Source organism: Humulus lupulus, chromosome X (assembly GCF_963169125.1).
Source record: "Humulus lupulus chromosome X, drHumLupu1.1, whole genome shotgun sequence".
NCBI lineage: Eukaryota > Viridiplantae > Streptophyta > Magnoliopsida > Rosales > Cannabaceae > Humulus > Humulus lupulus.
The window spans coordinates 21,397,410-21,541,588 of NC_084802.1; the positions used below are offsets into that span (position 1 = coordinate 21,397,410).

General features: G+C 37.1%; 3 protein-coding genes, 1 long non-coding RNA gene and 1 pseudogene across 4 annotated transcripts; 3 read left to right on the forward strand and 2 right to left on the reverse strand.

The window, feature by feature from the left end:
* The first annotated feature begins 10,383 nt into the window (after nucleotides 1-10,383).
* Nucleotides 10,384-11,507, forward strand: LOC133807441 (casparian strip membrane protein 1-like). Its single transcript, XM_062245778.1, has 3 exons — nucleotides 10,384-10,721; nucleotides 10,802-10,925; nucleotides 11,017-11,507. Exons 1-3 carry the CDS (start codon nucleotides 10,456-10,458, stop codon nucleotides 11,230-11,232), a joined length of 606 nt encoding a protein of 201 aa, XP_062101762.1. The 5' UTR covers nucleotides 10,384-10,455; the 3' UTR covers nucleotides 11,233-11,507.
* A 189-nt stretch (nucleotides 11,508-11,696) lies between these two features.
* Nucleotides 11,697-16,136, reverse strand: LOC133807440 (serine/threonine-protein kinase D6PKL1). Its single transcript, XM_062245777.1, has 3 exons — nucleotides 15,673-16,136; nucleotides 13,365-14,876; nucleotides 11,697-12,871 (listed from the first exon to the last, which is right to left on the reverse strand). Exons 2-3 carry the CDS (start codon nucleotides 14,816-14,818, stop codon nucleotides 11,965-11,967), a joined length of 2,361 nt encoding a protein of 786 aa, XP_062101761.1. The 5' UTR covers nucleotides 14,819-14,876; nucleotides 15,673-16,136; the 3' UTR covers nucleotides 11,697-11,964.
* Nucleotides 16,137-36,761: 20,625 nt separating this feature from the next.
* Nucleotides 36,762-37,633, forward strand: LOC133805606 (uncharacterized). Its single transcript, XM_062243786.1, has one exon. The coding sequence runs from the start codon at nucleotides 36,762-36,764 to the stop codon at nucleotides 37,626-37,628; it is 867 nt and encodes a 288-aa protein (XP_062099770.1). The 3' UTR covers nucleotides 37,629-37,633.
* Nucleotides 37,634-39,228: 1,595 nt separating this feature from the next.
* Nucleotides 39,229-120,425, forward strand: LOC133805607 (protein disulfide-isomerase 5-2-like; annotated as a pseudogene).
* On the reverse strand, nucleotides 93,276-93,802 carry LOC133804014 (uncharacterized). The gene is made up of 3 exons (XR_009878269.1): nucleotides 93,756-93,802; nucleotides 93,532-93,613; nucleotides 93,276-93,346 (listed from the first exon to the last, which is right to left on the reverse strand). It is a non-coding gene; the product is annotated as an uncharacterized LOC133804014 (long non-coding RNA).
* Nucleotides 120,426-144,179: the final 23,754 nt, after the last annotated feature.

Below are 144,179 nucleotides of genomic sequence, written 5' to 3' on the forward strand. Positions count from 1 at the left end.
GAGCCTTGGCTCACGGGTGTTATGTGGTGTAGGTAAGGGAAAGGGGAAGTTGGACCAGCCATGATTCTGAGATCTTTAGGGGTGTCGTGTACATTTGCAGCTGCTCGACCGCCACGGTGAGGCTTCATGAGGAACTAGAGTCAAACCTTAATTTTGTCGCTTAGCCTAGCTTATGTTGTAATTACTTTTGGGAGTTGTAAGTGCCTTGTAAATATTTATTTTGGGATCCCATGTACAGACTTAAACTTTTAAATAAAAATAAATATTGCTATGATCAAAATTTTAAAACCCTAATATGTTAATTACCCTTAGTTACACGTTTCTATCCAAATGAATTGATTAGCAAGTACGACACTATTTTAAATACACAGTGTAATGGTCTTGGCTATCTAGGATGTTTTATAACCAAACATTCCCACTTAATCGGGGCATAAATCTAATAAATACACATTAAGGAGGTGGTGGGCCCCGTGCGTATCACACGGGGCCCATTTCCGAGGTTACAACCCACAACTTTTTAGGGTAACAATGTCAGGGGATAGTTGCATGTTTTTCCATGTCAGGCGGCGTAGTGAGACATACTTCTTGTCTCTTATACAGACTCGACATCACGACTTGAGGGAATAGTAACATGTCATACAGCTACTTGTGGTCCAGGGTCGATGTGCATGACACCTGACACTATATTCCAGGCCCCGAGGACAACTCTCCAGACCTGAAGGGCTGGATTATAAAAGGATATAGGAAGACCCTGATGATAGCCCTCGAGGTGCAACTCATATGAGGACATTCTTCTCCGGAGGCGGTTCACAATAGGTGGGAATGGCTTACCTTCCGATGAGCTCTGAGTGCTCTCACCGAGACTTGCTCAGCTTTCGTGGAGCTCAATTATTCTCTAATGATTCTCATGTGTTAATTTGTGAAAGCATGGACAACATTTGTCCCCCAAGTCTTCACTAGTCCTCGGTTAGTGGAGACTTAGCCTGAGAAGAGTAATTTCAAGGACATACTTGAGGGGCGACGTTTGGGCCCTTCGAGGCATCAAACCTACCAAAAGATGACGACATGTGTCATCTTCCCATTGCTGGGCCCATCAATCGGTGCTATAGATGAGAAGCCTTTTCCATGCCCAAGACGTCCAATCCGTACTCGAGGTGTCCTTTTGCGAGGTACCCAAGGCGTCCTTTTCCCATGTTATGATCATGATCCATGCCTCTATATTCGTGACGTTGGATCACACTCGAGTGCCTACTCCATAGTTGATCCTGGATGGCTGGAGAGTAGCTTTCACCCCAAGCTCTCGAATATAAAACTCAAAATTTTCCTCCCATTTCTTCTTATACCAGCATTTGAAATTTCCCAACACCAGAGCTCACCTAACTCTTTTCATCAAACTAGAACTAACTTTCACACTGAGTTCATTCGTTCGTGATCCTAGATGGTTGGAGAGAAGCAATTTATTTCTAGGTCAAATATACGAAGTACTTTTGTGTTCAAACACGACACAACAATATCGAAAGTTCATCTCAAGTAAGCCTCTTTTCTTATTTTCCTATTTGGGTGCTCTTGATGCTTTGTAGTTGCATGCTTAGGCTTTTAGGATTTCTGGAATGGACCATTTTAGGTCCTTTTTTGTGCATTTTTGTGCTAAAATTAGTCAAAATGGACCGTTTAGGCTCCCTAACATTTTTTCGCAATTTGGGCATTCAACCTGATTTTGGAAAATTCCCATATTCTAGTGAATTTATTGAGTTCCGGTGGTGTTCCCTGGTACCCGACTTAGAGTTCTGAGGACACTCCAATCCCTTAGACTTCTCTCTCTCCTCCACTCCCCGAGCAGTTGTCTTAGGGGTTCTTGTGTTTTGGCCTATTTTCTTCTAGTCAAGATGTTAACTTCTTGGTTTTGTTCCAGATGTCCGAGGATCTTTATCAACTCCTCCAGCATGGATTTTATGCGTTCGACCACGAGATATCGCCATGGCCAGAGAAGGTGGTTAGATAATGGAGAAGAGAAGACTGCTAGTGTAAAGCCAAGGATAACCAAGACCGTTACAATGTGTGTTTATAAAGGCGCAAGACTTGCTAATCAAGTCGTTTAGTTAAAAATTGTGACACTAGAACAATAATCGAGTTAGGGTTAAAAGATTTTGGTCATAAATAGATAAATTTCATTTAAATAAATGTTTAGTACATGGGATCCCAAAAACAGGGTTTAAAGGACAGTTACAGAACTTCAAAAGTCATATACATTCACAAGCCACTCTAATGGCAAAATAAACATTTTAGGTTTTCCTGTCCCTGTACTATCCTTCTGTCGTGGCGATCGAGCAGCTGATTATGTACATCCTACCTCCAGAGCTCTCCAACTCAAGAATGGTCTACCTTACCCTTGCCTTTACCTGCACCACGTAGCACTCGTGAGCCAAGGCTCAGCAAGAAAACCATAATACAGAGCATAGACAATACAGATAATCAAATGATCCATAAAGCAGTTAACCATGTATTCAACACCTTAAGGCAGACACATAATCAACACTAGAAACCAACAAATCACAAACCATTTAAACCAGTATTCAACAAGCTATAGGCAACAACTCAACAACAGTAAACACATCATAATCATCATACAATATACAGGGTCGACGCCCTTAAGGCGCACCCTCTATTTAACCCACTAACTCCGGCTCGCTTAGGCATTTAATGAAACAATATGGTATTACACATAAAGTCACTACACCTTATCACCCACAAACTAGTGGTCAAGTTGAAATATCAAATAGGGAAATTAAGCACATCTTAGAGAAAACTGTCAATCCAACTAGGAAAGATTGATCCTTAAGACTCATTGATGCATTATGGGCATATCGAACTGCATACAAAACACCCATTGGAATGTCTCCCTATAGACTTGTGTAGGGAAAGGCATGTCGCTTACCCGTTGAGCTAGAACATAGAGCCTATTGGGCAATTAAGCAATTGAATTTTTCCCTAGACAAAGCGGGTGAGAGAAGAAAGCTTCAATTAAATGAGTTAGAAGAGCTTAGGCATGATGCATATGACTATTCCAAAAAATATAAGAATTGAATGAAGATTTATCATGACAAAAACATTTTGCGAAAAGATTTCTCCCTCGGTCAAAAAGTCCTTTTATACAATTCTCGTTTGCATCTCTTCTCGGGGAAGTTACGCTCTAGGTGGGTAGGTCCATACATTGTTCGCACTTTTTTTCCACATGGAGCCATTGAAATTGAAAATCCTAATAATGGTAATGTATTCAAAGTGAATGGACAAAAATTGAAACCTTTTTTAGAATTGAAAACTGCTAAAGTAGATGAAATCCTTCTTGAGAATCCTATTTACCATGGTCCTTGATCGCTCTCATCAATTATTGGTAAATGTGTGTTTTATTTATGTTTTAGGTTAACTTCTTGTTTTGATTTTTGTTTCCTTTTTGTTACACTCTTGACAATGCTCCATAATGAGGTACGACCATTCTAAACTCTAAACTCTTTCACGCTTCAATTTATATTTGTATTTTGATACATTGAGGACAGTGCATAAATTAAGTTTAGGGGTAGTGGGTTTATATGGTTACTTCTTTCATGTGTTTGAAAATGGTAGAATTTCTTTTTAAAAAAAAAAATCAAAAACAACAACAACAAAATTGGATGGTAGAGTATCTATTTTATATATTAATTATAAAAAAAAACACAAAAAAATATATATTTATATATGTTTAATATTATCTTTCTAGTAATATATATATATATATATAGTTTTGTGCTTTTATACTTTATTTTCTATCAAAAAAAAAAATTTAAAACCATTTTGGTGATATCCGTTTTCCTATGATAATACCCTTGATTGAGTTTGATTTTAGTTTAAAAATATATATGAATCTTTCTTAAGCTTTGTGTTTAATTTTTGGGTCAATTTTGCTTAAAAAAATGAAATTTTGAAAAAAAAAATTATTCATCATAATATGTGAAATAAATAGTTTATTACAACAATTTTTCCAAAATTCACATAATAACTTGATAAATAGTTTTGGATTTCTAATTTAAAATATATTTTCAAAGCAAGCTTGACTATGGAATTAATTACATAAGGTTGATTTTGATTCATATTTTTTATAAATTATTTTCAATGTGCAATCTTTGAGGACATTTTTGATATCACCAAATAAAAAAATGTGTGTTTTTAATTTTTCTTTTGCTCGAGGACTAGCAAAATATTAAGTTTGGGGTTGTGATAACTCTACAAAATAAAATTATTTTACCACTTTTTATGTGCTAATTGTTGCTTAGTTCTTGAGTTCTTAATTGATTTATTAAGTTTTTAAGTAATTTTGCATTTATTAGTCTTATTGTAATTTTCTAGATTTTTATATGTTTTTATAGATATTTTATTGTGTTATGTTGTAATTGAATTAGTTAAAATTAGTATTGTTAGTTTGAATGCTAAAAATATGATTTTATTGAAATTAAATGTTATGTAAATTAAATTTTAATTAATGTTTTCATGGGAGTTATATGGTATATTTTATTAATGAAAATATTTAATTTTAATTTAGTTTATAATTTATTTTGTAGGAAAATTATTTCATTTGTGGCTCTTGAAAAGCAAGGAAATCAAAAAAAAGGTGGTAGTTTTGAAAGAAAATAACAAGAAATTTGGCATTTTTCAAATGGGCCAATGCCTCAGCCCAGGCCCATTTTCAGTCTCCCCTTGCTGCCTTCAGCAAGGCCCAAGGAAGCCCATCAGCTCTCCAACCATTGCCTTTTGCCATCAGCCATGTTCACTCTCCACCATTTTGCTTCCAGCCGCCAGCTGTCAGCTCCCCAACTCAACCCACGTTTCCCTCCAGCTGCCAACACAATGCAGCCCCAAGACCACCAACAACCCCCAGCGCCTGGTCCCATTTCCCAGTCGCCTGGCCCAGTCCGTACACCTTGCCCACGCCTGGCCCAATTCACACCCGGCCCAATCAGGCCCACCACGCCAAGCTACCAACACAGCTACCAAAAGGCCAAAAATCATATTTTTCTTCCCAATGTTTTTTTTCTTTTCACTCAAATATCAATTTACTCTTCCCTATTTTTTTCTTACCTAAATAAACATTCCTAATTCATTCTTTTTACCCTAGTTTTTCACTTATCTTCCATCCAACCAAACATTTCATATTTCCAATACCCTTACACTTACTCTATTTATCCTACCACTTCCCAACACAATTAAATTAATCAATTTATTTATTTTAATTTGATTAATTTAATCTCCATATTTTCCCTATAAATAGAGTCTTGTAAGACCATTTGGGGGGCTCTTCTTCATCTTTTCAACCTCTCCTACACTTCATATTTTTCTCTCTTCTTTTCACTATTTTCTCTCTATCATTTTCATCTTTTGAAGAGCATGTCAAATATGTTATTTTGTAATTTTTATTTCAATCTAGTTATGAGCTTCTAATCTTTTTCAAGATTATTAAGATAATGAATAAGCAAAATGTAACTAGATAGTATTCTTTGTTGTATGTTGATTTCCCATTTGTGCAACATTGTTTATGGATTTTTCTATCAAAGATATGCATTTTTCATCTATTATTGATTGTTAAAGCATATTGAACTTAGTTCTTCATTATGCAAAACTATAATATTCTTTGATTAATTGTTTTTCATTAAATTGTTCACATCTAATTCTTAGAGCATAAGTATCATATTTTGTCTAAACATAATCTCTTTGATTTTTTGTAGTTTCATTAGGTTGTAACACAACTAATGCTTAGAAATTATATCTTATATAAGTGAAGAAAAATCCTACCTTTTTGAAAGTAACTTGTGCTTGAATAGAAAATGTATTTTGAAAAAAAATATAGTGTGATTTATTTCAACTATATTGAAACTTGGAAATCAATATACTTATAAATATTATTGAACTTGCATTTTGTGGATTCTAGTATCTTAATAATCTTATTTTACATATCTCATTTGAAAACCATTTTTCTATTTAATCTTAAATCTTTTTATTACTTGTCTTTTATTTTTCTAAAACAAAATCTCATCAAATATTTTGAACTAGGTTAGAATCTTCTTGCTTTGTTTGAAATAGTTTCTTTTGATGTTATTCAACTCCCTTGGGTTCGACCTCATACTTATATGAACATTATATTCCGAAACGATTCGTGCACTTGCGAGTATAAATACTAAAACACCCTCTTTTGGGTTCAACAGACATCAATCGGTTGAACTTTGAGAGATGGTCGGTGGGATATGTTCCTCCGTTGTACAGAGTGATATTTGGCATCTTGAAGCCTTGAGGCAATGGGAGGGCTTCTACAATGTGGGGAACACAAGGCTCCCCATCCTTCATCCTCCAAGTCGGAGTCATGGACTTGTCTCTGAGCTATTTTAAGCATTATCCTCTTCAAACTCTTCAACTTTGTGTGGAGAGGGTCGTAATCTTGGTTGACACTTTGTGCCAGGTTTTCTCTCCTCCAGGCATTAACATTGTTTCAAAGTTCTAGTTGTTATCGTCTTCTGGGGTACCCACTTCTGTTTCCCCCTCAGAGTCAACGCATTCATTATTATTCAAGACACTTATTCCTTATCCTCGTTTAGCGGAGACATTTCTCCTATTGGCCCCTTGTTCGGGGACCCTATGAGGCTAGCGAGGTGCTGACAGGACACCACCGACACGCTAGCTGGATGCCTAGGTGGTACTTCACCATGAGGGTCCACTTGAAGCCCTTGAGCCACCAAAGTGGCCTTCATGGCATTAACCATCTCTTGTAAGGCAGTGATATTCCCCTCCTAGGCCTCGATTTTTTATTGGTGGGAGGCGATTTGACCCTTGAGGGCCACCACTTCTAGTGGTTCCTCTGTGTAAAAGGACTGAGAGTAGTCACTCTCATAATAATCACCTCTGTCCTCGCCGTCGTACTCATCATTTTCGTCGTAACCATCCTTGTGGGCCATCTCTAGGTTAGTTGGTGGAGGTGGTCGGCTGGGTTCTTCTCCCTCAACGACAGTGGGAGAAAAGACATTGTCAATTGTGTTTCTTCTGGTAGTCACCATTGCTGAATCTTCAAAACTTTCTTCAAGCTCTCAATAAAAGCATCAAAATGTTGACTGCATTTTTCGTTATCAACTAATTAAAATAACCTTAAAGACAATGCAAGAAGAAGACACGGATTTTACGTGGTTCAGGTTATTAATGAACCCTAGTCCACGAGTCTATTGTATTAGGATTTGAGGAAGCTTGAGGGTTTCAAGTTTCAATGGAGTTTAGGCAGCTCTTGGCAATGCTCAAATAAAAAAGTGTCGATCTTTTACAATGTATGTCCTAGCCCTATTTATAGAGGTTGAGGACAATTAACTCCCTTAATGGGGATTTATTACAAAACATTCCCACTTAATCGAGGCTTAAAAGCTAATAAATACACATTCCTGTAATTAAGGAGGTGGTGGGCCCGTGCGTATCACACGGGGCCTATTTACGAGGTTACAGCCCGGTAACACATCCCTGACAATGTGAGGGGGTAGCTGCACGTTTTCCCATGTCAGGCGACGTAGTGGGACATACTGCTTGTCATCTGTACAGACTCAACATCATGACTTGAGGGAACAGTAACATGTCATACGGCTGCTTGTGGTCCAGGGCCGTTGTGCATGACACCTGGCACTTTATTCCAGGCCTCGAGGACAAATCTCCAGACCTAGAGGGTTGGATCAGAAAAGGAGATGGGAAGACCACGATGATACTCCTCGAGGCGTAACTCACATGAGGACATTCTTCTCCGGAGGTGGATCACAACAGGTGGGAAATGGCTTACCTTCTGAGGAGCTCTGGGCGAGCTTAACAAGACTTCCTTAGCTTTCGTGGAGCTCAATTACTCTCTAATGATTGTCACGTGTCAGTTGGTGAAACACGGAAAACAAGAAATTTTTTATGTTTAAAACAAATTTCAAATAATTTTTCAAAGTTAGAAATATATTAGTTTTAGAATTTTATTATCTAATTAAAATTAAGACAAAATTGGTGTAAAATATGAGTTTTGCAACGAAAAAAACTACTTAGTGACTTAAGAGCAACATTTCAGACTACTTACTGACTTTTATCGCAAAAAAAGAGGTTTTTTTTCATAAATATTTTTTTTTTCCGGTCCCTGATTTTTTTTTTCAAAAATACTACCTTAAATTTTCAAAAATACGATTTTCAAAGTTTTTTATTTACAAAATTACAGTGTCAAAAAGGCAACTAAAAAATAACAATTGGACAACAACCAGACATCAACCCACTACATACTAACACATTCAAAAATAACAATTGGACAACATCTAGAAGTCAACTCATTGCATACTAACAAGTTTTAAAAAAATTAAAAACATATCTGAAAACAACTAAACACTAATTAGACATCAACACAACAACTATACATAAACTTAAATAACATGACAACAACTATACATAAACCTAAACTACACAAAAACAACTAAAAAACAACACAAAAGACGAAAAAAACAGGCAAACCCATAAAAATGTAAATATTTCCTTAAAATCGTAAAATTGAAAAGAAAAAAAAAACTTGTCAGTCTGTAAAAATGTAAATTTTTAGCGAAATTAAGTGTATTGTGTAAATTTAAAAAAAAAAAAAAACTACTTAGTGACTTGAGTGCAACATTTTAGATTACTTACTAATTTTTACTGCAAAAAAAACTACTTAGTGATTTATGTGCAACTTTTTAGACTACTTACTGATTTTTGCCGCAGATTTCCTTCAAAAAAAAATATTTCATAAAACTAGTGGAAAGATACAATTTTAAATTGATTTACTATATACAAAATCCATATGTAGTGATGTTTGTAACACTTAAATCCCTAAGTAATTTTTTGGTGGTGAAATCCTTATCATTAGTGTTTTAGTGCGCACAGTTGGTCCCTGATCGCTAAATATGTTAACAGTGTCTCGTGTCTGTACTAGATTGGATAAACATAATAATATAAAATAGATAAATTTGTAGCGAAAATTCTTATATAGTCATATTTGTAGCATAGGGATACGTATTATTTTTATATCCAATTTTGTATGGACATGTGGTTATTAACTCATTTAATGGACAGGGACCAACTGTACACCAAAACACTAACGGTAGAGATTTTTTGCCACCAAAAAAATTACTTAGAGATTAAGTGCTACAATCATCAACATAGGTTTTCCACCACAATTCTCCTTTAATTAAACTATAAGGTACTAAATCGGTTTCAAAACAAATAATAAGGAACTAAAATGGTAATGAGACCAAAAATTGTATTTAATAATAATTGATTAAAAAGAATGAGAAGAGACGAAAAAATAGAGGTGCTAATAAAATTAACCCAACTTTTTTTAGTTGTGATGAAAATAATAATAATAATAATAATTGAAACATTTTGTTACGAAATTGTAACAGCAACCGTAACACAAATGTTTAAAAGGAAAACTAATAATGTAATAAAAGAATGAGTTCATGGTTAATTTTTTTTGTACAAACAAAATAATATAAAAATTAAAAAAAAATTCAAGGTGGCAACAGTAATTTTTTTTTAAAAAAGTAACAAGTAGAAAGAAAATGTGAATGATATATGGTATTGGTATTACTATTAGTTACCCTATTAGGATAGGATATTAAACAAGTAAATCATGGAGAGTGTTTTTGTATTACTAAATCGTTGAAGATTTAAGCTACTTCATTAATTATTCCTTTTTCAACTATAAACTACCACAAACATATAGTTGGTATGTGACCTATGCATTCTTATAAATTACTCATAATCTGGGTGGCAAATGGCCCCAGCACTACTGAATTAGGGAAATAAGTGGTCTAGTTGACTAGTTTTCAAATAATTAGGGAAATTATTAAAAGTAGCTAAATAAATTGTTCAAAATACATCATAGTCTAGCTTTACATATATCATATAATTATAAGGGGCTTTTTTTCCCTAAAAAGAAAGGCAAAACACAGGTCTTTTTTTTATATTAGTGATTTGCCAATATGTTTCTTATTCAATATCAAAATGAAAATAGCATATATATATATATATATTTGGTTTTGACAATGTGTTAAAGTATTTGACTTGATTATTAAAATTGAACCAAACCACTTCTAGCAAATGTACCTGTTACAACTTCAATTTCTGTTCAAAAGTGTCTCATATTAAATTTGTACTAAAGGAAAAGTCTGCAACAACTGCCCTTTATTTCCCATATTCTAAAAAATAGGTGTATGAATTTGGACTCACTAAACCAAATCAACTTTTTGTGATCTCCATATAAGGCTCATCCATTCACTTAGTTTCAACACAACACAAACATTCCTCTCAAGTCTTTTTCTTCTTCACTAGCTATTTCAATCTATACAAGCTTTTGCTTCTTCTTTTCCAAGTCTCATAACTTGTAATTTCTATTTGTGATCTAAAATGGCAAATGGAGATTCAATCTCAATTGAAGTTCAAGAGGCTAAAGCAGCTGCTAAGCTAGAGAAAGTACCAATGTTAGCTTATCAAAAGAATGAGAAGAAAGGATGGAAGAGAGGCATTGCCATAACCGATTTTGTTCTGAGGCTCGGCGCCTTAGCAGCTGCTCTAGGCGCAGCCACCACCATGGGGATGAGCGATGAAACTCTTCCTTTCTTCACTCAATTCTTCCAGTTTGAAGCAAGTTATGATGACATGCCTGCCTTTATGTAAGTGATAATAACATGTTTGTTTTCTTTTTACTAGAAAATCTAAGTACCAAAACTTATAAAGAGTGAATTGGATGCAGGTTTTTTGTGATTGCAATGGCATTAGTAGGAGGCTACCTAGTCTTGTCTCTTCCTTTCTCAATTGTAACCATTGTTAGACCCCATGCTGTTGGACCAAGGCTTTTGTTAATTATTACAGACACAGTAAGTTCAAATTTTTACTTCTCTCAAACTAAGTTTGTTTTTTCCATTTATGTGCATAAACATGGAAATTTTGTGCCTTTGTTTTGTTAAGTTGGCACTTACTTTGAGCGCTTCCGCTGGCGCTGCAGCCACCGCCATAGTTTACTTGGCTCACAACGGCAATGCTAGCGCGAACTGGCTGGCGGTCTGCAATCAGTTCACCGATTTCTGCCAGGGAGTCAGTGGCGCTGTTGTGTCCTCCTTTGTTGCGGTTGCTTTCATAATGATCTTGGTTGTGCTTTCTGCTTGTGCCCTCCGGAGAACTTGATAAGCTGCAAGAACTATTACTGTTCTCTTAAAGTTTTAAAGAATTTGATCTTTGTTTGTGGTTTTTTTTTTCTTTTCTTTTGTGATTGGATTAAGCACCTTATTGTGCTGGCTAGGTTGATAGAAAAAAGCAAGTATCAATCTGCAATTGTTTGGACATTGTATTGAAAATTATTGTTAAATTTATGTATAAAAGAAATCTTAGTTTGTGTACTTGAAAAGATTCCACTTTGATCTCATTTTGGATTTGCATGAAGATGGTAAAGCAATATTAGCGTTTTGGGCCATAAATTATACACTAATCCAAGACATAAGAAATGTTATCAAAACCTCAATATATATGCAACTTTAGAACTTGGTGATCATAATTTGAAGTTTAATGGATAAGCTCTGTACTGAATTCACTTCTTTTTATTATTGTGGTCATCACACTTCAATCGCAGCAAATGACAACGAGATAAAAACAAAAACAAAAAAAAACTGTTCATTAAATTGCAATCTTGGATTAGTTACTTAAAGAGAGAATGAATTTTTCTACTTAGTGCACTATAATTGGTGTTATCCAAAATGATTTGAAAAGTCCTGCTAGTTTCCCAATTGAAATGGAATTTTCTTTTAGGAGGTAAGATGAGCTTAAGTTCATTAGCAGAACACAGTAGTAATGAGACATACTCTTGCAGATAAACTTGACAGTACTAATAGAACATGGCACAAAAATCCTCCAATCCAAAAACTAGAAGAATTCGAAGTCGAGAAATTTACCACCAGATTTCATGTCTCCTCCCGGACCACCCCCTACCCCGCCACCCCCAACCATCCTCTTACTGGTGCTTCCTACCCCAATCGGTTCAACAGAACCATACTTCCCAGGAAGCTCAGCCTCCATGGGTCTTGGCACTTCTGGTGGAGTACTACATCGTATTAGAGCCCAATTCACTCCTTCAAAGAAAGGGTGCTGCTTGATCTCAGTAGCACCTCTTTTCACCCCAAGCCGGTGTTGGGGTTCCTTTACCAGCAAACCTCGGATCAGATCCCGGCTTGCATAACTAGTTGCTGGTGAATCAGGAAATCTGAGTTGCTGTCCGACCACGTTGAACAATGTGGCACGGTTTCCTGAACCTTTGAAAGGTGTTTTACCATAAAGCAATTCATGCAAGAATATGCCAAATGTCCACCAATCGACCGCACTGCCGTGGCCTTCCCCCTTGATAATTTCTGGGGCAAGGTATTCATGGGTGCCAACAAAGGACATGGAACGAGCCGTTGTAGGTTCTGCAACAAGCTCCGGAAGTGCACTTGCAGGAAAGCCAAAATCAGCCCGAGTTTTTCGGGTTTTCTTTTTATTCTTTTGAGGGAAGATCTTGGGGATAAAACAAGCAGGCTGGATGCATGCTGATGAGGGTTCGATACAGGCAGGCTGAACGCAGAATGCTCCACCAGCTGCTCTCTTCGAAGGGTCAGAATCAAATGAGGTTTTTATTAATGTTGGTGAAACAGCACATCGAAGGGAAAGATCAAAGTCAGAAAGCATTATGTGGCCATCATCACGTACAAGCACATTTTCAGGTTTCAAGTCTCTGTAGACAACTCCGAGCATGTGAAGATACTCAAGTGCCAAGAGAACCTCTGCAGCATAGAATCTGCACAAAGAAAATACAATGCGGCCATATTAGTCTTGTACCAAACACTTAATTGAGACCATTACGTAATTGAGAGCTGACCGTGGCATAATGTATTTACATTTCTTAACATTTGAGTAACAAAGGCATATTATGTTTCTGAACGAGTTGCCATGACTCAAAACACTACAAGCAACTGCTTTCAGACTATTTAGGTGGATGAAGATTCCACCTTTTTCAAAGCATGTAACTAAGACTCCACATGTTTAAAGCATGTAAACAAGTTATGAGATATTAAAAACAGACATCCATCCAGCTTCATCATTCAAATTTCTGCTTTTCGAAAAATCACATTATACTAGAAACTTTTTGAGACAAGGAGACCCAGAAAGAAAAAATATTATTACGAACTAAATTAAGCCATGCTAAAGGGGAAACACAAACAATAGCAATAACGCATGAATGATCTAGACATCCACAAGAACATTTCAGAAATAGAAAAAAAAAATCATACCGTGCAGCATACTCAGAGAAATGTTTCCCAGGTTGTCGTTGCCTCAAAGTGTGCAGATCACCACCAGGACAATATTCCATTACCAGACAGGAGAATCGATCTGTCTCAAAATGGGTATACAAAGTAGGCAGGAATGGATGGTCGAGCAGTTGTAATATTTCTCTTTCTGTCTGAGCTCTAGTCAACTTCTTCCTAGCAGCAAGGGATGCCTTGTCCATTACTTTCATTGCAAAATAACAACGTGTGCCACTAAGTTCTGAAAGATACACACTACCAATGTCACCACAACCAAGTCGTTTCAGTAATCTAAAATGACTCATGCCCAAAATTCCATCACGAGCTCGTATGGCAAGAATAGCCTTCCACCTTGGATCATTTCCTTTGTGTGGCTTATTTGCACTTCCAGTAATGTTACTCCAATTACTATCATCACTAAGGCCACTGCTATCACTTGCTCGACTAACACTAGTTTTAGCGCTTTCAAGCGAATCCCCTCTAACGCTGCACTTGGTGCTCTCACAATTCCTCTCTATACTAAGCATACCATCACTAGTGATGGCATCACTTCGATAAGTACTAGCACAGCTATTGACAATACTCATTGCAGTGACAACACCAGTACTGTCAATGCTACTAAGTGGACTCACATTGCCACTGGGAGGCAAAGAAGCATCCCAAACACACTCTTTCTCCTCAGAATCTGGAGGGAGTGAAATATCAGTGTTCTGTGACGCCCGAGCTACTGAAAATGGTGGAGACAATCCACCCAGGTCAGCAGGTTCTTCAACCAAACTTTCAGCAGGGGAAAGAGCAGCTGAACTAGGCTTCTTAGGAGGAACCCGGATTGAAAGATCTTCTAGATAAGGGCCCTTCATAGACATGCTCTTCATTAAACATCCAGCCTCGGATTTATTTCGACCAATTGGAACATAAACTGTCCGCATTAGATCAGTATCAACAGGTTCAGGGGGGTGACTAACCCCAGAGAAAGAACTAGGACCAACGTCATCAATCTGATCGCCAGTTCCCTTAAATGTAACAGCCTCAAACATAAGATCCTCCAGTTCCGGTAGAGAGGCCTTTCCTTTCCATGTTCTTATAGGCACAGGTAAGTCTAAATCTTGAAAATCTCGCATATCAGGCCTGCCAACTTCTTTCAAAGAAACCGAGCGTGCTCTTGATAACTGAACCATTTCTCTTGTTGAGGCTAGCTCCTCTGTCAGAAAAGCCAAGCGTCCATTTGACAATACACCCATTTCTCTTACTGGTGCAGCTTCTCTGACCATAGCCGGGTGTTTATGTGATAAATGGCACACTTCTCTTTCACAGGCTTTATGTGGATGTGAATGTGAATGTGAATGTGAATGTGAATGTGAATGCGGATGTGAATTTGATACCTCATTAAGAACAGGAGGTTTCCCAGGAATCATATTTGGATCTGGTATAAACTCCATAGTCCCTTAACCATAAATAGTCTCAGTCTCACATGAAAAGTCTTTGACTCAAACAAATCTGCATATGAAAAATGGGATGTTGGTTAATGGGAACACTCCATTTAAGATCATATTTTAATAACCACTCCACATAACAACATAGATATAAATATATATATATATATGCATATCTAAGCAGTCAACACAGAACACTACCCGTTGACTTTCTTAGAACATTAAGCATCTTAATGGTCAAAACGACTAAAATCAACAATGCTTATAGTAGACTTCATTTCCTAACATCAGTCAATTGTTTAGGTAGCAAATTTTACCCAATGAACACATGAAACATTATATATAAAATAATAATTATACTAATCATAATAATCCAAAGAGAGAGAAATTTACAAAAAAAAAAGACCTATCAAAATAGTCAGTCACTCTTTTACTATAAGCGCTTGAAGCTTACCAAAATCTCGTTTGGGGATGTTCCAAGAAAACCCACAAGATCAAACCAACTAAAAATCAATTAAATATTTATTAAAAAAAAATAAAAAATTCTTAACCATTGATCAACCACATTACAGAGACGACTAATACATTGCTAGACGTGAAAACCCTAGATTAAATACATATATAATAATCCCAAAAAAAAGCAAAACCCACTTGCTCAAAAACGGTATAAAAAATCCCAAATCCTCCATTCTCATTGCAAAGCCTTCATCCCCACGCAACATCAAAAAAAAACAGGAAAGAAGAATTGAACGAGAGACAGATATATAGAACCGTTAGAAAAATAAGATGAACATGAAGAAAAAAAAAGGAAAATCCGAAGCACGAAAGAAGAAGAAGACAACGAGCAAGGACAAACGCACCTGACGCTACGAAACGAAGAAGACGAATCTTGTACGGCAAAATCCCGTACGACCCAAGCACTAGCTCAACGACAACAGCAGCACCACCACCACCAAAGAAGAGCCAAAAACTCACTGGGTCGGTTTTGGTTCGGCAATTATGTGGAGGGGTCTTCTTCTTCTTCTTCTACAGAGCTCAATATCTCATCAAACAGAGCTCAAGTAATGAGAGAGAGAACAAAATGGGTTTTCGACCTTTTTCACTTTTTTGGGGGGCAGTTTTTTCTTCTTGTGTTTTTAAGTAGTAGAGAGCCGAGCTATGGAGGTCTCCCTAGCTTCTCTCTCTACTCTAATCTAATGAGAGAGAGAGAGAGAGCTCTTTAGAGAGTGATGGCTTATAATTAGCTTTAGCTTTTTGCTTTATTTTCTTTTGTTGTCATCTGCGACTGACTGACTGTATGTGAAACAGTTCATATGGGCTGCCTCTGCCTCAGCCTCTGCCAATGCCAATGCTACTGCACCACTTTAGATTACACTCCATTTTGTGAGAGACTAAATTCAATAGTTTATTTTTTTAAAAATTATTAAAATAAAAAATAATAAAAGTGTAGTAAAATGTGGGACCTAAAATGGCAAGGGACCACATCTAAGGTTAATAAGATGGGACCCTTGTGTGTTCCTTCTTTAAGGTACATTTTCTTTCATGATAGTCTCCATTTTTTTTCTTTATTTTATTTTTTGGAGTTTTTTTGGTTTGGTGGTGTGGTGTGGTGTTTTTTTGATTTGACTCCATGTTTTTCTTAACGCGTGATTATCACATTCCCACCATCCATGCACCAAAAAATATATTTTTTCATAATTTGATGTAGAAAACAAAAGATTTATTGTCTTGGGATCCCAAGCCAATTCCAACCCATTCTTAAAAAAAAAATTGTGTTGGTTCAACACAAAAATTGAATAATTTTAGCACTATATCATTTAAATTATCTAACTTCCATTTATGAAATGGTAATAATATTAAAAAAATCTTTCAATTTATAAATACAAATAATATATATTATATATAAAAGATAATATTATTATAATATTAAAAGAAGAGTGGTGTGGTCTACAATACCCACCAATATTAACAGTCCTAATATTGGTGTAATTTTTAAAAGTGGGTTGGATTTGATTTTTGTGCTAAATAAGCACAAAAATAGGAGAATGTAATCTTGTTGGAGCTGACCTTAGGGGATGTATTATGTTCATCTCGATTAATAGTTGAATCAATTATACCATTATTAATTATTGGATGTCTGAGTATATCAATACAAGTTTATAGTATATTAAATTTTAATCTGAGTAAATAAAACATTCGATTTTTTTGAATAAATAATAACAAAACTCACTACCTATTGACTTTGGTAAAATTGTTTTCCAAACAATTGGATTACAATTTAGAACAATCTAGTTTAGAACTAGTAATTTTGGACAATAATAAAATGAGCTTTTTTCAATCAATATATACTTAACTCTAAAGTATGTGACACATTTAATTTTGTTAAAGAGTCAATTATGTGTGAGTGGATACATGACACTACATAAATATAATATTATTATTATTGACATTATTATATTATATTATATATTTTTTTACTTCATTTTAAAATGTGTTTATTTAACTAAAAGTATGTATGTATAATGCCAATGGTATGAAATGTGAGTACGTGTGTTGATTGAGTGGTAATCAAGTACACAGCACATTACATTATCAAATTTGTTGTATTGCGCATTGATTATTCATTCAAGTTTTTTTAACACATTTAATAATCATAATTGATTCGAACAAAAATAATAATACAAATTACCATTCTTAATTTTAATCTTGCTAGAAGTAGGTTGCAAATTTTGATGAAAATAAAACATATAGTTCAAAACCATCATGACCAATCAAAATTGTCACTCCTACATTTACATTCGAAAAATGTGAGACAAAATGTTAAAAATAACATGGAATTATTAATTAAAATGGGACTGGAGAAATATATATATATATATATGTATACAGTCAACCATGAACATCTCACATAATATTAAATCAAAACAAAATATCTCAAAAAAAAACTATTAATGCTACACCTATACATACCACACCAATAATATAATAGTGAACACTTAAAGCAAAACATTAAGGTGTTATTTCTCCAAATGTGAGCGTATTACAACCTATTATATATACCCTAAAGTTAATATGATAACAATAATAGTAATAACAATTATGAACAATAAAAAAGGAAATAAAGCATGGCTTTGTTTGTGGATATATAATAATGATGATTTAAGTGCACCATGAGCCCCCATTTTGTGGTTTAAACACCAAAAATAAATAAACTATTTAATAAGGGTACACCAAATTTGCTAAAATGGGCCCACATTTTGATGGTATTAATGAGTACTACTTGTTTTTATCATAATGTTGCTTGACCACCACCACCACTTTCCACTAATACCATTCTAGCTTAGCTACCTACCTCTTTATTGGAGGTTCAAAATGATAGATAGGAATATCCCTATTCATAACCATTTACAATTCTACAAATCATGTTGTTATTAATGCCCTTTTTTTCCTAAAGAGACAAAATTAAATTTTTAAAAATAAAAAATAAATAAAGTACTTATAGGTAGACATTAGACAATATGGTTTTCTCCACCAATTAGTGAGAAAAGTTTAGTTTGTGATAATTTTACACACACAATTTTGGTGCATTGATGGATATTTTGATGAGATCATAAATCATCATGTAGTAAGAAGATGAATATTCCATCTATTTTCCTGTGAAAAAGGGAATTGTTATTTGAACTTTATATGAGAATTGATGGAGAAAAGAAGTCGTATTATTACTCTAAAAAAAATGTCTTATTATTAGAATGTAATTATATACTCACTATTATTTTTTATTTAATTAATATAATATTTGTTGTGAAAGAACCTAGGTTATTAGGTTTGTGAGTATCCAAATTATTTATTTTGGCAGAAAAATTACTTTTTGTTCATGGGGTGGTGTAGTTTGGTGAATTATTTATTTTTTCATTAAGTATGCGTCAAATTTGTTTATAACTTAGGTACTTTTACCATATATATCTCTTAAATTAAGTATTTTCACTGCAAATATTATTTTAATTTTGTATTTTTGTTTGTGTGTTGCAGACGGACTTAATGGTGATAACAAACTGTTATACCAAACTATACTAAAATATGGAAGGAAAGTATTTTCACCACCAAAAAATTAATTTAGGTACTAAATGTTACAAACATAATAACTTGGGTACTTTCGTTACAAACATCTCTTAATTAATTGACAATATCCTATTATAAATTGAACTTGTTTTCCATAAAAACTAGTGTGATGACATGGCATAGATTATCGACACGTGGCAATAAAAGAATGACCAAACAACATCAACTTTGTAGAATCTAATTGACTCTCGACTAGAGGGCAAAGATTCATAGAAAGCTTCATCATATACGACAGCCAGTTGGAATTTAGTCAAAGCTTCATTCAAGGAGGCAATATTGGTCAACTTATAGGAATGCCCGACCAGACTAGTCGGATGTTTTTATACAAATGTGTGGAACAACCAGCTTAGGCCGATATTTACTAAATATTTACAATTTTAAATGTGATATTTATTATTTACGTATTATTTTATTATTATTTGGCACGCAAGTTATGTAAGGCCCATGGCCTATTTGTGTAAGATCACTAAGCTTATAAATAGAGGGTTTAGTGCATCATTATTTTATTGTGCACACTTTTATACACAAGTGTTGTATTCTCTTGGGCTTACGGAACTTTGTTGACTTTGGTTCATCTAATCGTTGAGTTTAAAACTTTCTACATTAATAAAAGTGTATAAGTGGACATAGGTTATTACCAATACTTGGGAGTTGGGACCGAATCACTATAAATTTTTGTGTCATTTACTACTATAGTCAAATTCTCTATTTTGTATATCATTTATTTAACTCAATGTCATTGACTAAATCGGTGGTCAACATAACTAAATTATCTAAATAAAATGTTGAACAATAAAACTATTTTTTTTAATTATACTCTTTCCTTTTGTTTACATAGACAGTGCATCTCTAGCACAAATTTAAGTGATCATCTAAGACATTAAAAACATATTCTATATTTTACAAATATCGAAATAAAATATTATGATTGTATTATTGGTTTTGATTTTAATGAGATAATTTAAATTTATATAATCTATATTTGTTCGTCCATTATTTTATGTATAAGATCATGAAAATTCAACTTTACCAATAATATTTTTTAGACGTAATAGGATTTCTTAAAATTTTATTTATTTAATGGGAAGTTTTGTATTTAATGACAATATAAAATATGTGTAATAAACAAATTTAAAATAATGTATTTAGGAGGGAAAAAAAGTCACCCACATATTATTATTCGAATAGAGTAATGATATGTGCACCTAAAATATACACCTAAATTTTTTACACACAGTGATGTGGCAGATTGACCTACCCAATCACATTTATTAAAACTGGGACCCACTGTTTTAAAAAGCAGTGACTCATATTTGGGTGCATACTTGGGTGCACATATCATTACTCTATTAGAATAATAATTTTAATTAGTGGTTATGATGTTGTCTTCAAGATTGCAAGATTAATTATTAAGGTTCAAGTCTATGTGGATTGAAATTGAAGTATATAATGTGTAGTTATAACCCACACATACAAAATTAGAATTATATAATACATATTATGTAAATTGCAAATCACTTGATGATATGAAATTTATTTCAAACATGCAAAAATAGTTTTGAAATAGAAGTAAATTTATTAGTCATAATGCACTAATAAATCCCACCATAATTTGGTAGCAAGTAATTATATGGAATTAAATAGAGAGTTTTATAAATTAGAGTACATTATAATCATAGGCATTGGCCAAATGTCTAGCTGGTGGAGGAGCGTGAGTCTCACTCCAAAAGAGCGCGTGAGAAAGAGATAGCATTTCTACATTGTTGGAGACACAGTGCAGCAATGAGGGTGGAAAGTACAAATTTACCCTTAAAAAGTTGAAGAAGAAAGGGCCGTGGCAGTAGGGTTAAAATGGTAAAAGAGAGAAAAGGAGGAGTGCGCGTGCAGAGTGAATGAAGCATTGGGCAGTCAAATTCAATAATTGACAGAAAGGGAGCGTTTAAGAAGGGTTTTAGGGCTTAGGTCAGTGGTACCCTTTCACCCTCTTTTGTCTAATTCTTTTTTTTTTTTTCTCTCTCTATATCTTTCTCTCTCCTGTTTTGGGTTTTGTTTGATTGAAGTCACATAATAACAGGACTTGGATTTGTTCAACATCAAAATTGTGTCATTATCATATCAAATCAAATAGTTACTCTTCCCATTTGTTTTGTTTTGTTATGTTGCTGTGATGTTTAGTCCAATAGGATATGGTAATAGTAATACCACTTGGGCTCCTTAAATTTTAACAAGTGTACCACTTAATTCTTCAATCTTTTTTATTGTATCATTATTTTTTTCTTACACAAGTCCAATGTTATTAAATAAATCGTAAGCTAGCTCTATTGGGACTATTCGGACTGCAAAACAATAAATATAATACTGAAAAGATACGAAATCAAATTTAACTCAACTTTATTTATCCCATCATTATGTTGTCAAGTTATAGTATCCCACCAAATATGGTAGGGTAATGTAACAACGGCAAAAACAAAAAATAATACTATTTTACTTTTAATATTAGTATATAATAATAAATATATATATGTATATTATTTTATATATATAAAATAATAAATAATATATTTTTTGATGTAATTTTTGGTGTTGTAGTTGGAATAGAAAAAAATATGGTACTAAGATTCTTTAATTTTGGTGTTAGTGCAACACCATATATGATGTTATGAGTTAGAGATGGCCTAAAGGAATTTAACATAAATAAATAAAATAACACCCATTTTTTCTTAATACACCAGTTTTAATTGATTATTTATTATCAAATGTATTATTTTGGTAAATTTACATAAATATTTTCATTAAATATCTCTTATATATTAATTATTTTATCATTTAAATTTTAGGATCTAGAAATTTAATAAGGATGCTTTTATCTATACTTAACTTTTTCTCACTACATATTTTTCTATTTAAACTTCTCATAAATTGTTTTAAAAAAAATCACACATTCTAAAAATTTTAAGTACGACATTAGGTAGTAAATAAATTTTTTTCGCACCTTTAAAATGTATTATTTAAAAATTGAAATAAATTTGATGCTCTAAAGGAAATAATAATAATATTTTAAAAAATAAAAAACATGAATAAATTTAAATTAAAAGGTTGGGAATCTAAGTGATGTACTCAGGTTTTGTTTGGACATTGGATTTTAAGAGGAAAAACATGAAATCCAAAGGATTCCATTTTTTCCATGTTTGGATTGCATCAATAAATTAAGAATTATTTTTCTAGAAAAATTAAAAATTAAATGTAGTATAATTTTTTAAAATTTACAACAATTATAAATATCTACAAAAAAAGAAAATATTAAAAAAGAGCCTCTAATCAAATTTGTGGAAAACATTTTTCTATGTTTTTTTTCTTCTATTTTCTCTCATATAATTTTTCCCTACTAAAATCCAAAGTCCAAACAAGGCCTTAGTAAAGTTTGAGGACCCTAAATGTTATTTAGCCAATAGGATATGAAATAAAATAAAAATAATAATGAGAGTAATATTTGTAGTGTGTTTAAATTTTAGAATTAAACTTATTTTATTTGGTTATATGTAATAGTATAATGAATTAGGTATAGTATTGATAAAGAAATATGATAAAAAAAAATATTACTTTATTGATTAAAATAATTTTGGGAATATGTGTTTTTGTGTGATATTGTATAAAAGTATGTATTTGTACACATATAGATAAGTTATAATCTTAAGTTTTTGAATGATTGTGTTCAATGTGGTTACATTGAACCTCTCACATATTTTTGAAAATTTTTAAATAGTTTAAGAAGTTGAAAATAGGATTCCAAACTTCCAATACTACCACGTGTATAATATTTTATTTGGACACAATTTTTAGCATCTAACTATTCATAATTTTTCAAAAATATTTAAGAAGTCTGCTCTAACTATTATAAATAAAATCATTTAAAAAATTGGAGTTATAACTTGTCTACTTGTGAGAATTGGAGTGTGTGGTACAACACTAGTTCAGCACGGGTCCTAATATTTTAACTTAAAAGAAGAAAAATAGGAAAGAGAGATGATAATTTTATTTTAATTTTAAATATAATTTGGAAATTGAAAGAGATTTCAATAGAGGAGTTGGAGGGTTGCAAATTTGTCTCTACAAATATTTTAAATCAATCGGAAAATATAAAAGTTCAATTTTTATTTTATTTTGTAGCGTAATTAATTGACATTTTAAATTATCACTTCAAAAAATAATTTATGTAATATATCCTTTGTAAAATAATATTTTTAACATATAAATTTTAACAAAGTATTAAGTGTGTTGAAAAAAAAATATTTTACAAAAATTATATTAATATATATCATATTTCAAAACATTTTTTTTCAAAAAAACTAGTTGTAAAATATTTTTAATTTTATTTAAAAATAATATAAATAAAATAATACTATAATATTACACACTAATATTTATAAATTTAATAATACATCAAATAAAATTGGATGAAGTGTTGTGATTGTGTCGAATGAGATTTAGAGGATACTAAAACCAATTTTGATATATTAAGGTATATAAAAAATATTACATTTTGCATTAAAAAAAATTACATTTGAGAGGAAAAAGAAAAAGGAGAAAGAGAACTATAATTTTTATTTTTAATACACTTTCTCACATTTGGATTTGAAAGTATGGATTTAATGAAGAGAATTTTACAAAAAATACTTAATTTTGCTAAAAAATTACATTTTGACAGTAAATCTTTTTTTCTTTTCAATTTTACGGTTTTAAGAAATTTTTTTACATTTTTACAGTTTTGTTTTTTGTCTTTCTTTTTTTGTGTTGTTTTCAAAAAAATTTTTAATATTTATTTGTTCTTATATATATATATATATTATTTTTTTTAAGTTTAGTTTAAGTTGATACAATGAGTTGTTTTCAAATTATTTTTTAGTTATTTTTTCTAAAATTGTATTTTTGTCATTACGAAACTTTCAAAATCATATTCTTGAAATAAAAAAATTAAGAATAGTAAAAAAAAATTTTAAAAGTTGTATTTAAGAAAAAAACTCTATAATGAATGATTTTAAATAATAATGCCGAACATGAGAATTGACATAATCCCATAAGATTAAATTATAAAATTTATATGAATATATGTATAAATTAAAAAAATAAAATGAAAATTTTGAAAGTATACATATCGTTTGAAATAGGTTAAATAATATCTAACACAACAAAATGTGACACATTGACCTAAAGGTCAAAAGTGGAAAATCGCATAAGCATAATTTTGAATCTTGATACCATAGTATATTTGAGGTAAAGAAGAGAATAGAACTAGACTATTTATTTATAATTAAAAACAAAACAATTTTGGACTATATAATAAAAAAGTATTTTAAAGTTTATGAATAAAATGACCAGTTAATCTATTTACTCTACACTATTGGTCATTTCGTTAAAAGAGCATGTTCCAAAACCAATTATTCTCACCTTAGAATGGTTAAAAAGAGCAAAAAAATAGTTCAATTTAGTTGTTCACTAAAAAATTACACAAATAAAAACGAAATACTCTTATTTTTAAAAAATAAATGGGTATAAATTATATCAATGCAAATGTCTAGGTTCTTTTTTCAATTTTGGCACACAAATAAATTGTAATTCTTATTTTTTTTATATGACAGTGTATATTATAGTTATATAATATCTTTTATAAATTTTAAGAAATTCAAAAGTATTTAGAATTCTGAAATTAAGATTTAAACAATTTATTGTACGAGTGTTTGTTTCGTATTTTATAAATACGTGTAATATACTATTTGAATCATGATTTTAATTCCTTAAATTATTAATAATTTTTTAAAAATTTATAAAAAATATCTTATAATTATAATGTACACTGTCATATAATAAAACCGGATATGGAATATAAATATTGCAAGAATATAGATAGAATGGTCAATTAGTATGATGTTTAGTAAAGAAAGTATAATGGAACATCCATGTCGACAAGTCACATTCGTGGAAGAGGTGCTTATCTTCTTCACCCCCAAAGTAGTCTGAAAATGACTCATCATACACGCCCAGATATCTAACTTCACTCTCCTCCATGTTATTGGCAATCCCTAGGTTATGCACATATATTAGGACATTTATCTTTCTATATACACATTTTTGTATTTGTTAAATTACATAATACTAAAATATATGGTTATGCGTGTGTTTTTAAGTACTCTGTTACATGTGTAAACAAAAAATTAACAGACCATAATGATAATCAGATTATTTTCGTTGGTATAATTGATAATAATATCATTCATACATATTCATATAGGTTTAAATTATAAAAGCATAATTTTAGTAATTTTTTTTCTTAAGCTTATTAAATATTTTTCCTATATATTTATTATTTAGTATTTTTCTTACCTTATTACATACGTTTTAGGAAAATTTACATAAAATACTATTTTTGTTTCAAAACTTTCATTTATACTGTTGCATGGTATTTTTTTTTAAATTTACGCTCTCAATTATTGTAACTCTCATTTCTTTTTTACAAATACATTACAATAATTATGAAAAATAAGAGAAGATATTTTTATTCATACTTTTGAGTGCATTACAATGCTAACCGAATGCTAGAGCTATTAAGTAAAGTGGAAGAATAACTAATGAATATGCAACTATAACATTCATGGGCATTTCATTAGTATAATACCCATAGAATTATGCTAAATACAAGCAAACAATCACTAAAGTTATGAAAAATAAAGAGAAATGCATGTTTTGATGATGAATTTTATCTAGAAGGTTAAGAGATGAAGAAGTTGTGCAAGTAAATGGTTGAAGAAACAAGTATTTATAGGACAAAAACTAGCCGTTTATGACCGTTGGTGAACAGTGATCCTGACCGTTGGGGATATAGTTGTTTTCTATTATGGGATTTTAACAATTCTAAGTTGTTGAAGTAACCAACAGGTGAGAATAATTAATTTATGGGTGTTAGAAAAACATTTTCAGAAAAATTTGTGAGTAAAAAATATTAAACTAAGTAATATAAGAAGATTGAGAAATTTTCATTTTTGTACTATTCACCGGGTACTATTCATAGTGGGTCCCACAGTGGGGTCTGCAAGGGTCCTACAGTAGGGTCCACATGGGTCCCACAACGGGGTCCACCCCATGGTTCCCACATGATGATGCAGTAGTGATATAATGATGACTTTAGCAAACCACCATGTTTATATTTTAAATATTTTATTATTCCACTATGCTTTATATTTTAAATATTTTATTAGCATAGTAACCCAAAATTTTCCTATAAATAGCCCTTCCAAAACTCATCTTGAAATCACAAAAAACCTCATTTTCCTTTCTCTTACTCTACCCAAAAATCTTCTTAACACCCTTCTAAAGTTCTAAACCTTGAAGATCTAGGCGAAGTTCTGTCCGAAATGCTAGCCTACGAAAACCTTTTAGGTAAGCTCTTTCCCGAGCCTTTCTTTTCAGTTATTTAGTTATTATATATGTATAGATTATTTTACTATGCCGTTATAATGCCAAAAGTTATATATAGATTGTTTTACTATGTCGTTATAATGCCAAAATTTATATATAGATTATTTTACTATGCCGTTATAATACCAAAAGTTATATATAGATTGTTTTACTATGCCGTTATAATGCCAAAATTTATATATAGATTGTTTTACTATGCCGTTATAATGCCAAAAGTTATATATAGATTGTTTTACTATGCCGTTATAATACTAAAAATTTATATATAGATTATTTTACTATAATGTCAAAATTTATATATGGATTATGCTACCATGCCATTATAATGCCAAAATTTATATAGATTACTTTACTATGCCATTAAAATGCTAAAATTTATATATGGATTATTTTACCATGTCTTCATATTTTACAAATGCCAAAATTGAAATATAAACTATTTTTTTATGTATCTTTATAATACTAAATTTATATAGGCTATGGTCACACTTTGGACTATTTGGACTTTTATTATATGACCTTATTCCCTATTATTATGGACTGATACTATGACCTGGACATTTCCGTATAACCATGACCATGACTTTTAGACCGGGATCTTGCCATGGACAATTATAGTATGACCATATGCCTGGACATAAAATAAACAATAAAATAAGAAGAAAAGAAAAATAGAATAACAACAACTATAAACTAAAATTACATCATGTAGATTTTATGTAAGTAAATAGTTTGTGTTTTTATCAGGAAGCTAACAATTTCGGTTGTTTATCAAGACGCAAGGTAAGTAGAATCCTCATCTACAATACAAGTCTTTTATGTGTCTTATGTGCATTTATATGTTTTATATGTTATTCTGACATATTGTTATGCATAAGTTATTTTTAAGAATGTTATATTTCTTATGCATAAGCACGCTTAATGTTCACAAACAAGTTATTGAAAGCGTTAAAGTAGAGGTGCTGCTTGGGAGACCTACGTCCCAAAAATGTAAGGAGGGAGATGTACGTCCCTATATAATGAATGTTTATGAAAGAGAAATTCCCTATTATCATGTTTATGTTCAGGTAGGAATGTGATTCCCTATGTAATGCCGGCAGCAGCATCCTCTAGGGCCCAAAAGAAAGGAAAGTGAAAGAAAGAAAGAAAATACATAGCATGTTGCATGTTTATTTTAATGCATATGAGGTAGTTATTCTACTTACTGAGCCTTAGCTCATCAGATAATGTTTTGTATTGTAGGTAAGAGGCCCCAAATATAAATTGTTGATAAGTATACGTGGAGCCAACATGACTGTACATATGGGGCTGACCTGAAGGGAGTGGAGTTCTGCTATGCTATTTTATAAATAAACGAGAAACTTGATTTTATAATTATATTTTATTAAAAGTATTTTTTGAACTTTATAATTTACTTAAAGCTTTAAAAGTATTTCATGAACGTTGTAATTTACATAAAGCTTTTCAATTTATCGGTTGGATACATCTTCATTTCTACGTTAAGATGTAGTAACGCCACGAAAAATTATTTATAAAAGTATTAAAATTTGTATGTAAGATAAAGTTTTTATTTAGTTGTGAGTATTGTATGGTTTGAGGTTATGAACATTAGTTATGTATTGTTTAAAAAAGTTTTTGTAAATTCAGAATTTCAGTATTGTTATATTCAGGTTAAACTTTGTTTTTACACTATATATATGTATGTTAAGAAAGGAGGTCGTTACAATTATATATTCACATTTATATGGTATTGGCTCTCCATTTTTTTTTTGCATTACGTCCATCTCGACCTCGCCTTCAAAGTCACCTTGGCCTCTGCCGATGGGCAACCCAGTCCGACGGGCAACCCGCCGTTCCTCTCCAACCCAGTGGTTGTTTCTCTCAATTGATCTGTAGTAAATGAACCCAGACTTCTGAAACAAAGAAAGACAACGCTTCGACTCGGTTGTGAGTCGAGCCACCTCAGTGAATCGGACCGTACTTTTCCTCTTCCTTCTTTGGTATGGATCAACGGTCCAATGCAATGGATGGGAGGAGAACGACCCTTGGGGACGCATAAGCCGTTTGTTATGGCTTTGATGGCTCTCGGCTCAAGTGAGTCAAACGTGTTCACAATCATTCCGGCAAATTCATAAGTCGGGCATGCAAGAAAATTATCATAGGCCTCATCACAACGGTCAAGAATCGGCTTTATCATGTCGGAAGACGGGATCGGTGGTACTCCAGGAATATCTTGAAGGGTATTTTGGTCTTTAAAGCTCTTCTGGGAATTTCGGTGAAGGGTCGACAAATAAAAAGAGGTGGCTAAGTCAGATGTCGATGAAGTGTAGAAGAAGAAACAAGGGATGTTGAGCTGGGTAGAGACAGTGAGTGTTTCGGCGCAGAAGAATTTGATGATGAATGCGGGAACGACATCGTTTTTGGAGATGGAGCTGAAATCTTGAAGAACGGTAGGCTTGTTGAAGTGGTTTGAAGGTTAGTATGAGCTTGTCGAGCTCCACCATGGAGATTAGATGGCCTATGGCTGGTGCTGGGTATAAGACTATGGTTGACTTCATCTTCTGCCCAATGACTCCAATTGTAATAACACCAATGAGAATGGTAGTATATTAGGTTCGTTTCAGTTTATTTAGACTAAATAGAATTTTATCTATCACGTTACCAGAGCTGCACAGTACTCAATGTGTTTAATTATTTTCCGATATATTTTGAATTTTTTTATAAAAAAAAAATGTGTTAGTATGTAATGGGTTGACTTCTAGTAGTTCTATTGTTGTTTTTTAGTTATTTTTTAATGCAATGAGTTGATGTTTAGTTGTTGTCCAATTGTTATTTTCTAGTTGCTTTTTCGATATTGTATTGCAATGTGTTGCTTTTTTTAAAATGTAAGGGTTGCACTGTATTTGTTGTGGGGTTGTTGTTTAGATTTTATGTATAGTTTTTTTCATTTTTATTTTTAGTTATTTAAGTTTATTTATAGTTGTTCTATTGTTTTGTTGTCGTGTTGATGTCTATTTGTTGTTTAGTTGTTTGCAAATATATTTTGATTTAAAAAAAACATATTAGTATGCAGTAGGTTAATGTTTAGTTGTTGTCTTATTGTTGTTTTTTAGTTGTTTCATTGACACTGTATTTTTGTAAATATAAAACTTAAAAAAAAAATATTTTTGAAAACTAAAGTTAGTATTTTTGAAGAAAAAAAATCAGGGACCGTAAAAAAGTAAAAAAATACAAATTTTTTTTTATTTTTAAAAAACCTCTACGTTTTAATTACTATAATATGTTGGGTGTCTTGCATTAACACATGAGATGAGACTTGTTACACCCAGATTTCGAGACTTGAGGTTGTGACCTCGAAAGCTGGATTCGTCAGGTGTAAGCTCGCGATAGCTAAAATACATGTTCATAATCTAGACGCCAAATCTTCAAAGCAGGTGGCAACCTCGAAGATAGGTAGCCTCGAAGTCCTTATAAGCTCGAAAGACAAAACATCGGAGTATGTCCATTGTCGGGTGGCCTCGGATCATGTGGTCCGAGCTTGGCATGGGTGTGAGCTCGAAATAAGGCGGCTTCGGTGATATTTACCCACTCCGAGCTGGTCTTGGGGAAAATAATGCAGCTCATAATTTACTCAGAGAGCTAGACTGGCATGATGCTGATTGCTGATCTCGAACGGATTAATTGATCACCTGAGGAGACGCAGTCCATGCCTTCAAGAGATAATTATTGTTGTAACTTCCCTACAATAAAGGGATATTAACTAGTCGGTTATACGCCCCCTGGTCTTCAGGAGACATTTCCTTGTATATAGGAGTTACAAACTTTAAAGTCATTAAATTTATTAATGAACAGAATAACTTCCCGAATTGTGTGGGATTGTATTATGAGATCTCCTCTATAAATAGAGAAGTCATGTACCTTTGTAAAGGACCGAAAATTTGGTGATCTTAAGAGAATCTCTGGAGAATTTATCCTTGAAGAATTTCCAGAAATTTCCTAAATTCTAATAAAAAATATTCGTGGACTAGGTAGAGTTAACTGCTGAACCACGTAAAAAACTCTCATTGTTTTATTGCGTTATTCTTGTCATAGTTTTTACTGTTTACATGCTCTATATTTTAAGTTGACGAAAAACGGCGTCAACAGTTTGGTGCTCTCATTGAGAGCCTTAAGCAGTATGATCCCTGAACAACTATGGTCGCGAATGATCAAAACATTCCTGAAGAAAACTATCCAAGACGCCCTGGGAAGCAGCCAATGGTAAATCCAGAGACTAAAGAGAGAAGCGAGTCCTTCGATTCTCGGGGACCTCCAGCCCTAAGGGATGAGGACATGTACTATAATCCTGAACGGTACGTCCCCATTGTGGAACTTGAAAACCGACAGCTAAAAAAACAGTTGGCCGAGGCCAATAAGTGGAACGAGGAATTGGCTAGGTTAGCTGCAAAGGCCCAAGCGGCTCAGCCCCCACCTCCGCGTGAGAACCAAGCCCCACCTCCGAGGGACGTGCATGTTCCTCCCCGCATGCCTCGTGGACGACCTCGAAAAAATGCTGCCATAAGGAGACCAGAGCAACCTCCGGCACCGGCAGAGCAATCCGCTCCCTCGAGACCCCGAAGAAGTACTCGAGCTAGGGCTCTGGTTAATTCAACTGCAGAGGTACCAGCGGGAACTGGGAATAACCGAGCCCCTACAGAGGCTCGGACTCAAATCCCTGGTAACACGCAGAATGTTACCGACCCAATACGGGCGAACTCAGGACCGTCTAGGCCTCGAAATGGGTGGCAGCCACCGTCACCCATACGATTCCCTCCATCGCCTATAAGATACCCTTCATCGCCTCGCAGGAACGCTCAGCCAGTGCGAGGTGATGAGGAAAGGCGTGCAGGGAGGAAACAAGGAAATAAAGAAGCCTTCAGGGAATGGAGAGGCGCCTAGCCTACAAGAAGTCAAATGTCTCGGTCTCGCACTGCGGAGACGAGGCAGCATGAAAGAGATCCATCTCAGAATAATCATGCAACGAGCCTTGCCAGTGATGATTCAGGAGACACTGGATCAGTCAGCGTGTATGATCAAGGTCGAGGAAATACTGGAAACCATAGGAACCGCTCCGACCTGCGGGAACATCTAAATCAGAATCGGGGTAGTGGTAATCCATCGAACCCGGGCCTGAGAGATCGCCTAAATGGGAGCAAAGATCCCATGCGAAGGCGCGAGCTTGGAATTGTGATCAATGATAGCCAATTTCAGGCAAGACCCCTTGCAGACCCAGTTCAAGAAAGAAATGATCAACTGGAAAAGGCCTTTAGGCTCCTGCAAAATGAGCGAGGTTGGAGTCGAGATGAGGATTCTGGCGAGGAGCTCGAACCATTCGCTCCTCATATTTCCAACACTCCGTTTCCTCAAGGGTTTCAGATCCCTCATGTCCCGCCTTTTTAGGGGAAGTCCAACCCGTACAGCCATCTGAGTACATTTAATACCATAATGAGAGCAAGTAATGTGGGTTACAAGCTCAGATGCATGTTATTTCCAGCATCGCTAACAGGACCAGCAAAAAGCTAGTTCGAGAAATATAAAAGACATTCGATCACTTCTTGGGATCAGCTATCAAAGGATTTCAAGAAACAGTTCAGAGCCATGATCGGGGTAAGACTCGAGGCATCAACTCTGACCAACGTTCGGCAACAGCCAGGCGAGACATTGAAAAGCTACCTTACGAGGTTTAATTTGGAAGTTTCCCGAGCTCGAAATGTTGATGACAACGGTCATCTAATGGTTGTCCAAGCTAGAGTAATGCCGGGAAGTCCTCTCTTGGACGATATGCAGAGAAAACCAGTGAGGTCCTTAACCGAGTTTAATAAGCGAGCTCAGAGGTTTGTCAATGTAGAGGAGGCGAGGTCAACACTGAATATGACTTCTCAGCCCGTAACTACAACGATAAACGTAAACTCTGCCTCAACCTCGATGGACCCACCAGTTTCAAAGCCTCCTGCGGAAAACCCTTCCAAAAGAAAAAAGAACGAAGGGAGTAACCCCGAGGCAGAAGGGGGAAAGGTATTTCTCCGTGTACAAAGTGTACACCGAGCTCAACGAGTCTTGGGAGAATATATACCTGACTAATGAAAACCAGGTCCCTTTCAGATGTCTAGACCCCATGAGAAATCAGAAATCCAAGAAGGACTCCAGCAAGTACTGTCGATTTCACAGAGACACTGGTCACACTACTGATGAATGCAGGCAGTTGAAGGACGAGATCGAAGGATTGATCTTGAGAGGCTATTTCAGACAGTATGTCAAAAACCAGAGTAAGAATCAGGCTTTTACTAGCCAGAGGGCAGCTGCATCGCAACCTGCTCAAAACAATAATTCCAGAGCAAGGGAAGAAGATAGGCCCCCTCCAATTGATGGAGAAGACGTGATAACCATCTCGGGCGGGCCTCATCTTGCAGGGATGGGCAGGAATGCCCAAAAGCGATATGTGAACGAGCTAAAAATTAAGGATGGGTCTCCTTATGAACCCGAACCTAGAGCTCCAAAATTCCAAAAGATTGAATCTCCGCCGATAACCTTTACTGAGGACGACGCGTCCCATGTTCAGTTTCCCCACAATAACCCACTGGTCATCACTCTCCAGCTCGCAAATAAGAGAGTTCACCAAGTGCTCATAGACAATGGGAGCTCAGTGAACATTCTCTATAAGGCCACCTCAGAAAAGATGGGACTCGCGCTTCGAGACCTAAAAGTCTGTGCAACGACCTTGTACGGTTTTTCAGGAGAGGGGATTGCCTGTATGGGCTCCATCAAACTTCCGATAACCTTGTGAGACTACCCAGTCTCAGTAACCAAGATGATGGAGTTTGTAGTAGTGGACCTGCCATCGACCTACAACGTGCTGCTCGGGAGACCTGCCCTAGTAAGGTTGGGGGCAGTCTCGTCTGTAAGGCATCTGGCCATCAAGTTCCCGACTTCTAGTGGCATCGGGACGCTGAAGGGAGACCAGCTAGCTGGAAGGGAATGCTATAGCATTTCCGTAAGAGGAAAGAAACAGGCGAGCGAACAAGCACTCGTCGTTATCCAAAATAAGGACGAGACGGTCTTGGAGAAAGATGAAGAGATCGATCCAAGAGTGGAAGAAAAAGCTGATCTCGAACCATTAGAAGAGCTTGAAGAGTCAGATCCCTCGAAAACGGTAAAGGTCGGGAAACATCTACGTGAAGAAACTAAATAGCAATTAATTTGCTTTTTGAAGAAAAATCAGGATGTCTTTGCGTGGTCACATTCGGACATGGTAGGAATAAGTCCGAATATAGTGAGCCACGCGCTAAATATCGATAAAAGCTTCCCACCGAAGCAACAAAAGCGAAGACAACTGGACGACGATAGAAAAAAGGCACTGAAAGAGGAAGTCGACAGGTTAAAAGCAAACAGATTCATCAGGGATGCTTTTTACCCCGATTGGGTAGCCAATTTGGTACTAGTCCCGAAGCCCAATGGCACATGGCGAAACTGCATTGACTACTCGGACCTCAACAAGGCCTGTCCAAATGACTGCTTTCCTTTACCACGGATTAACCAGCTCGTGGATGCCACGGCAGGGCATGGACTAATGTCATTCATGGATGCCTATTCTGGGTATAACCAGATTGCCATGCATGCCCCTGACTAGGAACATAAGAGCTTCATAACAGATAAAGGGTTATACTGTTATAACGTTGTTGACGCGGTTCTTCGCCAACAGGTAATTAAGAAAAATAAGAGGAAGGGATTAGTGCTTATGTTGAACCGAAATAGATGAATGATCTTTCTAGGAATGGACAATTACGTTTTTAGGTGGTTCAAAGGTTAAAATTCTTCTACTCCACCAGTCAATATTATTGCTATATGCTTGGTATTCTTTTACAGGGTATTTCTTACACAATAGAATCCAACCCCTTGCAACTCCCAGGGTCTCCATATTTATAGGAGAGGGCACCTGGGAGTTGGTAAGAAGGTCATCCCGTGACCTTTTTACCTATTATGTCAATTTTGTGACATTCATGATTAATTATATTCTACTAGCTTTTTCGGGCCCACAAAGATGAGCGGTCCAGAGATATTCTACTAGTTTTTATAAAAAAAGATTCGCATCATACAAGAATATATATTCAATGATTGCCATGTTAATTATATATGAAAAAAAGGTATAATGATGAATATAGTAACAATTAATAATTAAATTTACTAAGTAAAAGTTACTGTTTTAGTGTTCCCAAGTAAAATTATCTACTTTAAGCCCATTTCGATCTACAATGTGCGGCTTCACTCATTAAATTCCGAGATGTGTTTTGGATATAATCAACTTATTTTAATTAGACTAGTATATATATATTAACCATGTTACATTTTATTAAAAAAGAAAAAAAAACATGTGATCAGACATGCGTGAAGGAAAGAGCATCTTAGAGCACATGACAAATTAAACTTTTGAAAACAAAAATAAAAAAAAAGAAAAAAAGATTGAGGTGGATGATTGTGATTGGATTTTGTAAATTATAGATGGGTTAGGGTCAAATAGACAAAATGTCATGTGAAGTCTCTAATCCCATGAAAAAGCTCAAAGACATAGTGATTAGTATGATTAGTAGGTGTTTGGTATTAAAAATGCTCAAATTGCCAAGATTTCATACCATTTTATAAGCCGATTTCCCAAAAAAAATAAAAAGAAGTGGGATTTGTTTTTGTTTTTATTCTAATCTTCTTTAGTGGGCCAAGACCCAATAGTTGTCGCCTTTGCTTTTTGAAAAGTTGGGCAAAATTTGGATTTGGAGGTTTGAAAGTCTGAGTTTTTGGGTCTTGGAATTAGGGAAAGTGAAAGAAAGGGAGAATTCAAAGGTGGGTTTTTGGTCCACTTTGAATCCCTTTTCTCACTTAATTACAATTTTGTTTTTTGTCTTATATTTTTAATAATCATATTCTATAATTTGAATACTTTTCCAAGTATTGCTTCTCAATAATGAGTATGGAGGTATCTTTTTTGTTTCTTCTCCATAAGGATACACACACAAATATAAATTTATAAAATTACACAAACAACTTCCTTCTTACTCTAATATTTTTTAGTCTTGAGATATTTATAGGAAGCTTTTTATTATTATGATGATGATTGTGATGTAATTAGATAAAAGTTGGTTAGGGTTTATTAATTATTGGGTAGTTAAGGAAAATTATTCTAAACTTCAAAAGGGTTACCTAACCATTACAACATATTGTTTTCCACTATCAGCCTGAAAATGGAGTTTGGGCTATAGTGCTTATAACTAGTTAATGCAATTGCTTTAGACTTTTAAGCAACCAGCTTTGATTTAGAATGATATAGTATTTGACTTATTAGTTTCTATTTAGTGTGGTGTAAAGTATGTGTCATTAAATTAAATTTATCAATAATAATAAAAGAAAAATTGGTACATCCCCTCTTGACAAATATATTTTTTTATATATATATATTTTGGTTAATAAAGTTTCTTTTCTTATCTTTTAAAGGGCCTAAGGTTAAAGCAAAAAGCCCAATTGAGTAAGGAAAGCCCATCTCTTTTTTAACATCTTGTTACCATTGACATTTAAGCTAAACCTCATTACCACTGACTTACTAAGTTACTATAATGCTGGACCAGATGCCCATTTCATGGTGGAGATAATTGCTATTTTGAATATAGATTTAATTATTTATACCATCACTATATTTTTATTTAATTTATACTACTTTTTTCATAAAACTACTCTATTATATTTATGTTTTGATAGTAAACCAAAATTTATAATGGTGTTATTTATTAGTAAAACCAAAAAAGTAGTACAGATTTTTAATTACAAAATAGGTAGTGTGACTCATCATTTTTTTTTTCAAAAAAAAGTGGTAGTTATAAAGTTAACTCTCTAGAGTCTAGACAGCTCAGATTATTCGGCCCTCATCCCAAGCCCACTAATAAATTTTCAATCATTTTTTTGGGGCCCAAGTAGTTATGTACTGAAATTTCCAAATTGAAATCGATATACACACAATATTTATAAGATTATTAAATTGATATTGTTTAAATAATAACGCTCAAATTCCCACTTCTCTCTCCTCACGAGGATTAGGGGCAAACTATTTCTCAATAGGAAGCAAGCATAGAAAGCTCACTTACACATGAAAAAACATGCACAACATCACATTGGCATGTTATTTAATTAATTATTTTGGGAGTTACAACGAGAACAAACTCCACATAAGCAATCAACGCATGAACATAATAATCCAAACTAATTAGTCGCTTAAATAAGAAATTAATCTATGTACCCTTTATATATAACCTATTTAATTACAATATTAGTAACAAAAACAATGAAAAGAAAGTGCCTAACTTCATTTATTTTCTCCTCACTTGCTCTTTCCATCCTAATAGTCTTCCATCTTCAAGTTGTAATGAGATTTCAAAAATCTAATCATTCATCCAATCTAACCATCCAAACCAACCACCAATTTAGCCTCTTGATAGGAATCCTAACCCAACCACATAAATATGATCGTCGCCATTTTCTTCGTCTTATTTATGGCATTCAATCTTCTCATTTGGCAAAAATCGATGTGAAATTTATTATATGCAACCTCACAAAACATGAACAACATATATTTGTTGCCTTAGAAATTCTTCGATTCAATGACATCATTATCTTGAATTGTACGGAAAACATGAATTCTGGAAAAACATATACTTATTTTTCATCTCTACCAAACATCTTTTCTACCAGATTCGACTACGTCATGAAGACAGATGACGATACTTACATTCGGCTCAATCCATTGGCTATATCGCTCAAGCCATTGCCTAGGGTGGACTTGTATTATGGCTTTGTGATTCCATGCAATAGCCATAATCCTTATTTGGAGTACATGTCCGGGATGGGATACTTGCTTTCTTGGGACCTTGTGGAGTGGATTTCAACTTCAGATATCCCTAAAATGGACCTGTTTGGACCTGAGGATAAGCTAGTTGGGAAGTGGCTGAATAAGGGAAATAAGGCTAAGAATAGGGTTTCTAATAAACCGGCAATGTATGATTATCCAGGTTCTAATGGGAAGTGCTCTCATGAGCTTATACCAGAAACTATTGCTGTTCATAGGCTCAAGAAATGGGATCAATGGCTCCATGTGCTTGAATTTTTCAATGTTACCAAAGAACTAAAGAAATCTACTTTGTACTATGTCTGATTAAATGTTTTTGAGAATTTTTTTCAATTATTTATATATAGATATCTTTATTCATTAAAAAATCATTTTTTTTATAAATTATTAAAATCAATACTTAGTGATAATTGTTTAGTCAAATAAATTTTAGCAAAACATTATGACAAGAATACATTTTTTTAAATTGTGATTAAAAAATCAAAGACGAACAAATAATTTGCAAAATATATTGTGGGTCACAATTAATTATATTTATTAATAAAATTAAGATTATGACTAAAAATACCGTTATGCTAATTTTTTTTTAAACATATAACTAAATTAATGAAGTTTAATAATATCAAATGAAAGAGAACAAATTTAATGAAATACTGTTTTTGTCACATTGATATAATAATAATAATAATAAAAGAAAATCATTTTAAGAACACGACTTTACTTTTCAAATAGTAATTTTTGAGGGAGACTTTCACTCAATCCGAAGAATGATGGAGAAAAAGAAGAACGAAAAGAAACGGTTAGATCTTTTTCAATTTTAAACATCTACAATCTTTTATATAATATTGGTGATCTTAAAAAAAAAATGGTTGAGATAAAAGATATGTTATGAACCCATTTGGTTAAGCTTATTTTAAGATGCTTTTAACTTCTAGAATTAATTTCTTTTTGGAGAATGTTTAGGTAAAAATTATAAAGTGATTTTTTAATTTAAAATATTTTTTTGGAGAAGCTAAGATTCTTTAGTTTTATAAAAGACTTTTATGAGAAGTTGTTTTTTAAATTAAAATAATTTTATTATTTTTTAATTTACTTATAAAAAGTCTTTTTAATTAATTAATATCCAAATACTTTAACATTAGAATATTGATGTATAACATTAGGGCACTATTTTTTCCAGTGTTACCACGTGGTAAAAAGAGCTAATACTACAAGTATTTTAAAGAATTGATTGTGAAATTGAATAGGAGATCAATAGATGAATAATTGTTTATTAATGTTCATTGAAAATGACAACTCTACATCCTTAAGAATGGAGTGAACATGCAATAATTTCAATACATGAAAATTCGTCGAGATAAATTGTAGTTTTTTCTAATCATTATAATATTTTATTTTATTTTATTGAACATGAAAATATGTAAGGATAAATTTAGTATTTGAATTATTGATTTGATTTTAAGTTAATAGTTCAAGCTCACTAAGTACAATTTCTTCTGTCAATTCCTCTAGTATTTTCTTAGACCTTTTGGGAACCTATGCCCTCAACACACTAGTTTTTTTTTTTTAAGGTTTGAACCTTCCTCCAGGTGACCTTTTACAGTATTATGGTACAATAACATCTATTCTCCTTATATGCTACTTCATCTTCTTCTCTTGCATTTGATGAATGAGGTAAAGCAAGGGCATGATCAATGCCAGGACATGTTGCTTGAGCATTGATGAATCGTGAGTTTGAAAATGCCTAAAGTGCTTATGAATGTTTGTTAAGTGGTGCACGCGACAGGCTCCACAGCTAGAACTTTGTGGACATTAGGTCTTCTTCTGTGTTATGAGTCTTTTGTGCCTTTAGAAGAATACCTATCACAACGAGTTTTGTAGTGGTGCGACAAAGGCGTTGGCGCCAATGGTGCTTGGTCTCCTTCATTAGTTGCAATAGTAGTGTAGGTATTTCTTCTTATTTTCGAAGCCATTTTCTCATTTTACTTTCTGAGAAATGCTAAAGAACATTTTAGGGTATCCAACATTCTATATACTAATATTGGTTCAAATAAATATCTGATCCCACGTATTTGTATTTAAATTGAAATATGCAAAACGACTAATTTTGTAAAAAGCATCATGTAGATTGATTTTTTTTACTTATTTTCTTGAATAATATGATTTTTGTTGTGGATCATAACCAATAAGCAGTTTCATTAACTTGTGTTGTGGTTATTACTCGTCTTTTGAGTCCTAATCTATTTTTTTAAGCACATGCTTCAATATTTCTTTATTAAAAATTCCTGGATCTTTCTCATTTATTTTTTTAGTGGACAAAATCCGTGGATCTTCTCTAAATAAAAACGAAAAAACATTATAATGAATATAAAAATCCTAACCAAATATACAAAAATAACACATGAAGCTATGCTATTATGGAACTTTGAGGTACTAAGAAGACCAGGATGAAAATACAAATAGCGAAAGTGCAAATATAACAGTACAAAACTGAATACTGAAAAGAGAGAGAGAGATAAAGATGGAGAAGAGGGTGTCAATTCTACTGCTGCTACTATTGTTCTCATTGGAAATCACTATTGAAGCATCGTTATCTTTGGCAGAGAAGTGAGTCGTTGATGGAAAGGTATTGGAGTTGGACGATTCTAACTTTGATTCCGCCATTGCCGCCTTCGACTATATATTGGTCGACTTCTACGCTCCCTAGTGCGGCCATTGCAAATGTCTTTCTCCCCAATTTCCTCTCTCTCTCTCTCTCTCAAATTTATATATATATAAATATATATATACTAGGTAGAAGTAACGTGCAATGCACATTTGCTTAGTTTAAAAGTTGTAAACATTATCTATAATTTTAATAAGAATTTGTTCACTATTTAAAAAAAAAAATATAATAGAATGAATTATAGTTCTATAGTACATATAAATATTTATATCAATAGTCTCTACATATATGACATATAAACACAATGTTGACATAGATATATATTTACATGGTTACATGACATATTTATAAATTACAATAATATTTAAAAAAAATTAATAATAGAAATAAATTAAGAATATAAAAAGTCATAGTGTAGAGAGTAATATACATGCATAAACTATTTTTAGTTTCTAATGTATCTCACAATGTCCATTGGTGAATTTGATGAAGAAAAAGAACTACAATCACTTGATAAAAAACAAACTATCACATAAATTTATAAAATAAAAAAAGATATGTATGTCTTTATTATTTTTAAATAAATATGATTTAATTATTTAAATTATCATAAAATATCTTAAAAATATTCTATTTTAATTAATTAATTAATTTATTTTTGTTTAAGTTTATATTTATTCTATTTTTTGAATTTGACAATGACAACACACGATTATATATTATATATTTAATATAATATTAAGTTTAAATTTAATTAAATTTTATTCAAGTTATTAAATATATGGTTTTATTATTTTTAAATAATTATTATTGTAAAATATCTCAAAAATATCCTATTTAAATTTGTTTAATTAATTAATTATTTATTTAATTTTATTTAAATTTAAGTCATTTTTATAATCTACCATTAAATATAAGAATATTCTGTTAAATATAAGAATGTTCTGTTAAAGTTAACGAAAAAAAATAAAAAACCGTTAAAACCCAAAATTTTCCTTATCTACACACTTTTTATATAGAAGATATATATATATATATTTATAGGTACATAATTGTAGCAACCTAGGATGTATTTTTTAAAATTATATTATGTTATTTAATTGTTGCAATCCTTTTGAATTTAATTGCGGGACATCGAATGAATTTATTTATTTAATTTTTTAATTATTTGAATTAGTGAAATAGGTTGATATGTTGTTTTCTTTTTATTTCTTGGTGTGAACTTAGACAAGTTAGTGAGAAATAGAGAGAAGTGGTGAGAAAGGAAAATAGTTGCCATTTTTTTTTTTGAATTCTAGTAACTCTGAATCCAGCCTTAGTAAAACAACCATAACTTGAGCTGTAGGTGTCCAATTTGGACAAATTGGGTACCATTGGAAAGCTAATTCGATAACCTACAACTTTTTAGAAAGAACTAAATGCTAGCTCACAAGATATCATGGTCGAAATTGAGTCCCAAAGTGACAGGATCTTAGAGATCCGAGAACACATTTTCCTTATTAGTATGGTGCGCCAAGGAAGGAAAGATGGAGAAGTTAGTGAGCTGTCAATAGGATTTAATTGGTTGACTGCATTTATTATTTGATTTGATTTTATGATTTATTATTTATAGAAAATAAAAAATTAATGGAAATTAGGTTACCTTTTTTTTAAATTGAAACCCTAGTACACTATAAATAGAATCTTAGAACCCTAGAGACCATTGCTAATCTTTTCTTTGTGCCACAGCCGAAACCTTCTTCTCCTTATGTTCTAAAAACCACGGTGTATTATGGTTAGGTGTGGGTTTGAAAACTAAATCAAGGAAGGAGGAGTACCATAGGGTTCGGTCACCACTAGTGCAAGAAGTAAGAGAAGTGTGTTACTATTTCCTCTCATCCTTCTCTCATATGGAGGCATGTTAGGGGTTGTGGTTTTGATTTCATGTGTGAATGTATATGATTTTGTATATTCCTTTATTGATTTTGTGCTCCTGATTTTCGATTAATTTTCTTATCTATAGATTATGCATGATAGGTATTGTAACGCCCTAACTTCTCATAATATTATTGAGAACAAAACATTGAATCCTAAACATAATGTTGCTTCTTTATTTAAGAAAATCATAATAAGAAAATGGATCCCATGCATTTACAAAAATAAAATAAGGTTTTTAACAAAATGAACTGAGCAACATTTGAATAAAAAGAAAACTTAAAAGAAAATGCTTTGTAAATAAAGTCATAGGCCGTTGATCATTCCCCGACTATATGGTCCACACGAATACATCACTAAGCTCATAGGTCCCATTTGCCACCGGTCATTCTAACCTCAATTATCTTCGCAATAACATCATAAGGAGTGAGATTCTAAGCTCAGTAAGGAAAATACAAACAAGCAATCATATAACCACATAGTCATAGCAAACATACCATAAGTTCATACAAGTGTTCATAATAACGCTAATTTATACTAATCATACAAGATCATAATATATTCTAGGTCATAATCATAGGTCATAATAATAAGGCAGGTATAAGAAAAAGATAAGTGCTTAGAAAAAGGGTGGCAATTAAGCCCCGGACATCAACTTAGGTCCGTCATACAAGTTTGGCAACCGTGCCTACTGGATATCAACTTAGGTCCATCATACATTTCTGAACACCTTAGGTCCAACCACACTTTCTCTTTTTGTACCTAAAATGTTAGGGTCATACAAATCACTTAATATGTCATAAACTAAACTACCTAATTTTTCTTACCTTGCGTGTGGAAAAAAAGAGAAGGAAATAGATTGATTGTGCTAATAGATCTCGCCCAAAACCTTATATATGACATAAAATATTTAAATTAGAGACTTATAACAAAACTATACTTCTAAGAATTCTAAACCTCATAAAGTCATATCTTCACCCTAGAACCAAAGATGAAATCCTGAGCCTTCACTCTAATGCCTATCTCCAACAACGACACAAAGAGATTTAATACTTGAGAAGATTTTGGCTATATATTGTCTTGATATGGTTCATTGTTTTGGCTATAGGATTTATAAGGACAATAGTGTTTGAGGCTTAATAAAAAAATAGAAGAAGAAATGAATTCTCGAGCACTATAAAAGCTATAGTGGTTCAGCTATGGTGTGTTTATAGGGCAAAAATATGAGAGCTTTTGGGAGCTATGGATGTAGCACCCACATTATTTTGATATAATATAGCCAATAATCACATGATTGCATTGCATTACATATCATACAATATGTATAATTTGAGCATATGCATATTCTTATAAGTGTTTTCATGTACAATTATAAAAGTTGTGTATATGATGTTTATGTGTATGTTCAATATTATTAACCTTGTGGCATTTGAGTTGTCTTTTATGGGTGTTTGATGTGCTCAAGATATAAGAAATGATGAAAAATATGGACAAGTCATGAAATCAAGTGAGAAAAGTAAGATATAGAAGGCAAAAGATGTTAAGCGGTGAAAAATAGTACAATGTCGATTACTAATATTTCGGTGTAAAATTAAGGTATGATTAAGGTCTCATTTATGAAGTAAAAATGGTTTTCAAACCATTACATCAAGTCTTGATGGGAGGTATACATAATCAGTGGTGTTGATGAAAAGTCAAAATGAGCTTAGCATAAGTGCGCTATGCTCAATCGGGTAAGCATAACTATTGGGTATGAACTCATATGGACCTAAGGTTTGGTGTGAGTGTTTCACACATAAGTAGAATAGGCCAAGAAGATAATTAAGTCAAAATTATTGAAGTGATAATGTTTTCATAAGTCAAAAAGTGAAATAATAAGGTGAAAGGTGTCAAATTTTAATACAATAAGACCAAATCATTGAAAATAAAGGATTGTCATCAACCTTATCACTTTCCACGACCAAGAATTTGAAAACAGAGAGTAAAGAAAACCAAAAACCATTTCTTGGTTGGCTTTAAGAGATTCTAAGGAGATCCAAGTGAAATCAAAGCCAAAGAAGTGGATTAAGGTTAGTTTTGGCCTTTTATGGTAAGTTCTTGTACTTGGAAGTTAAACCACATTTTTGAATTTTTCTGAGAGCTTATCTATGGTGTTTTATTTTTTTAAGATATTTCTTGGTGGTTTCCAAGTGGTTTAAGGTTTAGAAAAGCTAAGAGAGATTATTTTCGCCGAAAAGTTGCTCGGTAAGTGAAATTTTGTGTTTTATGAGGTTTTTGTGGTTCTTGGAGTACAAACTGATTTTTTGTTATTTGATTGAGTTTATAAGAGGGTAGATATGTTTATAAATTTTTGAATAGATGTGGAGAATCATTTAATTTGAGTGATGATCTTGGAAATTAGAATTTTATCAAAATCGGTATATGATAACTTTGTGATGAATTATGTTGGTATTTGGGATATGTGGTTATGGAAGGTTATTTGATGTTGAACACTGATTGATTTTGATATTTTGGGATAGCTAAAATTAAGGGGAAGCTCTGTCAAAATTTCTCCAAGTGTCTAAGATAAATCTAACGCTCGATCTAAGTGGTTTAAGGCATTTTAGGCATGATTTGGATATGAAATTTGATATGATGTTTTATGGATATTTTTAAATGATAGTTCAATGCCTTACTGCCATCATTATGATGTGAAATTCATGCAATTGTCAGGATAAACACATCAACACCTAAGACATCACTTGTTATACGGTGAAATATATTTTGGACAGAAAGTAAGTAAAGTACTCAACTGCAACACAAGAACTGCATGTTATGTGAAAGTATGCATTATATGAATATTTTGTGAGTAAGTGGTATTAACATACATTGAAAATTCATCATAAATTTGTATGCATGGTGTTGACTGCGTTTTTAGCCAACGACGTGAGAACGTCAATAACGACAAGCCTTCAAGAGAAATAAAAACGACAACAGACGGTATAAACAAGAAAAGTAAATAACACAGGAGATTTTTATAGTGGTTCAGCCCCGATTATCGGTAATAGCCTAATCCACTTAGAGTTGTGATTTATAGATCCGTACTCAAGATCAGATGGACTGAGCCAACTGAGTTTCTTCAGTACCGATTGCAAAAATACAAGAATTTTCTCTTATTTAAGCACTTTCTCTCTCTAGAATAGACAGTCCCAATTTTCTCTCTCTAGAAAGAAGTAGCTCAAGGACCTCTCTCTCATCCCATAAGCTCTCTATTTATAGGCCTGGGATCCTCAACTGATATCCCTTTATGATAGGGATATTTTATTATATTTATTACATTTAAACATTCAAAATTCGAAATGTAACAAACCCCCAATTTGTGGGAAGAATGAGAGATTCCCGCGTATGTTGTTGAAGCTGTCTCTGGGAATCTTGACTTAGTCTCCTCTAGCTAGTTGATCCACCTCCTACTGACCACTCATGCAAGTGTTGGTCGGACGTGCATGGTGGTAGGACATGCATGGTGGTAGGACATGTTTTCGTGGGTTGAACGTGCATGGTGGTAGGACATGCACTTCTCTCCTCTAACATGGCACTCTCCTCTAGCATGCCATGTTCCTCCTTGAACCAATCTCCTTGGCTTCTCCTCGGACCAAGGTGGTCCGAGGCAACCTCCTTGGCACCTCACCTTGGACAACATTGAGGCAACCTCCTTAGCACCCCACCTTGGACAACATTGAGGCAACCTCCTCCATAACATCTCACCTTGGACAAGATCAAGGCATTCTCCTTTAGCATCTTCCAAACATGTCCGATCGAACATTGTATAGGCTCTCCTTATCAAAATCTAAGTCTCATTCCTCTTGCATAAGATTCCTCCTCCTTAGCTACTTACCTTGGACACGTTCGAGCCAACACTTAGGAAACCTTGGGAGGCTTGCCTCCTACACACCCTTGGGGTCTCTTAGGACCACATCCTCCTTGGGGTCTCCTAAGACCACTTTCTCCTTGGGGTCTCCTAAGACCACTCCCTTGGGGTCTCCTAGGACCACTCCCCTTAGCTCTCCTAGAATGTATTCTCCTCAGCCTCCTAGGATGCATTCTCCAATTTTTGGGTATAACACATGGCATAATAGTGATATGGTCATTATTGTATGATATAAGACCATGCATGATATTATGATGATTAATTATGTGATGCCTTAGCAAGTTTTAGCAATATAAAAGTAAGTTGTAATAAGAAGTTTAAGTTCAGTGCCATTATTTTGAAAAGGCAAATGAGAGTGTAAGTAAGTGTAAACGGAGGCCTATAGTTAGGCTCATAGTGGCAGCCCAATAATTTGGGCTAGGTTTTAGTGAACCAATTATATTGTTTGCCATGTTCCCGTTTTTATTTCTCTTCCATATGAGTTATTGTTATATGTATTTACACTAAAGTGTGTGGCCGCCTTAGCTCTTGAGCCCAATGGGGAAACGATGGAATAAGGTTTCTAATGCGCCCTACTGTGGTGATGGCTTGTCGGAGGAGAATCCATGAGATTTTATATTATATGTGTAACAAGCCCTGTAGGCATTGGCCTAATCAAACAGTGTGTACAATATTAAGAGGCCCAAAATTTAAAAAGAAGTTATGTATGCCATTGATATTTAGTAATCATTAGCATTGCATGCATTACTTTGCTTACTGAGCTTTAGGCTCACAGTTTTCTTGTGTTGTAGGTAGAGAAAGAAATGAGTGAATGACAAAGGAGTACTGAAGCATGGTCCTGACCCTGATTTGTACATATGAACATATCGACCTTTTGTGGGTTATTTCAATTTTATCAGTGTGTATGTTTGTAATAAAGTGTGAAGTTATGTTTTGAAAGAAAATTGAGTTATTTAATAATTATGTATAATATGTTTGAGACACACTTTATGTTTAATGTAAATAATGTGAAATAAGTTTTCTTAAAAAAAGAAAAATCCAGACTTCCGCTGAAAGTAATTATGATATAGTTTTAAAACGTAACACCTCAGATAGGATTTTAACTAAAATAAGTGAGGGTGTTACAAGTTGGTACCATAGCTATGGCTAAAATGTTCTTGTAGACCGTTCATATGTACACATTGAGGAAAGGATAATGCTTAGTTCACTTGTAAGTTTTATGTGTGCATTTATTATGTGCTGGTTGCAGGCCTCATGTCCATTATTGGCTAAATGACATAAGTTGTGGTCATTTTGTCTTAAGATATATATAATAACACAGATAGATCATGAACATGAAATGGGGGCTACTGAAGGCTCTTGCAGTAATAAATATGAACAAGAAATAGCTGAACTTCGAGCGGTAGTGAATAGACAAGCTGAACAAATTGAGAAATTGTTATCAAAACAACAACAAAGACAAGCACCATCACCACCTATTGAAACTCCAAAACCACCACCTCCACCTCCACAAGCTCCATGTAGAGTCCAAGAACTTTACTTAGCTAGTTAGATAGTAGTATTATAATATTTATAGCATTATCTTTGTAACTGTGGATTTTTGGTTCAGACCGGGAATTATATGGACACTCATAGTAGTACTTATAGATTTTCTAAGTTTAACCTATAGTTTAAGAATATTAATTTTAACCTAAGGTTTGATTAATATGACTGATATTAAGGATAATATTTATTATACTATAAGGTTTAGATAAGAACCAATAGGATTTTAAGCACATTTTATGTATGGGTGATTAAAAGTATTTTGAGGATTAAATTTAATAAGGGGTAAAGTTTGAATGCTATAAGGTCAGTCAGCAGCTTTGAATACGTTGAGGGCTTAGTCAAGGCTGTTTACCCCATTCAAATTTAGCTAAAAATGTGTAATTTCGTGTTTAAATAATCAGCGTGTGCCGATATATCGCAGCTATAGGGGGCGATATATCGCAGCACGTAGATACGGAAAACACGAGACGATGCATGACAGCCTCGGGCATACTGGCCCAAGCGATATATCGCCTACAGGGGACGATATATCGCCTCCTTCAGTATATTTTGAAAAGTTTTGAATTCTTTTTCCATTCAGCCATTCAACCTCTTGATAAGTCCAACACCTTTTTGAACGAGTCTTCAGCCTCTGCTGAACGATTATTCAAATTATTTTCACCTAAAAAGCCATTATTTTTATTCAAGTGAAATTAAGATCCTTTCATTCCTAAACTCTATAAATAGGACCTAGTACCCAGCCATTATTCATCTTTTGCTCTAAGTTCAGAGGCTGCAAGTGCTAAGTGAGTGTGAGAGTGTAAACACCTGGTTTGGGGAAATCATAAGCTTGATCATCATAAGCTTATCAAACACTTTGGGAAGTAAGGTTCTATAGTATTTCGGTTCGAGGTTTAGATTGGTCTACAAGTCTTCAAGGTATTTCCACACTCTAGTTCATTGGTTTTATGTTATTTTCTTTCTCATAGTCTTCTACTCAGTCTTCTAACCTTATTCTTTATTTTGGTTAGGAAATCTAAGTTCTTGAGCAAAAAGGTTTTGGTAAGTATTTTTCTCAAGGTTTAGTCCTTCCATTCCTTTCATTTCTTTTTCTTCAAATCTACTCACCCTGTTATATATGGTTTTAGGAGTGTTCCAAAAGTCCCAACGCTATCCTCTTATCCCGGTAACTTTGGTAAGGAAAATAGGATAGAAATGCATATGTTACATGTTATCTTATGTTTCTTATGTTATGACAAGTGTTATGAAATATGTATGTTTGTAGGCTTGGGCATATGACCCATTTGACTAAGAAGCCCCAAATAGATTATGGGCATATGACCTACTTAGCTAGTAGGACCCCACTAATCTAATGGGCATATGACTTGTTTAGTCTATGGGACCCCAAGTAATAATGGCCATTATAGTATGTGTATGATAAAGTGTTATGTTATGTCTTTATGTTTCTTATGAAATTTATGTATATAAAGTATGTGTTAGATTTTCCTTGCTGGGCATTAGGCTCATTCCTTTTTGTTTAAATGTGCAGGAAAATAGCTATTAGTGACGGTAAGGTTCGTGGATGCTTGGAGATTGTGTATCGATGGTGAATGGATTCAAGGAGTCGAGAGTTCGATTTTGAGGATGTAGTCTTTTATTTATGGGTTTATGTGTAATTTTTCCGCACTTTCTATGTAACTCCTTTATTTTAAATTATGTTTTGTTTTTAAGACAATGGGATCCCATATCCTTCTTGATATTTTTGTAAGTAACTCTTATTTTTACAAGTTTCCTAATAAAATTATGGTATTTTCGCAATGTAAGCTTTATTAAGGATTTGTATGTATAGTTTCATTAATGATCCAAAAGTCTAGAGTAGTTGGGTCATTACACTCCACCTCCACAAGCCCCGCCTACAGTGCACCCCATGGAACCACTATATGAATGTTTCCGAAAACAACACCCACCGGTATTTGAAGGTAGCATTGACCACTTGACTCACAAGACTGGAAGAGTTCTTTAGAAGACATCTTTGAGTTTATGCACCTAAGTGACATGGAAAATGTTTCTTATGCTGCACATACATTGAAAAAGGATGCTAAGATTTGGTGGGAAATGGTTAAGCAGACAAGAGAAGTGAATTAGATGACTTGGGCAGACTTTGAACTGGTCTTCAATGAAAAGTTTTATAATGAAGCTGTGTTGACTGCTAAAGTAAGTGAGTTCACTAGATTACAACAAGGGAATCTTTCAGTTGCTGAGTACGCCGTGACATTTGACCGGTTAGCCAAGTTTGCACCAGACATGGTTAACACTGAAACTAGTAGAGTGAATCGCTTCCTGGATGGTCTGCAACCAGAATTGGCTAAAGATGTGGATATGGGATGTACAAGGCCTCTTTCTTATGCTCAGGCTGTCGAGAAAGATTTAAGAGCTGAACACAGAGAAGAAAAGATAACAAAAGCTGAAGCTGCTACTAGCATGCCTCGTAGAGACACTTCATTCAATAAAGAACAAAGCCAAGTCCCAATGAAACAAAAGAGGGGCCCATAATTTACAATTTAGACAAGGACATAATAAGAAATTTAAAGGAGGTCAGTGAAATAGGCAATCTAGATTCCAACAGTAGCCACGATATCAAACTTGTGGAAAGAATCATTTCGGGGAGTGCATGCTTCTAAGTAATTTTTGCTTCAAATGTGGCAAAGGGGATCATTTTATCAAAGATTGTACATTGATGTAGAACCAACAAAAGAAGGATGAACCTCAAAAGACAAATACTAGGGTGCTTACGATTACTCAGGTTGATGCTGATACCAACAACTTTGTGGTGTCAGGTGATATTTTTGTATCTGGTATTCTCACTCATGCATTAATAGATTTAGGTGCCACACATTCATTTGCATCCTTGACATATGTAAAAATGTCGGGTAGATCATGTGAGAAATTGTCAGAAGTTTTTAGTACAATGTTACCATCTGGAGAGATTTTATATTCTACTCATTAGTTGAGGGGGGTTCCTATTTGCAATGATGGTAGGGAATTATATGATGATCTAATAGTGTTAGAGATGCACGATTATGAGGTGATTTTGAGTATGGATTGGCTTTCAAAGTATAGTGCCACTATTGATTGTAGAAAGAAAACAATGATATTTAAGCCTTCGAAGGAAAATGAGTTTATGTTTAATGGAACGACATCAAAAAGTTGCATTCCTTTAATTTCTGTTATGAAGGCCAGGCAATTGTTGGAAAGTGGATGTATCGGTTATCTCGTTAGTGTGGTTGACACTTATAAGGAGCAAAATTTAAAACCGAAAGATGTACCGGTAGTTAGAGATTTCTTAGAAGTGTTTCCAGAAGATTTACCGGGATTGCCTCTAGACAAAGAAATTGAATTTGTGATCGAGCTACTTCCTGGTACAACCCCTGTGTCCAAGGCACCTTATAGAATGGCACCAGCAAAACTAAAGGAATTAAATATATAATTGCAAGAACTCCTGGATAAAAAGTTTATTAGGCCTAGTTTTTCACCATGGGGAGCTTCGGTGCTATTTGTGAAGAAAAAGGATGGGACAATGCGAATGTGTATTGATTATAGAGAACTGAACAAGTTGACAGTCAAGAATAAGTGTCCACTTCCTAGAATTGATGATCTTTTTGATCAATTACAAGGAGGAAGAGTGTTTTCAAAGATTGATTTGAGATCTGGGTATCACCAATTAAAGATTAGAGAAGAGGATGTACCAAAAACTGCATTTTGAACTCGGTATGGCCATTATGAGTTCCTTGTGATGCCATTTGGATTAACTAATGCTCTAGCTGCATTCATGGGCTTAATGAACATGGTGTTTAAGGACTACCTTGATAAGTTCGTAATAGTGTTTATTGATGATATTTTCTTGTATTCTCGATCCAAAGAAGAACATGAGGAACATTTGATAATGACATTGGAGAAATTAAAAGAAAAACAACTCTATGCCAAATTTAAGAAATGTGAATTTTGGCTGGAAAAGGTGGCATTTTTGGGCCATATAGTCTCAAAAGATGGTATTTCGGTGGATCCATCAAAGATTGAAGTTGTTAGTAAATAGAATAGACCAACAAATGTTTAAGAAGTAAGGAGTTTTCTAGGATCAGCATGATATTACCGAAGATTTGATAAAGGATTTTCCAAGATAGCAATACCATTGACACAACTGACGAGGATGAATCATAAGTTTGAATGGATTGGAGCTTGTGAGAAAAGTTTTCAAGAGTTAAAGCAAAGATTGGTTTCCACTCCAATACTTACTATTCCATCTGGATCAAGAGGACTTGTGATTTATAGTGATGCTTCAAAGCAAGGATTAGGGTGTGTGTTGATGTAGAATGGTAAAGTCATAGCTTATGCTTCTAGACAATTGAAGGACTATGAACAGAAGTATCCAACACATGATTTGGAGTTGGAATCAGTTGTTTTTGCACTAAAGATTTGGAGACATTATCTGTATAGTGAGAAGTGCGAAATATATATCGATCATGAAAGTCTCAAGTATTCCTTTACTCAAAAAGAATTAAATATGAGACAAATGAGATGGTTGAAGCTAGTGAAAGATTATGATTGTCAAATACTTTATCATCCGGGAAAAGCAAATGTAGTTGCAGATGCACGGAGTAGAAAGTCTCATGGTAATGTGTCATTTTTGAGGAAATTGACAAGACCACTTTAGGAGGACATGTGTAGAGTAGAGATTGAGGTAATCACAGGAAGATTATCAGTAATGACTATTCAGTCTACCTTGTTAGAAAGAATCAAAGAAGGTCAATATGAGGATCCTTACTTGGTGGGACAAAAATGTGAATTGAAAAGTGGGAAGGTCAATGATTTTAGTGTGTCATGTAATGGGATGCTAAAGTTCAATGAAAGAATTTGTGTCCCTAATGATGATGAGTTGAAGAGAGAAATCCTTACAGAAGCTCACAATACTTTGTATTTAGTACATCCGGGGACAACAAAGATGTATAATGACTTGAAAAGATACTACTGGTGGCCCAACATGAGAAAGGATGTGGTCGAGTTTGTAGCCAAGTGTTTAACCTGTCAACAAGTGAAAGTTGAACATCAAAAACCTGCTGGTTTACTACAACCAATACAGATACCAGAGTGGAAATGGGAAGAGATTACTATGGATTTTGTAGTTGGATTGCCAAAGACTTCTAAACAACATGATGCTATTTGGGTTATAGTAGACCGATATACCAAATCAACACACTTTCTTCCGGTATGCATGACTTATACTATGGATCAGTGGCTGAATTATATGTTAAGGAGATTGTTAGATTACATGGAGTGCCAGTATCTATAATTTTAGATCGGGATGCTCGATTTACTTCATTGTTTTGGGAAAGTTTGCAAAGAGAATTGGACATAACATTGAAGCTTACTACGGCATATCACCCCCAATCTAATGGAAAATCTGAAAGGACCATTCAAACTCTTGAAGATATGCATCGAGCTTGTGTCTTAGATTTTCAATGATCATGGGAGAAGTATTTGTGTCTAATAGAGTTTTCTTATAACAATAGCTTTCATGTAACGATTGGTGTAGCATCATATGAAATGTTATATGGCAGAAAATGCAGGTCACCAATTCATTGGGATGAAATGGGAGAAAGAAAGTATCTTGATCCAGATCTTGTCAGAATGACAACTGAAGCAGTAGAGAAAATAAGAAAAAGAATGTTAACTGCTGAGAGTAGACAAAAGAGATATGTTGATTGAACGCGAAGAGATGTGGAGTTCAATATTGGGGACAAGGTATTTCTGAAAATTGCTCTTATGAAAGGAGCAATGAGGTTTGGAAAGAAAGGGAAGTTAAGCCCGAGATTTATTGGATCTTTTGAAGTATTAGAAAAGGTGGGAAAGGTAGCCTATAGACTGGCATTACTGCCATCATTGTCGAATGTCCATGAAGTTTTTCATGTATCATTATTGAGAAAATACGTTCCAGATCCTTCACATGTGCTAAACTACGAGCCCATAGAAGTTGAACAAAACCTAACATATGAAGAAAAACTAGTGAAAATTATTGACATAAAAGAGAAAGAGTTGAGAAATAAGAAGATTTCACTGGTTAAGGTCTTGTGGAGAAGTTCAAATATCGAGGAAATGACATGGGAATGGGAAGATGAAATGAGATCCAAATACCCAGAGTTATTTGGGTAAGAGAATTTCGAGGACGGAATTTTTATAAGGTGTGGAGGATAGTAGTACCCACATTATTTTAATATAATATAGCCAATAATCACATGATTGCATTGCATTGCATTACATATCATACAATATGTATAATTTGAGCACATGCATATTCTTATAAGTGTTTTCATGTATAAGTATAAAAGTTGTGTATATGATGTCTATGTGTATGTTCAATATTATTAACCTTGTGGCATTTGAGTAGTCTTTTATGAGTGTTTGATGTGCTCAAGATATAAGAAAGGATGAAAAATATGGACAAGGCATGAAATCAAGTGAGAAAAGTGAGCTATAGAAGACAAAAAATGTTAAGCGGTGAAAAATAGTACAATGTCGATTACTAGTATTTCGGTATAAAATTGAGCATTAGTGGATTTACCAAATATAATTGAGGTATGATTAAGGTCTCATTGATGAATTAAAAATGGTTTTAGAACCATTAGATCAATTCTTGATGGGAGGTATACATAATCAATGGTGTTGACGCAAAGTCAAAACGAGCTTAGCATAAGTGCGCTATGCTCAATCGGGTAAGCATAACTATTGGGTATGAACTCATACGGACCTAAGATTTGGTGTGAGTGTTTCACATATAAGGAGAATAGTCCTAGAATATGATTAAGTCAAAATTATTGAAGTGATAAGCTTTTCATAAGTCAAAAAGTGAAATGATAAGGTGAAAGGTGTCAAATTTTAATACAATAAGGCCAAATCATTAAAAATAAAGGATTGTCATCAACCTTATCACTTTCCATGACCAAGACTCTGAAAAACAGATAGAAAAGAAAACCAAAATCCATTTCTTGGCTGGCTTGAAGAGATTCTAAGGAGATCCAAGTGAAATCAAAGCCAAAGAAGTGGATTAAGCTTAGTTCTGGCCTTTTGTGGTAAGGTCTTGCACTTGGAAGTTAAACCACATTTTTTAATTTTTTTGAGAGATTATCTATGGTGTTTTATTTTTAATAAGATATTTCTTGGTGGTTTCCAAGTGGTTTAAGGTTTAGAAAAGCTAGAAGAGATTATTTTCATCGAAAAGTTGCTTGGTAAGTGAAATTTTGTGTTTTATGAGGTTTTTGTGGTTCTTGGAGTACAAACTAATTTTTGGTTATTTAATTGAGTTTATAAGAGGGCAGATATGTTTATAATGTTTGAATAGATGTGGAGACTCATTTAATTTGGGTGATGATCTTGGAAATTAGAATTTGATCAAAATTGGTACATGATAACTTTGTGATGAATTATGTTGGTATTTGGGATACGTGGTTATGGAAAGTGTATGCCCTAATTTTCCATCGGGCTATTAGCGAGCTGAGATACGACCTAATTATATCAGCCACGTGGATCCCCCATGACCGGAGCTGTTGTCGTCAGGTCCTACCTCGTTAGCTCGGGGTATCCAAAGGTTCGCCAAGATTACTTAAGGACCGAGTCAGGACTGTGAAGGCCACAGGTCGAGGAGGCATCCAGCTCATAGTACGAGCTGGAGTTGGAGGCTATGACCTTTTATAAAGTCAACCACGCAAGGTAAACGTGTATATATCAGACATCACGTGTCTGATATATCCCTGACTTCTCGGACACGCAGCATGAACGTTCGTATTCAGGCACCCACGACTGGGTTGGGCTGTGCGGCCCATTATCCCCCTTACCTATTGATTAGACCACACTTCATATGTCAGTTTTTAGGAATTAATCATGAATGTCACAGAAGTGACATGATAGGTAAGAAGGTCACAGGATGACCCCCCTTACCAACTCCCAGGTGCCCTCTCCTATAAATATGGAGACCCTGGGAGTTGCAAAGGGTTGGATTCTATGGTGTAAGGAAATACCTTGTAAAAGTATACCAGACAGATAGCAATAATATTGGCTGGTGGAGTAGAAGGATTTTAACCTTTGAACCACCTAAAAAACGTAATTGTGTCACCAGTCCATTTAAAGATCATTCATCTATTTCGGTTCATTCTTAAGCACTAATCCCTTCCTCTTATTTTCTTAATTACATGTTGGCGAAGAACCGCGTCAACAGAAAGTTATTTGATGTTGAACACTGATTGATTTTGATATTTTGGGATAGCTAAAATTAAGGGGAAACTCTGTAAAAATTTCTCCAAGTGTCTAAGATAAATCTAACGCTCGATCTAAGTGGTTTAAGGCATTTTAGGCATGATTTGGATATGAAATTTGATATGATGTTTTATGGATATTTTTAAATGATAGTTCAATGCCTTACTGCCATCATTATGATGTGAAATTTATGCCATTGTCAGGATAATCACATCAACACCTAAGACACCACTTGTTACAAGGTGAAATATGTTTTGGACAGAAGGTAAGTAAAGTACTCAACTGCAACACAAGAATTACATGTTATGTGAAAGTATGCATTATATGAATATTTTGTGATTAAGTGGTATTAACATACATTGACACTTCATCATATATTTGTATGCATGTCATAATAGTGATATGGTGAATTATTATATGATATAAGACCATGCATGATATTATGATGATTAATTATGTGATGCCTTAGCAAGTTTTATGCAACATAAAAGTAAGTTGTAATAAGAAGTTTAAGTTCAGTGCCACTATTTTGAAAAGGCAAATGAGAGTGTAATTAAGTGTAAACGGAGGTCTATAGTTAGGCTCATAGTGGCAGCCCAATAATTTGGGCTAGGTTTTAGTGAACCAATTATATTGTTTGCCATGTTCCCGTTTTTATTTCTCCTCCATATGAGTTATTGTTATATGTATTGACACCACAGTGTGTGGCTGCCTTAACTCTTGAGCCCGACAGGGCAACAATTGAATAAGGTTTTTAATGCACCCTACTGTGGTGATGGCTAGCTGGAGGAGAACCCATGGGATTTTATATTATATGTGTAACAGCCCTGTAGGCATTGGCCTAATCAAACAGTGTGCACAATATTAAGAGGCCCAAAATTTAAAAAGAAGTTGTGTATGTCCATTGACATTGAGTAAGCATTAGCATTGCACGCATTACTTTGCTTACTGAGCTTTAGGCTCACAATTGTCTTGTGTTGCAGGTAGAGAAAGAAATGAGTGAATGATAAAGGAGAACTGAATCATGGTCCTAACCCTAATTTGTACATATGAACATATTGACCTTTTGTAAGTTATTTCAATTTATCAGTGTGTATGTTTGTAATAAAGTGTGAAGTTATGTTTTGAAAACAAAATGAGTTATTTAATACTTATGTATAATATGTGTGAGACACATTGTAATGCCCCAAAATCCCTAATAAGGTTTAGGACCTTGATTAGGAGGCAAGGAGGGCCATAATTGATTTATTATGTTATTAAATTATTATATGCATGTTTATGTGAATTATATTATAATATGATGATAAATGCATGCATATGGGTCCATTTTAATTATAAGGGCATTTTGGTAATTTGGTCCGTTGAGGGCGTAATTGTGTATTTTCATGCATGTTGTTGAATTATGAATAATACCACATTATATGTGGATTTGTTCGAGCCATTTGACATGAGACGATCTTTGAATGCAAGTTATTGGTCTGGTCATAACGGGGTTAGTTTCGGGGCTTGGGGTGAGTCTCGGGGTAATTTGGTGATTAGAACATTGTCGGGAATTAAAAGGTAATGGGATATGATTTATTGGCATTTGAGAATAACGAGAACTGGAGGGTGTTAATTATAATTAACGAGATAGGCGGGAAAGGACGATTTTGCCCTTGGTGGCTGTTAAGGGTTTTAATTAGGCTTAGGGGTAATATGGTCTTTTCACCCTAAGGATAAATATAACCAAGGAAAGTTGTAGAAACCTTCCAAAGCAGAGCATCATCTTCTCCTCCAACCGATCACCATTTTCTTCCTTTTTTCTTCTTGAATTTTGAAGCTTCTTTTGAGGAACCAAGCTAAGGAACCAAGCCTTGAGGGTTTTGGGTTATGCTCTACCATTTAAGAGGGTTCTAAGCTGAGATTGAGGTGAGTTTATGGCCATTAAAACCTTAGTTCTTGCTATATTTTCTCATTGAGTTTCAGTTGGGTTTTTGGTTTGAAAGTTGAGTTTCAATGGGAGTTTTTGGCAAAGGTTACTTGGGTTATGATGCCTAGGTCATGTGTAGATGGTTTTGGGTTCAATTGGGAGTTTAAATAGAGTTTGGAAGCTTGATTTTTAGGTTGGAAATGGAGGATTTGAATGAAGCTAAAACCAGGGTGAATCTGCCTGGTCCTAGCGCTATAGCACTAGCCAGGGCAAATTTCCCCTGGTTGTAGCGCTGGGGCGCTAGGGGGGCAGCGCTGTAGTGCTACCCTATTTTTCCTGATGCATATTTTGGGCACTTTTGAGGTTTTTGGCTCGGGGTTTCAATTCCTAAGGCTCGGGATCGAATCTACTCCTCGTTTGGGTACAATTCGGGGTCCTGGGAGTGCGGTTTAGGTCAAGACCCTTTTATTGTTGATTTTCATTAATGGAGGTTATAATTGGTTATGACTAGGTGACCACTAAGGGATCAAAGGATCGATCGTTCTCAAGGGTCGTTTAATTGTTATTTCTCATTCGAACCAGAGGTAAGAAAACTGCACCCAGTATGTGATGCATGTGATGCACGAGAAACATGTGATTAGGGCATGCCATGAATGTTGAATATGAGATTGATCAGAGCTTGAGTCTTTGTGTTTGTGCATGATCCTAATTATGTTAGCAATTGTTAAGTAAGCATGCTGAATGCCCTACATTTGGATATTTGACATATGATATATGTCTGGTTGCATTTCTTACTTGTGCGTGGCACTGACTCATTAGTCAGAATTGGCAATGGTGTCAGTATTAACTGTGAAGCTGTGACTCACTAGTCAAGTTCAGCAGTAGTACTGAGCACTGGTCACATGGTATTGACTAATAAGTCAAGAACGGTCTTAGCGTGTTTAATGCAAGTTGAAAAGATTAGATCTAATCGACATCTGCATTGAATGACTCAACTTGAGCATTAATGCCTGACCGACCTCAAGTTCGATGAAAACTAAAAGCGCTTGTCTAGCCTATGACTTGTCACTTAGAGCCAGGGCCAGAAGGCCCAGCGGACTGCATTGTCATATGGCTATGGGTGCTAAGCCCCGTAGTGACTTGCTCGTCAGTCACTCATTATGGTTAACAGAACCTCAAGTGTTAAATCACTCATATGATTAGAGCTATACGCTCCATCATGGTTAACAAAACCTCAAGTGTTAAATCACTCATCTGATTAGGATTGACTTGATAGTCATCCATTCAGGAGGGCAGGATTCCTTATCCTAGATACCCCATCATTATCTAAACCTATTTGCATGCATGAATAGGGCTATCATTGCTGGGCATGCACATTATGAATTTGTAACATCTTATTACTGTTCATGAGCATATTGAGTTTTCTTGCTGGGCGTCGGCTCACAGGTCCTATGTGGTGCAGGTAAAGGCAAAATAAAGCTGGACCATCCTTGAGTTGGAGAGCTTAGGTGATGATGTGTACATATGCGGTTGCTCGACTGCCACGACCGAGGGTTGAAAGAGGAACTAGGGTTAAACCCTATTTTGCCGCTTAGATCGGATGGTTGTAAATATTTTCTTGTAATTAACCTTTAAATTATATTTTTAGGATCCCAATATATACAGTAAACATTTTAGTGAAACGTTATATCTTAACCAAAATTTTTAACCCTAAACCACTAATCATACTTAGTTACACGATTATGGCCAAATGACTCGATTAGCGAGTTTAGCACTGTTCAAAATGCACACCGTAACGGTCTCTGGAGTTTAGGGCGTTACACATACTTTATGTTTAATGTAAATAATGTGAAATTAGTTTTCTTAAAAATAAAATCCAGACTTCCGCTGAAAGTAATTATGATATAGTTTTAAAACGTAACACCTCAGATATGGTTTTAACTAAAATAAGTGAGGGTGTTACAATGGATTTCAAAAATGAGAGGCTTGAAAGCTTTTTTGATTGTGAAAAATGGTAATGGGAATAACTCTATTTATAAGCTCCAACCCCAACCCATTTCCTTAATTCTCTCCACCTCCATATAACAAATTTTCAAAATTCAAGCTGTCCCTCCCCTAGGTTGTTTCGACCAACCATTATTTTTACCTATTCAAAGTGTTAAAAATACTCTCTAAATGCCACACATACTCATCTTTAACAATATGTAGTCAAAGTTTCTCTAGTTACTCTACACTCATGCTCATGCCTACACCTAGCATATTCAAATTCAAACTAGTTCAAAATGGTTCAACCTGTAATGCCCCAAAATCCTTAATGCGGTTTAATGGTTGGATAAGTAGGCCGGGAGGGCCATAATTGATTTATTATGTCATTAAACTATTATGTGCATGTTTATGTGAATTATATTATAATATGATGTTAAATGCATGCATGTGGGTCCACATTTCATCATGGGGGCATTTTGGTAATTTGGCCCGTTGAGGGCGTAATTGTGTATTTTCATGCATGTTGGTGAATCATTGTTGAGGACACATAATAATGTGGATTTTTTCGAGCCATTCGGCATGAGACGATCTTTGAGTGCAAGTTAGCGGTTTGGTCATAACAGGTTTAAGTTCGGGGCTCGGGGTGAGTCTCGGGATAATTTGGTGATTAGAGCGTTGCTGGGAATTAAAGGGTAACAAGATATGATTTAATTAGTATTTGAGTATGGTGGGAATTGAAGAGTGTTAATTATGATTAATGAGATAGGCGGGAAAGGACGGCTTTGCCCTTGGGGCTGTTAAGAGATGAAATAAGCATGCAGAGTATTTTGGTCATTTGACCTAGGGTATATTAAATGGATGGCTGTAGAAAACAGAACCAAAACAGAGACTCCTTTCTACCTTCCTCACGATCATCTCTTTCTCTTCTCCTTCCTTTGAATTTTGAAGCAAGTTTGGGGATTCAAACTTGGAGATTGAAGCTTGAGGTCTTAGGCTAGTGTTCAACCATTAAAGAGGTTTCAATTCAAGCTTAAGGTAAGATTTTAGTTCAAGTTTATGGTTCCTTGCTATGTTTTTATGTTGGTTTTGAGATTGGAGTTTTGATCATTGAAATGGGAATTTGATGAAATTTTGAATGGTTTAAGGCATAGGTTTTGATGGTTATATGGTGAATAAGTTGTGGTAATAGTTGGTGGATTTGCTTTGTGATATTGGGAGTGTTTTAATGAGGTTTTGAAATGAGTTCGAAGAGGAAAAACATGGGTTTTTGGCTGAGTTTCAGGTGGGACCGCGGCTCTGTTCTAGAGCGCCGCGGCCGAAGCTCATTGAAGACGAATGGTGGTGCTAAAGGGCCTGAGGGATGTGGCGCTTGGGGAGGTGGGCCATGGTGCTTGGGGCAGGTGCTTGAGGCTGGTGCCTCTGTTATGGCTGAGGGCTGCGGCGCTTGGGGAGGCGGGCCGTGGCGCTTGAGGGCATTTATGGCCAAAGTAGTGTTTTGATCATGGGAACTCAAACCTTAGGCCTCGAGATCGTTCCTACTACATGGTTTAGTAGGATTCGATGTCTTGGAGGCTAGGTCTTAGTCCAGGAACCTTTTATTATTTATTTTATTGATGGAATCCCATAATTGGTTATGACCAGGTGACCGATAAGGAACTAAAAGGTTGATCGTTCTCAAGGGTCGTTCTTTTATTAATTCTCGCTCAAACCAGAGGTAAGAAAACTGCACCCCATATGTGACATGCATGGTTATTCATGAGGCATGTTGAGTGTTTAAATGTGGACATTGACTGCATATCAAATGCTTAGAAAATCTTACTCACTTGTGCATGGCACTGTCTAATTAGTCATAATTGGCAATGGTGTCAGTATTAACTATGAAACTGTGACTCATTAGTCAAGTTCGGCAGTAGTACTGAACACTGGTCACTTGGTATTGACTAATAAGTCAAGAGCGGTCTTAGCGTGTTTAACGCAAGCTGATAAAGATTAGATCTAATCGACATTTGCATTGAATGACTTATAATGAGCATTAATGCTGGGCCGACCTCAAGTTCGATGAAAACTAAAAGCGCTTGTCTAGCCTATGGCTAGTCACTTAGAGCCAGGGCCAGAGGGCCCAGGTGACTGCTTCATCACATGGCTATGCGTGCTGAGCCCGTAGTGACTCACTCATCAGTCACTTATTTGTTTAAGCTAGTGACTACCCATTAGTCACTCATCTGATTTACTTTAGTGACTTGCTCGTCAGTCACTCAGCTGATTAGGGCTATAAGCCCCATCATGGTTAAACAGAACCTCTAAGTGATGTTCACTCATTTGTTCAAGACTATAAGCTTTGTATGATTATCATAATCATCATTTGATATTATATACATGAAGTAATGAGTTTTCTTGCTGGGCTTTGGCTCATGGGTGCTATGTGGTGCAGGTAAAGGGAAATAAAAGCTCACCCAGCCTTGAGTGGAGAGCTTAGGTGGTGATGTGTACATATGCAGCCGCTTGACCACGACGGCCAATGATTTTCTCGGAGGAACTAGGGGGTTTACCCTATTTTGGCCGCTCAGGTCGGCGGGTTGTAATTTTCACACTGTAATGACCATTTTGTATTGTAAATAACTTGTAAATGTTTTTATGGGCCCGTGAACAGTTTTATGTTTTAAATAAAATATATCATTTCCTTTTTTATTGGTTTTTCACCTTAACCCGTTAATAACACCTAGATGCACGTTTATAACGAAAGAATTCAATTAGCGAGTTAAGCACGGTTCAAAGTTCACAGTAACGGTCTTGGAGTAACTAGGGCATTACACAACCTATCTTCAACATATTCACTTAGTTCAAGACTAGTGTGACACCTATCCATGCAAGTTCAAAATGAGTTAAAAGCTATCCTATTTTTATGCTACATACCAAAGACGAGGTGAGTCTCCACTTGGTTCTTCAATTTAACTCTATTACTTAGTTAATTAATTCATGAAAAATCCACCATTTAATTCTATAGGGAATTTCAGCCATACTAGTTAAATTCAAATAATTTATGACTTATTTTTATGCCACATGTATACTTCTTAAGATACCATTATACATGTGTACGTTATTCTTTAATAAAAGCTTAAAACTATATTCTAATTTAATCTTATACTAAAAATCTCATAAATTACTAGCTATAATAATTATAATTATCTAAATTATAATTATTTCCAAGATCATACCTTAACATAATTTAAACTTAAAGCAATCTTTTTAAATTCCACCAAACTAATAAAACTTAACCTAATGTCATAATTAATGAGCTTATAAGAAAATAATAACCTTGGGTATTACAATCTTCCCCCCTTAAAGAAATTTCGTCTCCGAAATTTTACTTACTGAAAACCTTGGGATACCGTTCCCTCATATATTCCTCCAATTCCCGCATTGCCTCTCTTTCAGTGCTACAAGATTTTAACTATTGGGATACTTTTGGACCTTAACTCCTTAGTTCCCCGTTCTAGAATGCGTACTGATCGTTCTTCATAACTGAAATCTTGCTTCAACTCTAGAGCCTCATAATTGAGCACATGGGATGGATCTGATACATACTTTCTCAACATACACACATGGAAAACATTTTGCATTTCAACTAATGATGGCGGTAAGGCTAACCGATATGCTACTTGCCCTACTTTGTCCAATATCTCAAAAAGACCTATAAACCTTGGGCTTAACTTTCATTTCTTTCTGAAACGTATAATTCCCTTCATAGAAGATATTTTGAGAAAGACTTGATCGCCTACTTAAAACTCAATGTCTCGCCTCTTAGCATCAACATAGCTCTTCTGGCGACTATGAGCAGAAATCATTCTTTGTCTTATCTTTTTTACTGCTTATGTTGCCTCTCTTACGACCTTGGGTCCTAAGTATCGTCTTTCACCAACCTCGTCCCAATGAATAGGTGATCGACACTTCCTTCCGTAAAGCATCTCATAAGGCAGCATGCCATGAGGTTTCAACCATAATGTAAAATAGGAGATCTTGAATTTGTTTTTTTTTTTTAAAGGAATGATGTATTTATGAATAAATTCTTATAGCTATATGCTAATAGAATTGAATAGAAGAGCATGATAGTGTTTTATTACATGTTGATGTTGAAATATGTGAATCTTGGTCTCCCACTAGGGTTCGGTCAAGACATGAAATTAGGGTTTAGATTCTTTTAATTTGAATTTGAGTATGGGATATGGTTTTGTGCCATTATAGAAACATGCTAGGTGTGTTTTCTCATTATGTTATAAATCCATGATTTTATGAGTTTATGTATTCAAGAAAAAGAATTGAGAACTTGTTGAATATTTTCATGGTGATTTACAATCATGTATCAAGGGTTTTATATATTATTTATGAAGTTATGTGCATGGTGTTAATTTTTGTGATGTTTGATGCATGTTTAAATGGTAAAGTTATTAACGCTTAAAATAGGCGACTCTAAGAGTCTAGGGTTTCAGTCTAATGTGTTTGAATGCTAATAGTATTATTTCATGATTCTATGCATTTGGTGGTTTCGGCATATAAGAAGTTGTTTGGACTATTGAAGTGGTGATGTGAATATTGTTGCATATTAGAATCATGCTAGTGTTGTGTGATGTGCTTATGGTGATTCCACGTTTGCATGTTCCATGAAAACATGGATTATGTGTTTACATACCCATGTGTGCTTCTTGTAATATTAAGACAAGTGTTTTGATTATTATTCTAGGCTCTTTGTAGAGTATTTCATAGCTCTTTGATTTGCTTGGACTTGAGGTAAGGAAGTTATCTAGAATTTTGTTTTGTTTCTGAATGGACTCTAGTTATGAGATATGTATGAATTTATTTTTGTTTGCTTAACCTAGTGCTGCAACATTATTAAAGACAGACGTGCCTAAAGTCTGGACAATAGGGGTGCCAGGTAAAAACATGGACAATAGGGGCGCCATGTAAGTGATCAAAGGAGAGTCACATGTGACATGGACAATAGAGGTGCCATGATCTTATGTTGTATGCTTATGTTTATGATTATGTCTTATGTTATTATTGTTATATTTTCATATGACTTATGTTGATAAATGATTGCTATAAGAAAAGTATGTTAAGAATCTATGAAATATGTCACTTATGCTTTTATGTTGTGTTTCTGTTCATTGTTTATACTTCCTTATTGGATTTTTAGCTCACCCCTTACTTTCTCCTTGTAGGTAGACTTATTTGGCTTGCATGGTGAGTTGAGTCAGTTTCCAGAAAGTATGTATGTATGTTGCGGGAGCCAATGAATGAGGAAACGATCCAGAACGCCATAATGCCTTTGAGCCTTTTTTTATGTTAATTTATCAGTTGGATGTATTTACTTTTAAGGCTGCATTAAATTCTCTTTTGGTTTTGAACATTAGATTCAAACTCTGCATTTATTTTCAATAAAGACCCACTGTATTTTTCAAAAAATTTATTTAATCTTGTAAGTTATTATTAAATTAGTATTTTAATAGAGATTGGCAAATAGGAGCATTACCATAACGATATAGATTCACTTTTTATCCGGTGTGATATTTATATTAGCGATTGATATTAATTAACTAGCAGAGGACTTGAATAATTGCACTCATACCATCCAAGATCTATTTATATTTTTTATTTATTTAATTATTTATTTAAAATTTATGATCAAGAAAGAAACAATTTGACCAAATCCAATTTGTAAATTTTCAGATTGCAACCATGCCAGACGCGAGCTTTTGTTGAATTGCTAAACTAATTTCAATCTTTTAAAAAGAAATTCCCATATTCTATTCCTGGAAAACATGTGTTTTGTGTAAATACTAAATCAAATTATGTTTGACCTTTTTTTTTTATATATACTTTTCTTTTCTTTGGAGTATGGAGTTCATCGGTTGTTTACAACATGCTTTTGTGTCAAGCTTGGGCTTTTTGGACTTTATTTTTTAGTGTTTGATTAGCATTTTTATTGGTTGAAAGCTCACATTTTTTATGAGAATGAATGATGTGATGACAATTACTATACTGCTTTTGTAGTTGGATATAGTTGCCCCTGCACTTGCTACTTCGAAGGAACCTTTAGTGATTGCTAAAGTAAATACAGACATATTTACCGGCTTGCTACTAAATTCAACATTGAGTGTAAGCTTTTCTCCAACTCTTTTATTTCATTTTTCTATGTTCCTTGTTAGTGAATGTAAAGTTATTTTACCATTTACATAAATTAGGGTTCTAGATCCCTTTGCACGAACCTATTCTGATGTTCAAACTGCATTCTTACCTTTATACAACTAGATAGAAAATTGTCAATTTTTGAAACAGGAATTAAAGTAGTAGATCTTCTACATGCTAGTATTCTGAATGCATTGATATGTCTTTATATATATATATATATAAAAGATTATTGGGTATCAACTGTATTACACCCTAGCCAACCATTTCTAGGCAACATTTTGAATTTCGTAACTTAATTGATTTAAAGCTTTATTCGAATACTGGATAGATTTTGTTTCCATGACTATGCTACAGTGGATTTCCTACTCTGAAGCTCTTCATGCATGGTGCCCCAATGGACTATAATGGACCAAGGAAAGCAGATTTACTTGTTCGTTATCTAAATAAATTTGTGGCACTTGATGCCTCCATACTTGATTCAGACACTGTTATCAGTAACTTTGTTGAGGCAGCTAGAACTTACTTTCCCATATATATTGGTTTTGGCTTGAATGAATCTGTTATATCATGTCTAGCAACAAAGTACGAGAAAAAGATGTACTATTATGATTTTTTAAAGATCATGTGAAATTTAGTTTTTTTTTATGATTACCAACTTTATTATTTAAATTAAATAATTAATTGCTATACTGTTATAAAAATGTTTAAACGGACACAGAAACTGTTTGAACAGAAACCAGATTTGTTTAAACAGTTTATCAACAGAAGATAAAAACGAACATACGAAATTTTACGTGGTATCAGCAATCTTTTCAGATTGCTACTAGTCCACGGGGCCACGCCCAGAGAATGAAATTTATTAGAAGAATATCTAAATGATTACAAAACCAAATTGACTTATACAAATAAAGACTCCCTCTTGAATTTGTCGCAACTGTTGTAATCTAAACTCTTAATCAAATTTCTGAAGTGCTAAGATCTTGAACTCCCCTCAAATCATAACACTTGCACTTTTCCCCCCAAAAAGTGACTCACGAGCAAGACTTCTCCCAAAGCTTGATGAACAATGTCCAAGTGTGTTCAACCTGCACAATTAGCACAAAGAAAACAATACAGAAGTACACTGTAATAAACCACTAAGAACTTGCTGGACTCAAGTTCTTCACACAATAAAAAAACTCTCTCTAAAACTTGAAAAATATTTGGAAAATAATACACCAAGAGAGATGACCAAAAACCAACGACCTAAGGATGTCTATATACCTTTTAGAATCTCTTTAGATTATGAAAAACAAATCAGAAACTAATCAGTCAATAAATGAAAATCTTCCCAAAAAGGAAAGTCAGAATCTGTTCAAATTAACATACTGACAATCCGTTCAAATAGATTCATTGAACCTAGATAGTTTTTAAACTCAGTTTCCTTAAATAAATAAAGAAACAATATATGCATTATCTCTGCAAGCTATACACGAATTCTAATCAAACAAATCATATCAAGAAATTAAAAAAAATACCAATAATTTCCATATATACAAAATTCAAGAAAATATATTCTTTTATAGGAAATTATATATTTATTTTATTAACATATATAGAATAATCTGATTAGAAAACATTTCACGGCAAAAACAAGAAACAAACCATTTCGAAAATACCACACAATATATTTAAAAAATATATCCATAATTAATTTTGTCAATTTTATCAAATATGCCAATAAAGAATTTTACAACACGATTGTCTTGTATTGATTTTGACAAAGTTCTGGCTTTGGTTGTCCGTCATCCTAGTTACAATGAATAGAGCATCTTCTATTGCCCTTTTGAAGGTTTGTTTTTCTATAGTTGTTGTCCTCTTAAATTTCCTTCTTAAATTCTGTTGGTACTATGACTTTTTCCCCGACAAGTTTTATTAACATCTAAAAAATGGAGTTAATTTTATCATTGCATTTGGAGGCATTACTGAATGTACTTCTTGCTTCAGAAACATAAAGTCCATTAGATATTACATTTAGCTATAATCAAAAGTTCAGAATTGATCATCATTGGATGGATTGTTCTGTTTCACATTAAGAAATAAGAGTATGCAGTTACCTGAGAATATAGAGGTGGAAAAGGCTCATTTTAAAATTGAATTTCTTTGATGGAGACAGTTTATTACGTTGGTATATTGTTTCCTGTTTATGTTTATATTTTAAAAATCAAAGGCTTTGATAATACAGTTCATACATACCTGCAACTAAGCTGTTTCATAGTCCTCAGTTTTGGAATAGGGTATATGTTAGTTTGTACTATTTGTAGCTATATTTTCATTACGTTTGCAGTAGTTTATACTGATTATTAGGATGCAACTGAGATGATTTATATCAACTTTTTTCAACATTTCTCTGAGAATAGGTTCCATGAACACATATTTTTACACACATTTATACATTAGTTTTACATCATTAGATAAAACTTGATCTAATGGATGATTAAAGCATATATTAAAAATAAAATTTTTTATCATTTATATAAGTATATATTTGAATGAAAAAGTTACAAATAGAATTTCATATAAATTTAAGATCAAAATTTCTTTACCTTTTTGTAAGAATTGATGTATATATATTACTGTTTTAACAATAAAAATGACCAATCAAACACTCTTCACATTTTTGAGGTCACTGTATTCACATATTACTCTATCAATATGAGGATAGCCATTAAGCCACAATACCATAATCAATTTCAAATCATACAAGAACAAAATATGAATTATAAAATAATGAAAAAAAGACAATATTTTGTTACTAATACTGTAATTCAAAGTTTGATAATAACTTGATTTTTAAAAAAGATACACACATAATCCCTATTAGTTATCATAGTAAGAATAATGTTATCACGAATTCTTAGTTACAAAATCCCCTTTGTCAGTAATAAGAACTTAGATATGTTATATGTGCACTAGATTTCTTCAGTTCTGCTTGTACATGTCCTAATTTCTAAAACATGTCTCCTACGTATTTCCTAATTATCTTTAATAATCATCAACAATTTATTTCTCATTTTCTTTCTGACTGCTTACTAACATTGCCTTTTAATGTGCAATGGAGTATTTGGAAATTTTTTGTAAAGCGAATATGTTTCCCGTGGTTATGCCAATAAACTATGACACATTAAAGTCGATGGACAATGATGGAAGGAAAATGATGGACAATGAGGACGAAGAGAAGTCAAAGAAACTGATCAGGATATTGATGTCTGCTGCATCTGAATCGAGACTTACTATTTGGTTAGGTCGGTATCAAACAATGGGAACACTTTGCTGATACATTTGTGGCCAATAAGAAGACAAAACTTCCAAAAATGGTTGTTTGGAATCGAAATGAGGATTACCTTACTGTAAGTAAGTTGTTATTTCTTGACAAAATGTTATTTATTTTTAATGCTATCTTTTGCCCTGCAAGTGACATTAGATTTTGGTTAGATTGTGAATAAATGAGATTTCATTACTTTTGAGAGTGAAATTAGTTACTTTTTGGTGTCCTTGCTTTTGACCATCACCCTGATAAAACAACATAAAATCACAGTGTTCCTGAATGTAGATTACGCTACAAGGGATGGCTGTGCACTTGTCTTTAACAAGTTGGCATTGTCATTTTAATTGGGTAGAGATCTTGAGTCCATGTGATATCTTTTCATAGCTCTAAATCCTAAAATGGGCAAATTTTATAGAAATATCTTTCTATTTAAAAGATAATTTTAATTTCCCATTATTGTGATTTTCAGAATATTAAATGGATTGAATTAGTTTGTAAGGTTTTCATATAATTCCTTATTTAGCTTGATTTTATCACAATATATTTATAAAAGGAAGTTGTATCTTTGTTATATAAAGCAAATATTATGTACTTATTCAAAATCATTTATGAAATATTTGTCTTTTATTTTTCGTGTTGCTCAAGGTAATAAACTTCAGGAAACTAAATCTGGAAGTAATTAATTATTATTTCTATCTTGAGAAATATGATCTGACATAGGTATTAGCTGCCCCCACCAAATTCGTATCTATCAGATGTGAATCTTTTAAAAAAGACAATTATTCATTAATCAAGAATATCTTCAAATATTATTGCTTTTATTAGGAGATTCTTTCTCAGCCTTTTTGAGCACAAATGGACTCTATAAATATGCTTCTAAGGCTTCGAGAAAAAGTGAACTCTTTGGTGCATAGTTTGTGAGTGAATTGTAATATTTGTGAGAGTTTCTTGTTTGTATTCAAGAGCATAGTATTCACGTGATCTTTTAGTAAAATGAGTGTTTAGTTTTTGTGGTGAGTTTATATCACTTTCATAAGTGAATACATGTTGTAATTTGAACACAATTTTTATAGTCTTTAGGAGAGGATTTTTACAAGCCTTGTGTCAGGAGGATGCAAGCACTCACTGACCATTGAAGGGAGTTCAAGTGGTTGAGCGTTTCAATCAGAATCAGATTAGTGAAGAGAAGTACAACAAAGTTGCGACAAATCTCAAGAGGGAGTCTTGTTTTGTTTAAGTCAATATTTTGTACTTGTGATTCTTTATTAATTGGTTTTATTCTCTGGGCGTGGTTCCAAGGAGTAGGTTATTCAAAAGGGTTTCTAAACATTGTAAAAATTCGTTGTGTTCTTTATTGTTTTTGCGCTGTCTTTTTATTGTGTTCAGTTTCTGTCGTGACAAGTTTGGATTTTGACCCGACAGATCTGAAATCTGTTTCAACATTTAATTACCATTCCGCACCTTAATTAATTCACATGGTTTAATTAATTTGGTAATTACTAAAAATAAAATTTCAATTGGTATCAGAGCGGGTCACTAAACTCTTAGTGAGATTTGTGATTTTTCGTTTGTTTTGTTTCTTGTGAAATGTCTTTGTTTACAGAAGGTGGATCTATAGCTCGCCCTCCATTGTTGAATGATACTAACTATCCATACTGGAAAGTAAGGATGAAAGCTTTTGTCAAATCCTTTGATGAAAAGGTTTGGAGATCAATATTGACCGGTTGGACGCCACCTGTCGAGATGGATTCGAAATCCAGTAAGACACAAGTAAAATCTGAACTTGAATTGTCTAATGAAGAAGATAAATTGTCAATTTATAATAATAAAGCTTTACATGCAATTTTTAATGGTGTTGGTGAGAGTTATATAAAATTGATTTCATCTTATGAGTCTGCCAAAGATGCTTGGAAAATCCTTCAAACTCAATTTGAAGGAACCGCTGATGTTAAGCGATCTAGGCTTGTAAAGTTGACCACAGGATATGAAAACCTTCGCATGCCTGAAAAAGAAACCCTCACTGAGTTTTATGAAGAATTTTCTAACATTGCTAATGAATATTTTGCTTTAGGAGAAAAGTTGTCTGACTCTGAAAATTGTTAGATCTCTTCCTGACAAGTTTCAATTCAAGATCACAGCCACTAAGGAGGTAAAGAACCTTGACACCTTGAAAGTTAAGGAATTGATGGGATCTCTTCGAACTTTTAAACTTAATCAAAAGATCTGCCAACAAGAGAAACCAATTTTTGTGAAGGAGAAATTGATTGCCTTGAAATCTTCCAAAGAGAAAATGGAAAGCTCAGATGAGGAAGATGATGATGAAATGATCTAGTTATAAAAAAAAATTAAGAAGTTTATGAAAAAGTTTAGTAACAAGAAAAACATGTTTAAATCCTCCAAATGTAATAATTTTTAAAAAACTTTTGAATCTACTAATAAAAAAAGTATTCAATGCAGGGAATGTGAATGTTTTGGACATATTCAATCTGAATGTGCCAATACCTTGAAGAAAAATAAGAAGGTCATGACAACCACTTGGAGTACTAGGACTCTGAAAGTAATGATGAGGAAGAAAATTACAATCTTTCCTTAACTTCAGTTTTTTCTTGCTTACCTCTTTGTGTGTAGGTGAATGAGAACCTTGTTTGTTTAAATAATACTATTTCAACAGATGAGGGTTCCCATGGTGATTCAGATAAATCCGATTTGGATGAGGATTCCTTGAAAGAATCATACAAAAATATGTATGATCAATGGTTGAAAGTGTGTTTAGATAATCATTTGATGACAAACAATAACAAAGTTCTCAAGAAGAGAAATGAAGAACTTGACTTTCTTGTTAAAAAATATGAAAGTAATATTGTTGCTAAAGATTCTAAAATCAAACATTTGTCTAATGAAGTTAATAAAATTGTGAAAGGTGTCAAAATGCTTAATCAAAGATCTATAGTTTTTGATGATATTCTGCTTGCAGATCAAAAAGCTTGTGATTTTTCTAGGTTAGGATTAAATGGTTCTAAACCTAAAGGAAAAACAATTTTTATTTATGGAAATCTTCCTGTTATTTCGACAACTGACCCTTCTGCAGGAACAATTCAAACTCACGTGGCATCATCTTCTCAATCTGTCGCAACACATGAGAAACAGACCAAAAATTTCGAGAATAAAAAAACTGGTCATTTTATTCCAATTTGTCATTTTTGTGGAGTGAAAGGTCATATCCGACCTAAATGTTTTACCTTGATGAATTTTCTCCAAAAGAATTATTTTAAACATCATGTTAATTTGAGACAAATGCCCTTAAAGAAAAGGACACGACCTAAGAAAGTCTGGGTAAATAAAAATGAATTCAAATGCCTTGCTGCCTTTACTTGTCTTAGAACATGTGCTTTTAACTCTTGGTATTTTGATAGTGGTTGTTCTAGGCATATGACAGGTAACATAAGCATACTCACTGACTTTAAGACTTTGAAAAATGAGGAAGTCACATTTGGAGATGGTAAGTCTTGTAAGGTACTTGGTAGTGACACTCTAAATTATGAAGGACTACCAAAGTTGCAAAATGTTCTTTTGGTTGATGGACTTAAAACTAATCTAATTAGTCTAAGTCAAATTTGTAACCAAGACTTGTTTGTAAATTTTTCTCATGACAATTGTTTTTTGCTTGACTGTAACGCCCTACTTCCTTAGAGCCGTTACTAAGTGAGTTAAAAATGTGCCATAGCTTGCTAATCGAGGTTTTAGGTTAAAAGTGTGACTAAACTGAGACAAAACTCGTTTAAAGACATTAAATATAAAACATTTGGTTATTCATTGAAATCTTAGAAAGTTTTACAGTTGGGATCCCAAAAACTTGTTTAGAAAATATATTACAGATAAAAACATACACATGGTCGAATTAGGCGACAAAACAACTATTACAGTACATTTTCCCAAAAATAACCTTAGCCGTGGCGGCCAGGCAGGCTAAACATGTACTCGTCACTCCACGCTCTCCATACTCATGGTTGGTCGACCTTTCCCTTGCCCTTACCTGCACCATAGAGCACCCATGAGTCGAAGCCCAGCAAGAAAACTCAAAACAAAACAAATAACATATGCATATCTATCAACAACATATAACAAAACAGCCAACGAGCTAAACACATAGCGGTCATGCCGTCCCAGGTGCTTACCAGGCCCTGGGTTAACGGTCTTCACCGATAAGATGACTCCAGCATCCTAGGAGGGTCTCGCCCTAACGGCTTGCACTCTGCGTGCTCAATGCCGATCCCAGCCCCTTGCCGTACTCAGCTTTTGCCGTTCCCGGCCTTTGCTATTTCAGGCCTTCGCCGTTCACTCACAAATATGCATCACATAGCATAATATCAATAGATACTTAATCATATATTGTTGACCCTAGATTTGGTCAACGACACGGAGTCAAGTAAAATGACAGAAATGAGATGAAATCAAGCCAAAAAGATAAATGACACAATGATTTATAGTGGTTCGGCCCCAGAGATGGTAATGACATACGTCCACTTAGTATTCTTATTAATGTAGAACTCCAAAACTTGTGATCAATGAACTAGGGTTCACAAGTTTCACAAGTTTGGAGATGAATACAAAGTCGGCGGATAAAAACACTATAATTTTCTCTCTCCATATCCAAAAGTCTTCTCTCTTGAGCCCATTTGAGTCTTATTTATAGGATCAAGGAGTTCCTTAGGGGCTGGTGGGCCTTAATTACATTTAATACAAGCGTATCTCAAATAATAATGGAAATTACAATTATTACATAAATACGAGATTACAAATTTATAAAAGATATCTAAAATACTATGACTAGCCTGATCGCCTATGACATATGCCTTATGCTGAGTGAATCCTCTTCTGGTCGATGGTCGAACAGAACGTACCCACTTGAATAGTCATGTGCACCCCACGTGCATATTTATTTTTCCACATCATCAGGCGAATCTTTTTTTAGATAAACATTTGTGGTCAAGAATATCGTGTGTCGATATGGGTTACTAAGAAAAATTGTCTCAGATAATGACACACAATTTGACAGTGATCTTGTCACTGATTTCTGTGAGAGGCACGGGATTATAAAGAGTTTTTCATCGGTAGCTCATTCGCAAGCGAACGGACAGGTAGAAGCTGTCAACAAGACCCTTAAGGACACCCTAAAGAAAATGCTTGAAGAAGCAAATGGGGCATGGCCAGAACACCAGAAGTCCTTTGGTCATATAGAACATCCCATTGAACAGCAACAGGCCATACTCCATTTTCTTTGGCCTATGGGTATGAGCCCATGTTTTCTATTGAGCTTAACCCACCATCAGGCTAACATACGATCAAGGCGCTAATGATCAATTATTGATGGAGTCCTTGGACTTGGTCGATGAAAGGCGTGAGCAAGATCAACTTCAAGTAGCAGCTTACCAGCAAAAGGTCGCTCGGTATTTTAAATCTAAAGTACGTGAAAGAAAGTTTAAAGTGGGAGATTTGGTACTTAGAAGAGTTTTTCTCAACACTCACGATCAAGCTGCTGGAGTGCTCAGACCAAATTGGGAGGGCCCGTATCAGATTGAAGAAGTTATTCAACCAGGCACATATAAACTTGCTCGCTTAAATGGAGATCTCATTCCTCGCTATTGGAATGGAGAACACCTGCACAAGTATTATCAATAAACAATTCTTTTTAAAGAATTGGCTAGTATTAATTTTATTTTTTACAAGTTTATGAACAAGGGCTAGTCAATTATATGACTAGTCGCTTATAAGTGTAAGATCAATTTTTGATCACTCGTACAGACAAGATTTTGTCCATTTATTACGTGAAATAAAAGGAACTGTGTGCAACCAGTTATTCTTGCCAAATATTGTATTTATTACAAGTATTTGCTCATTAAATGTGTTGTTTTGCTATATTATCGATAATTGTTTATAAGTGCGCGAGCAGTAATGTTCGAACAGGACTTGGTCATGGCAAGTGATCGAGAACCCTAAGCTCCTCGATCACTTGGGGGGCATATAAGATACTAAGCAAGCAAAGCATATCAACAGGCATATGTAAACACACAAGCAAAATAAGGGAAAGCATATTACGGTACTTCGAGTATTTTTCAAAATTTTTAGTTTAAATTTTGTAAAATCAAAACAAAGTGCTATGCTAAGTTCGGTCATGCGAAAAAAAGTTGTAATGGTAAATATTATAATATGAAAATGAAATGTTTTACACTGCGAGCAGTTGCTGCTCGGATGTAATTAATAATGTTGACCCTGATTTTGGTCAACGACACGGAGTCTAGGAAACGACAAGAAAATGATATAGAGCTTGAAAATAATCTAATGGAAAGATAAAGAACACAGTGATTTATAGTGGTTCGGCCCCAAGAGTTGGTAATGACCTACGTCCACTTGATACTATTATTAATATTGAACTCCCAAGGTGTGATCAAAGAACAAGGGTTCCTGAGTTTCACGGACCTTTGAGGAATTAAGCAATACAATGATGGATAATAGTAGTACAATTCTCTCAGAAAAAAGAGATCGATCCCCTTCCTTGAGCTATTTCTTGTGTATTTATAGGCTCAGGAAGATTTTCATAAATTAGAAAATAATATCTATCCTTAATGATCGGATCTGCAAGTCATAATGAAGAGATATTCTCGGATATCATCACAACTGTACAGATTTTTACGTAAATGAACTAACATACGACCAGTCTGGTCTTACACAAAACTTGATCTCATCGTGTAGAAATAATGCTAGTCGATAGGCGAGCCGTATCTCTGCTACGTGTCCGCCACGTGTCAAAAATCCTTGCCACGTCATCAGCAACTGATTTATGGATAGACATTTGCCCCCTAAGTTTATTTATTGCGACCAGCAATAAGTAAACTTAGGAAAACAACTTTTCATATGCCCCACGAAATCTATCAGAGCCCTCGTGCATTTTTGAAAACAGTGACCTAATCACGTCTAATCAAGCCTTTTAAGTTTTCAAGAAACCATTCCGACGGCTGTTACACTCCCCCATGCATTGAAAAAAGGCAACTCATGATTACCCCTTTTTGGCATACATCAGCTCTATAAATAATCCCCACAATCTTCTTTTAACTCTTTACACGCCATCTTTTGCCAAGAACTCCCAAGAAAAATATCTTAGAGCCCCGAACTTCAAGGTTTTCAGATGTTTTGCCGAGGATCTTTCGTCTACAAATTCGAAGTTCCTCCTTCTCAAAATCTCCAATCTTCACTCAGGTAAACTTTCTTCGACGTTTAACCCTTTGAGATTCCATGCATGATGCTTCTGTGCTCTGAGACTTTTCGTGTTCTTGGTATAAATTTGTGGAGATTTTGCATATACCGTTTGATGCTTGATAGGGTAGTATATTTTTGCTCTATAAAAGTTATGAATCAGTTTGATAGTCAGGATCATGGATTTAGGGCGTAAAATAGAATTAAAAATTTGATTTTTAGGCTAGCTGAAAAACTGGGTTTTTCCCGCCCCTTTGGAGTTGAAAAAGCTTTTTTTAGAAAAAACTTTTTACTTTCACTTTTTGATCCATTTTTCAAATTGCTCGCACAAAACTCAGTGTTTCGGTTAGAATGCTGCTGGTCGATAGATGCGAGCAACGTTATTCCAACTTTCAACATAAGCTCCCAGGCTGTGTGCCTTATCTCCCCCTTTGTCTGTTTGCAGTTCATATGCAAGACCCATGGGGCGGAGAAAGACCCATCAACGACGATCTGTTGGCTCAACTGCTCGAGGACGAAGAACAACCCTCGATATTGATACCTGATATTCCTTTTTCTCGCATTAATCCAAACACTTCCCAAGTTTTGACTCGAAATATGGCTCGCACCAAAACTAAGGCCCAGAAAAGAAAAACTTCCAACACTTCTCATCAGCCTGCTGCTGATGCTTCCTCAACTAGTGGTCGAGACGAAAATGCCCCCGATCCAAATATCCAAAGGCATGCCCTCCCTCAACACACTATTTAGCTGGATGTCGAGTGGCATGTAGTCTTTGAGAGTAGGGTGACGGTCAGAATGATCACCAACTACTTAAGAAAATACAATCTGACAGGGGTGACCCTAGTCAAGCCCAACCCAGACCAAATGGCTAATCTGCCTGGAGGTGCCTACAGTGCCTGGTCGCGGTTTCATGTTGAGGTAGGAGCCACTTTGCCTCTTCATGCATTCTTTCAGGGGGTGGCCAACTATTTTGGAGTTGCCCCCTTCCAAATTACCCTAAACGGATATAGAATGCTCGCTGCACTCTATATCCTGTACAGCCAGAAAAAATGGCCTGTGCCATCGTCACATGAGGTCAACTACCTGTTCGACCTCAAGTCTAACCCCAACCAAGAAGGCACGGGGTTCTTTCATCTTTGCCATCAGGAAAATGGATGAACTTTCCTGACTGACACGACCCACATCTCCAACGCGGGGAGGTATTACCAAGAGTACTTCCTTACGCCTGACCTGGTCGCGGACAACTTGGCTTTCGCACGAGGAGGTAAAAACTTTCGTATCGCTGGCTGGCTTCTTCACTTAGTGTTTTTCCTCCACAATGTCTTAAACTTTTAATGTGTTTCAGGCCCGTGGCTGCGACCAAACCCAACAACAGGGAATGGAGTCAAGAGCGGCACTCTTAGCCAGCATGTTAGATGCTGAGAAGAGTCAAAAATCTAGTTACAGAGGCTAACCTTAGGTTGGCTGGCCTCTGGGACCCTCAATCAAATACGAGGGGGCCTTCGGCAGGGAGTGCTCGCGCCGAAGAGGAACCCGAGCAGCCACCCCAAGCGTCTCCTCCACGGAGGAGACCAACTGGGGTCATGATCAGGGAACCTGCTAACACCCCTCGAGCAGAGAGGCCCTCGGCTCCCAAAGGAAAGGGAAAGTAGAAGGCCACCGTGCTTACCGAACTCTCTGACGACTCGTCGGATGACAACGGTATGGTAATTTTTCTTTTAAACAATTTGCCAATTCCCTGTCATCTGTTCGATGGAGACGACAATTTTAAATATGCTCCACACTTAGGGCCAGACTTCTTCGTATCAAAGAATGAGTGTAAGACTAGTAGAGTCTGTAGTGTAGCGACCAGTAATAATAGCTCGGGTATTGGACTTTGCAATCCTTTTTTGCTTCATTTTTTGATGTAATGTGTTTGGCTATTCATGCTATCTCATGGCTCGGCTTTGTTCTTGCTTTTCAGATATGTACTCCTCGAATGTCTTCGACCTTTATAGCAACTCAAAGGCTGCTGCTGCCCCTCCGAGCAAAAAGAAAGCCAGCAAGAGACATGCTGGGGAGAGCAGCAAAGCGCCTGCTACGAAGAAGGCCCGCAATGAAGGCCCTTCGAAGGACGGGCCCTCTGTCACCGCGACTTCGGCTTCCCTCTGCGAGCAGCAGACTCCATCTGCTATGGCTGGGTCAACTCCTTCTCCTGCCGCCCCATCCTACCAAACCCAGCAGGAAGGTCCTGCTTCAACTGGGAACCTGATGGTTGGCCACTCCTTTAGGCTGATCAAGGAGAGGTTTACCAAAATTGTGAAGCACGATCGCTGCTGAGCGGCAATGGCAGGTACGGAGACGATGGGCGTCGACCCAATTTTAAACCTAGCCCTGAAGGAGTTCACCAGTGTAAGTTGCCTCCTTTGTGACATTAGGATTTTGGTAATTTTACTATTTGTCTAATGTTTGTTCTGAATGCATGCCATGCTGACTCTTACTGCTGGCCGCATCCGCTTGGGTGCCATCACCAAGGAGGCTAGGACCTCGGATCAACGGCACAAGGACAAACTCAAAGCTGTCGAGGCCAGGCATGCTGATCAGCTGGCGGTGGTGACCGTGGAAAAGGCCTAACTGGCCAAGGAGTTGAAGGAGAAGCTGAAATCTCTGGAGAAAGCCCGCGAGCTGAGGGACCAATACAAGGAGTCCAACCGCTTTAATTATAAGGTGGCTAAGCAGCTCGAGCTGGACTTGATCGCGAGCAGGCTGAAAACCAGAGACATGGAGGCCCGAGTTAAGGACTTGGAGAAGACTAATGCTGCCAACTTAGAGAGGTACAAAAATGCCACTCTGAGGTGCTTCTATGATTTATGGAAGCATAATCAGGGTGCTAATTTTGACTACCTTCTTGAGACCGCAAGGGAAGCTGAGCTGGTTTGCTGCGCAACTTAACTTGCTGAAGAAGAAAGGTCAAGGGTCCCTACATCCCCCGGAATCTCACTGGCCGCCGGGATGGAGGGTGCAGACAATGAAGCTGTCGGCCAGACTCCTCCCCAGGATCCTCTAGCTCCTCAAGCTCCATGATTTTTTTTTCTTTTATATTTCTTTTTTAACTACACGACCTATGGGTTGTGATGTAAAGACAATATAATTTTTCTTTGGTTTTGCTGCACGGGCAGCTTTTACTTTTATTTTAAACAATTACATCCAAGAAGTCACTGCTCGCGGTGTAAAAGGATCGCTTTGATATTATGATATATTTGCATATTATAACATCTAATTGTTCGCATGACCGAATTTAGCATAGCACTTTGGTTTGATTTAACAAAATACTAAAATTTTGAAAAATACTCTAAGTGTCGTAGCATGCTTTCCCTTATTTTGCTCATGTGTTTACATACCTTTTAACGATATGCTTTGCTTACTTGTACCTCGTATGCCCCCCAAGTGATCGGGGAGCTTTAGGTCCTTGGTCACTTGCCTTGATTAGAACCTGCCCGAACGTTACTGCTCATAGCAATGTGATTAGAATTAAAATACAGCAAAACAACACACGTAATGAGTAAATACTTGTAATAAATACTTGTAATAAATACAATAGTTGGCAAGAAATGACTGGCTGAGCACAGTCCCTTTTATTCTCGTAGTAAATGGACTAAACATGTCTTTACGAGTGATCAATAAGATCTTACATAAAACTTGTAAAAAGTAAAATTTATACAAGCCAATTCTTTAAGAAGAATTGTTCATTGATAATACTTGCGCAGGTGTTCTCCATTCCAATATCGAGGAATGAGATCTCCGTTTAAGCGTGCAAGTTTATAAGTGCCTGGGTGAAGGACTTCATCAATCTGGTAAGGCCCTTCCCAATTTGGCCCGAGTACTCCAGCAGCTTGGTCGCAGATGCTAAGAAAAACTCTTCGGAGCATAAGGTCTCCAACACCGACTTTTCTTTCTCGAACTTTGGAGTTGAAATACCGGACGACCTTCTGTTGGTATGTAGCTACTCGGAGTTGGGCTTGTTCACGCCTTTCATCAATCGAGTCCAAGGATTCCATGAGTAACTGGCTGTTAGAATCCTGGTCGTATGTTAATCTGCGGTGAGAGGGCGGATCCAACTCAACAGGCAACATGGCTTCATACCCGTATGCCAAGGAAAATGGGGTATGACTTGTTGCTATTCGGTGGAAAGTTTTGTACGACTAGAGGACTTCAGGCAAATGTTCTGGCCATGCTCCCTTAGCTTCTTCAAGTATTTTCTTCAATGTATCTTTTAGCGTTTTGTTGATTGCCTCGACTTATCCATTTGCTTGGGGATGAGAGACTGAAGAAAAGCTTTTAATAATGTCGTGACGTCTGCAGAAATCTGTGAATAGATCACTGTTGAACTGGGTGCCATTATCTGAGACTATCTTTTTTGGCAATCCATAGCGACAGATGATGTTTTTGACCACGAATTCAAGCACTTTCTTTGTCGTTATGGTCGCGAGTGGCTCAGCTTCGGCCCATTTGGTGAAGTAGTCGACGACAACCATTGCGTACTTTACACCACCTTTCCCCGTGGGCAAAGATCCGATTAGATCTATTCCCCAAACCGCAAAGGGCCATGGACTCTGCATCTGCTTTAATTCATTGGGAGCTACTCGCAGGATCTTAGAAAACCTTTGGCACTTGTCACATTTTCGCACGAACTCCATGGAGTCTTCATTCATTGTTGGCCAGAAATATCCTTGCCTTAGGATCTTTTTTGACAAGCTTTGCCCCCTAGCGTGGTCCCCGCAAAAACCTTCGTGTACCTTCTTCATCAACTCTTTGGCTTTCTCCTTTGTAATACACCTGAGAAGTGGCAGTGAGTATCCCCTTCGGTACAGAATTCCATCGACTAGGATATACCTAGCAGCCTGCTGCTGAAGGGTCCTGGCTTTGTTTCTGTCCGCTGGTAGCACGCCGCTTGATAGATACTCTAAATATGGCACCATCCATGTATCCGCCATTTGGATGACTAGAGAGGTTTCTGTTGTTTGGATGCTGGGTGCGGGCAGTCGTTCGACTGGCACTATGTTCAGAGTATCAGCATCTTTTGCACTTGCCAACTTTTCCAAAGCGTCTGCATTGGAATTCTGATCACGAGGCACTTGCTGTAGATTGTATTTGTCAAATTGGGCTAAAAGATCCTTTGCTTTGTTCAGATAGGCGACCATTTTTAATCCTCGCGCTTGATACTCTCCCACCTTGAGCCTTGAGCCTCTCATTGAGAACCTCCTGCATCTCGTACATATCTTCTTAAGTGTCCCTGTCTTATCAGAAACTTAATCTCGTCCTTCAGCTGGTTACACTCGTTGGTGTCGTGCCCGTAGTCGTTATGATAACGACAGAACTTTGTCGAATCTCTCTTGGAGATATCCTTTCTTATAGGCGCGGGTCGTCTGTAGGGCACGCTCGAGTTGGTCGCTTGGAACACCTTGGCTCGGCTTTCGATAAGGGCGGTGTAATTGGTGAATTTTGGTTCATATCGATTATTTTTGGGGCGCTTACTCTCGGAGGTTGAGGGTTCGCCATTCGTCCGCTTTCCACCATTTTTACCGTTGCCATTCCAGTTACCATCGGGCTTAAACCTGTTGGCGGCTTTGGCGGGATCTTCCTTGGGTCCCTTGTCCTTTGCTGGTGACTTGCCTTCGTTGGCAATCGCGTCTTCGAGCTTGATGTACCGATCATCTCGATCTAAAAACTCTTGGGTAGTATTAACCCCATGCTTCCTGAGGCTACTCCAGAGAGGAGAATGGCGCCTAACCCCAGCGGTTAGGGCCATCATCTTGCCTTCATCGCCCACAGTCTTGGCTCCTGTTGCGGCTTGCATGAAGCGCTGAACATACTCCTTCAAAGGCTCCCTTTCTTTTTGGCGTATCTCGACTAGTTGGTTTGCCTCAGTGGGGTGCACACGAACCGCATAGAACTGTCTATAAAACTCTTTCACGAACATTTCCCAGGATATTATACTTGTAGGAGGGAACTTAAAGAACCACTCCTGAGCGGCATCAGAAAGGGTCGCTGGGAAGATCCTGTAGCGAGCTTCTTCAGAGACTTTCTGAATGTCCATTTGTATCTCAAATTTATTTACATGAGATACTGGGTCTCCGTACCCGTCAAAGTTTGGCGGGGTCGGCATCTTGAACTTGTTGGGGGTTTCTGCCACATCAATCCTTTGGATGAAAGGGGTACCTCTCCTCCAATCGTACTCGATATGCGATGTCTGCCCCCCGACTAGCTGCTGCACAGCCTGGTTCAGGGCATCGATTTGAGCTTGAACGGCTTCAGGAATTGCTGGGGCCTCTGGTGCCGGGGGAATGTACTCATCGTGCCTTTCTCGGCGGTCGTTGAGTACATCCCTCAAGTCGTCGTCTCTTCGCCGCAGCTCGCTGGCTCCGAGCCGGCTAAAGACGTTGTTTTGCTTGGGCTACCCCCCAACATTATGTCCTGCTTGCTGGTCTTCTCTAGGTGGTGGGCTTCTGCCTCCACCTCTCTCCTCGTTTCTCTGACGAGCATTCCCTCTGCTTGAGTCGGCCACATTGTAGCCATGGCCATCTCTGAACCTTGACTGGCTATGGTGGGACTGACTGTTTCCTCTGTTGCCTCCTTGGGCTGGAACTTCTCGAGCGTGAGGGGGAGGCCTGCGCTGGTCGGTGGGTCCCCGTGCATTATCATGCCGTGGAGGGCCCTTGACCGCAGAGCTTATCTTTGAATTCCATCTGTTGCCAGAAGGACGCTGCCCCCTGCTCGGTGGGTACGGCTCTTCACCCCCTTGACCAGCCTGGGACGCGGGGGATTGCCTCGGGGCTATTGCTCAGGCCTATTCTGCCTGGGACGCGGGGGATTGCCTCGACCAGCCTGGGATGGAGGCTGCGTCTCAGGGTCCCTAGGTGGGACATCATCCTGGGCATTGGTGGCTGCTCCGGCCTCTGAGGGCTTGTAGGCTGGAGCGGAGGGCTAGGATTGGGACTTCTCTGAGGTGGTCCACTCGGGGGTTGATCAGGCTGCGGGGCAGGTACAGCCTGATTCCTGGCCAATTGGAGGGCTGCTTCGAGGGCTGCCATGGCATCCCTCTGACGATGGTCCATCTCCGCCTGTCTCTCGCTCAGCTCTTGGCGCTGGCGCTCTATCTCTCTCTGCTATGACGCCATTATCTCAGGGGAACTCTCTTGATTGGCCTTGAGAGCGGCCAATTCATCTTGCAACACTCCCAATGTTGTCTTCAGGGCCTCAGAGTCTACTTCCTCCTCATCGAACTCCAAATAAGGTTCGTCTTCAGCCATGTTTGGTGGAGGAGGCTGGGATGGAGCGGCATCAGCTTGTCCAGTTTTCTTGGTAGTCTTTGCCGTTAGTTTTTTCTCGGATTCAAGTCTCTCAATGAAAGCACCAGAATGTTGACCCTGATTTTGGTCAACGACACGGAGTCTAGGAAACGACAAGAAAATGATATAGAGCTTGAAAATAATCTAATGGAAAGATAAAGAACACAATGATTTATAGTGGTTCGGCCCCAAGAGTTGGTAATGACCTACGTCCACTTGATACTATTATTAATATTGAACTCCCAAGGTGTGATCAAAGGACAAGGGTTCCTGAGTTTCGCGGACCTTTGAGGAATCAAGCAATACAGTGATGGATAATAGTATTATAATTCTCTCAGAAAAAAGAGATCGATCCCCTTCCTTGAGCTATTTCTTGTGTATTTATAGGCTCAGAAAGAGTTACATAAATTAGGAAATAATATCTATCCTTAATGATCGGATCTGCAAGTCATAATGAAGAGATATTCTCGGATCTCATCACAACTGTACAGATTTTTATGTAAATGAACTAACATATGATCAGCCTGGTCTTACACAAAACTTGATCTCGTCGTGTAGAAATAATGCTGGTCGATAGGCGAACCGTATCTCTGCTACGTGTCCGCCACGTGTCAAAAATCCTTGCGACGTCATCAGCAACTGATTTATGGATAAACAAATAATTAAAAGGAAGCTGACCTACGCAGGAAAAAATTATTTCGACATCACGAACCGTGGTTCGTGTGTCCCAGTTACAAATAAAAATAAATAAATAAATCACTGACAAGCAGGAGCAGTAGGAGGATCTCGCTGGATTGCTGGTCGACTGTAGTCCCAACATCCTCTTCGGCGCCTTCGATGCCAGTCGCCAAGGATATTTTAGGAGATTCCTGAGCTTTCTTTTCCTCTTCTAGGCGAGCAGCACACTTCGCCAGTTCTGCCTTCTTCACTTGCTCGGGGAGATAGTCAAAGTTCGCTTCTAGATTGTTCTTCCAGAACAAGTAGAAGCAGTTGAAAGTTTCTCCTTTGAACTTCTCCAGATTGCGAGCATTGGTTTCCTCGAGCAGTTTTGTTCGCTCCTCCAACTCAGCGGTTTTCTTTCGGCTGATCACAAGGTCATCTTGAAGTTTGGATGCTTCTTTGAAGTTAATCTCTGAAGCCTCCTTAAACTTCTCCTTGACCATAGTAATTATGACCACCGAGTCTTGGCATCTCTTCAACTCCTCACTCAGGTCGGCAACTCTAGCCTCGGCCCCCTTAAGCTCTTTGGCAACTCTGGCCTCGACCGCCTTCACCTCTTTGGCATGTTTGACCTCAGCCGCCTTGATCTCCTCGGTGTATCTGGCCTCGACCGCCTTGATCTCCTCAACAAATCTGGCCTCAGTCTCCTCGGCTCGGTTCCAGCTGTGTCCTATGGTGAGGATACCTTACGAATAGAAAAAGAAAAGTAAACCAGTCAGGAGCTATTAAAGAAAGTGTTGTTCGATTAAAGGAAAACGAAGAAACACGCTTACGCTGAGGACTTCAGATAGTCCGCGGCTGATGACCTGGTTGTTCAGTAGTGGAGGAAGATGCGAGAAGGCTTCTTGGTTGCGACAGTGCTTTGAAAGCCTTTGCAACTTCTCATAAGTAGCGTTGAAGGCGCTACTCAGCGAGTCATTGGCCTAGGGCCTCCTCACTGGTTCAGCGGGGGAGACTACTGCGAGGAGGATGAGGTGTCATATTCCTGGAAGGAATGAACACTGGGGGAGGCACTGAAGGATCCTCTATTCAGGCTTTTTTCTTAGAGAGATCACTGCTGCGCTCCCCTCGGTGTCTTTTGCTCGCCTTCTTTTTGGTCGCGGGAACTTCGACGTTGGTGTAGAAGGCTTCCTCAGAAGGCATGACTGCAAGATAAAAACAATCAATCAGACAATATAATTTAGAAGAGCAAGGAAATAAATAAAAAGGGACATTCTAAGTAATATACCCGAGCTATTACTACTGGTCGATACATTATTTATAAAACTACTGCTACACTCACTTTCTGGCTCGAAGAAGTTTGAATAAAAGTTACTGGTCATAAATTTAAAGTTGCCATCCCTATCAAATAAATGACAGGGTATAGGCAGGCTATCTAAGAGTGAGAAATCTATACCATTTTTGTCGGAGGACTCGAGTACAAGGTTAGTGTACTCCAGAAGTTTTTGCTTGCCTCTCCCGTGTTTGGCAGGGGCAGCAGCAACCCGAGGGTTGCTGGAGGGTTCTTGAATGGTCACTCCTGTAGCCCGCCGTCTCGGGGGTTGTGACACATCCTATTGCTGCTCGGGGATTTCCTCTCTAGTAGCATTCCCTGCGGTGGACTCCCTCACTTCCTGGTGAGGTGCCAAAAGGCCGACCAGCCTCAGATTGCTTTCTGTGACCAGCTCTTTGACGCTCTTCTCAATATTCATCATGCTAGCCAGGGTTGCGACCCTCATCTCCATCTCTGGAGTGGGGTCTGGTCGGTACCATGGACCTAGACACAACATCAATGTTCTAAGGTTGGTGAATAAAAATCTAGCAGAAAATAAATGACTAGTGATTGAGAAATTTACCTCCTCGGGTGAAGGCCAGGTTGTGGGGGACCAGGTCCGTTGTAAGGAAGTACTCCTGGAAGTACTTTCCTACGTTGGATTTGTAGGTGACGTCACTCAGGAATATGCGAGTAGATTCCTGGTGACAGAAATGGAAAAACCCTGTGTTGTTTTGGTTGGGGTTGGACTTAAGATCAAACCAGGTAGTTGATCTCATGCGGTGTAGGCACATGCCACTTCTTATGGTTGTAAAGGATATAGAGTGCTGATAGTACTCTATATCCGTTGGGAGTAATTTGGAAAGGGGCGACCTCGAAGTAATTGGCCACCCCTTGAAAAAATTCGTGCAGGGGCAAGATTGCCCCTGCCTCGATATGACACCTCGACTAGGCGTTGAAGGTGCCTCCCGGCATGTTTTCCCTTTGGTCGAGTGTAGGCTTGACTAAGGTGAACCCATGAAGACCGTACTTCTTGAGGTATCTTGTCATCGTCCTAGTTGATATGACACTAGGAGGCGTGACATACCAGTCAACTTCTGGTCGAGGGTCGTCGCGAAGCCGGGCTTTGGGTTGAATTTTTGGTGGTGGAACGTTTATAGGCTGAGGATCATTTGAAGGACCCTCATTGTCGGCTGCTGGTCAGTTAGAATGAGAATTTGTGGGTTTCTTTTTCCTATGAGCTATATGTTTAACACAACCCATGTGTGGCAGGCGAACTGGGAAGCTGGTCGTGGGGTTTTGTTGAGAAGATGGAATGTTAGAAAAAGGAAGTGTCGGTTGTTCTTGATCTTCAAACAGCAACGCGAGAAGATCGTCGTCTATTAGCCTCTCACCTTCCCACGGATCGTGCATGAATATCCGAGAAGAGCAAAAGGGAAATGAGAATCTACGACCAATAGATAGAACAAGGAGATATGTAAGGATAACGTTGCTCGTGTATAAAAGTTAAGCTTTTATATGACCCGCAACATCCTAGCATAAACAATAAAAACATGCGAGCAATTCAGAAAAACAGATCAAAAAGTGGAGGTGAAAAGTTTTTTGAGAAAACTTTTCGACTCCGGAAAAAGGCGTGAAACACCCAGTTTTTCCGAAAACAAAATTCGATTTTGGGCCCTAAAACTGCATTCTTATTTCCCACATTATTTTCTAATCCTCACCTAATGTTTCCACTACCTAAAATTCCTATTCTATCATGTTTTGGCATACAAACCCGATCATCCAAAAAATTTCTCAAGAGCATTCCGAACCCAAACCAGAGGACTTACAAGATTCATTCTAACTTGTACAACAGAGAAGACGAGTTCAAATACTTGTTGGGGTTTTATGCCCTAATTAAAACCCAAATTCTTTGTAATCTCATTTTATTATCAATAAAAGAATAGAAATCATTTTTTTGACTTGGTCAATCACTTTGCTCATATGTTTTATTTTCATGATTATTTGTTTAATATAAACTTCTATTAAATCCCGAGCATATAGCTAATCTTATTTATAGTGATGTCATCACAGTGGAATATAAATATGATTATATGTTCAAAATAAGTTAGTCCTAAGAATAGTCAGTGCACAGGATTTACACTGACTTGCCAATCTACGATATGATCTACTTACACATTACAGTGTTATGTTCTTTCCAGAACATTAGCAAAGTAGATAAGATCGGGTGTATTTGTTACATCAGACTGGACTGATATTGACAGTTGATAAGATAAGTAAACATACCGTTATTATCTATTCTAGTCATATCATATAGTTGACCATAGGTCAATTCACACTACAAGAAAAAACAGTATTCATAACACTTAAAAACTGCTAACCGGAAGTATTGATAACACTTTTGAAAACGCTAATGTAGCCCCTGTTATTAAAAGTCCTGTCTTTTCTATAACAGTATTTGAATGTTATGTTCGATGTTATCTTAAACTATTCAATAACACATTTTTAGTTGCTATAATATTCAAATAATAACATTTAGTTAGAGTATTTGGTTATAAATTTGACATTTAATCTTATACTTTTTGCCTAACACTTTTCAACTGTTACATTTGATTATTTTGATAGCATTTTTAGTTTGTTATATTATATAAATCATAACGATTTGTTACACTTATAGTAATAAAATTTTGTTACTTTAGTGTGGATAATATATTTTAAATTTTATTTTGATAAGTATACTTATAAGGTTTTTTTTTAATTAAAATATTTTCATTATTGTATTTTGATAAAAAAAAATCAAAATTAATCATAAAATGTAATTCTCAATAGATTGATAAACTATAAGTATTACATTGAACAATAACTAATTCAAACAATGAATGTGTCTACTTCATGAGATCTTAATTCTAACTTAAGTTTGAAAGCATAACATAATAAAGTTTTATAATCTTAAATATTTTTTACTTCAAAAATGAAAAACAGAAACATTACAAGATACACAAAAGTAAACAATGCATGAAACTTGCTCCATTCTTCAATTCATCATCCTTCGTGCACTTGTCTTTGTTGTGAGCATAAATAGCTATCACTCCCCCAAGCTAAAGATATCACTAAAATTTGAGGAACCTGCTGAAAAGTTTGATCAGAAATGAAAAGGACACTGTAAGCCCCTAATGGAAACTGAGAAAAATTCACAAGCTAAAGATCAAACGAACAATAGAACTTGTAATAACACGCTCAACCATACACAAAGTTAACAACGAAATGAAACACATGGAAGCAAGACAAGCACTCCATGGATCCAAAAGTAGGGAAATACTCCATTTAAGCAGTAGAAACCATACAATGTGAAAAATACTCCTTACCTAGATATTTACAATCTTGAAACACAAACAAACTCACACTCCCCCAAACAACCTATAATATAGTTGCCATAAAGTTTAAATAGCTATTAGTAATCTTCCCTATCTCATAAATACTCAACACAGTCCAAAAGAACTAAATCGCATCAACTAAACCAAACATACCAAATTCTTAATTAGAAACTTAGATCAAATACATTGATTTTGGCCAAATCTAGCAAACACTTTATAAATATATATATATATATTGATATAGTAATGATACATTGATTATGTGATACTAAATTGAAATATCCATAAAAAATACCTCACAGATATGTTCTTGCCTGGGTTCTTCCTTCCAGCAGAGGAGATACAGATGTGACTTGTGTGAGGAAGACAGAGCACCATGACTCGCACCGCTGTGACTCGTACCAACATGCTCCAACATGAGCACTGCAAGCCAGTACTCCAGGAATGTAGACCTACATATTCAGTGTCACCAAAGCCATGATCTTTAACATCACATTTCAACTACTCATTTCTCAAGAAAAAAGAAGTAAAACTCCTTATACAAATATTTCAATCAGATGTTTCCATAGAAATCCTGATGGACGCGTATACAAGAGTAGCAAGATGGACGCCTGATTAAATTAAACGGCATTGTTATAAAGAGGGGAAGAAAAGAAAAAGAGAATTGCATTCCAACAATAAAAAAAACAATTTTAACAAAACTACAATCCTTAATGCATATAGAACTAGAATATACTTGATTTCTAGTAAATACAGCCACTTCATAATCACATACATCATATACGATACAATTAGACTACATAGTCAAGAAAGTTTGAATTCAAGCCATTAAAAGTGCATTATATTCTTGATCAGATGATTTCATGGTAAAGAGAAGCTCTTGCTAAAGATTACATGCTCAGATAATCAGAAATTTCATCATATAAGAGATATTTTTATTTTGCCAAAGATAATGGAAGAAACAAAGATTGCCATATTTGTACAAAAATGTAAATATTTATAGGAATTAGGATAAACAATGGAGTAACAAAACATAGCATAAACAATGTCGACTAAAATCTCATCAGAATAATGCTTAAATCATATTAATATATCTAATTCAAAGTAAAAAGTACAACCTAAATAAACAGCATTACATAACATATATGTATATATATAATCCACATTGTATCAATATCTACAACCCATAACCTTCCCTGTAATACAGTTTAGATTTATGTCAATTATGAAGTGAAAATGTTGACCAATTATGAAGATAATAACAGCTCTAAACATATCCATATCATACCAAGTTGCATTGTACATGTCATAGAACTTGTCAAAGGCTTTATCAAAACAATAGTGGCAAACCAATACCATTAAACCAACAACTGCATCAAGATTAATTTACTAATACCATTAATATAAATTTATGAGGATAAGTTTATGTAGGAAAGAAAGGAGAATCATAATTACACTCACATTCATCCCAAAGGCACTCTGATCAGATGAACCTCTTCTATCCAAATCATCCTTTTCTGTTTTATCTTTCATTTAAGAGTCGCTGAAATCATTGCTCCCTCCAAAGCCTCGTGTCTCAGGAGATATGCCACGATGCAGAGGCAAAGGACTGGACATTCTTTAACCCTGGACTCACTACACAGAAGAGACTACTAAAAACAAGAAAATAATATATGGGATTAGAAAAGAAACTACTCAATTTGAACAAAAGCAGGATAGAGATTAAGAGAAACAGACTCAAATCCTACCCTTAAAAGTTTTACAAAAAAAAATAAAAAATAAGACCAACGTCATCAGCTTTCTCAAATAAAAAATAAAAAATAGGATGATGAATCTTGAACGATATATGATGAGATAGATATATTTATATACATATATTTAGAGAGAGAGAGAAAGAGACCATGTTCCATTTGTAAAAAAAAAAGAAATCAGGGCAATATGTTGCTGATTCCCCTGAAAGCAATATGTTCACATTAGATGCCATGTGATAAAAATAAATTATTTACCTTGATAAAAACATATCCTACCCACTAAAGAATAAATTTAAGAAGTTTTTGTAATTTTTTAAACTTCAAGGTGAATTGCATAATATAATCAAAACAGGAACAAATGTTATCATCTTTCTTAATTAATTATTATTTTTGTTGATGAAAATGAAAACTTCATCAATTGCTTTAACGAAAAATTGTTCAAATGAGGTTAGAAATGCCTAAAGAGTAGATACAAATCTTACACAAAGATGATCTATAATGATTAACCAAGTCAATTACAGAGGTAGAACACCAAAAAACTAACACCTATGAAGATAAACCAATAAATTTTCCCACAAACATATTCAATTCTCACCTTGTTTATCAAGGCACGAGCATCAGCTTTGAGCCCAGCACAGGCCAATGCAATGTGATCATCCAAATTCACAATCTTCCTCACCGTTCTACACAAAAACAACCAATAAGAGAAGATAATCTTCTTTTCATCAACATAAAATGACTCCAACACATGAGCATTGCCAACTCCCAGTTCTTATTTAACATAGACTCTAACTAGTTCAATCTCCATTTCTTATAAAACTACACAATCTAAAATAATCCAAATTTCAAGGCTCATGCCTCATGGGGTAAGGTATATAGCTAAATCTCTCTCTATTTCCTCTATCCCCAAAAACTAAACATAAATTCATACACCTGTTGGGCTTAATTGAGTATCAAAGTTTAGTAAGATTATGCAAAAAAAGAGCCAATTCCAAGATCAAATCAAACCCAATGAATTTCAATTTCCAGCAAAAGTACATTTAAAAAAAACACTACATTTCCTTTCTTTCTTACTCCAAATAAAACCCCTAAAATCATAATTTCACAAAAACTAGATCAACCCAAACCCCCATAAAATGCAAACCGTTTCGGCCCCATCAGACTTTACAAACATCTAAACATAAAACCCTAGTTCAAGTTCAAAATCTCACTCCACTCAAATAAAAAAAAAACGAGAAAATACCAAAATAAAACTCAGTTTGTATTTAGTTAAGTGTGCTCTGTAGAAGTGTTTTTTGAACAAACATAAATAAAACCCAACAATGAGAGAAGATAATGAATATGGAAATGTCTTGCTATATAAAAATGAGATACATATATTTTATATCCATAGATTTTATACGTTTGAAGAGATTTTACAATTACTTGCATGATAATTTGTTCACATTAGAGACCAAGTCTTGCTCACATTTGAAGATTGAGTGAACTTGAGCAAAAGCTTTCTTTTGATTTACATAATGGAAAAACTATACCAAATGCCCTTTTGTGCTATCACCTAGTCCATGAAGCTTTAATCTCTAACTAAACATATTATTAAAATAATAATAATAAATACAGAGTTCTTTGATATGACATGAACATTAACATAATCAGAAGAAAGGGCAATTAAGTATTAACAAGTAAAACATTTTATTAAAAAGAAAGCCAAAAAATAAATTCATATAAGATAGCATCTTCTTTTCAATAAATAATAAGCAAAACATGCTGGTACTGGAAAACAGATTCAGACTTTAGACACTCAGAAATTTGTATCTGAGAAATACCAAATTAAACAAGGATATCAGCATTTATGTCCAGTACAGAACTCAGTTAATTGGCATCATCTGGTTTGGGACAAACTGACTATAACGAGACATAGATTTCTGGTTTGGTAGATTTCTGGTTTGGTATGTCACCAATTTTTTTTAACGAATAAATTAATAATGTTAACATGGGTGTGCATACAAAAATAAACATAATCAGATGACAATATATCTTCTTAAACAGATTTTCTAGCCACTTTACATTGAGAACGAATTCAAGGGAGTGTAAGTATAATGAAATACCCATGAGCAACCTCAATATTCAAATCCCAAACCCCAAATCATATATGACTTTCACATAGATTATTTTTAATAGTTACATTATGAAGGTAAACCATGAATTAAAGTTAAAATGACGTTCAGAAAACGTAAAAATGAAAGAAAGAAAAGAACTGCCAGTAGAGAAGATAATTGAGTTTATCTCTCTCTCTCTCTCTATATATATATATACACACACACATATATATATATATAAATAAATAATCATGTTTAAAGTAGTGAAGTTATTTGAACATTAATAAAATGCAAATGCAAAAAATTACCAATTGTATATATCTGTCACATCTCCATATTCTACAGCATTCCATACAAAATGTAAACCAGCAAAAAATTAGTCAATATTAACACAAAGTGAGATTATTTCACAATTTATTTATACAATGGAAAAATCAATACACCTTCGATTTGTCGTTTAATAAAAGCTGCTCAAAATTCAACGAACAAAGGATCAGAAGGAGCAAGAAGGTAAGTACAACACCATCGTTTATCGCCATTTACAGTGTTCCTAATGAGAACAAGAGATAAAATTCTTAGCATTGCTTTGCTTTGACACAAAACACATGAAAAAAGAAAAAGGTTCACATAAGACATATCTAATGCATTGCATGAAGTTACAAGCTAGCATTATGAGAACATATGGAATCAATGACATGATTGCTCATTATTTATGGAAAAAGAACTGTAAAATACCAATCCCCAAGTCTAGTAATGTTAGCTGAAGGACGTATCTTCTGTAATGTTGCTGGAACATTTCCAGAGAATGATGGCAGAACTGAAAAAGATGAAGAGATCAAATGAATCAAGCCATGTCATCATAGTGAAAATTTGACCGGAACCTTCTTAATATTATAGAAATATATAAAGTAAAACTTCTATAAACATAGCATAATAGCCATTACAGAACTCAACATCACCTGGAGTCATGCCTAGCTCTAGCATCCGGGAAAGTATTTGTTTCTGCTGTGGGATAAGGCAGCCAAGTTCTACCTAGAAATTACTAAGGATATAGAGGAACCGGTGTAAGAATTGATTCGGCAGAATTTTTTTGACTTAAATTAATAGCCACTTATCATACCATGAAAACTTTTTGCCAAATGGATTCTTGACCTGTAAATGCTAAAGGCAGATTAATCCCCTGAAGGGCCATCCAATCTATTTCTTTCTCCCATCTTTCCCAATCCCACCAAACAAAGGAATCTGTAAAAGAAATATTACAACTTATAAAAATTATAGAAGAATCAAAAGAAGTGATAATGTGAAGTAATTCATATCAACCAAAGTTGAGAGCAACAACATTTTCATGCCAAGCTTTTGCAAGTGCACAATGAGTGGACTTTTCTCACTTCATAAGAACCTTGTCATCTTATGATAGACACGGAAACAACTTGAATCTACAAACCCCAAATCGTATCTGATTTTGGTATGTAGAATTTGGATTAGACTACTAAAGTATTGTAACACCCTGTAAATAATTAAAAAATAATGTACAAACTTGCAAAACAACCAATTTCCCCAAGAATTTTCTTGAGAAACAAAAGGAAATACAGAGATGGAAGATTGAGACCTGATGGAAGATAGACCAGTCGAGCCATGTCGTAGACCCACAGCCGCAAGCACCCTCGCACCCACGAGCGAGCCACGCCATAGACCCACGAGTCGAGCCTCCCTGTCATACGACCCAAGCCGCGGCCCCCATCACCTTGTTACACACCTGGAACAAATAGAGAGAAGGAAAGAAGGATTGAACGAGAGAGTAGCTAAGAGAGAAAGATAGAACGAGAGAGAGTTACTGAGTGTGAGAGAGGAGGCGTAAAGGGTTATTAGGATTCAACCTTAGAGATTAGGGTAAGGGATGAGTTGGAGATTAGAGAGAGTTACTGAGTTGGAGATTAGGAAGCTCCACTCTGGAGCGTGACTTCGTGAGGAGGAGAAAGAGCTCCACTCTGGAGCGTGTCTTTGTGAGGCTGAGAGACGGAGACAGAGACTTCGTGAGAGATGGAGGCTGAGAGAAATTTTTCGGGTAAGGATTAAAATTTGGGACTCAAAATTTTTTTTCATTAGGCGCCAAAATAAATATTCCGTGTGTTTTTAATCACCCCCATTATTAATAGCACTTCTAAATATATGCTATTTTTTAATGTAATATAGACTAAAAATTGTTGTAGTGTCAATCTCAATTCTGAGTGGTTAGTATTCTAACTGGATGTATTATTTGAGTTATTTGACTTGTTCGTTACCAGCTTACCCTACGGACTAGCCCATACTTACATCTTGGGAACTTGGTAGTATAATTGAGTGGGAGTGTTAATCATAGATATGAATAGCTTCTGATGAAGAAGTGAAACGATGGTTTCCTTTTAGTTTGGTTCAAGATGTTAAATGATAGAGATCTCATTTCAGTAATTAATTTAGTTTACTGAAATATCATTTACAAGGAACTAAGTGTTTTAAGGATAAAATACAATGAGGGGTCAAACGATATTTTAGTCCTATCTAATTGTAGACCGTCTATAGAGGATTGAGTGACAATTATGGTTGTAACAATGGATAATTAATAGCGTATCTATATTTGTTATAGAGCGTTCTATGAATTCAAGAGTACAATTCCAAGTCTATAGTGGAGTCACGAGGAATTAATAAGTTAATAAATTTATTTGTTAGATTTATGATAACTTATTGGAGCTTGATTTCATAGGCCCATGGTCCCCATTGTACCTTGGATAAAATTATCTAGATAGTCTCAATTAATTGATTTAATCATCAATTAGAATTATCAAAGTTGACCAGGTCAATTTTGGATAGTTTCACAGAGTTGTGTAATTTTGAGAAGAAAAGAGAAATTATGGCAGATTTATTAATTAAGATAAATTGGTATCTAAATTAATAAATAAATTTAAATCAAGGTTCAAATTATAAATAATTAATTTGATAAATGATTTAAATAATTATTTAATTAATTAAATCAATAGAAAATAATACAGGCCTTGATTTTAAGTCTAATGGGCTTACAATCAAATGAGAAATTTCACGGGCCTATAGCCCATGATAATTTTGACCTAGGGCTTCAAAATGGCTATTATTTTATTGAGTTTTTAATTAAATTAAATGGCCTAATTGAGTCTATAAAAGGAGTGCTTAGAGAGAAGTCAAAATATAAGTTTGATAAGTCACAAGTCATATTTTCGGATAGTTTTAGATAGATTCTCTCTAAACACAAGTCCTTTTCTAAGCCTCTTTGTTATTTTCTCTTCTTCTCTCTATATCTATCTCATGTGTTGAGAATTGCCCACACTAGTCTAGGTGGTTCTAAGGATACATTGGAAGATTGTGAAGAAAATAGAAGATCGGTTCAGTTTCTTGATAATACTCTGTGACAGAGAGGATGCAAGAGTTAGAGAAACTGAAGGAAGGACTCTTTAATTCTGATGCGTATACTGTAAGTATTCTATTCTTTGTTTCTCTTTGAATTCAATTTTAGAAACATGTTTTAAGCTATCTCATATTAATTTGTTTAATATTAGATATACATGAAAATAAATAAAGATCCTGTATAAGCCAATCCAACAACTGGCCTCAGAGCCTTTGGTAATATTTATTTTCATGCATGAACATGTTTAAAATTGGATTATTTGATATGCTTGAATAATTGGATGGTTTTCATGTTTTTATGAAGCATATTGATTTTATGTGAATTTTAGCAATTTTTAGGTTATTTTGTTGTGTTTTCTATGCTATTAATTTTTATATATGCTTTATTTTGTGTAAATCATGTTAAAAAATTAATTAGAACATGGTTTTGGTTTGAAAAATTGCTCAAAATTTTTTTTGAAAAAATTTGGCCTGGCTCCCATGCACGCGCGCGCTCGCCCACGCACACCAGCCACTAGCACGATGAACAGTACCCGTGAACAGTACCACATGTACTATTCATCCATTTAAAAAAATTTTAATAAAATTTGTAGAAATAAATTATTTATAATCAAAACCAAAAATATTTTTGTTGTTTTATCATTTAATTTTTTTTTAAAAATAAGATATTTTTGTTAGTTGAGATTTAAATAATTAGATATTTTCTACAAACATTCAAATTCAAATTTAAAAATAGACTAACAACTTAATTTTAAATCTTTTAATATATTAAAATATTAGAATTATGATATCAGATATTTAAGATATTTTCATTTAAATTCTTGATTTTTTTTATTAAATTTTTATTTGAAAATATAAATATATTTTTTATTCTGTAGTTTTTAATATTTAAATTATTTGAAATTTGAATATTGTTAGTTAGATATTTTTATGGATATTTGAATTTGTTTAACTATTTTGAGATATTTTAGGGTTGTTATAACTATTTATATATTTTTTATATGATTAAAATATTAGCTAATAATTGTAACAACACAAGATATTTTTGGAAAATAGTTAAGATATTGATTTTAAAATTTAAAATCGGTTAAATTTTGAAAAATATCATTTTTTTTTCAGCCAATTAACAAAATATATTTTTTTAATAAATGGGATTTAAATTAACTTTGGTTAATTGTTGATAAATCCTATTTAAATTAAATTAATATATATTTTTTATCAAATTAACCTAAAACCAAGTTGATTGTTGATAAATGAAATTTAAATTAACTATTGTTAATTGTTGATAAATTTCATTTAAATTGACTTATTTTTTTTTTGTAAAAATTTAATTAATTTGAATTTTTTTGATAAATTCTAGATAATTAATTGTGGTATTTTTGTAAATGAAATTAATTGTGGTATTTTTGCAAATGAAATTAATTGTGGTATTTTTGCATAAATTCATAGAATTGCTCATATAGTAACATGATTAGGCCCATCCCATTATAACATGTATGTTTGCACTATATGTGGTATTTTTGCAATTGGGCTTAGATGCATATAGTGGCCCGTATGTTTGTTAGATATATTGTATTTTGCCAAATAAAATATTCATAAAATGATAGGTTTTATTTGGGCCCATTAGAAAATGTAAAGTTTAAATTCCTCTCTTGTGGGTGATTCCACTTATGAAGGCCCATTTGCTTTGCATGACTATAGTGAGCCTAATCAATTAATAACACTTAATAAAATGAATGTTTAAATTCCTGTCTTTTGGACCTTGTATGGAAGATGGGGGGCCTTTGTAGTGGGAACGACATACTGGACCCAACCTTCCTCCATACAAGCCCAATTGTTAAGGCCCATTTACCTGAGTTGGACTTAATTGTATAGGTTCATTATATTAGTTAAACCTAAATATTGGTTAGCAACAAATTAATTCTAAATTAATTGAATTTGTTTCAATGTGACACTTTAGAATTAATAGGAAATTATAGGACTTTGGTTTTAAAATTTTTAATCTGTTTAATTTTTTTTTGGAAAACCATAGTCATTAATTTTCTAAAAATAAATAATAAAAATACTAATTTGATTTTATAATGAGCTTATTTTAATGATATTATTCGATCCTCACCGTTGGTTTAACATAGTCAATAGTTTAATGGGGCCTCGAGTCGCTTTGATTCGTCCCCCTACGGAAGGTGTTCATTAGTTATTTTGACAAGGTTAGATTTCGAAAGATAGATAATTATAGGTCAAATTCTACTAGACTCACCCCTACGGTGACAACTAGGACTAAATCTATGATTATTGAAACCGTGGGTCTAGCTCATAAAATAAGAGATTTTCTTTTCTTATTTTGATTGAATAGTAGGTTGTTAATAATGGTGTCCCTTATTAAATGAGTTTACAACTCTATTTAACTAGTGGTATTTTTTTATTCTCGCCAACCAGGACAAGGATATCATAGATTAGTTAAAAACCTAAAGAAATAGAGATATGATTGTTTTTGGTATTTTTTCTCATATCTTACATATTTTGGTATATGTTGTGCTATTTCTTGAAATTTGTGTGAATAGAAGTTTTATTGAGCAAATGTGATTGGTTTCTATTTTATTGGTAATTTGTAGTTTTGAGTTAAGTAGTGTCTGTGTCTACTCCCATCCTTTCTCAACTTTTGATGGAGAAACTCACTGGAGTAAACTTCCTTAATTGGAAGCAGAATATCAACATAGAGTTGATTGGTGACAACTCTGAATTTGTCATTATTGAGGAATCCCCAGAACGAGCACCATGTCCGCACGTTAGTGATGGCACCATCAATGCTCATGATGGTACCGTAAATGCTTGGATAGCACCGTGTCTGCACGTTCGTGATGGCATCGTGTCTGCACGTTCATGCTCAACTCAATCCTAATCAGATGAGTGATTTTACATTGGTGGTTTCGTTAACCATAAGGAGTGACTGACAAGCAAGTCACCACAGGGCTTAGCACCCACAGCCATGCGAATGATGATCATTATAATCATACAGAGCTTATAGCCCTGAATAGATGAGTGAATATCACTTTTGAGGTTCTATTTAACCATAATGAGTGACTGACAAACAATTCACTACGGGGCTCAATACCCATAGCCATGTGACGAAACAGTCACCTAAGCTTTCTGACAATGGCTCTAATCAGATGAGTGATAAACGAACAAGTTACTACGGGGCTCGGCACCCACAGTCATGTGACGAAGTAGTCACCTGGGCTCAACACCCATAGCCACGTGACTAAACAATTACTGGGGCTCTCTGGCCCTGGCTCTAAGTAACTAGCCTTAGGCAAGACAAGCGCTTTTAGTTTTCATCGAACTTGAGGTCGGTCCGGCATTATTGCTCATTTGAGTCATTCAATGTAGATGTCGATTAGATCTAATCTTTATCGGCTTGCGTTAAACATGCTAAGACCATTCTTGACATTTTAGTCAATGCCATGTGACCAGTGCTCAGTATTACTGCCAAACTTGACAAGTACGTAACAACTTCACAGTTAATACTGATACCATTGCCAATTCTGACTAGTTAGTCAGTGCCACGCACAAGTAAGCAATGCTACCATGCATATATCATTTGTCAAATATCCAAATGTAGGGCATTCAACATGCTTACTTAACAATTGCTAGCATAATTATGATCATGCACAAACACAGAGACTCAAGCTCTGATCAATCTCATATTTAACATTCATGGCATGCCCTAATCACATGTTTCTCGTGCATCACATGCATCACATACTGGATGCAGTTTTCTTACCTCTCGTTCGAGCGAGAAATAGCAATTGAACGACCCTTGAGAACGATCAATCCTTTGATCCCCTTAGCAGTCACCTAGTCATAACCAAATATGGGATTCCATCAATAAAATCAATAATAAAGGTTCCCAGACCAAGACCTAGCCTCCGGGACATCAAATCCCACTAAATCGGGTAGTAGGAATGATACCGAGGCCTAAGGTTTGAGTTCCCATGCTGAAAACATCATTCTGGCAAAAAATGTTCTTAAGGGCCGCGGCCTTACATTCACCATGCCGCGGCCCGCCTCCCAAACAGAGGCGCCAGCCTCAAGCTCCTGCACCCTATGCCGCGGCATTACCTCCCAAGCGCCGCGACATTGCCTCCCCATCAGCCAAAATCCCCTGTTTTCTCCCATCAAAACCTCATTTTCCCCCTCTTTTAATCCTTCCAAAACTTACTCAAACATCTCCAAATCCAAACCAAGCATCCCCACAACACAATCAACATTCCCACAACAAAACCCAAACTTTGAACCACCAAAAACCACACCAATTACTCAATTCTATAATCAAAAGTTCTAACTCAAAACTAACTTCAAAACAGAGTAAAAACCAGAAATTTCGGGCCTGTTTGGCTTTGTTTTCTGTTTTCAAAGTTGTGTTCTCAGAATTGATAACAGAAAATAGTTTTTTTAGATTTCAAAAAACAAGAGTGTTTGGTTAATGTTTTCTAAAAACAATTTTTTAGTTTTTTTAAAATCTTAAATAAAAAATTAACAAATATATTTACAAAGATAAAAATCTTTTAAAATTTTGTAATAAATAATGAGATAAAATAATTTGAAAGAAAAAATGATGAAAAATAAGGAGTGAGAAAGTAAGGAGAGAAACTTTGAAAAAATAGAAATTGAGAAGAGAAAAGTTGATCGATGCAAGAAAAAATTAGAGAGAATGTGATGAGAAAGAAAGTGAAGAGAGAGAAGTGAGTAGAGAGAGAGGAAATAGCGAGAGAGAAAAAATGATGAGAGAGAAAATAAGGAATTATTAAGTGATGAGAGAGAAAGTGAGGATATAGTAAATTGTGCAAGAGAAAATAAGGAGATAGAAAATGATGAAAGAGAAAATAGCAAGAGAGAAAGTGAAGAGAGAAAATGTAAGGAGAGAGAAAGTGATGAGAGAGAAAATAAGGAAAGAGAAAGTGATGAGAGAGAAAGTGATGTGAGAGAAAGTGAAGAGTGAGAAACTAATGAGAGAGAAAATGATGTGACAATAAATTATGTTAGATAATAATACTTAAAAAAGTTATGTGAGAAAAAAAAAATAGGCAAATTTTTTTTGAGAACAACAAAAAACAACTTTTTGTTGTTCTCAAAATTTTCTGTTTTTTATAACTTTGTTTTTAAAAATTGTTTTCTGAAAACAACGCCAAACACCCCAACTTGTTTTCAAAAAACAGTTTTAGCTTTTAAAAACAAAAAATAGTTTTTTAGTTAAGGAGCCAAACACCTTCTTCATGGCTGAATCTTACCTCAAGCTCAAGATAAAACCCTCTTCAATGGCTAAACACAAGCCTAGAACCTCAAGCCTTGATTCCCACACTTGAATCCTAAAACTTAGCTTCAAAATCTCAAAGGGAATGAAGAGGAAAATGTTGGACGGATGAAGAGGAAGAAGGTGAAGGCGATGCTCTGTTTTGCTACAACCCTCTTAGTTTATATCTATCCTTAGGGTGAAAATACCTAAATGCCCCTAGGCTTATCTTCTTTCCTTAACAGCCCCCAAGGGCAAAATAATCCTTTCCTGCCTATCTCGTTAATCATAATTAACATCCTCCAATTCCCATTATTCTCAATATTCTCAAATGCTAATAAATCACATCCCATTACCCTTTAATTCCCGGCAATGTTATAATCACCAAATTACCCCGAGACTCACCCCGAGCCCCGAAACCAACCCCGTTATGACCAGTCCGATAACTTGCATTCTGTGATCGTCTCATGCCGAATGGCTCGAACAATTCTACATATAATGTGGTATTAATCATAATTCACCCACATGCATGAAAATACACAATTACGCCCTCAACGGGCCAAATTACCAAAATGTCCTTATAATTAAAAATGGACCCATATGCATGCATTTATCATCATATTATAATATAATTCACATAAACATGCATATAATTATTTAATGGCATAATAAATCATTTATGGCCCTCCCGGCCTCCTAATCAAGGTCCTAAACCTTATTAGGAAATTTGGGGCATTACAGTATTAGCCGTCGAAATATTTTTGGGAAACTGTAACGGTCATGATTGTTCCTTTTTCGAAAATGTGCTGACAGATGTGACAGGTTTGACGAAACGCTAGTCGAGTAAGTTTATTATATGCTTGTCGCAGTAAATTAAACTTGGGGGGAAAATGTTTACCTAAAAAATATTTTCCTGATGATGTGGCAAAATAAATATGCACGTGGGGTGCACATGACTATTCAAGTGGGTACGTTCTATTCGACCATCGACCAGAAGAGGATTCACTCAGCAGAAGGCATATTTCGTAGGCGATCAGGCTGGTCGCAGTATTTCAGATATCTTTTATAAAGTTGTAATCTCGCATTTATGTAATAATTGTAATTTCCATTATTATTTGAGATACGCTTGTATTAAATGTAATCAAGGCCCACCGACCCCTAAGGAACTCCTTGAGCCTATAAATAAGACTCAAATGGACTTAAGAGAGGGGACTTTTGGATTTGGAGATAGAGAATTATAGTGTTTTTATCCGCCGAATTTGTATTCATCTCCATGTGAAACTCGTGAAACTCGTGAACCCTAGTTCATTGATCACAAGTTTTGGAGTTCTACATTAATAAGATTACTAAGTGGACGTAGCTCATTACCATCTCTGGGGCCGAACCACTATAAATCTTTGTGTCATTTATCTTTTTGGCTTGATTTCATCTCATTTATGTCGTTTTACTTGACTTCGCGTCGTTGACCAAATCCAGGGTCAACATATACTAAACATAAACAATAGGGTTACGCCCTGCAATTCAATCAATAGGGCCACGCCCTGCAATACAAATAATAGGGCCACGCCCTGCTCTACGGGTACAACAATTTTCTTACTTGTGTCCCGAGCTATCTGAGCACCGCAATCATGGGCATAGTCTTCTAACCCGAGCCTCGCTAAAAACCTAGTCACAATGCATTCATAATAACCATCCATCAAGTTCTAATCCATTAAATAACTTTGGAATATAAATCTAGCCTGCGGGACCTTGGATTATACCAAACTGGGTAGTAGAAACCTTACTGGGCCTTAACATTTGAGTTACCGAGCTAAAAACCTTCAAATAGCCTATATTTGAGATTTGAGCCGCGGCCCAACCCCCCATAAGGGTCGTAGCGCACTCAAGTCAGAGATGAAAACACCTCTCTGCTGGGGGACACGAGTTGCGGCGCGCTATACCTTGTGTCGCGGTGCGCCTAGGCAGACAGAGGCTCCCAAAAAATTTCCTCTGTTTTCTTTGACCCAAAACTAAGAAAGTTGATCCCAAATCTCAACCAAGTCCAGAATTAATCCCTAAATCATCTTCACAGTAGTACAAACAACAATCATAACTTAGAAACTAACCCAAAACTACCTTAAAACCCAAACTCCAACCTTGAGCTTAAAGCTCAAGAACACTAACTATGATCTCCAAAACCTCAGAGATTAGCAAATCAAGATCTTACCTCAAACGTGTAGAACGACCTCTAGCTCCCTTGGCTTGATTTCCTACTTTGATCCTACAAATTCAGCAATCCTTCTTTTGGTTTCTGGTATCCTCTAGAACTTCCAAGAGACCTAAGTGTAATGTTAAAGAGAGAGATGAGCGTGTGAGACTTTCTCTCAGCCAAAGTCTATCTATTATTAAAGCCAAATGACACATTTGCCCTCCCCTCTAACTTAGACTCTAACTAACCTCAAGGGCAGCCTAGACTTTTCCTTATCCTCTTGCAAGAATGCCACATTCCCACTTAATTTCCCACCTATATCAACTATCCTCAAGACTTATAGTTACCCAAGTTACCAAAGTACCACTAACCGCCAGTTATTCCCACTTGTGACTATCTAGCTAAACTGCTCCCTAGGACCGTCTCGATTCGTGCATCACAAATATATCATCACTTACTCATGGTACCAATCACAATATACACAAATATTGCATTTATGCCCTCAATGGGATAAAATTACAAATATGTCCCTAATAACCAAATGGGGCCCACATACACATTTAATTCACCTAAACATGCATTTATAATCACATAATTATCAAATTCGCATATTAACGTAATTAAATCAATTATTGCCCCCCTGACATGCTAATCAATGCCCTAAGCCTTATTAGCAAATTTAGGACGCTACATTGACCAAAATGGAAATTGTGTTTTGAAGGGTTATAAATCTGTTGACAATTGGTACACATTATCTCAATCACACAGTTGTCACACAAACACAAGGAGTGATACTAATTTGTTTCATGAAAAACATGGTCATGTGGTTTTTGAAAATTTGAGAAAAATTGGAAGTGTGAGTCATGTTCATGATTTACCGAATTTAAGTAAATATTTTTTTGGTAAATGTGAACCATGTCGATTGAGAAAACATTTGAAAATTTCTCATGAAAAATGTTTTAGTGTTGAGCGTGTGCTCGCTTCCAAGGGAACCCCATAGAGTCTCATGTGACTACTGTAAGAAGAATTATTCGTTATATCAATAATACTCTTGAATTAGGCATTTGGTACTCCAAAGAAATAAACTATAACCTTGTGTGTTATAGTGATGCAAATTGGGCAGGAAACACTGATGACCGCAAAAGTACAAGTGGTGGTTGTTTTTACTAAGGAAACAATTTGGTTTCTTGGCATAGTAAAAAACAAAACTTCATCTCTTTTGTCAACAGCCGAGGTTGAGCACATAGCTGCTGGAAGCTATTGTACTCAACTTTTGTGGATGAAACAAATGTTGGCTGACTATAGGTTTGATCTAAAAACTTTAACCATTTTTTGTGATAATACAAGTGCTATTAATATCTCCAAAAATCTTGTTTAACACTCTCGCACCAAACATATTGACATTCGTCATCATTTTATCAAGGAACTTGTTGAAAACAAAACTCTGATTTTAGAATATGTTGAGACTAAAGCTTTAGACACGGACAAATTTTATTCCCTCAGGAAATCCTTGGGGGTTTGTTTTATTTGAAATTGCCAATAATTGATTGTCTTGCCTTGCATATGTGATCATGTAAATCTCTTGTCCTGTTTGGAAGAAATTTGATGACCATATTTTTTCAATTTTTGGAAAATGAATGTTATAATTCTTATACTTTGTGAGGAATAAAAACCTTATTTGAAAAATTATAGACCATCCAATTTATATTTGATCAAATTATTATGTCTATTTTTGTATGAGCACTCCTTAATCCAATTTCTTTTTCAGGCTCCATTTTGGAAAAGAGCTACCTATACTGATGTGTGAAAGCCGACACTGAGTAAGTTGGTACCGGGTTATTAGCAATTATATTGGAGGATACTCTACCAGTGTAAAGGGCTACAATCAGTATAATAGTTATCGCCTCCATTATGGTTACAAATTGAAAAAGGTGTAATGACCCAACTATTTATAAGACCTTGGACCATTAAAACTACTAGACATAGCTACTATTTTCGAGAAAACATACATTAGAAATAATCATAACTTTATTAAAATCCCAAAATAAATATTATTATATCAATAACATAAAAGTATAAAATACAATGTGATATGGTATGGGTACCCATTGTTTATAAATCATAAAACATAACTTTAAATGCTAATTTCATAATTACAAAAGAACATAATTCAAAAGACTAAATAACGTCATCCTCGATCGACACGCAGTCCATGCAGTCCATTCATCCTTAACACACAAGCCAAGCTGCCAAGAATCCTTCCGCTTTCCATATTTATTTTCCTGCATCATACTAAAATAAAGGAGTGAGCCTAATGCCCAGCAAGGAAAATCTATTCTAACATAAATCATAAGCATAAGACTATATCATAAACATATACTATAAAACATATGACTATAAAAAACATATATCATATAGGACTACAATGGCCATCATACTTCTTGGGGCTTGTTAGCTAAGCAAGTCATATGCCCATAAATTTGTGGGGCTTGCTAGCTAAGCAAGTCATATGCTCATAAATTCTTGGGGCTTGCTAGCTAAACAAGTCATATGCCCAAGGACTATAAAACATATTCTTGGGGCTTGTTATCTAAACAAGTCATTTGCCCAAGGACTATAAAACATATAACATAGCATATATCATATCATAACATAAACATATAAACACATATATCTAGCCTATTTTCCTTACCAAAAGCCGAGATATTTGGGAACAAGAACAGGATTAGCACACTCCTATAAACTAACAGTAAAAATGGTGAGAATGTAAAGAAAAAGATATGAAAAGAACACTAAACCATCCAAGAAGAAACTTACCAAGAAGAACCTTAAGTTTCAAGAACTTAAATACCTAATCAAGAATCATAAACAAGAGTTAGGATTTGAATAAAAGAAAACTAAAGGACCATATAGAACTGAACTTAGGAATAGGAATACCTTGAATAATCTTATGGATTGATCTAAACCTCAATACCGAAATCACACTATATCTCACTTCCCAAGTGTATATAAAAGCTTAGAATGATAAAGCTTTAACCCAAAACCCAAGTGTATCTCTCTCTAGTAACACTTGCACCTTGGAGGCTCTGATCAAATGCTTGAAGAATGAAGGAAATGGCTGAGCACTAGGTCCTATTTATAGAGTTCAAGGAGTGAAACTAACCCCTTTTAATTTGAATATGTATGTCCTAAAATTCAGCACGAGTCTTTTAGACAGCTCGGATACAGCTGGCTGGCCAAGAACTGCAATAGATGATCCACAAGTTCATATTTCCTTTGTAAAGACATTGCAATTCCTCAGGTAAATAGTACGAGATGATGAATGCAAAGCAATAGGTGTGAGCAGGAAACACTTATAAAGTATAGCATCCGAGACACAAGCTGACGCTACACTCAACTCGGGGTACGCTAGAGATCTGCCGTTTCTCTAGATCTTTATAAAGTTGGATACGTTATATAGATGTACGTGGTCAAACATTACATGTCCACAAATCCCTAAATTCCCAGACATGTAATATAATCGTGCATGATCAGACATTACATGTTCGATTATCCTCGATGATCCATGATCAATTTTACCTAATGATTAGACCATACCTTAGGATAAATTGTAAGATTCATCATTAGTGTGAGACAGGTCACACGAGGGATGTGGATTTTGGGGATGGCCTCAATGCCTATCCATGGATTTTCTCTATAAATACAAAGACCTTGGATAGGGAGAGAGGGAGTTGTCCTTCTGTAATGGCAAAAACTTTGTCAAAATTCAGAGAGACAAATAGTAATAATACAGACTCGTGGACTAGGTGGATTTTAACCTCCGAACCACATAAAAAGAGATGAGTGTTCTTGATATTTCTTTTTCTAGTGTTTATAAGTATCATTTTATCATTGCAGTTTATCATTAAGCACTAATCCATCCCAACTATTTTTCATAATTCATTGTTGGCGAAAAACTGCGTCAACAGAATAAATATATGAATATAAAATGAAAAAGATTTGAATTTTCGTTCAACAGTGTTTACCCAAAAGTGGTTGTTGATGACGTGGCAATGATTTATCACACGTGGTTGACACGTGGTAGAGTTGAAGTGAAAAGGTGCTGTTCGGTTATTGACCAGATGCACATTGCTTCATTAAGACTGACTATTAGGTACGACCAGGCTGGTCGTATGATTCAGTTTATTTCCTTATAAGATTATGATCTTGTAATAATTATATTTATTATTTCATCTTTATTACCTTGATACACGGATATTAATGAGAGTTAAGGCCCAATGGCCCATGTAACCCCCCTTGAGCCTATAAATATGCATGAAATAGCTCAAGGAGGGGACTTTGGGATCGGGGAACCTTTTTCCTGAATATTGAGAGAGAGAGCCTATAGTGCGACTATCCATCGTCTTATTGTAATTCTCCCAAAGTTTGTGAAACTCAAGAACCCTAGTTCTTTGATCATGGCTTTGAGACTCAATATTAATAATAGCACTAAGTGGACGTAGGTCATTACCATTCTTTGGGGCCGAACCACTATAAATCATTGGTGTTTTCTTCTTTTCCATTAGATTAAACTCTTAATTGTCGTCTCATTTCCTGTCGTATATTTGACTCCGCGTCGTTTGTCAAATCAAGGGTCAACAAACAGACGCCCAAAACTCGGTCAAAATCGTTCAAAGGCAGGTCTAAGTGGTTAAGGGTAATTTTCAAAATTAAAAACCAAACTTTTCAAAAATGAAGCACCAGGGTCGATATATCGCCTATCCTGGGCGTTATATCGGCTCCACCCTAATCCCGAGCCCCGTTCGTACGTTTATGCAAAGTCAACGTATTTTTCGTATCTTCCGTAGGCAATATATTGGCCCCTAAGCTGCGATATATTGGCATACGTTGATATATTAAACACGTATTTGCACCTTTTTAGCATAATTTGAATTGGATAAATAACTTTGATTGAGTCATAATACGATCCTAACAACTGCAGGAAGGTTCTAGAGCTTCTAGATCTTTCTTTTTAATTAAACTATTCATCAAAATACTTAAATCCTTAATAAACATGATTATGACAAGTGTCACACTCTTATTAGCTCTATCTAAGATCCATCAATATTAATCAAACCTTATGTTATAATTAATATTCTTAAACTATAGGTTAAACTTATAAAATCCATAACTGTTGCTATGAGTTTCCAACTAAGTCCCGGTTTGAACCAAAATCCACGGTAACTAACATACTACTAACTAATACTAACTACTACTACTATCTAGCTAGCTAAGTAAATATTATGGGACACTACAAAAGGCTACAATTGCCAAACATGGGCAATGACCCTAGCATTAAAGGCCAAAAAGAAACGTCAAAATGATTACACATACACACACATATGGCTGTTGACTAGACTGTGTAAGAATGTTGTAAGACTCATACACATAATGAATTGATTAAAATCTTTTTTTGTGATTGGTATATTCTTTTCGAATTATGGTTACCATTATCACTTAGTATTTTAATTATAATTCATTTTTCTAATTTTTGAAGAAAATAGTTATCTTGTTTCTCTTGAATAGGGCTTGATATTTACATGGACACATATGGTATGACAATTTATCCTTTTATTTTCGGCAATTGTTTTTTTATGAAATAAAAAAAATAATAAAAAAAAACTTTTTTGACCAAGTACTAAAAAATAAAGATAATAGATGCAATTTATTTGTTTTATCTCATTATATTGAAAATCTTGTAAAAGTTTACAATTTTGAGGTGAGAGAGAATATTTTATAAAAAATGAGATATTTTGGCATTTATCACATTAAATTCGGTACCCATTTTTTAGTTACCCATTTTCAAATTTGCCTCATTTGTTCACTGAATTCTCTATATATTTGGATTCCCTTTGGCTTTTTAATTCCAAGCGTTTTCTTGTTTTCTTTCTTGCTCACTTGTACCCAAGTTGTTTAGGTTTTTATTCATTGTGTGTCTACGTTTGTTTCTCTTCTAGCAGCCATAAAGACCCGAGGCCGTGGATCTACCTCCAAACCTATGAAGTCTTAGAAGGAGACAATTCTTGAGATGGTTCCCTCTGCCACTCCTCATGTTCCAGCGTCAATACCAGCTGCCTTGACTCCTACAAGTTGTCGACCCAAAACCACATCAAGGAAGAAGGTCCTTGCTCTTTTGGGTCCTGAGGGATCTACCTTGACTGGGGCTACGAGTAAAGGAGTGACCTTTCCCAACCTTGATGCACAGCAAAGCCAAGCCTCAGCGGTTCCACTCGCCTCACCCGAAGGTCAAGTAAAAACTAAGCCCGCCTTGACTTCAAGCCCTACACCATCTGTCTCCACTGAAGCCGTGTCCGATCCGTTTGAACATGACTCTGAGTCGTCATTATCCCCTGATGTGATGACACCCAAGGCAAAGGGGAAATGCAAATCCAAAGCCGTTGGATCAAAGAAAACCAAGAAGACCAAAGTGGCTCCAGCAAAAGGTACTAGCTCCATCTCATACTCCACTTCTTTATCCAAATTCAAATTGAAGGCAAAAATCAACCCACCTCCTCGGAGGATGTCTCTCCTGAAATGGAAGACTCACTGCCTGAGTTGGACTCCTTCTTGACTGAGCCAATTCCTGAAGAAGCTCCTGAAGATTTGGAGGAGGAGACTGAATTTGAAGCAGACCCATCCAAAAAAACTCCTTTTGCATCTGACCCAAAGGGCACAACACCATTGGCATTTACTTAATTGTCTACCAAAATTACTAAACAAAAAGGTGCACCCATCCGTATTTCAGGTTCCTCTTTCAAAGCTCATTCTCTTACTTCCTATTTTAATGGTAATGAGAAAAATATGTAATTTTATGAGCATCGTCACTTTATTAGTGAACATAATTTCCTTTTTGCTCTTCATTGTGTTTTTGGGGTTTTACTTTCTTTAGCAGAAAGGGGTTGGTTACGTTCTTTGTCTGGCTTTGATAGATTTGTGCCTTGGGTAGTTAAGGAATTTTATGCAAATCTGAATAATGAGTTGTTAGATTAGACTTATTTTATGTTTCATAAGGTTTATGTTAAGGGTCATTGGTATAGGTTTAGTCCTACCGAAATTGCTAAGGTCCTAAATCTAGTTCTTGTTGAGATTGATGATTCTATTGAGTTTGCAAAGGATCAAGTTTTATTTGAATTAGTTGGCCAAGCTATGGTGTGGGAACCAAGTGCTTCTCTCCATGTCTTGGACCTTACTCACTACTATGGTTCACTTTTTAAATTTGCCATGTTCAATTGGATGCCCACTACTCACTCCTCGACCATCACTCAAGATATGGCCTTTCGATTGTTCAAAATTGGGACTGGTGTCACTGTCGATCTTGTTGTTGCTATTTTTGATCAGATCATGTCCTTGAGTGGTGCCAAACGCAAGGGTCAACACTTGATGTTTCTGCAAGTCATTTACAAATTGTTGGACTCTTAATGTCCTTTGAAGAAGTCACCCAGACCTTGATTTCTCCTTTGGTTGGACCTACATACACTGTCAAAGATGACAATGCTCATACCACAGCTCAAAAGGCCAAAGGCATTAATTTGGCTGGTTCTGGGTCTGGAGATGTCGAGCCTGACACCTTTGCTGTCCCGATTGCTTCTGTCCAGATAGGAATTGCAAGTCTCTCCGAGCGGTTCGTTACCATGGAGGATACTCAGCGCCACATTCTGGCTTCTTTGGTGATCATCAATGCATCTACCACTCCAACTCCATGACAGTTACAATTTACATCTATTTTTATTTGCTTTCAATAAATGTAAAAGAACACTAAATGTGTCTTTGTTTTGGTTTCCTTTCCTTTGTTCTTTGGCATTTTCTTAGACAATGAGGGGGAGAGAGAGTAACTCTAACTCTATTTTTGGTGCTTTGATTATGTGTTTTGACCTGCAGTTGTTCATTGTTTTTGTTAATTGTTTCAGTCATGTGCTTTGGTTATTTTTGGCAGGGGGTCATTTTGAGACTCTTTTCACTATTTGTGGATTTAAATACTCACTTGTTTTATGCAGGATATTTTAAAAAATAGACATGCCTTATCTATTAAATTTCCAAAGGGGGAGATTGTAAATCCTAAAATTGGCAAATTTTATAGAAATATCTTTTTATTTAAAAGATAATTTTAATTTTCCATTATTGTGATTTTCAGAATATTAAATGGATTGAATTAGTTTGTAAGGTTTTCATATAATTCCTTATTTAGCTTGATTTGATCACAATATGTTTATAAAGAGAAGTTGTATCTTCGTTATATAAAGCAAATATTCTGTACTTACTCAAAATCATTTATGGAACATTTGTCTTTTATTTTTCGTGTTGCTCAAGGTAATAAACTTCAGGAAACTAAATCTGGAAGTAATTAATTGTTATTTCTATCTTGAGAAATTTGATCTCACATAGGTATTAGCTGCCCCCACCAAATTCGTATCTATCAGATCTGAATCTTTTAAAAAAGACAATTATTCATTAATCAAGAATATCTTCAAATATTATTGCTTTTATTAGGAGATTATTTCTCAGCCTTTCTGAGCATGAAATGGACTCTATAAATAGGCTTCTAAGGCCTTGGGAAAAAGTGAACTCTTTGGTGCATAGTTGGTGAGTGAATTATAATATTTGTGAGAGTTCCTTGTTTGTATTCAAGATCATAGTATTCACGTGATCTTGTAGTAAAATGAGTGTTTAGTTTTTGTGGTGAGTTTATACCACTTTCATAAGTGAATACATGTTGTAATTTGAACAAAATTTTTATAGTCTTCGGGAGAGGATTTTTACAAGCCTTGTGTCGAGAGGATGCAAGCACTCGCTGACCATTGAAGGGGGTTCAAGTGGTTGAGCGTTTCAATCAGAATCAAATTTGTGAAGAGAAGTACAATAAAGTTGCGGCAAATCTCAAGAGGGAGACTTGTTTTGTTTAAGTCAATATTTTGTACTTGTGATTCTTTATTAATTGATTTTATTCTCTGGGCGTGGCCCCAAGGAGTAAGTTATCCAAAAGGGTTTCTGAACCTTGTAAAAATTCGTTGTGTTCTTTATTATTTTTGCACTGTCTTTTTATTGTGTTCAGTTTCTGTCGTGACAAGTTCGGATTCTGTCCCAACAGATCTGAAATTTGTTTCAACATTTAATTACCATTCCGCACCTTAATTATTGCACATGGTTTAATCAATTTGGTAATTACTAAAAACATAATTTCAATAGCAAAATTGGAAAACTAGAAAAATGGATAGCATCTACGCCTTGTTTTCCTTGGCCATCTGTAAAATGGGTCTGATGTAAAATGATACTTGATACTTTAATACATAAAATATATAAAAAATAAAAGAAAAAATCCCAACAGGGGTCAGGAGTTATTTTTCATTATATCTGATCTGGATATGTTGAGAAACATCATATGCAAACTTCAATCCTAATATTATGTGATTGAAAAAATAAGGGCAATAGAATGTATATACTTATTCATGTAGATCAAAAGTGGTGGGAGTGACCAGAAGTTTTGGTATGGTAAAATAGCCCTTCGAATAAGATGAATAAAGGAAGGTCTAGTTGATATATTAGAAATTGACAAAGCACATATTTTCCTCTACCCATTACTATTGGTTGAAAGAGGAAAAGAAGGAAATGGGTAAACTATTGTATTTCTTTAATGTGAGTTGAAACAGTACAAGGCATATATAGCAAAGTTGTCACACTATAGGCGTGACTGCAGTACACGTGTACAGACAATTAGTAATGCTAACAAAGCTTAATTACAATAACTATAATCATGATTTAACATCCCCCCTCAAACTCAATGGGCGGGGCAGCACATTGAGTTTGGTGTGTAATTCCTGAAACTGATGAGTGACAAGAGGCTTTGTTAGACAATCAACAATCTGTGTAGCAGAAGAAGTGAATGAGAGTTGAAGTGACTTATTGGAAACTCTTTCTCAGACAAAATGGTAATCAAGTTCAACATGCTTAGAGCGGGCATGTAGGACTGGATTAGAGGCCAAGTGGAGGGTGCTCATATTATCGCAATACAAAATGGGAGGCTGAGACAGAGGAAATCCAATCTCAGACAGTAGAGATTCAATCCAACCAACTTCAGCTACACCATTAGCCATAGCACGATATTCGGATTCCATACTCAAATGGGACACCAATTTCTGCTTGGAGGAAGACCACGAAACCAGATTATGACCCAAAAAAATACAATATGCACTGGTGCTACGTCTATCATTTGGACAAGATGCCCAATCAACGTCAGTATAGGCATGGAGAATGTGATCAGTAGTGGGTTGAAGAAAGAGACCAAGGTGCCCAGTGCCACTAATATATTGGAGAACTCGTTTGGCATCCTTGAGATGTACATCAGTGGGGGAATGCATAAACTGATAGAGCTTATTAACAGGGAAAACGAGATCAGGTCGTGTAAGTGTGCAGTATTGTAAGGTGTTGGATTAAACTTATACAGGATCTTTATTTATTTTCATGTATATCTAATATTAAACAAATTAATACGAGATAGCCTAAAACATGTTTCTAAAATTGAATTCAAGAGAAACAAAGAATAGAATACTTACAGTATACGCAGTGGAATTAAAGAGTCCTTCCTTCAGTTTCTCTAACTCTTGTATCCTCTCTGTCGCAGAGTATTATCAAGAAACTGAACCGATCTTCTATTTTCTTCACGATCTTCCAATGTATCCTTAGAACCACCTGGAATAGTGTGGGCAATTCTCAACACATGAGATAGATATAGAGAGAAGAAGAGAAAATAACAAAGTGACTTAGAAAAGGACTTGTGTTTAGAAAGAATATAAAACTATCAGAAAATCTGACTTGTGACTTATCTGTCGTCTCTTAAATCTTCTCTCTAAGCACTCCTTTTATAGACTCAATTAGGCCATTTAATTTAATTAAAAAATCAATAAAATAACAGCCATTTTGAAGCCCTAGGTCGAAATTATCATGGGCTATAGACCCGTGAAATTTCCCATTTGATTATAAGCCCATTGGACTTAAAATCAAGGCCTGTATTATTTTCTATTGATTTAATTAATTAAATAATTATTTAAATCCTTTATCAAATTAATTATTTATAATTTGAACCTTGATTTAAATTTATTTATTAATTTAGATACCAATTTATCTTAATTAATAAATCTGCCATAATTTCTCTTTTCTTCTCAAAATTACACAACTCTGTGAAACTATCCAAAATTGACCTGGTCAACTTTGATAATTCTAATTGATGATTAAATCAATTAATTGAGACTATCTAGATGATTTTATCCAAGGTACAATGGGGACCATGGGCCTATGAAATCAAGCTCCAATAAGTTATCATAAATCTAACAAATAAATTTACTAACTTATTAATTCCTCGTGACTCCACTATAGACTTGGAATTGCACTCTTGAATTCATAGAACGCTCTATAACAAATATAGATACGCTATTAATTATCCATTGTTACAACCATAATTGTCACTCAATCCTCTATAGACGGTCTACAATGAGATAGGACTAAAATACCGTTTTACCCCTCATTGTATTTTATCCTTAAAACACTTAGTTCCTTGTAAATGATATTTCAGTAAACTAATTTAATTACTGAAATGAGATCTCTATCATTTAACACCTTGAACCAAACTAAAAGGAAACCATCGTTTCACTTCTTCATTAGAAGCTATAGATGTTCATATCTATGATTAACACTCCCACTCAATTATACTACCGAGTTCCCAAGATGTAAGTATGGGCTAGTCCGTAGGGTAAGCTGGTAACGAAAAAGTCAAAGAACTCAAATAATACAATCAGTTAGAATACTAACCACTCAGAATTGAGATTGAATTGACCTATGGTCAACTATATGATATGACTAGAATAGATAATAACGGCATGTTTACTTATCTTATCAACTGTCAATATCGGTCCTGTCCGATGTAACAAATACATCCGATCTTATCTACTTTGCTAATGTTCTGGAAAGAACATAACACTGTAATGTGTAAGTAGATCATATCGTAGATTGGCAAGTCAGTGTAAATCCGGTGCACTGACTAATCTTAGGGCTAACTTATTTTTGAACATATAATCATATTTATATTCCACTGTGATTACGTCACTATAAATAAGATTAGCTATATGCTCGGGATTTAATAGAAGTTTATATTAAACAAATAATCATGAAAATAAAACATGTGAGCAAAGTGATTGACCAAGTCAAAAAATGATTTCTATTCTTTTATTGATAATAAAATGAGATTACAAAGAATTTGGGTTTTAATTAGGGCATAAAACCCCAACATAAGGCCCCCACCAAACTTCTATACTTGGTAGGAGAGGAAAGTGGGTCACCATCATGAAGAGACAAAGTGCCTAAAGCAATGGGCGTGGGCAATGGTTTAGAAGAAAGCATGCCGATTTTTGATAAGAGGTCACGAAAGTATTTGGTCTGGTTGAGATACATGCCAGCAGCTGTGCGATGAACTTCTACGCCCAAGAAAAAATGAAGTGGTCTGAGATCCTTCACTGCAAAATGAGAATTCAAATACATCGTGAGAGCCTCGATGGTGGTGGATCAAGAACCCGTGACGATGATATCATCCCCATAAACCAGGACGATGAGAGTAAATTTGCTGGTGGCGAAGTAAAAGAGAGATGTGTCAGCCTGAGATGCGCGAAAACCCCATTGACAAAGGGCAGAACTCAACTTGGTAAACCAGGCCCTAGGTGATTGACGGAGCCCATATAAGGCTTTGGACAGTTTGTAGACATGAGTAGGGTGAGAAGAATGAACAAAACCCTGTGGTTGGCATATGTAAACGGTCTTGGTAAGGTCACCATGTAAGAAAGCGTTGTGAACGTCAAGTTGTTTGATGTTCCAACCAAAAGATACAACAATGCTAAGAACCAATCAGATGGTGGTGGGTTTGATAACCGGACTAAAAGTCTCATGGAAGTTAAGACCATGGGTTTGATGATAAACTTTGGCAACAAGGAGGGCCTTATACCGCTCCACAGAGCCACCTGCATGTAACTTAACCCGAAAGACCCATTTGCATCTGACAACTTTGGCATTAGGAGGCGGAGAAACTAAGTGCCAAGTACCCTGAGCTTGGAGAGTAGAAAATTCAGCTTGCATGGCATCACACCAAATTTTATGTTTGGAGGCTTTAGCAAATGAAGATTGTTCTACTGGAACGGAAGTGAGAACATGGGAGAAAATGCGTGGTTTAAAAATTCCTGACTTGGCTCTTGTAATCATAGGATGTGAATTAGTGGGGACAACAACAAGGGTGGGTGAGTTTAAGCAGGGAGAAGGGGAAATCGGCTGAGGGGAGGTAGGTGTGGGAGTGAGATGGGGCGGAGGAGTAGCTGGGGAGTTGGATGGGGCGGAGGAGGAGTTGAGAGAGGGGGAAGGGGGTGACAGGGAATAGGGAGATAGAGTAGGATGAGCTGGTGGGATAAAAGGGAAAGAAGTAACCACACTGATAGGGGCTGTGGAAGGGACGAAAAGCTAAGTGGAGGCAAATGGGAACTTTTGCTCATTGAAGATAAAATGTCTAGAGACATAAATTCGGCCAGAAATAGGGTGCAAGCATAAGTACCCCTTATGATGGCTACTATAACCAAGAAAAGTACATGAATGAGACTGAAACTCCAGTTTGTGAGCATTATAAGGTCGTAAAAAAGGGAAACACTCATAGCCGAACACACGAAGATGAGTGTAGGTAGGTGGTTTAGCATAGAGAAAAGCAAATGGGCTAGCCATTTGAAGAACCCAAGTAGGCAGTTTGCTAATGAGATAAACGACAGTGGTAAATGCATAAGGCCAATATGAGAATGGGATGGAGGCATGAGCGAGTAAGGTCAGTCCCATTTTGACAACATGATGATTTCTACGCTCGACTCTCCCATTTTGTTGAGGATGTGGACAAGAGAGTTCATGGAGAATCCCAAATTTGGCAAAGAAGGAAGTGAGAGAGCGGAACTCACCGCCCCAATTAGAGTGAACGCGCTTAATTTTAGTCTCAAACTGAGTAGCAATCATAGAATGGAAAATAACAAAAGCATTGTATGCCTCATCTTTTGAAGTAAGGAGATATAGCCAAGGAAATCGAGAAAAATCATTAACAAATAGGATAAAATATTTAACACCAGCAATGGATAAAACAGGGGAGGGTCCCCAAAGATTGGTATGTATTAATTCAAAAGGCTTGGTAGCCCGAGATACAGATAAAGGAAACGAAAGTCGATGTGATTTTGCTTGTTGACAAGCATTACAAACGATCAGTGGAGAATTGTTAGAAAATGAAATATTACAAGAAGATAAAATAGAACTAGTGATAGCTTGAGCCGGGTGACCCAAACGGGAGTGCCAAAGATTGGGATCAGTGGAAGATGCGAAGAAGAGCTGAAAGGCAGGAGCGGGAGGAGTGAAGAGTGGATGGGAGACTTTGTAGAGATCATTGTCAAGTAGACCCGCGAGGAGAATTCGTTTAGTGACCTGGTGCTTCACAAAGAAACAATGGGGGTAAAATTCAACAAAATCATCATTATTAGAACATAGTTGGGAGACACTGAGAGGATTTTTGGAGAGGGAGGGAGAGTGATAAACAGAAGACAATTTTAAAACAGAGTGATAAGCAGGCAGGAAAGCATTACCAGCATGGGAGAGAGGAACACCGTTACCATTGCCAATGGTGACTTGGGTAGGGCCAGGAATCGGTTGAACACTCTCAAGTATGTTTAAATCGGGGGTGAAATGATGGGAGGCACCAGAGTCCATTTACCATGCTAGATCAGAAGAAGAAAAAGTAGTGGGGTTGGGAGTGGTAGTAGGAGAGGTACCAGCATGGTGTTGGTAAAGAAAAGCATTGAATGGCCTTTGAACCAAAGGTGGAGGATGATACTGAAGGTTCTGGCGGTGATAGCAAATATTAGCGGTATGCCCCACCTTCAAACAAATTTGACATCGAGGTCGATTACTCAGAGGTGGACGAGAAGAAGGGTTGGAGGGACGAGACTGGGTAGGGAAAGAGGAAAGGCAGGGAAATGATTTTGGGTGAGCACTAGTAGATGAGGGAGGTCGGGGTTTAGGTTGTTGCAGAGTGAGGTTGGCGACATTGGCTTGAAGGGAGCTGATGGGGTCAAAGGTATTTTGACGATGGAGGCAAGCTTCATAACTGAGTAAAAGGCTATACACTTCCTCCATAGTACGAGGCACATAGCGAGCTTGAAGAGGAGTGACATAAGCGTTGTAATCTCGGCCTAAACCGTTCAAAAAATACATGAGCTAATCCTTAAGAGATACGGGGTCACCAGCAGAAGCCAAAACATTGCAGAGACCACATAACTTGTGGATATAATCAAATGCTGAGAGGCCATCCTTACAGAGAGTTTGAAGTTGGGTCCGAATTTCTGCTAACTGAAAGAGATAAGTTGCTGCATAGATCTGAGAAAGGGCTTCCCAGATCTCAAACGCTGACTGGTACCCAAAGATTTGGCCAAGGAGAGATTCACTGATGGAGGCATATATCCAACTCATCACTAAACGGTTGTAACGATGCCATGCTTGAAAATCAAGAGAAGCTCGAGGTGAGGGGTGAGCATGGTCAAGAACTGGGCAAGATCTGGAGCCATCGATGAACCCCTCTAGTCCATTTGCAATAATAATGTTGAGCATCTGAGTTTTCCATACCACAAAGTTATGTTTAGTAAGTTTCACAACAATGGGTTGATTGACGAAAGGGGGAGTGGGTAGGGTGGAAGACGAAGAAGAAGTTGGAATAGATGTGAAAGGGCTGATAATGGGTGTGTGTGCAGCCAAGGTCACGGGTGAGGCAAAAGTTGTTGAAGGCTAGGGAGCAGGTGGTCCCATCGTGGGCTCTGAGGTACTGTTAATGCTGGTTACAGACTCCATATGAGCTGTCAATGGCCTGATACCATGAAAGAGGAAAAGAAGGAAATGGGTAAAATATTGTATTTCCTTAATGTGAGCTGAAACAGTACAAGGCATATATAGCAAAGCTGTCACACTATAGGCGTGACTGCAGTACATGTGTACAGATAATTAGTAATGCTAACAAAGCTTAATTACAATAACTATAATCATGATTTAACATTGGTTTAAAAGTATCATCTAACCAAGCAGTCTAAAGGTGCAGTGTAGTTGAAAATATTAGTATATTATATTTGGATTGAGTTTGACTATAGATATATGTATTGGTTCTAACATGTTTTCTGGTTTTATTTGTAATAAGTATTATGTACTTTTTCCTGGTGGAATAAATGAACAATTCACTCCCAAAGATCTAGTATACTCGTTTAATAATGTTATCTATAATGTAATTTTCTTCCTTTCCATTAACTTGGTTTTGATTACAGACAGGTTAATGGCTCAGAAAGCATTGATGAAGAATATCAGGCATTGCAAGTATCGCGATTTATTGAGGGTTATAATAAGGAAGGAAGAACAATAGAGAAAAGAATGAGCAGTCCATCAATGCTTGGCTTCATAAATTCACTGATCAGCGGTGGCAACGCTGTGTACCTAATTGTTTTTGTGGTTGCGATTATTATTATGGTTATACAAACATTGAGGGGAGATGAAGAACCTGCTAGGGTTAGCACTTGAGACGAAGTGAATCAATTTGGCAGAAGTAGTTCTGTCTCTGAAATTGAGAGTAGTGAACCTAGATCTGGGAAAAGAAAGACTAAATGTTGATAATAGTTGCTGCAGAAATTAATACAGAAACGAAATTACCGAATTAATAATCTGGGTTGAGTTGCGGACTAGGTCGCTCTCTTTAAGACGTTCGCAGCACTGCCCAGAATTGTGCAAGTAGACTATCAGCCACATCGTCCTCAGGATAAAACAACCCAGTCGAACACTGTATCGGACCCCCACTGCACTGTAGAGAACTGTCGAATACAAACACCCTAAAAGTTGGACAGACAATAACAGGAATAAAAAAACCTTAATTAAATCGTGGGAGGGGAATTTGGATCCCTAAAAAAACTGAAGAGAAAAAGTCTTCTGTTTACCAAAAAAATTAATCACTCCAACCAGCTCGGTCCAGTCAGATAGCAGCGCACGTGGTGTTCAGGTGAGCCTTTGTGTAACTCCTCCCTCTTCCACAAAAGTGGGTACCCCTTAGGGCACAGTCGCAAGGCTCAAGTCTACTCTATATATATATATATATATGCCCTCACAAATAAGTATTCCAAAGTAATGTGAGACTCTCTAGGAGTCAATTAAGCACCTTTCTATTTTTAACAATTCATATATATATATATATATAAATAAGTTCCAACACTAAATAATCTTAAAATTCAAACGGTGGAAACTGAGAAAACAAGAACAACCTACGGTACAAAAGTTTCTTAAAAAATTTAAGTTTATCCCAAGAAGCAAGTTAGGAATCATGTTCTTATTCCATTTTAATTTTATTATTGATATCTTAATTATAGATTATGCTTTGAATTAGGAGATTTTATACAATGTAATTATTTGTTTGAGGTCGAGGGTATAATTTGAGACGATGACTGCATAATGCTTTTTTATTCATGTTTTGCACTCAAAACTAGAGGAAATCATTCAACATTTGGATTATGAAACTTTTGCATATGAAAAAAATCGTCAAGACAATTACAAAAAAAAAATATTATTCCCTTCGGACTAGTTCTATTTAAGTAATACTTTTGTTTATTTATGTATAATTTTACACTAAATAGTATAATTATATATTCTATATAATAAGTGTGTAGATAACATAAATTTTTTGTTTTAACGATTTTTTAGTTTTTTAATGTTAACTTTAACGAAATATTCTATATTTAACAGAATATTCTTATATTTAACAGTAGTTTGTAGACACTTAAGTTTAAATAAAATAAAATAAATAATTAAAATATAATATTTTTGAGATATTTTACAATAATAATTATTTAAAAATAATAAATAATTATAAAAATTAAAATAAGATATTTTGCAATGATAATTTTTTTAAAATAATAAATAAATAAACAAATTAAAATATGATATTCTTTTAGATATTTTATAATGATAATTATTTAAAAATAATAAAGTCATATATTTTATAACTTAAATAAAATTTAATTAAACTTAAACTCACACATTAGAATAATATCATATTAAATATATAATATAATCTACTATGAATTAGCAATAAATTATTTTTTTAAAAAACTAGTAAGAAACTTAAATTTAAAATTCACGTATAAACAAACATAAACTTAAAAAAAATGATTTAATTAAAATATGATATTTATTTCAAAATTATATGACATTAATAAAAATAATTAATAAATTCTATAAATAAAACTACCCAAACGTACATATTGCACGTTGCTTGTATCTAGTATATATATATTTATATAAATTTATACATAGTTATATAATTATGCCAAACTGTCATAAATTATATGAGTTTCAAATTCAAATTTAATTAGTTAATTGCATATAACTGATGATAGTTTGGTCATATTGATAAAATTTAGGTTATTTTTGTTGACGTCGTTTTTCGTCAACTTGAAATGCAGAGCACGTAAACAGTAAATAATTATGGCCTGAAAATACAACAAAACAAGGAGGATTTTTTACGTGGTTCAGCAGTCAACTCTGCCTAGTCCACGAGTCTTTGTTATTAGAACTTAGGAAATTTCTGGAAATTCTTCAGAGATGAATTCTCCAGAGTTTCTCTCAAGATCACAAAATTTCGGTCCCTTACAAAGGTACATAACTTCTCTATTTATAGAGGAAGTCTCTGAATACTATCCCACACGTTTAGGGAAGTTATTTTGTATATTAATAAATTTAATGGCTTTAAAGCCTGTAACTCCTATAAACAAGGAAACGTCCCCTGAAGACCAGGGAGCGTGTAACTGACTAATAAATATCCCTTTATTGTAGGGAAGTTACAACAATAATATCTCTTGAAAGCATAGATTGTGTCTCTTCATGTGACCTATTAAGCCGTTCAAGGTCAGCAATCGGCACCATGTCTGTCTAAGTCTCTGAGTGAGTATAAGTTGTCTTGCTCTCCCGAAATCAGTTTGGAGAGGGTAAGTACCACCAAGGCCGCCTTATCCTGAGCTTACACCCAAGCCAATCTTGGGCCACTTGATCCGAGGTTACCCGACAATGGACGCACTCCGATATTCTATCTTTCGAGCTTGTAAGGACTTTGAGGCTGCCCAGCTTCAAGGTTCGGCGCCTAGGGTGCAAACACGTATTCTAGATATTGTGAGCTCACACCTGACGAAACCAGCTTTCGAGATTACAATTCTCAAGGCTCGAAATCTAGGTGTAACATTTTGCCCCGTCAAAAGTATTTGTTCGAATCCTATGAGAAGGAAACTTTTGAACTACTTTCCTTGGGAACTGTACCGTCACACATACTCGAGTATGGACACGTGTCAGTTGGGTATTGCCCGCTCACGGTACTCGAGTACCTTGGAAATCTGCCCACGATCGTCCGCCTGCCACCTTTTCGGTACCAACTTGTCGTATATCCCTAGCCGTTGGATTTGATAAGGATCCTGGCCAATGGCTTGGATTAACCCCTTTTTACCATTTCTGATTGTCTATATATAAGGCCCTGGACATCTTCTTCCTCTTACTTTACGTTCATTAGAGAAAAAAGAAAAGAGACAAAACCAGAGGCCATCCCAGAAAGCTTTTTGCTTTTGCATGTTCTCCCAGCCAAAGAAGCAAAGGACCGTCAGCTTGTTCGAGACCGTGAGGTTATACCTGCAGCCTCTCCTTCAATCAATGATTTCTCTACAATCGCCATCTTCATTGCGTAAGTATCTGATGATCTTTTTCTTTTTTCTTTATGCCAGTCTCTGTCTGTGCTGTTTTTTCATTTCTGGGAATGTGCTGGTTTATTTTTTTTTAGTTTGACATGCTAGGAAGCTTTGACCGATAGGTATTAGTCTAGGTTCCCCATCACTGGTTATGAATCCAGTTCAAATGTAGGAAGACCCCAAATATGAGTTTTTTTTTTCTTTTTTTTCTGGGTTTTCAAATTCTTGAAGACGTATCTTGTACAACAAGATATCGGGTACAAAATCTTGATTTTAAAGAATGCACGATACCCAAGAATACCATTTTTGAATAACCGCCACCTTTTTCCCTGATATTTCGGGATTCTAAAAAATTAAATCCATTTCCCTCCCTTTTTCGTGGAATACACATTGTGACACTTAATCGGGTCTCTAGGACCGAACTTGCCTCATATCCTAGCACTTTCGAGCTTAACCTACCAAGATCGTCATTCTTGACTCCTTGCATGCATGACCCTCACCACTTTTTTCTTTCTTGCTAGATGTCACAGAATCAGGAAAGACGGTGGGGGTCATCGTTTGCTATTCCCTATTCGCCAAAAACTTCAAGCCTGGAGTCACTGTTTGCTCGGAACCAACGTCTGATTCGTGAATACGATCTCGCTCGCGAACAAGAAGAAACCCGAGCTCACTACCATCGCCAAATTTTTGAGGTCATAGAGAAGAAAAGAAGGATTCTCCGAGAAGCTCTTTACCCGGAGAATAACTCTGGGCCTAGACCGATCCCCCTCGACCCTAAACTCAAAGTTACAGTTGCCTTCAAACCAGGTGACCTTCAATTTTCACTAATGGGGGAGCCCTCTACCTCGCAGCCAAGGAGGGAGTTTTTTTAGGCCGAGCACTATTGGAGCTCGGTTACCTCGCTAGGTCAGATAAACGATATCTTGGCCTTTCACGGTATAAGATTGTCAGGCTCGTTAAGGTATCGAGCCCCTACCTCCAGTGAGCAAAGCTGCCATGCTCCGGGAGACGGGAATCCTGACAACAAGCTGAGATATGCGGCTTGGAGCCAGGAGCATATGAAGGCAGGAGCAATACTGCCTCTGAAGTCTTTCTTCAAGGACTTCATGAACTTCGTTGGGTTGGCTCCATTCCAGCTCAACACTAATTCATACAGGGTTCTATCTGCCCTGAGGTTGATATACCACAAGCTGAAGTGGGAAGGACCGTCGCCAGAAAAGATCCTGTATTTTTTCTGTTTGAAAAGCAATCCCTCCCGAGCTTGGGGAGGAGACGGATTTTATTACCTTTCGAGCTATCCCAAGGAGAAAAGATGTTTGAGGACCTTCCCAACCATCCTCCTGATTTTAAGGCCTATCCCCGTCTTGATGCTATTCGTTCAGACGGATCCGTAAGTACCCCACCTCCTTTATCTCTGTTGTAACGAACCAAATTCACTAATAAGGCTTAAGGGCCTTGATTAGTGTGCCTGGAGGGCATAATGGGAATTATGTGTGATTTTTATGATTAAGATGCATGATTATGATTTTAAGCATGTTATATGACTATGTGTATTATGTTATGTGATAATTATGATATGTGATTTGTACCACGTGGGTGAGGTGATACTAATGAGATGCACGTGCCGAGACGGTTCTAGAAAGCTAGATAGTGGTAACTGGTAATTTGGTAACCTGCGTAACTGTGAGTAACCATAGAGAGTAACAAGTTTTGCTGGAGAGGTGGTAGAATTGTAAAGCTAGTAAAAGGACAAGTAAGCCCTTGAGGTCTAGTTAGAAAGGGATATTAATAGAGGGATAAATTGGTCTTTTGGCAGTAAATAGATGAGTTTGAGCTGAAGGAAAATACATTTACGTATAACATTTTGGGAAGTTGGTTTTATGCCAAATTTTGGAGACCTAGAAGGAGAACAAAAGAAAGATAGAAAAGGGAAGCTGAACTTTAGCTCTTGGAAGGAGAATCAAGGGGTGTTTGAAGTTATCAATCAAGCTTAGGCCAAGAATACTCAGAGGTAAGGATTTAGCTATGATATGTTTAAGTTTCAAGTCTGGTTTTTAGATGATGAGTATGAATTGAAGCAAGTTGGTGGCTGGTTTTGCATGAATTCAGAGTTGGAATAATCAAAAGAGAAGGTGATTTGAAGCTAGAGTTGAGGAGAATTCAAGCTGGGTTCTTGACTGAGGTAAGAGTGTATCATGTTTAAATTTTCGTAGCTGTTATGATTTAAGAATCTAAAGGGGCTGGTTTACACTTTTCTCAAGCTTTGGTTCAAGGGTTTGAATCTGAATTTGAGTGTGAATTCTGTGGATGATTGTGTAATTGAGCTAGGGTATGATGTTTCTAGGTTGTAGTGAGGTCTATTTGGGGTTTTGAGTTGGTTTTGAGGCTTAGGTATAAGTTTGGGGTGATTTGAAGTGGTTTGAGTTCGGGAAAACGCAGGGGAAAAACCCAGAATTCTGGGCTCGCGAAGGAGCGCCGCGGCGCAAGGCTGTTTCTGGGCGGTGTGCGTGATCTCTGACTTGCTGGGCGCCGCGGCCCTATAGGGCAGCGCCGCGGCGCTAGGCCAATTTCAGGACGTTAGAATTTGCAATTTTGAGCCTTTGCTCCGGGGGTTCGGGGGATGTCTTCGGTGCATTGTTTTAGGGATTTGGGGGTTCCGAGAGTGTGGGATTGGTTCCGGGGAGGTAGCTTTGGATTGATTAGTGACAAAGGATGTTTCATTTGTGTTGTGATTAGGACTTTGGAGAGGCTCGGGGTAGAGGACCGTGCTCGCGGCTTCGTGGCATCGGAAACCAGTGAATTGAAAGGTAAAAAAACTGCACCCGGATAAATGTTGGTGATGGGACTAAGTGCTTCCAAGAATTGTGTCGTGTCAATGTTGGTATCACACCAAGGGACATGTAAAAGCGGCCTAAGAGTGCCGTACTTGATATTAGTGCACAGGGCGCGAAGTGGCCATTGGTAGCCAAGAATAACAGGATAACGGAGGGAGCAGCTTGAGAGCGCTAGCCCTGGTTATCGTTTGTGAATTGTGAATGTTATGAACTGAAATGCCTAGTATGTGGAATACTTGTCTATACTGACTGATGATGTATTTGAGTTTATGGGGTGCAATGTGAGATATTGATTTGTCTGCTAATTGTTCGTGCTCTGTTGTTGTTGTGTTTTCTTGCTGGGCCTTAGCTCACGGGTGCTACGTGGTGCAGGTAAAGGCAAGGGCAAGCTGGACCAAGCCTGAGGTGGAGAGCTCCGAGGTGGAATGTACATAGCCAGCGGTTCGACCGCCACGGTCGAGGAGTGGACCAGGACAGGGATCACCTAACTACTAGTTTTGCCTTAGCATGGCCAGTTGTTGTATATAAACCCTGAGTCTTTTGTAAACGGTCTTTGAACTTAATATTTTTGGGATCCCATGTAACAGATAATACTTTTTAATGGAAATGTGGCTTTTGAGACCAAAACGCTTTTAACCCTAGTTCCTTAATAGTTTCAATAACACGATTTTATTTAAATGACTTGTTTAGCAAGTCTGGCACTTTATAAACACATAGTGTAACGGTCTTGGCTATCCAGGGCATTACATCTGTGCTCGAACTTTTGTCTATAGGCTCGTACTTAGTTGAAATGTATTTTATTTTCCAGTCAACTATCATCGTCCAACTCCTTCTGATGAGATGAAGGAGCATACTGAGTCTCTGCTCTGACTCCCCTATGGCAGGAGATCTCTCTCATACCTTTTGCATGAAGGTAAGCTCCGAGCTTGCGGGCTCTTGGGAGATGGCCAGTCTACCTCGGATTGGTCCAACAAAAAATATGACCGCTGGGAGCTCGTGCCTTTGCCAACAGGCATCCTCCCTCCGAGGAGAGAGGTGAGGCCCCCGCCTCTAGTTCACCGAAGGAGCCCACAATCAGGAAATGAGGCCAACGATGAAGCCTTGAGCTCGGGCTCGGATGATCACGGTATAGTCATCCTAAGCTCGAAAATTTGGTCCCCCACCCTATTAAAGCACAAACCCGATAGGCTAGTTCTGAACGAAGACGATAGAAATCACTTTTATGTGTGGACTTAGGTAGATGAATGGGTTCATAGGTTCGATAGCTGGCTCGGGAAATACGATACTATGTATAGCATGAATGAGGTATGGAACGTAATAGCCGTCTAATACGGGACCAATGACTATAGGACCTTTCGAGGTTGACGTCCACATATAGGGAAGGCACTCCCCCCGCCTCTTTTGAAGATGGGGGAATTTCATGGTCTCCGAGCTCAAGCTCAAAGGAGAGTTCCAGTTAGGTTTCGCTCCACTCGCCTTTTCATCACTTTGCGTACTGGTGTGATGTTGAGTTACTTTATATATATTTCTTTCTTTTTTGTTAACCCATACTGTGGTGTGACTGTGTAGGTGAGATGGACTCCGATCTCGACAATATTCTCGAGAGTGGCTGTGCCAAGAGGAGCAAGCGCCCTAGGGGGTCGCGAAAGGTTGACCGGCCTGCCAAGGTCCTTAAGAGGACTGAAAAGACACCTCCTCCACCAGCTTCGCCCGCCACGAGCTCCGCTGTGGTTCCGACTCCATAGGTCGGGGCCTCCACTACGGTCGATCCCCAACCTCCTATCTTGGTTCATCCGATGCTCGGTCCACCTCCCAAAAAAACCCTCTGCTTCCCTAACCCACAAGTTGTCGGTTTCTACTCTCATTGAGGAGTATGTAATTGACAATGCCGCTGGGTCCCATGGGGCTACGTTGGGCTCGGACGTCTTTCCCCGAGTGGGCCAGAGCTTTAGCAGTTTTGATGCTCCTCACTGGCAATTTTTGAACGATGCCCGAGATTGCAACACACTTTACGAGAAGAGTGTCAAGCTTGCCACCACGGTAACCTTTCTTTTCTCATTACTAACTATATATATAGATGGTCCGTATGCTAATGTTGATCACTTTGTATGCCAGAATCTTGTTGTTTCTGCTCAGCTCAACTATAGACTGAATAACGAGGTCCATTCGAGCAAGTCCTACGCTCAGGAGGCCAAGGATCATCAACTTAAGCTAAGTGATGAACTGAGGGCAACCAAGGGAAAGCTTGAGGCAGTAGCCGAGGAGCTTAAGGCCAAAACATCCGAGCTTGAGAAGCAGAACGCTAGGCTCGCGGAGCTTGAAAAGGAGAACGCTAAGCTCGTGGAGCTTGAGAAGGAGAACGCTCGGCTCAAGGAGACTAATAAAAAGCTCGAAGAAGACAAGGCCGCCACTTTTGATATAATTGAGGGTGAAAAAGCTCGGCTCCTTGCCGAGTACAAAGAGAAGAAGGACCAAGCGGTTGATTTGGCTATGTACATAATATGGGCCAATAACGACGACCTCGATACCAGCTTCCTAGGTCCTCTTGAAGCGAAGCTCCTGGATAAGTGGAATGCTCGGCTTGAGCGGAGGAGGCTGCTTGGGAGGTTGCCCAGGAGGCTGCTCAGAAGGATAGTCATGCTATTCGTCCTGAGGAGTCTAGTGCTGCTGGTGCTGAGAAGGCTAAGGAGACTGCTCCTTCTTGAATCTCATCTCGGGGCTTCGTTCCTTTATTTTTGTAATTGTTTTAATTTATGCCCGTAGGGCCGATACAATTTCTTTTTCTTTTAATATATATGCTTTACATTTCTTGATTCGAGATATTTTGCACATTTTATATTAAAGAATTGCGTATGTTTGTTTATTCGCACAAACATAATTTGGATTTAGGCTCGAGGCTCGATGCATTCTTGCACAGTTTGCTCGAATTATCCGCTTCTGATCTCGTTATTCGTCAAGGTCGGATATTACTTTAACCATGAACCTGAAACTACTTGTATGGTGTGTAATGCAAACGGTTTAGTTATATCTTATTTTTTAGTTACTTTTTCTCATCCTCGGTTATCTCTCCGAGGTTATGAGTTCGAAACTATTGTTTTATATGATACTCCAGCCTCGATCTCGACGTAACTCGAAGTGGGTTTATGTTCTAACTTATCGTTGATTAGTTTTAGCTGGTTTGCTCCAAACCTGTTAAGGTCGTGATTGGTTTGTAATCCATACACTTATATGTTTTTGATAATTCGATTATATCCAAATTATCTTAGCTCGCGTATTTGGTTATATCCAAACACTTGTATGTATTTCGTATATCTTAATTTATTTTTCAAGCTGGTGGTATTTATATATATACCAATGATGCCCCCTAAATATCCTATGAATGTGACCATAGGTTATTAGATTAAGAGAGATTGCAAAAATAAATCATATCGGACAAAATAACTCTTTTATTTAATAAAATCCAAAAGTAGGCAAAACAGTATAAATAGACAAGCATGGTTACAAGAAACATCCCTCCTACACTATTGATAGTAAGGTCTTAGGTGTTCGCCATTCCATGCTCGCGGTATTAGGCTCCCGTCCAATCTCGCTAGCTTGTAGACACCGGATCGGATGACTGACTCTATCTAGTAGGGTCCTTCCCAATTTGGCCCGAGCACGCCAGCTGCTGGATCTCGTGTTGCCAAAAATACACTCTTTAGCACCAGATCTCCCACACCAAATTTTCGATCTCGAACCCTCTCGTTGAAGTACCTGGTAGCTCGCTGTTTTTATGCAGTGTTTCTCACCTGTGCTTCGTTTCTTCTTTCTTCGATCAGGTTTAAGGCTTCTTCGAGCTGGGTGTCGTTCGAGATTTGGTCATAAGCGTGGGTTCTAATTATAGGAATTTCGACTTCAACAGGCAACATAGCCTCGCAACCGTACGCTAGAGAGAACGGGGTATGCCCTTGTTGTCGCGGTTCTTCGCCAACAGGTAATTAATAGAATAAGAGAATGAGATTAGTGCTAAGTAACGAACCGTAACAGATGAATGATCTTAAAATAAAATGATGATACGAATACTTTTTTTAGGTGGTTCAAAGGTTAAAATCCTTCTACTCCACCAGCCAATATTATTGCTAGTTTTCTGGTATTCTTTACATGGTATTTCTTTACACAATAGAATCCAACCCTTTGCAACTCCCAGGGTCTCCATATTTATAGGAGAGGGCACCTGGGGGTTGGCAAGGGGGGCCATCCCGTGACCTTCTTACCCATCATGTCACTTCTGTGACATTCATGATTAATTCCTAAAACCTGACAAATGAAGTGTGGTCTAATCAATAGGTAAGGGGGATAATGGGCCGCACGGCCCAACCCAGTTGTGGGTGCCTGAACACGCACGTTTATGCTGCGTGTCCAAGAATTCAGGGATATATCAGACACGTGATGTCTGATATATGCACGTTTAGATTGCGTGGTTGACTTTATAAAGGGTCACAGCTTCCAACTCAAGCTCGCACCTTGAGCTGGATGTCTTCTTAACACGCGGTGTCTATACTTCTGACCCAACTCCTCAGTACCCTTAGTAAGCCTTTGGTTACCTCGAGCTAAAGAGGTGGGAGCTGGTGACAACAGCTCCGGGCACGTGGCATCCACGTGGCTGATATAATTATGCCATGCCTCAGCTTGCTAATAGCCCGTGGAGAATTAGGGCGTACATTTGCCCCCCAAGCCCTTGCTCGTGGCACATGACGTCACCCGAGGCCATAGTGGGGGATTTTAGGCTTCCTTATGGACTCTTCACATTCCGCTCATTACGCAGGCGTCGAGTACGTGGAGCATCGTGGTTGGTGATGGTACGTCTTCTGAGAACCGCATTAAATGGCCTAGCCTATACTCGGCCGTCGTTTTGCCTTTCGAGTAGAGATCCTCGTATCCTACATCAAGGCAATCCAACGGCCCTCCTCACTTGACCTTTTACGTATATAAAAGGGGTGGCCACCTTACGCATGGGCCACCCGTTCATTTGGAAATTTTCTTATTTTCTCCTTTCTTCTCAGTCTCAAAAAACCCTCCCTTTCTTCCGGTTACTGTTCCCATCATTCCAGAAGCTCAGGCGCGAGAGCTCCTTTGAGGCTTTGGCACCAGCAGTTTCAACAGGACTCCAACCCAGGCGACCCTTTCATCCTCCTCACAGTAAAACATTCTGTAAGTTCTCCGCTTATGCATGCTTTAAATTTCCTTTTCACTGTTGCTTAGGTAAATTGTTTCTGTAGCTGCATGCAGTATCCTGCTGGTTTTTGTGGGTATGATAGGCGTAGGTTTTTATTTCAGGGCATCGACCGTAGAGAAAACCATTTAGGAGTACGACTCAAAGGGTACACTTTCTGGGGAAATTTTCTGGGTAGAAATTTTGTTTGCCTGTTTGAAATAACTAGCTTTTAGGGTGCAAAAACCGGGTAGCTTAGGGGGTACGCTTCGCAAGCAGTTTTGCACTGTTTGCCTACTGAAACTTTCCTTCCAAGGAAAACTTTTTTATTCTAACCCTCCTGACACACGGATTCCGAGTAATCGGGGATCTGTTGGGAGCACAGGCGCATGTTCATAGAACCGCGTGGTCTCACTCTCCACGGGTTGAGATTACGTCAGCCCGTGTAAAGGAAACACTTCGCGTCAAATTCTTTCCTATGCTTAGGTCGCCTTTTCTAAATTTTCTTCTTTTGTTCATTAGGCGACCAGATGGGACCAAAGAAGAACGCCTTTAAGAAGACTGTTGGCAGCTCATCTTCTCAGCAAGCCAAAGGAAATGAGGTGGTCACGGACTCTCCAATCCCTGTTTTCGGTCCAGCCGTGGAGCAGAAGCTCGAGGTGGGGCCCGACGCTTTCTTCGAGGCTGAGAGGATCGTCTCAAAGATCACCAACCAGGGGAAAGTGAATAAGATATTCCTTTCCCACAATATTGAGATTGGGAGGGGTGCCCTAAACGCCCGACCTCCCCTAGAAGGCAAGCGGAGCTGCGCACCGCTCGATGAGGAATATGCGGCCTAGAGTGACGAGCACTTCATGGCTGGGGCCTTCCTTCCGCTAGACCAGTACTTCGCGGATTTTCTTAATTACGTGAAGCTGGCTCCTTTCCAGCTCCCCCCTCACTTATATCATTTGCTAGCGGGGTTGAGATACTTATTCCTGAAGCAGGAATGGGAGGTCCCCACGCCGGCAGACATCCTTTACTTTTTCTGCCTCAAGGCCAGCCCGGAGAAGAGGGGGCGAGACGACGGGTTCTACTATCTGACCCGTTTTCCAAACACGTCTGCGGTCATCGAGCTACCCAGCCACCCCAATGACTTTAAAGACTAGTTCTTCATGCCCAAGGGGTTTCGCAATTGCGAACATCACTATTTCAACCGCCCTCGTAAGTACCCTTTGCTCTTAGCTCGTATGTTAATTATTGATTAGCTTCCTTTATTAGTTCCTGACTTAGAAACAATCATGCAGCCATTTTTGCGAGGACGACCAAGTCTGTGACCCTCGGGGGTCAATACAAGACATTGGCGGGGCTACCCCCCAGCGAAAAAGGACTATCGCCAGCTTGTGTCAGACGAGACGATGCTGGCGTACAAGCTAATCTCTCTAGGCCAGACTTTGGCCTTGAGGAGACTGCAGGGCCTCCCCCCAGCTCGCGAGATGGCGCCCATCCTTGAGGAGGAGGCCGCGGGAGAAGAAGAGGACGAGAAGGATGAGGTGTCCCTCGTGCGGCGGAAGCGGGTGCTGGAGGTCGCCCAAGAAACGGATGTGGAGAGGGCCCGGTCTGGAGCAACAGCCGGTCCCTCTGGGCAAGGTAATCCTTATATGTTTAGGGACTTAGATAGGGCCACTGCAGACCTTTGGTTAGCTAGGTTCAATCCCAACCAGCCCGTTCATCGCTATCGAAGTGACCCAGACCGTGACGTAACCTTGCTCCAATGCATTGACCAGCTCGTACTAGGACCTGACATGAGCTGCCCTAGGGGTACTGTAGTCATAGATAATACCCTAGCCTTTAGGTCGGTCTTTTTTGAGGAGTACGGGACCAACCTTCTGTCGTGGCCCTCCCTTCGGGAGGGTATAGTAGCTCCGGGTCTTAGGCAGTACGTAGAAGAGTCTAGTCCCAAGCCAGATTCGTACCCAGAGCCTCTTCCAGCCCGTGAAGTCGTTATCCTAGATTCCCCTGCTGCAGCTCCAGGGCCAGTGGTCGTGACCATAGATTCCTCCTCTAGCTCGGAGGGTAGGATCCCTTTCGATATATACTTGAGATCTGTCTTCCCTTTTACTTTTGTTGTCTTGCATAAATATTTTTACTTGTATATTAATACTTTGCCTTTGCTTTATCAGAGGAGATGTCTCAGCCCGAGAGCAACGATCTGTGAGCTATGTTCCCTGGAGGGAACCCTTCCTCTGGGGCCTCTGGGCCCATGGTGAAAAAGCTCCGACTGGTGAAGAAGGCCATCGGGAGTACCTCCAAGTCCCTGGCGAAGGGGAAAACCAGGCTCCGACAGCTCAGGAGAAAGTGCCTCCACCCCCTCCTGTAATGAAGATGCCTCCGCCTCCCCCGCGAGCTCCCGCCCCTGTTCGGGAAACGGAGGTGCCCCCCGGGACCTTGTCAACCACAACCCCCGAGGTGCGCGTCCCGGTGAACCCCCGGGCTCTGGAGAAGATCCTCGATGTCTATCGGGGGATGGTCTATGAGACAGCAAGGTACACCGTGGACCATTACTACAATGCCGCCGAGAGGGACCTGCAGGCGATCGAGACGAGGAGCCCGGAGAATGTGATGGAGTCTTCACTGGGGATGGCTCTCATGGTAAGTTGGCCTTGCCATTTGTATTCCTTGGTCGTATGCATCACATGTTCGTGTTTGTTTTTTTTTCTCCAAGGCAGTTGCCTTAATATCTTTTGGTCTTTCAGGGTGCCTTGGCTCTCCACCGGAGCATATCCCGCTCTAGGGCTCGGCTCGAGGATATGAGGGGCGAGCACCAGACTACTTTGGCCACCCTTAAGACTGCCCAAAAGCAGGAGCAGGATGCCAAGGATGCCCTCGCGACTGTGCAGGCTAAGCTGGATGCATCCCGACCTATGCTGCAGGAGGCCGAGGCAACCAAGGCTGCCCTAGCCGCTGCGAGGACTGAGCTCGAGGAGGCCAGGGCCGCTCGGGCCGCACTGGACGCCACGAAAGACAAGGCTGAGGAGGCCAAGGCTGCCCTGGCAACGAAGAGGGCAGCTTCCAGCTCCTCCATGGAGGCTATGCTGTACCACTATTGGGTCTTCAACCTAGATGGTGACTTCTCCTTTCTGGGGGTGGACGCATGGGACAGCTTCCTGGAGAAGTTCTCGCCTTCAGTAAGAGGCGCCCTCTGAGACTGGGGAGACTCCCACAGCCGCCGACCAGGAGGGCGAGGTGGTGACTTCATTGGAGCAGCCTGGCGGGGCCTAGGACTTCTTTTCTTTTTACCATTCGAACATTTTTTTTTGTAACTTTGTATGAGGTTTTTCTAACCTCGAGACAATTGGCTTTATCAATTTTTTGCTTTTAATTGATTTATCTCCTTTTGCCTCTATGCATTTTGGTAATAGTCTTAGTTTTTTGTTGGTGCTGTGATTGACATTTTATGCTTTTCTAGGAAAAACATGCTAATCAATTTTGAACCAACTTCTAAGATAAGTCCTGGTTGTATCCTGGACATTAAATTAAAAACTTAGTTCGCGTTAATTTTTTATTAATATCTCGTGCTTTTTAAAAAAGACAACGATCAATCAATTTGAATTAACTTCTAAGTTTTAGGACCTGGTTATATCCAGGACGTTAATTTGAAAACTTAGTCCGTGTTAATTCTTGATTAATATCTTGTGCTTTTTAAGAAAAACAACGATTAATCAATTTGAATTAACTTCTAAGTTTTAGGACCTGGTTACATCCAGGACGTTAATTTGAAAACTTAGTCCGTGTTAATTCTTGATTAATATCTTGTGCTTTTTAATAAAAACACCGATCAATTAATTTGAATTAACTTCTAAGTTTTTGGACCTGGTTACATCCAGGATGTTAATTTGAAAACTTAGTCCGTGTTAATTCTTGATTAATATCTTCTGCTTTTTTTAAAAAACACTGATCAATCAATTTGAATTAACTTCTAAGTTTTTTAGGACGACCTGGTTATATCCAGGATACGACTTAGTTCGCATTAATCCTTTATCAATATCTCGTGCTTTTTAAGAAAAACATCAATCAATCGATTTGAATCAACTTCTAAGTCTTTAGGGCGACCTGGTTATTTCCAGGCACCATATGCCCCCCAAGTAATTAGGAAAGGGTCTTTCGTGGTTACTTGAAATTACATTCGCAAATAAACAATAATGAAAAAATATTTAATTCTCATTGCTTAATAAACAAAAAATGGCATTTCTGAGTAAGCCTTACAAAGGTATCATTGATAATATTTCTTCAAATGGATGGCGTTCCAAGTTCGTGGGACTGCTTCCCCATTAAGTCGAGCTAACATGTAGGTTCCTTCCTTTATGACCTCAATTACTTGGTACGACCCTTCTCAGTTTGGTCCCAATACTCCATCTTTGGGATCTTTACTGGCTAAAAGGACTCTCCTGAGGACCAGATCTCCAATTCTAAAGGCACGCCTTTTGACCTTTGAGTTGAAATAACGAGTGATTTTTTGTTGATAATGCGCGAGCTGGAGCTGTGAATCTTCTCGCATTTCCTCAATCAGGTCGAGGGACGCGCAAAGTAGTTCGGGATTGCGGTCCTAGTCATACGCCTGGACTCTATGCGAAGATACCTTTATCTCGACAGGAAGAACTGCCTCACTCGCAAAAGCTAGGGAGAAAGGAGTATGACCAGTAGGAGTTCGATGTGAGGTCCGGTATGCCCACAGTACCTGGGGGAGCTGTTCTGGCCAGACTCCCTTGGCTTCGTCTAGTCTCTTCTTAAGGCTCACCTTTAGTGTCTTATTGACGACCTCGACCTGCCCATTTGCCTGGGGGCAGGCCACGGAGGAGAAGCTTTTCACAATGTCGTACCTTTCACAGAATTCGGTGAAGAGGTCGCTGTCGAACTGTGTCCCATTGTCTGATATGATTTTCTTTGGCAGCCCGAACCGACAGATAATGCTTTTGACCACGAAGTCGAGGACTCTCTTGGAAGTGATTGTTGCCAAGGGTTTTGCCTCAGCTCACTTGGTGAAGTAGTTGATAGCCACCACCGCGTAACAGACCCCTCCCTTTCCAGTAGGGAGGGTGCCAATCAGGTCGATTCCCCAGACCGCGAATGGCCACGGGGACGAGATCATCTTCAGCTCGACTGGGGGAGCTCGGGTAACTATGGCGAATCGCTGGCACTTGTCACATTTCTTGAGGTAAGAGATCGAGTCCTTTGACAGAGTGAGCCCGTAATATCCATGCCTTAAGATTTTTAGGGCCAAACTTTGCCCCCCAGTGTGATCTCCGCAAAAACCCTCATGCACCTCCCGCAAAATGGTCTTTGCTTTCCCTGACAGAACACATTGCAGGAGAGGTAGGGAGTGCCCACGTCGGTACAATAGACCATCTACCACCGTATACCTTGGAGCCTGGTAAAGTACCCGCCTTGCGTCATTACGCTCTTTAGGTAACTTTCCTTTGGTGAGATATTCGAGGATGGGGGTCATCCAGGTCGGTGTGGCGTCGATCATCTCGTTCTCTGCCTTGACTTCTTCTATGCTTGGTTTCTCCAGGAATTCTACCGGTACTAACCCCAAAGTCTCCGTCTCCCCGGAGGTAGCAAGCTTGGCGAGGGCGTCTACGTTGGCGTTCTGCTCCTGAGGTATCTGTTTGATTGAGCCCCGTTCAAATGAAGACAACTCGACTTTTACCTTGGCCAAGTAAGCAGCCATCTTGGTTCCCCGTGCTTGGTATTCACCTAGTACTTAGTTTACCACGAGCTGGGAATCGCTAAAACACTGAACAGAGCTGGCCTTCAGCTCTCGGGCCACCCTCAGCCCAGCCAGTAAAGCTTCGTATTCAACCTCATTATTGGAAGCCTTGAATTCAAATCTCAACGCCGAGTGGAATCTATGGCCTTCCGGGGATATCAAAATGATTCCAGCCCCGGAGCTGTTTTCGTTAGATGAGCCATCTACGAAGACCTTCCATGATGCCTGGACCAAGGTGGCCTGTGTCGAATCCTCCATAGGATCTTCTCGGAATCCTGTGCATTCCGTCACAAAATCAGCCAAGGCCTGGCTTTTTATTGTAGTTCACAGAGTATACAAAATCTCGAATTAGCTGAGCTCAATAGCCCACTTCAACAAACGTCTCGATGCTTCAGGTTTTTGCAAAACCTGCCTTAAAGGTTGATCGGTTATGACATGTATTGAGTGGGACTGGAAATACGGCCTGAGCTTTCGGGAGGCCGTGATAAGACATAATGCCATCTTCTCCATCAACGGGTATCGGGACTCAGCCCCGAGAAGTCTCTTGCTGATGTAATAGACTGGTTTTTGAACCTGGTCTTCTTCTCGGGCCAATATGGCACTAGCTGCATCTTCTGTGATAGCTAGGTAAAGGAAAAGAGGCTCTTGTGCCGTTGGTTTGGACAATATGGGTGGCTCAGCCAGATGTGCTTTCAGGTCGAGGAAGGCACATTCATACTCCTCTGTCCATTCGAACTTCTTATTTCCCCGGAGCAGGTTGTAGAATGGCAGGCACTTGTCGGTGGATTTAGAAATAAACTGATTAAGGGCTGCCACCCTTCCTGTCAGGCCTTGAACGTCCTTTCGCAACTGAGGTGAGGGAAGCTCAAGCAACGACCTGATCTTATCGGGGTTCGCCTCGATTCCTCTAGTGTTGACAATGAAACCCAAGATTTTTTCAGACGCGACCCCGAAAGTGCACTTCTGCGGGTTAAGCCTCATGTCGTATTCTCTTAGTATCTTGAAGCATTCCTCCAGGTCGGAAACATGGTTATCAGCAGTTTTCGACTTGACCAACATGTCGTCAACGTACACTTCCATGTTCTTCCCGATCTGGTTGGCAAACATCCTATTCACCAATCTCTGGTATGTAGCACCGGCGTTCTTCAGCTCGAACGACATGACCTTGTAACAATAGATGTTAGTTGGGGTCATGAAGCTAGTGTGCTCCTGGTCCGCTGGATTCATGGCGATCTGATTATAGCCCAAGTACGCATCCATACAGGATATGAGCTCGTGCCCTGCCGTGGCGTCTACCAAATGGTCGATCCTTGGCAAGGGAAAACAGTCTTTAGGTCAAGCTTTGTTCAGATCGGAGAAGTCGATGCAGGTCCGCCATTTCCTATTGGGCTTTGGGACCAACACAGGATTGGCGACCCAGACCGAGAACCTAGCTTCGCAGATAAAGCCGCACTTTTTGAGTCGGGCTACTTCTTTTTCTAGGGCTTCAGCTCGAGTTGTTCCCAGGCGCCTCTGTTTCTGGGACTTCGCAGGCACGCTTTTATCTAAATGGAGGGTGTGCATGATAACGCTTGGACTAATTCCCACCATGTCCTCATGTGACCATGCGAACACATCCAGGTTCTCCTGCAGGAACTTGATCAGCTCCGCCTTCCTCTTGCCACAGAGGTTTTTCTCGAGCTTAACCATCTGTGAGGGATTCTGTGGATCAATTTTTACCTCCTCGAGCTCTTCGATAGCTTGGAGCTCGGACTTATCCTCGCCTACTCTTGGGTCTATATCATCACTTAGGACGATACTTTCCCCTTCGGTGCATTGAGGTTTTTCAATCTCAAGATTAGGCAAAGGTTCCTAAGATTCCTCATTTCCATCCTGGATGGCCATCGTTAACTGCCCAGGTTTTAATTTTCCCTTCGTGGAAATGCTGTAGCATTCCCTGGTAGCAAGTTGATTGCCATGGACCGTGCAAATCATCGTGGAAGAGGGGAATTTCAGCGCGAGGTGGCGGATGGAGGTAACGGCTTCAAAATCTATAAGCGTAGGTCGACCTAAAATGGCATTGTACGCGACGGGACAGTCGATGACCATGAACTCGAGGAGTTTTGAGACTGTCCGAGGTCCCTCTCCTAAGGTGATCACCAGCTCGATCGTCCATATTGCCGCCGATCCTTCTCCAGAGAAACCATAAAGCATCATGGAGGTTGCTTTCAACTCGGCGACAGACAAACCCATCTTCTCTAGCGTGGACCGGAATAGAAGGTTTACCGAGCTCCCATTATCGACCAGCACTCTCCTAGCCCTCTGATTAGCGAGCTGCACTGCTACGACCAGAGGGTCGTTATGAGGGAACTGAACGTGGATGGCATCTTCTTTAGTAAAAATGATTGGTTGCCTCTCCAATCGTTGCTGCTTTGGCAGATGCCGCTTGGGGACGAACTCCACTCCATTGTGAGCCTTAAGTTCGTTGACGTACCTCTGTTGGGCACCTCTGCTCGTGCCAGCCAAATGGGGACCCCTAGAGATTGTGGAGATCTCTCCTCCTATCACTGGAGGAAGGACTTCCTGATCTATCCGAGACCTGGGCTGACTGACAGGGACTTCCGGAGCTGGTCGGCTTGCGGGAACCCTGTTCCGCGCATATTGAGCCAAGGGGCCGGCTCGGATGAGAGTCTCGATCTCATCCTTTAGGTGTCTACAGTCATCGGTATTGTGTCCAACGTTGTTGTGGAACCGACAAAACTTAGAAGGGTCTCGCTTTCCCTTCTGGTGCTTTAACGGCTCCGGCTTCTTCCAGGGGAGGCGAGCAGAGTTTGCTAGGAAGATGTTCTCCCTAGAGTGGGTGAGGTCCTTATAAGTCGCGTAGACCGGCTTAAATTTTTTTGCGGACTTATTCTTCTTTGGGCCGTGCTGGTTGCCCTCGCTGCTCCCCTTTCTCTTGCCTCCACCAAACTGGTTATTTTGTGTAACGGTCTCGGTCACTGTCATGACCTTCGTTCCTACTCCAGCGGGCTGCTCAGGGACCTGGCTGGTTCCTGCAGCTGAGGCTTGCACCTCCTCCAGGTTGATCACCCCTGGGCCCTATTTAGGAATTCGTTTACGGAGCTGACCCCCTTCCTTTATATCTCGTTCAAAAGTCCCCCTCCGACGAGGATTCCAGTCCTTAAGCCACGAGCTTAGAGCTGTCATCTGCGTCTCTGGACCGAGCAGCGACGTTCGCGAATCTGCTCAGGTAAGCCTTCAGAGGCTCGCCGGGTTGTTGCCTAACGTTGGCCAGGGTGTCGGCCTTGACGCGAGCGGCCTGGGAAGCTCGGAATGCTCTCTTGAAGTCCGTAGAGAAAGTTTTCCACGAGCTGATTGACTGTTTCTTACTTTGTTTGAACCACTGCCTGGCTGGCCCAGTCAAGGTGGAGGGAAATATTAAACACCTTAGCTCGGGGCCAAAGTTGTGGGCCATCATTAGGGTATTGAACATACCCAAGTGATCTGACGGATCTCCGTCTCCATTGAATTTGGACAAGTGCGGCATACAGAAATCGAGCGGGTATGCCGTTGCTGCTATGCTGGGGGCGAAGAGCTCGAGTTCGTCCCCGGAATCATATTCGTCCTTTTCTTTTTCTGATAGGAGCTTCCTCATCAGCTCCTCCATCTGAGCCAGGAGCTCAAGGGTTTTGTCCTGATTTCCTTGGTTGTTCCGGGGATGTTCGACAGCTCCGGACCTATTGTACGCGTTTGGCGGGTTATTGTCCCTCCTATCTTGAGATAGGTTATATGGGACATTCCCGCTGTCACGTACCTCGGACAGGTCTTCCCTTGGGCAAGCATGACTGCCGTTTCCCACTGGGTTTCCTCTTTGAGAGTTTAGACGATCTCAGAGGTCGTCTCTTGGGGTGGCTTGAGGACTTTGCACCGAGCTCAAACGTTGGCGCAGGTCTCCACCAGAAAGGTCACTTTGGTGGCTTCCGGTCCAATAGCTCCCGTTTGAGAAGCTCGGAGCCCGCCTCTGGAGAGGAGGATTCAGGACTTCTCTAGGCGCCCTGCTACGATGGGAAGGCCCTGCGGAAGGTGGATTTCTCCTACTGCTCCCATAAGCTAGAATATCTCGGACTGGCTAAGGAGGAGACGAATATCTTATCGGTGAAGGAGGATACCTGACCGAGGATGCAATCCTGGTCCCGTCATGGCGGATTAGGTTAGGTAGGGGCCGCTTCGCTCTACCCTCCGCCGGGTCCAGTGCTTGGCGGTCTGAGCGAGGTGCCAGACGGTTGGCCGGGATGGGCTGTCACTGTGAGCCCTCTTCGAATCTCCTTCGAGAATTCCCTTGAGCCCTTCAGGATGCACTCGAGGGTGGAAGTGAGCTGGGAGTTGAAGTTCGGACCGATCGGTTGTACTACTGCTCGGCCCTGGGTAGTTCTTCAAAAGTGGTCTCTCAGTGGTGCGATGAGGGAGTAGAGTTTGATGTCGGGGGTCTGGCCGACTGGCAAGGCTTGGACCGATTACCCCGGCGGGACTTAGGAGTTTCGCCTTGCCTCTTTCCAACGTTAGTGTCGGTTGTAAGAGGGGGTAGTCAGGCCAACACCTCCTGAATTTGCTGGTTAGCTTTCGCCAGCTGACTCCTTAGCTGTGCATTCTCCATCTCCACCGCCGTGTAGAAATCTGGGTTCGGATTAGGTGGTCGAGGAGCCGAACTTCCAGTGTCATCTTGGACTATTGGCTGCTTGCCTGGCCGCTGTTGAACCTCAGGGTTCTGATCATCGGGGGTGGCGACATGATGGGCCTCCTGCCCATCATGTTGGTCCGCCTCGTTACCATGTCTTGAGCGAGTGACCACCATGGTTGGGTATTTGCGATAACACCAATCTAACAAGCTCTCAATGAAAGCACCAAACTGTTGACGCAGTTCTTCACCAACAGGTAATTAATAGAATAAGAGAATGGGATTAGTGCTAAGTAATGAACCGTAACAGATGAATGATCTTAAAATAAAATGATGATACGAATACTTTTTTTAGGTGGTTCAAAGGTTAAAATCCTTCTACTCCACCAGCCAATATTATTGCTAGTTTTCTGGTATTCTTTACAGGGTATTTCTTTACACAATAGAATCCAACCCTTTGCAACTCCCAGGGTCTCCATATTTATAGGAGAGGGCACCTGGGGGTTAGCAAGGGGGGCCATCCTGTGACCTTCTTACCCATCATGTCACTTCTGTGACATTCATGATTAATTCCTAAAACCTGACAAATGAAGTGTGGTCTAATCAATAGGTAAGGGGGATAATGGGCCGCACGGCCCAACCCAGTCGTGGGTGCCTGAACACGCACGTTTATGTTGCGTGTCAAAGAATTCAGGGATATATCAGACACGTGATGTCTGATATATGCATGTTTACATTGCATGGCTGACTTTATAAAGGGTCACAACTTCCAACTCAAGCTCGCACCTCGAGCTGGATGTCTTCTTAACCCGCGGTGTCTATACTTCTGACCGATTCCTCAGTACCCTTAGTAAGCCTTTGGTTACCTCGAGCTAAAGAGGTGGGAGCTGGATACAACAGCTCTGGGCACGTGGCATCCACGTGGCTGATATAATTATGCCATACCTCAGCTAGCTAATAGCTCGTGGAGAATTAGGGCGTACATCCCTGTTGATGTTCGGGCTATAGTCCTATATCCCCATAGAACTTGGGGCAATTCTTCGGGCCATCGTCCTTTTGCTTCCTCCAACTTTTTCTTTAGCAAACTCTTGAGAGTTTTGTTTATAGCTTTAACCTGGCCATTCGCCTGGGGATGAGCTACTAACAAAAAACTCTTTATTATTCCGTTTTTCTCGCAGAAGTTGGTGAACAAGTCGCTATCGAACTGGGTTCCGTTGTCGGATACAATTTTCCTCGGCATCCCATATCGGCATACAATGTTCTTTACCATGAAGTCAAGGACTTTCTTGGAGGTTATTGTTGCTAACGGTTCAACTTTTGTCCACTTCGTGAAGTAATCTACGGCAACTACATCATACTTTACTCCGCCCTTGCTAGTTGGGAGAGAGCCTATGAGGTCGATTCCCCATGCCGCAAATGGCCATGGGGAAGTCATCATGGTCAGTTCAGATGGTGGAGCTCGAGGAATCATGGCGAACCATTGGCACTTATCACACTTCTTTACGTATTCGAAAGAATTCGATTTGATGGTAGGCCAGAAATAACCTTGGCGTATGATTTTCTTGTACAGGCTATGCCCCCCAGTATGGTCTCCACAGAACCCTTCATGAATTTCTTCAATGATCTTCTTGGCTTTGGATGGAGTCACACATCGAAGTAATGGCATGGAATATCCCATTCTATACAGCCTTCCATCCAAAATGGTGTAACGGGGAATTTGATACATAAACTTTCGATCCTGGTTCTGATCTTTCGGAAGGATGCCAGTCTCGAGATATTCGACTATCGGGGTCATCCAGGTAGGCTTGAAATCAATCATACACACATCTTCCTGCTCCGGCTCGTTAATGCTAGGCACCGAGAGATGTTCTATTGGCACAACATTTAGTTCATCATTCTCGGTGGAAGTAGCGAGCCGAGCTAAGGCATCTGCATTTGATTTTTGCTCTCAGGGAACCTGCTCGATCGCATAAAATCGAAATGCTCCAATGCGAACTTTTCCTTTTCTAAGTAAGCTGCCATTTTTGTGCCACGAGCTTGGTATTCTCCCAAAATTTGGTTAACCACAAGCTGGGAGTCGCTGTAGCAATGTATTGCTTTAGCTTTGAGCTCTTTGACTATACGGAGTCCTGCTAGTAAAGCCTTGTATTTGGCCTCGTGATTCGATGCGTTGAAGTTGAATCTTAAGGCAGAATGAAATCTTCTTCCTGTGAGAGTAATCA

What these genes read in the sequence shown, in the direction of transcription:
- LOC133807441 (XM_062245778.1), top strand. Translation starts at nt 10,456, where the DNA reads ATGGCAAATGGAGATTCAATCTCAATTGAAGTTCAAGAGGCTAAAGCA. An exon ending in GATGACATGCCTGCCTTTAT is followed by an intron (nt 10,722 to 10,801) that starts GTAAGTGATAAT and finishes AATTGGATGCAG; the next exon opens with GTTTTTTGTGATTGCAATGG. An exon ending in TGTTAATTATTACAGACACA is followed by an intron (nt 10,926 to 11,016) that starts GTAAGTTCAAAT and finishes TGTTTTGTTAAG; the next exon opens with TTGGCACTTACTTTGAGCGC.
- LOC133807440 (XM_062245777.1), bottom strand. Translation starts at nt 14,818, where the DNA reads ATGGAGTTTATACCAGATCCAAATATGATTCCTGGGAAACCTCCTGTT. An exon ending in TTCTCTGAGTATGCTGCACG is followed by an intron (nt 12,872 to 13,364) that starts GTATGATTTTTT and finishes TTCTTTGTGCAG; the next exon opens with ATTCTATGCTGCAGAGGTTC.
- LOC133805606 (XM_062243786.1), top strand. Translation starts at nt 36,762, where the DNA reads ATGAAAAGAAAGTGCCTAACTTCATTTATTTTCTCCTCACTTGCTCTT.